The 144,179-nt window shown below is 36.6% G+C and overlaps 1 protein-coding gene across 5 annotated transcripts; it reads right to left on the bottom strand.

The window, feature by feature from the left end:
* Positions 1–36,311: 36,311 nt before the first annotated feature.
* MDFIC (MyoD family inhibitor domain containing) lies at positions 36,312–128,515 on the bottom strand. 5 transcript variants are annotated; one of them, XM_005550565.5, is made up of 5 exons: positions 128,338–128,515; positions 127,845–128,045; positions 107,968–108,090; positions 70,151–70,426; positions 36,608–39,635 (listed from the first exon to the last, which is right to left on the bottom strand). In XM_005550565.5, the coding sequence occupies exons 2-5, from the start codon at positions 127,936–127,938 to the stop codon at positions 39,388–39,390; spliced, it is 741 nt and encodes a 246-aa protein (XP_005550622.1). In that variant the 5' UTR covers positions 127,939–128,045; positions 128,338–128,515; the 3' UTR covers positions 36,608–39,387. The 5 variants fall into 5 exon arrangements, with proteins under 5 accessions (XP_073892712.1, XP_073892713.1, XP_005550622.1 ...); XM_015447963.4 differs by having other exon boundaries at positions 127,845–128,042; XM_074036611.1 differs by lacking the exon at positions 70,151–70,426 and having other exon boundaries at positions 36,312–39,635.
* Between the last annotated feature and the right edge of the window lie 15,664 nt (positions 128,516–144,179).

Genomic DNA, 144,179 nt, shown 5'->3' with positions numbered 1-144,179 from the left:
CCCTTAGAAAATAATGAATTGCTTAATATTAAGAGTACTCTTGGCTAGGAGGAGACACAATGGAATGAAACAGTTCATAATTATTTTACTCAGGCATTTAATTTAACTAAAAACAATTATGCCATTTGTGTCAAGAACATGTTTTCTTCATGGAAATAACAGCATGAAAGGCCTTATCGGCATATGCTTCTGAATAACCCTGACATATTTCTCACTGAATACTTTTGAGCATTTTCTTGAAATTATGCTGCCAAACATCACCAGATCCTGTTTTATTTTTGTACTCCAAGAGCCTGTATTGCCACATTTCAATTTTCTAAATAAAATGAAGTAATCATATAGCAGCGTTTGTTAAATTATAGTTAAGAAATAAGCCACTTGGACACAGCTGGCATTGTCTGTGAGTAAATGAGGAAGATCCAAGATGAAAAAGCCTTTCACTTCCCAACGCAGTTTGACTAGAGCACAACCAAGGTTAATTTACAAAACAGCATGGTAGTTGACCCTGATGAAACTTCAGCATATTAATATAGTGTCTAAGTGGCAGACTACAGAAGATCTCACCTAATCCACCTTACGAAAACACTCTACATAAACCAGAGTGAGGTGAAATATATACATTATATTTAAATACACCTTTCTGTGTAGTGGTTAAGAACACAGCTGGTAGAACCAGATTTCCTGGGTTTGAGTCCTGCCTCTGCCACATGTGGTTCTGTGACTTTGCTTCATTTCTCTCTGCTTCAGTTTCTACATTTGTAAGATGGGAATAATGATACAACCTACCTCATAAAGTTATGAAGAAAACTGAATGAGTTAATATATTTAAAGTGCTTGTAACCACATCTGCCCTTGAGTAAGAGCTACTGTTTTACTTTTTTTTTTTTTTTTTAATTAAGCTGCTCGCATGCATTCTCTACCTTTGTCTAATGTTTCAGGCCCGTATATAGTTATAATATATAATAATCAAATATTTAAAGTAATGAAGCCTGGGACTTAAAAGGACATTCACCTGATGAACCAAAAATCAAACGGGTGTTACGGCTTCTGTGAATTGACCAGCTCCTCCATCTTTGGAGGAAAGTGCCAGAGATAACAGCAGCAAGGATCTGGTGTCTGATTCCTCAGAAGTTCAGTTACTTTCAGTCTTCTCAGACTAAAGAAAGTGACTCCAAAAACCAATAGGCGGAAGTACTAAGAACCCAATAGCTGCAGAAGGAGAATAGGTGGACATGACTTCCTGGTCCAAGCCAGAATACTGCACAAGCTCCGTAAGTCTCTCACAACAATCACCATGAAGTACTGTTCTCTCCTGATTTCCAGGACCCCAGATCCTAGAATTCTACTTCTTTATCCCCTCAGCAACAATTCCTGACCCTGCTATCTGGCTTCAGAGTAGCAGAACCAATCAATCTGGCCTTGCTGTTTTCTTACGCATAATATTTGAGACCTGAGCTGAGCTTGTGTAACCCTGATGAGGTATGCAACACAATCATGAACATGAAATTCTTCAGGTAAATCCTTGAAAGCAGGGAGGCTATTACTCTTCCAAAAACAAACAGAGAGAATGCATGGGAGTTTCTGTAATACACTCTCTCTAGATATTAGTTTTTTTCTGCCAAAAGCAACTGGCTATTAAGAACATTCTTAAAATCATAGTCCAGGCTTAACCTTCAAATTAAAGAGAGACAGAATAGAGGCCAAAAAGTTAAGATCTTAGCATACTGCCAGACAGGTGACAAATCTTCTATAAATAGTAGTTGCTACTTTATTATCACTATTATTATGACTGAAGGGACAGAGAAACCTTTTACAAGGACAAAAGAAATTAATTGCAGAGAATTTTTCAAGAGCATTGGAGAAATCAAACCTCCCTAAGAATAGCATCAAAAACAGTTGGTACTTAAAGTGAATGGAAGAACTGAAGCAAAATTGGACCACTGTGGATAAGAAGCAAAAATTTTCACTGCCTAGACATTTCGTTAGACTCTCAGACTCATCTCCACTTTCACCCTCAATAATCTGCTTTTTCCTTGATTTGTGGGATTCTTCCAGTTGGCAGTCACTCACGGTTCCAGACCCACTTGGCTTGGAATTTTGGCTCACACTTCTTGTCTTATTCCATTTGGACCTGTTAACAAGGATCCAGATTGTCTACTTCACAAATAGCTTATAAAGCACAAAGCACCCAAACCCTAGGAATTGTCCCCAGTATTCCCCCTCACAGGCTGAAGGGGGTCCTTAGAATTCCCACTATAATAAACAACACAAAGATGGTCCCAGGAAAAGAGCATTGCATTTTTGCACTGCCAGTTTGGACGAACAACCAAGGATTACCAATATCTGGATAATTTATAAGGTCAAGAAATGTATATTGGCTCAAAAAGTGATTATGCTCCAGAACAATGGACTCAGTTTTATCAATCCCCAGTAAGGAAAAATTCGATATTTCTATTTTCTATTTTAACTTCGGATGTTTTTGTTGTTGTTGCTTTAGAGACAGGGTCTCACTCTGTTGCCCAGGCTGGAGTGCAGTAGTGCAATCATAGCTCACTGCAACCACCAACTCGTGGGCTCAAGCAATCTTCCCACTTCAGCCTCCTCATTAGCTGGGACTACAGGCATGCCCCACCACACTCAGCTATCTTTTTAAATTTTTTTGTAGTGATGGGATCTTGCTATGTTACCCAGGCTGGTCTCAAACTCCTGGCCTCAAGTGATTCTCCCACCTTCACCTCCCAAAGGGCTGGGATTACAGGTATGAGCCACCAGGCCTGGCCCCAAATTGGATATTTCTATTATAGCCCCATTATACAGGACAATTGATTATTTTAAGTTCAGTCACCGTAAACCAAAATTTTTTGGTTGCAATTAAAGTATCCAAAAGAATGAATTAAACATATTTCCTAAAAACTTGACTGCATAAAGTGAAAGGGAAAATGAAGCAGAATCCCAAACAAGAATTTTTAATATATGAGATTCTATTAATCGAATAATAAGCCCTTCAGGAAACTATTGTTACTTTATATTGGTGTGTCTACCTGGTTGATTTTTATAAGATTGAGATCAGGGTCATCTGAAAAGCAAAAATCTTGATTTCTAGCTATTGTCTTTTACCATCATGGCTATCCCCATCCCATGTTTTTATTGTAACAATCATCAATTATTTTCTTCATAACTTTTATGACAATTTGTACTTATTTTCTTTATCATTTTTTCTGTGCTTTGTAAAGTTGATTAGAGAAAAGACTAGATTTTCAGCTTCAAATGCAGAGCCAAGTAATAATAAGTGCTGTGTTAATGTTAGCTAAATAAATTAACCTAGCCCAATTTTGTAATGTTACATTTACAGATAAGGAAATGAGATTCAGTGGTAGTATTTGATGTACTGGAGATCATGTTTTGTCCAATGGCAAATTCCAGAAATGAGCAATCTCCTGACTCTTAGAAGTTATTTTCCCTTCTACAACAATTTGCCTCTATTAATAAGTTTAAAAGACGGTTCTCAGCCCTCACTGCACATTAGAATCATCCAGGGAGCTTTATAAAATTCCAGTGTCAAGGCCGCACTCTTCATCAATTACTCACAATGAGTATGCTTAAAGTTCTCTGGCAGATTCCAAAGTGCACTGAGGTTGGCACTCACTATATATGTGTGTGCATGTGTGTTCACATGAAGGTGTGCAAAACAAGTTTTATTTAGGAGAAAATGAAGAGGCAAAACTGTGTTTTGAAAATGCTCATCAGGCAGCTGTGTAGGATGGTTTTGGACAGAGGCTGAATAACAGCAAAATGGCCAGCTACTTGTACAGTTCACTAAACAAGAGATAAGAAAGAAATGAACTCAGATTACAGCAGTAGCAGTATCATGGAGGGAAGAGGAAGGATAGATGAGATGCCTATAGAAATAGCTCTACAAGATTTGGAAACTGATTGGATGTGAATGCTACAGGGGAGAAAACTCCAGGGCCTCAACAATTGTGCCTAGCCTGATTCCAGGAGTAATTTGTTACCCACATGTGGTAAATTAACACTTTGAGTGACAGTGTACCAATTTGCAAATTACTTCTTTCAGAGCATTAATGACTGAAGAGTATAATCACCATGGCATTATTTTTATTGGCATTAGCATTAATAAATATTTTATGAGCAACCAAAAAATTACAGTGACTATACTTAGAAGAATAGATATTGTTCCAAAATATGAAATCCAGATCTTAGGTTATCACCAATGACAAAAATTATCTAAATATTTATAAATAAAATAACAATTTATTGAGTAGAAGATTAATTGAGATGAGTTGCAATTATGCTTAATGTTAAGTAGTTTTGTTTATGTAATTATAAATTGGAGGGCTTGAAGAATTGAGCAGCATGAATTCTAGCAATAATTTAACTATAACATTGGAGGAGTTAATAAACTCTCTAGATCTCAGTTGCCTTATCTGTAAATTGGAAAAAATAATATTTTATCCACCTGACAGCAACAGTGTGAACTAGATTTTTTCTCCTTGCTATAGATCTTCAAGTTTGAAAAATATGGAAGATGATATAGTCTGGAAAGGACACTGGACAGGGAGTCTAATGCCTTGTGATCCAGACTGTGTTCCAAATGATGTGTGTACTAAGTTCTGAATGTTTATGTTCTCCCAAAATCCATATGCTAAAATATTAACTCCCATGGTGATAGTATTAGGAGGTAGAGCCTTTGATTAAGTCTTGAGGGTAGAGCCCTTATGAACGAGATTAGTACCCTTATGAAATAGGAGCAAGTGAGCTCATTTGCCCCTTCCACCATGTGAGGACATGGCAAGAAAGTGCTGTGTGCTGTCTGTGAACCAGAAAATAGGCCCTCACTAGACACATAATCTACCAGCACCTTAACTTTGAACTTCTGTCTCCAGAACTATGAGAAATAAATTTCTGTTGTTTATAAGCTATCTAATTTGTGGTATTTTATTATAGCAGCCCAAACAAAGACAATGTGAGAATTATACTAATAATTTCTAATTTTCTTTCTAGCTCTAAATTTTAAAATTCAATATCATGAAATATGATACTCTTGTGAAGGTACCAAAGGAAACTAGCATACTGAATTTCTAGAAAATTGAGAAGACAGTGGCCTAGATCTAAAAAGAAAAGAGGAGAAATCACACAATTGTTCTTTAGCCTTTCTTCATCCACTGGTTGTATACATGTTCTTGAAGTTTTGTGGTGACATTGCAAGACTTTTCCACAATATTTAAAAATTTGTTTTGATATGAGTGATTTCATTGCATTTTCAAATTTAGGAGGCCAGGCCTTTGTTTTACAGAAAAAATTTAAGAGAATTTACAAGAGAAATTTTCTGTTGTATACAAAGTGCCAGGTTTGCAAAATAAAGAAGGCACTTTATTTTGTGGCATTTTTGAAGATCCCTCTTCATCATGCCTGTAGAAGCATGTGAGCAAAAAAAATTAATGATTTAGTAGGATTGAGTTGATAAGTGCAGCAATAAAGACTTCCAGGTAAAGGAATAATTCAGTCTTTTATTTTTAGCCTCTCAAAAGCTATAACATGACGGGGAACTAGTCACACCACCAGCAAGTCCATAGAAAATGCCCCCAGATCATTGGAAATGCTCTGCCAAATTTCTTGAGGAATTAAGAATGAACCAGACAAATAACTCAAGCATGAAATATCAATAAGGCAGGTGTGAGATACTGGTGAGCACCATTTCCCAGACACTTGTCATTTACACAAGCAAAACAGGTTTATATAAAATGCAAATATAAAATGATAAAAATCTTAGCATGAGGACCACTGCTCCAATAAGGTTACTTTAAGAGAAAAATAAAAATCGAATTCTTAAGGGCCTGTAACTGAGCTCAAGTAAAAATGGCAAAGCTATTTAACAGAAAGAGTGGAAAGAACTGAAGTTAATCAGTTTGTAGGAAATAAATAATTCAACAAATATTTTATTGAGCACATACTATCTGCCTTGGTGGGGCTGGAAACAGAAAACTCAATGTAACAAATCAGTCTGTTAAAAGGGAATATGCAATGCTCTTCCCTGTTAATTTCTTCTAAAAAGAAGGAAGAGAGTGAGGGGCTTAGGTTTTGTTTCACTCAGAGGAGGAAATAGAATGGTCAGGGTGAGCTTCATTGAAAATGAAGCTTCATTCAGGGTGAGCACAGACTCAAGAAATCTGAGGTCATTAACCATGTCATAAAGGTGAAGGCATGTAACAGGTAGAAGGCCAAGGTACTGCAATGAAAGTTGAGGAAGAGCTTGTTGAGGAAGAGCAAAGAGTCTACTATAGTTAGAAAAGCAGGAATAAGTGGGGAAGTGCATTCAACCAACAAGGTCAGAGAGCAGAGTGGGTGTGAATAGAACAGAAAATCCAGTCAGGACCGGAAGCCTTCTTGGAAAAAACTTTGGCTTCTACCTGAGGTTTTAGGCATAGGAACCGTATTATTGGCACAGAGGAATTAGAACTATGTGAGAAGGGACTGAAGGTGCAGCAAGGAACCTATTAGGAGGCTGTGGAAATCTATTAATAGAAAAGGAAAGCAGCATAACTGTCATGAAGATGTTCTCTGAGCTCATTGCTTGTAATAGGGAAGAGTTTTGTGGTATGATATCCATACCTGCTTCCCCACGGTAACTCATATCCAAGTGCATACAACACATGGTGGATTTTGGAAGGGGTGAAGAGAATTGCCCACGTCTGAAGCTTCTGTTCCTTTCTTTGTAAATATCTCCTTCCAATAATTCATCCCTTTTCTTAGTTCAGGTACCTTCTTTCTTCTCCAAATCCAAAGCCATGTTGCTGGCTGCCTCTCTAGACTGAGCTCTAATTCCCCACCTCCAAATACCTGCTAGTTTCCACTTGGTCATGTGTCCATTTCCCCAAGTCAATGTTTCCAAAATCTATGATCCTACTTGATCTTACCTAAGACTCTTCTAAAAACTATTTTCATTGATAAACAAAATACTTCAAAGGTCCACAGTGTATACAACCTAGCACCTAAAGAGTAAGAATCATTTAGTGTGCAAATATTGTTAGAAAAAAAAAAGAAAAACGTAAATAATTTTGATTGTATGAAAATTAAATTATGTTTATCAAAAATGTAATGACTTCTAAGACAAACCAGAAAGAGTAAATAAAAGTCTTTAAAAATGAGATTCTATGTTTCCATAATCAGTTTTGAAGAGTGCTTTTCAGCAACGCCATCCACTGTCAGTGGGCCATGGGTTGGATGTCAAATGGGTACAATCTTTTTGAAGAGCAATCTGGTAATATCTATCAAGTGCCTTTTAAAAGTCCAATTGGCAGTATAACTAAAGTTTTATTCATTTTCTTAAGAAAGGACAAATTCAGAATGTGTTTATGAAAGTGTTTTCAAATAATTCGTTACAAAAACAGAGAATGAGAAATTACCTCAATGTTCGACAGTAGATCCAGTAGTTGATTTTTACACAACAATTAAACATATAATTCTGTAAAAAAAAATTTGTTTCCCAGCTACTCAGGAGGCTGAGGCAGGAGAATCATTTGAACCCAGAAGGCAGAGGTTGCAGTGAGCCAAGATCATGCCATTGCACTCCAGCCTTGGTGACAGAGTGAGACTCCATCTAAAAAAAAAAAAAAAAAAATTGTGGGTACATAGTTGGTGTATGTATTTATGGGTTACATAAGATATTTTGATATAGGCATAAACATATAATTCTTGAAGAATACTGGCCATAGGAAAATACTTATAATTGAATGTAAAATTTTATGAAATGTAAAATTGCAAATATAGCATATATTTGTTTGTTATTGTTGCTGTGACACAAAATACCACAAACTTAGTTGCTTAAAATAGCACTATATATTATCTTACAGTTCTGGGAGTCAGAAGTCTGGAATGGGTTTCCTTCGGCTGAAAAGGTGTTAGCAAATCAGACTTCTTTTCTAGAAGCTATGAAGAAGTTCAGAAACTCTAATGTTTTATTGCCTTGTCCAGGTTTTAGGGCTGTCATATGTTTAGGCTTTCTGTCCCCACTCAAATCTCATCTTGAATTGTAACCACCAGGCGTTGAGGGAGATACCTGGTGGGAGGTGTTTGGATCATGGGAGTGGTTTCCCCCATGCTATTCTCGTGATAGTGGGAGAGTTCTCACAAGATCTGATGATTTTGTAAATGTCTGCTATTTTCCCTGCTTGCATTTCTCTTTCCTGCCACTATGTGGAGAAGGTCCTTGCTTCCTCTTCACCTCCCACCATGACTGTAAGTTTCCTGAGGTTTCTCCAGTCATGTGGAACTGTGAGTCAATTAAACCTTTTTCCTTTACAAATTACTCAGTCTTGGGTATTTCTTTATAGCAGTGTGAGAACAGACTAATACAGGCTGCCTGCATTCTTGGGCTAATGGCTCTCTTCCAACTTCAAAGGCACTAACTGCTAGTCTTTACTGCATTTTATTACTCTGATATGTATGGACTCTTCTCTCACTTCCAAATTCAAGGGCTTTAGGATTACACTGGGCAGACCTAGATAATCCATGATAATCACTTTATTTCAAGATCAGTGATTAGCAAATTTAGTGCCACCTGCATCCTTAATTCCTCCTTGTCATATAATATGTAAATTGGTAATATATAGACTAATGTATTCACAGGTTTGATGGATTAGGACATGGACATCTTTAGGACCCTTTATTCTGTGTAGCACAGTATGTTTTAAAATTTTATAAACTGTAATACTTTTATACACATGAAATGATTTGAAGGAAATGTAATAAAATATCAAAAAACCAATCCCAGTGGTTGGATAACAAGTAGTTTTTGTTGTTTTGTTTTTTTCCCCCCTCTATACTCTTTTTTAAATTCTTTCCTTTCTTTCTGTTTTTGTTTTGTTTTGTTTTGTTTTTTTGTTTTGTTTTTTTTTGATACAGAGTCTTGCTCTGTCACCCAAGCTGGAGTGCAGTAATACAATTATGGCTCACTGCAGCCTCAACCTCCCAGGCTTAAGCCATCCTCCACCTCAACCTCCCAAGTAGGTGAGACTACTTAGCATGCCACCATGCCCAGCTAACTTTTTTATTTTTATTTTTCATACAGATGGGGGAGGTCTCACCATGTTGCCAGGGTTGGTCACTAACTCCTTGGCTCAAGCAATCTTCCTGCCTCAGCTTCTCAAAATGTTGGAATTACAGGCATGAGTAACCATGCCCAGACTACACTTTCATATCCTCCAAATTCAATGCAATGAGTCTTCTAATTTTTAAAAAGTAGAGAATAAACTTTCTTAATGACTTTATCTTTGCTATTACATTAATCTAAATTCCTTTTTATCATTGTCAAGGCAAATATTTTTCACTTCATAAATCAGACTTTCACTGATATATTCCCACCTTTTTCATCTTCCTCTCTTCTTGTTCTTCTACTATTTTAATTTTACAAATACCAGCTGTCCTTCAAAGTTTAGAGTCTTAAAATGCTTCCTTAGATTATTACAGTTCTTACTCATCTAAAATTCTCCAACACAGTCTGTACCATGAAATTCAACCAATTGCTCGCCACTGTGCTTTGGAAGCTCATACCTGGTATCACTAATGAAAGGTTGCTTCTCAGAAGCCAGGAGCCCCATGCTCTGTATTGCTGTCATATTTATTCATTGTACCTTGAGACATGTTAGTAATATTATATGTACTCCTAAACATTTGTTGAAGTATGCTTCTAAGATTTTGAAGTAATATTTCTTGGATTTCAAATCATTTTATTAACTTCTGAGGTTTTTGTTTGTTTGTTTGTTGTTTTTTGCTTATCTTCTAAATGAAAACTGTTTTAGATATGAAAAGAAAACCCATTGTTATCACCTTCTGACCACTAAATACTTAAAGTCATCCAATTTGTCTGCTGTTAATCCTGTAATTTCATTTTTCTTCTGTACTGATCCCCTTCTCTAGTCTATAAATTAATTAAGTCACTTACAATTAAAATAAAATTCCCACAACTCTGCATTTCCTCCCCTCTATGCACCGCCTTGTCCCATTGACAGCCAAGCCCTTTAAAAGTCTATTTTCTCTATGGCAGCCTCCTTAACTTTCTCCCATTTCTGCCTTTGGTCTCCACCAGCTCCACTGACACTGATCTGACAGGTTACCAACCCTGCTGATAGCCAAATCAAGTGGACTAACTTTAATCTTCACGATCCTTAGCTGCTCAGCAGTACTCAACAATAGTAATTGTTATCTTCTGGACACTCTTCCTTGACTTCAAAAAATGTTTTATCGACTAGACTCTAGTCTTATTCCCACCTAGTGTGCCCTCCCTGCTTGTCACTATGAACTTTCTTTTTTTTTTTTTTTCTTCGAGACGGAGACTCGCTCTGTCGCCCAGACTGAAGTGCAGTGGCCCGATCTCGGCTCACTGCGAGCTCCACCTCCTGGGTTCATGCCATTCTCCTGCCTCAGCCTCCCGAGTAGCTGGGACTGCAGGCACCCACCATCACGCCTGGCTAAAATACAGTTCAGCATGGTGCTTTCTACAATATTGAGAAGGTCCTATACCTTTAAGGTCCAATAGAGTAGCAACTAGAAACATGTGACCACTGAGGACATACTATGTGGTTAGTGCAACAAAGAAACTGAAGTGTTAACTGCATTTAATTTCAATTAATGCTAATTTAAATGGCCACATGTAGCTAGTGGCTACAATATTAGACAAACTAGTTCTAAAATATATGTTACTTTTTTATGGCTGCCCATTGCCAAAAAGTTCTCAAACTTTAACATGCCTAAGGATTATGTGAATAACTTGTTTAAAATGTCTATTTCAGGGTTTTAGCCTATCTATCTATCTATCTATCTATCTATCTATCTAATCTATCATCTTTCTATCATCTATCATCCATCTATTTACTTTAAAAGCCAACAGCCTATTGAACTAATAGTCATTTTTCTCCCCAGATACTGAAGGTGAGAGGGATAGATGAGGTGATCATTATTCTTCTTTAGATATGGACGGAGTCAATATAAAATTGTAATAGCCTTGACCTAGGCTCAGATGACTGGTTGATACATGACATACCCAGCTCCAATCACCCTCAAATTTAAAAATTTATTGACATTATGCTTTAAACACTTCTCTAAGCACTATCCTTTTCCCAAGTTTCAAGGTATTAAAACCCAGATCTAGGAATGAAACAACTTCCCTACTATTAATTTCAAGGGCAGAAGTCAACATGACACAAATTAGAAACATAATCAAATTATTGCATTAGAAAAATTAGTGTAAACCAGATGAGTACGTCACATCTCTATGGTTAGGGTCCCGGAGTATAAATTCTCAATCTCAGGTGAATCTAATGAATACTGTAGCCTAAAATTTAAAATACAAATTCCCTACCAAGTTCTAGGAAAACCTTTCATGACTTTCCAGCTTCATCTTATTTATTACCACCACATTTTTCCTACCATCCTTTATCGTTTTCACCAAGTTATGGTGTGTGTGTGTGTGTATATATATAGCATATAGTATATATATGTGTGTATATATATACACATACACATACTACTTTATATATATATAATATTGCTATTAATTTAAAGTATTGCTATTAATTGAAAATTTACTATGTGTTAAGTATCCATCATGCATTTGATCATTTAATTTTTATACAGTTTCATAAAGTGGACACATCATCCATGATTTTATTAATAAATTGAGCCTTTCTTTAAGTAACTTATCCTCATTATATAATCAACAATTAGTATGTCAGTAGAAATTGTATGCAGGAGCAATGGATTAGATATGCATAAAGCAGCATAGGTAGATCTCTTTTTTTTTTTTTTTTTTGACACAGAGCCTTGCTCTGTCACCCAGACTGGAGTGCAGAGGTATGATCTTAGCTCACTGCAATCTCTGCCTCCCAGGTTCAAGCAATTATCTTGCCTCAGTCTTCACAGTAACTGGGATTACAGGCATGCATCATCATGCCTGGCTAATTTTTGTATTTTCAGTGGAGACAGGGTTTCACCGTGTTGGCCAGGCTGGTCTAGAACTCCTGACCTCCAGTGATCTGCCTGCCTAGGCCTCCCACAGTGCTGGGATTAGAGGCATGAGCCACTGCGTTCAGCCAGATAGATCTAAAATATTGTTCTGAGTAGAAAAAATAGGTGATTCAATATGCAATATCATTGACCAAAATTTAAAACTATATGCAAAAATTCAATAAGATATTTGATAAAATGTATCCAAAGATGATTGAGTGAGAAAGAATGGGAATATGGTGTGTGGATAAAAGAAAACAAATGAATAGATAAAACAAGAGAGGGACCAAGTATAATATACTACAACCTGGAGAGAGAAAGAAAGAGAACTCTTACTAGCATTACGATATGTTGATAAGAGTAATTGTGAATTGCCCTCTGAGGTTTTTAAATATAAACCTACAACACTTTGTGTGCATTACTGAATGAAGGCACTAGGTGTTGAAAGCTGAGACTTTAGCAATATCCCCTTTTTACTCACAAATATACTTATGTTTCACTAAGGAAGCTGAGAGAGCGGTTAATTTTGTCAGTTTATGGCTTGTTCAATGCTTATTTTCCAGTTGTCTTAGTCATTCACTACATGCTTGTTTTAAGCATTGTTTCTCTTAGAATCAAAATATCTTTTTGAAAAGAAAAGAAAAAGCTGTTAGGTACTTCATTTGCTTGGTATATCCCTAATTTATTCATTCAACAAAAGCATATATTTATCTGTCTTCTAGATACAAGTGCCAGGAACTATGCTAAGTTCTTTAATGAATGTAAAGTGTTTGTGATGATTATGAAGTATGAAGTAGATGGCCTCCCAAAGTCGGATCATTTACCATCAAAGCTTATCATGGTTAGTATTAAATTTAATCCTTATGTCTAGAACAATCAAATTTATGCTAGCACATGCAGGTTGTTTTAATTATATAATCCCAACCCTTCATTCCAGAAAAGAAAAACACACACACACACACACAATCAAAGACACATTAAACTGTAGCCTTGAATTGCAGAAAGCGATAGTGGAAAGATCTTATATGTAACGTATTTGATCCATATTAAGTTACTCTTCAATATATTTGTCAACAGTTTACCTTCCTTGGTGTTCATCTGTATATATATATTTCTCACCGGAATGACTGGCATAGGGAGGATATTTAAAAAGTGTTATCTAGTCTAAAAAATGAAAAATTTAACATTCCGTGTTGTTGTTGACCGACTAAATCTGGTTCTAATACTGAGTGGAATTTCCAAACATGACCCTGGGGCAAGCAGAAAGCAAACGTCAACATATTTCCCAAGGTATTAAAACTATCAGAAGGAAGTACTAGTATTTCCTTAAACATACACAACACAAAATGAATCAAGAGATGATGTCATGCTTTATCGAAGTATTTATTTTCATTACAATTCACACAGTTCTTCAAGGTCAAAGTGACACTAGTCTTACTAGAAAATATGAGATTTGAGTTGCATAAATCATTCTCTACTGTTTAGAAAACAATCCGTGAACTTTCATGAATTTGGGAAACAACTCTAGGAACTGGATGGTATCAAAATTCAAAGATAAGTGGCAATATTTCTTATTTCTTTTTTAAAGCTTTCACTGGAAAAAAAAAGTTAACTTTTGTGGTTATGTTGAAAAAAAAATGCAAAGACCAGTACAGCCTATCCTTTTTTCTTTTAGAAGTTGTGGAGGCCTTTTTTTCAGCAGTGTGATTCCCTGACATCCCCCTACCCTGCCATTCTACTAAATTTCCTCTCACATCTTCTATACAGCCCCCTCCCACATACACAGGACAGAAGTGGAACAAGTGGAGAAGAAAATGATGAGAGTAATGCCGAGGGAAGACAGCAGTGTGTTTAACATCACAAGATCAGAGGGAGCCCAGAAGCAGAACCTAGAAAAATCCTTTCACAGCATGCAATATAGAACAAAAATCCCCAGAAAACTCAAATACTACTATTATCATGTTTGAAAACAAGAAAGCTAAGAAAGGTGACAAAAGGACCCAAGAAAAGATAGCACATACTTTCAGCCACCTGTGTGTCGAGTGGAAAGTTTTCATCAGAACCCTTTAATTCTTTCTTTTGATGTATAAGCCCAATCAAGACGATAATATGTCCTTGAACCAAAATGAATCCTCTATGATAGACTATCACTCTGGGTGATAAACAAAGCTTTTAAAGACATAAACTAGCTCTGCAGGTGGCCTTCACTCACTCCAAGAAAGCCTTTGATTAAAATAAAAATGTATGTAGGAACAAACTTGAATGAAGGCATACAAAAGTTTCATTCCATTTGGGAGAAATAAACATGAAAATGAGACCTTTTCAATACCCCTACAAGGAAAGACAAATTTATCAAACCAGACAGTAGAGAAAAAGGAGAAAAAACAAATGCCCTTCAACTGCCTCAAGATTTTTAGGGAAATAAATATCAAGGGTTGAACTACCCTAAATAATTTTTTTCTACAGTATTCCTTAACATGCTCAACAACAAATATGAACATCTGTTCAATTGGCTTGCCTCAGAGTGCTGAAAAGCAAACAAAAGTTAAAGGAAGCTTGTGACTTCTGACCTAATGACAATCTGAGGCAGCCCTCTTAGATGAAGAGATGAATACTGGCGCAAACCAAGTGAAAGAAATCAAAAGGCAAGTGAGAAATGAAAGAGCAATGGGAAACAAAGGGACGAAATTGGAGCTCAGCTGGATTTTCGTATTAAGAACAGAACTCCTAATGGACAAACATTTCTTCTGGTTCATAACTATGGATGGCTATAATTAATAATGGAATCCCTTTCTGCCTAGTAAAAACATGTGCAAACATAAGTTATTAGGTAATTCACAAAGAAAAGCAATTATAATTATTGTACATTTAATCACCTAGGAGAGTATCCTGTTGGATGTTGAATATAACATAAACAAAACTTTCTAAAGACAGTTCTCATAAAGTGAATTCATAGCACAATCACTAGAAGCACAACCATTTTTCAGAATCTCAAGCGGATAAGAGAAATTCAGAATTGAGGGTACTGTTAGTAAACTCACCATTCGATGTCTCGAAGAACACCAGAGTACTCAAAAATGACAGAGGTCAGTGGCAAACCATTCACTTTAAGTTCTCTAAAAGTACATTAAAAAAAAAAATACCTATAAGCTTTTTGGGGAAGAGAGGTTGAATTTGGCTATTGGTTGATATGGCTAGGTATTGTTTTTCTAGGAAAACCAAAAGAAATAAAAACTGTACATGAACAGACATTTTTTAAGCTATCACAAGTTCTGTTGACAGATTTGATGGTTCATAGAGCAAAGATGTTGCAATCTGACCTTACTGTAGAGAAAATACAAAGTAGAATTTTAATTTTTTATTGCTTCATTTTAGCATATTTTTAAATTTTAAAATACATGGAAATGCTGAAATGCTATCATATAAATAAGATAGAATTTTAAATTAATTTAAATGTTCCCTTCTCATTTATTACCTCACACTGAAATAAAAGTGAATAAATAAAAACACAATAAGTTAAATACTAATTCTTCCACAATTCAAATTTTTTTGGCCGATTCCTAAAATCATGTGTGATGAGATATTAGCAATTCTTGGTTTGTCTTAATATTAGGGTACTCGTAAGACAAGAATAATTTAAATCAATATTTATTACCCAAATTTATTTAAACTAATATCTTTTTCCTTTTAGCTCATCAAATATTTCTTATTTTAAAAATCAGAATTACTAATAATCAAAGACAGTTATTAATACACTAACAACTGGGGCTCTGTGTTTTTTTAAGTTACATATAATATATTTTATTTTTGAAAAAGTACAAAATGCTTGGAGGAAGCATCAAAAATAACTATTAATTATTGATATCCATAAGGAAACCATATATAAATGCATTTAAGCACTCTTAACTGTTTTACTGAAATAATTACAAAGATTCAGAATGACTGGTTTTTGCCTTGCATAGTAAAGAATACTAATATAGATAAATTATCAATTTAATAATAATTTTTAAACTGCCTGAAATACTTGGTCTCAGCAATTTATTTTTTTTTTTCTGGCATGCTGTTTAGAAATCTGGGAAACACAGATCACAGAAAGAAGAACAAAAATCACTAAAAGTATTCAAATCTCACCAATTAGAGGCAACCACTATTAAGCATTAGCGTATTTTTCTAAAAGAGTGAAAGTGCTAGAAAGAAAATTTTATGAAATTAGGGATTTACTTTTTTTTTTTTTGAAAAAGCATTGTATTCTTACATGAAGGATATCAATACCTTGTATCTTAATGTTTGTGGTAGCAATGTTCCCAGTTAGCCATTTTGCCTAATAATTTTGTTTCTGTGAAATTCATGAAGTGAATCATCTTCCTGAAGTGTAATCTTTTGGAAGCAGGGACTTTGTTTCAACATTATGTCTTTTCTCCATTGCTTTCAAACCTAAAAAGTCACTAAATATTTACATAAAAGGTAATGGTGGTTTGATCAGAGCAGTTTTTTGGGGCAGCAATTTTCAAACATTTAATTTCAGGTTCCCATTACACTTGGTCATATCTGTCTATAGTTTCCATATTAGAAATTAAAACTAAGATATTTGGTGAAACTATATTTTTAAACTCATTCTATACAAATATCATGTTTTTGTGAAAAATAACAATATTTTCCAAAATGAAAATATTTATGAAGAAAAGTTTCATTGTTTTTACACACTTGCAAAACTCTTTCATGTCTGTCTTAATAGACAAGAACTGGAGTCTAATATCTGTTTTTGTATTCAGTCTATTGCAATATGGTGCTTTGGTTAAAGTAGGGGAAGAAAACTCCAGTTTCACACAGATATGTTGATATAAAAAGAAAGAATATTATGATAGTCTTTTAAAATAATTGTAGGTATTCTTCTTTGATGGTCCTTACACACAAAATATTGCATATTTAATTGCACACACACTAGTTTCTTAAAGGTTAATTGCAACTAGAAATCTGGAACCATGTCAATAAACTTTTTGTACTGTTGCATTAAAATCTATTGACCTGCGTTGCACTTTGAATGGTCTTTCACCCTCACACAATCCTATAACATCATTCATTTATCTTTGGGAAATTTGGTTCCCTTAGTTACGCAGAGCTTCCAAATACTAACTTTCATTATATTTCATTATCAAATGTTTTCAAATTGCACTTATTGTTATTATCATTGATTTTATTTAAAAAAAATATTCTGAGTAATGGATACAAATTTTCAAAAATTCAAATTTTCACTTGAAAGTTCAAATTTTATTACTCACAATAAATGCTGACCGTTGTTTCCCTTGAGGTGACAGATTTACTTCATCCATGTTTGAGATAAGCCTGACAAATACCATACCAGCCTGAAAAACTGTAGGTTGTCTATTAGTAATTGTTTCAAGTAAAAATGATTCACCATGAAAGTGGCTTGTTTAGCTCATGATTGAAACACACAAGTGTTTTTCCTCAATATAGTCATTTGATTACAGCATGCAGAAGTATTCTTCCAATTTTATCAAGCTGAATACTTAGAAAATCTTGTGCCTAAGGGTCAAGATTGCATGCAACTAGTAGGTATTATTGCTCCATCAAAGATATTCTTAAGGGAAAATGGCAGCTTCTTTTAATATCAGCTTGTGCTGACAGAGGAGACAATGATTAATTTTGCAGTTTGGTGCCAATGTCATGCTTTGTGTTAAAGATCAGTTTTACTCACCAATGCTTTTGCACCATAAGTATACAAATATTGACGTGATGAAAAACATCAACTAGTATCTTCCTGTTACTATGAAAATAGTTTTAATCTTGAAGACCCACTGCAAGGTTCTCATGGGCTCCCAGGAGTACGCAGACTACATTTTGAGAACCTCTACTTTGGATAATTTTTCTGACAGGATTCCTGGGGAATGCATATGATTTATCCAGTCCTATTGCTCATTTTTAGAATAATAGTTTGTTTTATTTAACATATAACATTAATCCAAAGAATCTTTAAAAATCAGATTGGCAAGCATCCTCCTCCCATCCCCAGCCAACCACCACTACCAAATAACCTGTCTGCGACTACCCAAGATTGCCAAGGTCATAAAAAATAAGGAAAGACTGAGAAACTGTCACAGACCAGAGGAGACAGGGGAGCCAAGTCAACTTAAAGCAATGCAGCACCCTGGACTGAACTGCACAACACAAGGATATTAATGGAGAAACAGATTAAATCTAAATGAAGTCTGAAATGTGGTTAATAGTAATGTAGCAATGTTGGTTATTAATTTTGAAAAATATGATGTAAGGTATTACTAATGGGGGAAACTGGATGATAACAATATAAGAACTCTCATTGCTGTCTTTGCAACTGCTCAACAAATCGAAAGATTCTTCTAAAATTTAAAAACAGTAAGTTTTTGAGGGAGAAAAATCTTAAGGCAGATCATGGAGCCACACACAGAGCTCAAAATTACTCCTCTGCTCAAAATTCATTTGTTAACTATTTTGTACAAAGTTAGAGCCAAAGTGCTTAGCATCCCTATATAATCTGGCCACCCACCAACTTTCTAGTATTTTTCTTAGGTGGTCTTTCCCTAGCTCACTTTGCTTCAGCCATGCAGGACACTGGGCAGTTCCTCTAACATCTTAAGCGTGTGTCTGTCTCAGGGACTTTGCTCTTGCTTTTACCTCTGCCAGGAACATTCTTCTCCCAGATAATGGAAAGATTTATTCCCTCACTTCCTTCAGGCCTCTGCACAAATTTCACCTTATTGGAGAGGTCTCCTTCATCTATTCTATATAATATAAGAAGCACCCCATCCCACTTTGTCACTCCTTATTCCATTTACTCTGCTTTATTTTTCTCCATCTGCTATAACATCACCAGCTAACATATATTGTTTATTGTCTCTTCTTCCTGAAGTGTAATCTTTTGAAGTCAGGAACTTTATTTCAACTTGATGTCTTATTCCAACACTATATCTCTGATTAATTTTGTGTGTGTTTAAAAAGTATTTTGATCATATGAACTAAAATTAGCAGTTTTTTAAAACAATGTATTTTCGTAACAAAACAAAAGAGTTGCAAATCCTGTTTATTCTTAAAACCGTTTCTGGAATTGTTACTGGTTAAGTTTGATTTTAAATTTCTGCATACTATAAGGTTCTAGGGAGATTCAGGGGGAAATACAGACTGAATATCCAAATGAGACAACATTTTAATGGTCACCGTGATTAATTTAAATATTGCTAGTATAAAATAGCAACATGAATATTATAGCTTCTAAAATCTTATAAATCTGGTAACTTCTCTAAGAAATTTCAGGTAGAAAAACCTCTCAATAAATCTTATCTTCTGAAGGGTATTACACAAAAATGAACTGGGAAACAATTTAGGTCATTTTTCTAAGATAAAGATTTAGTTGAGAGATGTGTTTTTGATATTTACCTAATCTTTCCACACTGAATATGTAGGTATGCTGTATATATATATATATATATATATATATTCCTTATTTTAATTCTTATTGCTAGATAAGTGACAATCCAAGTAAAAAGTGCACAATATTAGAAAAGAAAGTCCTTCAAGGTCTGATTGCATTGTCCTTCACTAATTGTGCCTAACAATTTATTCAAACTTTGAAACCTTTTTAAAAATTATATTTTACACCATTTATAAATAACAGCAGAAAATTAAATGCTACACTGTTGTAATTTGAGTTACCGTATTTCTTAAAAGACAAATGGTTTTCTTTCTACATTTGTAGAATTCTAAGTGATAAAAAGCTTTTGCTGAATTCTGAGCTATATTCAAATGTCATTTCTTACTTTTGGAATTTTTAGATTTGAGATACAAAGACGGTTATGATTGGCCCAAAAATAGTGTTCATTTTTTAATATTGACAAACCTTATATATTTTTAAACTGAGCATATTAATTCCTTATTGCTCCTGTGCCAATACCCTCTTCTGTCCCTGCCTCCCAGGACATCTGTGTCTGGATTCTGGGTAATTATAACTTGGTAGAACTTACAGAAATATTTAATATATGGCAAATACATAAGTGTTTTAAAGTCATCAAATTATTAGGGCAGAAAGAAAGTTCTGAGATTGGAAATAAAATCAATAGTTTCAACAAAACTATAAATTTGTTCTCCAAATATCTATATAGATATATATTATCTATGTCTCTCTTTATATATAGATAGACAGATCCTATATATAGGAAAAGAGAGAGAGATTTTATCTCAAAACAAGCTAGATGGTGGATCTGTAGAACAGACTGAAACAGGTACATGAAGTCATAAACGAAGCCGAGGCTGTGGCCCCACTGAGCTCAGGACCCACACACAGGTCAAGATAGCAGAAAGTTCTTTTACTGTGATGTAATGAAGACCCCACACAAAGTGGGGAATCTACACCGAGGTTAGTTCTTGACACAAGTATCTGGGAAGTTGTTTCCTGTTCCCTGCCTTCTGCTCCCACTGTTCTTTGAAAAGAGTATGAAAATAGGTGCTTTAAATTACTTGGGATCATAGTTTATAGGATAACATATGTTTTGAGAGGCAGGAAGAAGGGCATTCAGACTTGAAGCAAACTCAAAATCCAACTCAGACACTGGGTGTCTCACATTTCTGCATGAATAACAAGAATGTTTGTAAAATGAACATCCTTGGGAGATAGAGTTAGCATCTCCCTCTGAAGCCCTGGTCATGTTTGCTTATTCTTCAGTGTAATAAATATAACATATTTCTCTAGGACAAAAGTAAAACATATTTGCTTTATGTGTTTTAGATTAGAAAACATGTGAGTTCTCTAATCTTGGGTAACCCAGTCTTCTTCATGTACAGGCATTGCCTGTCCCTCTTTGTTTTATCCTGTGGGAATTGGAGCTCATAGACCTGGTGCAAATAATGTTATTTTGGATATTGCTACTTCTGTCAGTAATTATGCTCTTTGTCTTTAGCCCAGGAATCTCGTGTCTTCTGACAGCATCTATGAAACTGTGGCAGGCTGATTTTTAACTTGCAGATAGAGTAAGCTCTCAGACTCTTCGCAGTTGTAGGCATTGTTAAAGGATTGAGGTAAGTCTCCATCAAACGATGTGGAAAGATCTCCAAGACATATTGCTAAGGAAAAAGAATCTCAAAACTACATATGCATATATTAATACATACACATGATATATATATAATCATACGTACATATATAGATGCATGATCACATATGATATACACACGCTATAAACCCATTCTTGAACTCAACACACACAAATAAGTATGTAAAAATTCAAAGAAAGTTCCAGAAGAATGTGCACCAAATAATTACAGATGATTATTTATCTACCAGAAGAGAAATGTGATTGGGCATTTGGGTTGGAGGTGATAATCAGGTATTGAGGAGAAAAGAGTTTAAGCAGTTGGCTCAGGATATGTTCAGCCTCTTTGCCAATGGGGAGGACCTCTGGTTTCAAGAAAATAAGGAAAAGTGATTTGATCTAATCTCCTTGTCAGCTGGACTTCCATGCAAATAGACTGATAATATTAGCTAGGAGAAAGAGACATTATTCACAGAAATCTCTTAGCAGGATGTCCCTGAGGAAAGGATTATTTATAATAATTATAATCCATATATAATAAATACATCCAAGTAAACCTATGGATTTATGAGGCATGACTTCTAAGAGAATGTCCCATAAATTATAGAATTTTCTTGGGTAAAAAAAAAAAAGAATTGAAAAAAAAAAAAGGAAATGTCGTATCATTTAAATGCTTCTGACTGTATCAAGTGACGCTGCACGACCTTTCTTGGATGCCTCATATGACTCTGGGCCAAAGATAATATGCGTAATCGAAAAAGAAGGACCCAAGGAGTCACATAGAAGTCCCAGAACTTTCTGCTTCTAGATTGAGGATATCTTTAAAATTATTTGTAAAGTTTAATACTGGGTGTGATGTCAGATTTGTGTGAGACTGTTTTGATAATTCAATACTACATTCACCAACACACTACTTCCCTGACCACCTCTACACAGCCCATACATTTTGATTATTCTTGACAAAGTCATCAAAAATGCAGTAAGCCCTTTTCAGTACACTTTATATATTTGCCTAATTAAAATTATATTTGGAATTTTTTCTTGAATTCTGTGATACTCTTTCTTTATGGGTATTTTTCCACCTTCTAACAATTCCACATACTTTTCTTTCTTTTGAGACGGAGTCTCGCTCTGTTGCCCAGGCTGGAGTGGAGTGGCGCAATCTTGGCTCACTGCAAGCTCCGTCTCCTGGGTTCACGCCATTCTCCTGCCTCAGCCTCCCGAGTAGCTGGGACTACAGCACTGCCACCATGCTCAGCTAATTTTGTTTTTTTATTTTGGTTTCACCGGGTTAGCCAGGATGGTCTCGATCCCCGGACCTTGTGATCCACTCGCCTCAGCCTCCCAAAGTGCTGGGATTACAGGCGTGAGCCACTGCACCTGGCCTAGTGAGCATTTACTTTATCCTTGGTACTTAACCCGTATTTCCTATTTTATGCTCACAACAGCCCCATAATATGTGTTATTATCTGCATTTTATCTCTCCTACAGAGGAGCATAATGAGGCTCAGAGAATGCAGTCATGTGCTCAAATGTACACAGGCAGTGGATTATAGAGCCCAGATCAAGCCCAATTATTTATGCTTCCAAAGCCTGGGCGCTTACTTCTTTCCTTATTTTCTCTCTGACTCTTAAATGTTTTCCTAAAATTTCTTTTCTTACACTTCTATGCCTGCTCCAAATTTGTATTCTTAAGCTATTCTGGATCAACAGCCACTTTGAAAGCTTGAAGAAAATGATGGACTTATTTCCCAGAAAAGTGCATCTAGAAATAAATGCAAACCCATTTCATACTTTCTATGACTTTCCAGTGAAATCTGGCCATGACAAGAGGTGCCCGTCTATGTGTTTATTCTAGTGATCTTAAGTCTAGTAGCTTCAACAAGCACCTGTTTGTGGTTGCCTTTTATAGCAAACGCATCTAATGTCCTGACTCACCATTAAGCACTCTAAGAGTGCTACCTCTGTTTCAGCTGTGGATAGCATCAATAGTCCCCTGAGGGCTTGCTAATAAAATCTAGCATCAAGTAACCCCTTACTAATGTTCTGCATCAAGAGTTCTAGCTCAGACCACCATGGAATCCAGTCTGGCCAGAGTAAGTGCAGCTTGGCAATGTGGGATCTTACCACTGGGAGCAATGTCAAACAACGGAGTAGGAGTTTCCGGATTAATGTCCCTACTTTCTATCCTTTAGGTGCACATTTCTGGGAAACATTGTGTCTCTTCTGAGTGGTGGAATGGAGCCCCACTACCCACAGTGACAACCTCAGTGACACTCAACCTGGCTTTTCCTCCTTATCTGTCTCACTCTTCCTGCTCTCTCATTCCTGCTCTTGGGATCACCTCCCAAATAAACTAAATATGAATTCTTGCTTCAGACTCCTCTTTCAGGCCAACCCTATCCAAGCTAAAACAACTCTCAAATTCTCAAATTCATTTTTCTACTACTGACTTCTTTTGAGGTACCATCCAGCATGTCAAACTGCATGAATAATTTAACTTTCGTGTTGTATGAGGCCTTCATTCTTAGCACATTCCATTTCACCTAATGTCCCTTATATTGGTTAGTGACATCATTATAAGGAAGTTCTTCAAGATTAAAACAAAACAAAACAAAACAAAAAAACAACTTTGGTGTCGTCCTTGACTCCTTCTCATTCTGTTTGACCATCAATTATCTCCCAAATGTCTCATTTCACCCACCCTCCTCCTTTCCCCACTGCCCTAGTCTTAGCGTTGAGTTCGAGACAATCACTTACCTCTCTATACTAACAGCCTCATAATCTGGTCTCACTTTTTCCCTTGCCTCTCCCTCATTTCCAGTATCTTGCACTCTATTTGCCTAATGATCTCTCTAAAACACAAATCTGAAACTGCACTTCTGGCTTTAAATTATTGCAGAGAGAACAAAATATGAGTTACTTGGCAGGGTATAAAAATTTTAAAAACCTTCACAATGTAGCCACAGTTTATTTTCAGTTTCATCTTCCACTTTGTCCTTACTGTAGAAGTTGTTTTTCAGTCACATTGAACATACCCTGGTCTTAAAACAAGTCTGTGCTCTTCACTACTTCATCTATTCGTTGTAGCTGCTATTCCTTCTGCCTGAACAATCCTCTCTCGTGTCTGCCTGAAATCATTTTTCAAGAACTAACTCAAATAACATTTCCATCAAAATTCTTGCTCCTCCCAAGCTTTGGTCTTCTGCAATCCCATATGATTTTCACATTTCTCTGTCTTCTCACAATGTGTTTGAACATTTGTTCACTTCGTTATTTTCCTGAGTCTACTGTGTGCTCCATAAATGCTGCAATGTTGATTATCTTGTCTTCTCAGTGCCTAGAAGAAAGTGACTGCTTAAAAACTATGTGCCAAACTCAATTGAAAGGTATGGAGAATGTCAAGAGGGAAGTCGATGTTGAAGAAAGGCACAGGGAAAGAATGATCAACTGAAGAGACTTTATTTATGAACAGACAGTTTGGGAGGAGTAAAGAGTGGTGAATGAAAATGGAGCTCAAATATAAAAGGAAAGCCAGAAGTCATAAGAAAAATGTCCACACCCAGAACGCAAAGAGTAATATACATGGCACAGACAAATGCTCAGGTCCGGAGGTGTTGCCATAATTTAAAAACAAAACTTGTCCTGCGGGTGATTAATGCTAAATTTCCAAAGTATTGCTGCTATTTATACAAACTGCTATATTCATAGGGTTAATCTAGCCTAATACTTCAAATTATTCTTTAAAAATTATTGTGCACATAAAGGCATTATATTTGCAATAATACTAAGTGATTGGAATGTTATTTCCTATTTTGAAATGTTTTATAAATTGCAATTTCTCTTAGGAAACTTGGTACTCCAGGCTTGTGTGTCAGAAAGAATGTTGAGCATCGGTTTCTGAGTTTCTCATATTTTACCTGATTTAAAAGCCAGAGGTGGAACCCCAGGAGTAGTGGTATTAGGCTACAAAAAGTCTCTGAAACTTTCACAAATAAAAAACTCAACATGCTTTATCATGTAAGTAACTTTAGAAGAAACCGTTTTGATTTATGGTGTTAATTCTCCTTGCCAGACTATAGTATGCAAATAGATAAGATTTGAAATCTTTTTTTGATTTCAATATAGAAGAAATGTTGGAAAGATGCCAAATTTATTATGATGTCCCTACATTCTGAATTCATATGAAAAAAGATTTTCCAGAGTTCCAATAAAAGTAATATTTCCCTAAGAGTGCAGTGATCCTTTTCTGTTGTTCTGCAGTGACGCGATAGTCTATTGTGTCACAATTCGATGTTCTACAAATCCTTTGGCTTAAACACTGTCAATCGTCTCTGTTAATGTTTTCTTAGTATGTTATAATTGTATTTATCTGTTCTCTACCTGTCCATGTTTTCTGTTAATCTGGGCTATTTTTCCATGGGTTCCCCCTCTTGGGAGGAGACAACTTTATTCCTCATGCCTATATTATATTCAGATTTTGCTACAGTAGTGTCAGCGAATTTCCTCCGTATCAGATATTCAGAATGTTCTTCCAGGATATAGGTGGTTACATCATACAGGGAGGTGAGATAGATAGATGACAGATGATAGATGATAGATAGATAGATAGATAGATAGATAGATAGATAGATAGATAGATCGATCGATCTCCTGTATCCTAATTATGTGTGTATGTATGTCTTTGTATCAGTACACCATTAAAAGTTTATTATTTTCTGGAATCTCTTTATATTTAGCTCACCAGAATATAGTAAAAATCAGTACTTCTAGCTGAGTTGGAAGCAACCAGAAGATAGAAAAGGCAAACTGGAAAATGACATAAACCTAATTTTTAGACCAAGAGAATATTGTTGACATCTTGTACATATAAACACAAAAAGTGATTGTATGATTTTTTATTATTTTCCTTTGATGAGGTTCAATATAGGATATTAATTTTTCTTTTGCTAGAGTTTTTCTACATACGTATATATACACCAGTTTCTCCCATTACCTTGTAAGAGTTCCTGGACCATAAACTATCCCTGAGAATTGATTCCACACTCCCTCAGATATGACTTTTCATAAGCCAAGTCCTTTAAAAATACATTTCATATATTTCTCAGACTACATGTCAAATCAGTATCATGCAAACATAATACTTTTACTACTTTCTTAGAGCATGGTGTTGAGAGGAAAGAATTTAATATATCTGTGCGACATCTACATTAATGCAATGGTGCAATATTGAAACTGCTTTTATCTGCCACATTTCTCAAATGAAAGTGGCAGCTAAATTTTATGGTAGTTAAACTGTGAACCTTGCTCACAATCTTGCCTATGTGGATGTGGCCCTTTGGTATTATTAAGGCAGTAGTCTTTATTCTGCATCTTAGACTTTAAAAGTTGCTATGGATATAAGAAGTCTATCATGTGGTCATGTCTACACCGTAAAATCTTTCCAAAGTGTGCAGCAAATTCTTGATAGAATTCACAGGTCTTTCAAGAAATTAGAGTAACATTTCATCTGGCATTGCCACAGTGCGCTGCAGAGGAGACTGTGATCTAGCAAGGCTCCCAGAGACCCTGGAAATGAATGTGTCACTAGTTCCTATTTGAGTTTGGACCACTCTGCCTGTTGTTTGCCTCTCCTGCTGTGTCCCTTGTAATAACCTTGTACTTCACACACGGAAAGTGTACCTTCCACTATTTGAACAAAAAAAAGGTTGTAATTTGGTATTTTGAGGTAAATATATCCTTTATTAGTTATGAAGCTAATTCTTTCAGAGAAGTATACCATTAGCAGAAAAATGGGCTACAGACAAGCAACTTCCCATGCGAATATGTTTAAGTGGCTTGGAAAGGGATTATGTTTTAAATATCCTTATACGTTTATGCAAATTGAGTATGCTAGAATCCTTGCTGTGATGCTGATAAACTCCTTGCATCACCCACAGTCAACAATATCTTTTCCTTAGCTGTCCTGATTAAATGAGTGACATTCACTGTTGGTAAATCCCCCACAGAGTAACTGGAGCTCACATGTGCCTAGCCACAATACCAGTAATGACATGATTCTGAGGGGATTTGAAACCCTACCTCAACAAATGTATTTCTGTTTTTCAACATATATTCAAAGCAATACTTTGGCATTGTAATGTGATTCTTGACAGGGCTAAGGTAAATTCATCATGCTAAACTGAAATGTTTCTGGCAGATGTCTACTTCATAACAATCAAATTGTGTGTACTGTAATATATGACAACCACAGTGTTACTTCTGCTTGTAAAACTTACAAGTATAATACTTTATTAATGCAAACCTGGAATGTAATTATGCAATACGTTATCACGCCACATTTTCTCATTTGGAAAAAACTTCTTGAAGACAGTCTGCCAACTTATAAATAATGTGAATTTTTAAATGAATATAGAAAGGATATAACTTTTTTATCACAAAGATATTCTGGCATTTTGATACTTTTCAAAATTGTATATTTGTTGAAATTTAAGAGATTGGAAAAGTGAAATGTTTTCTCTTATTAAATATTAACTTTGGTCCCCCTGGAAATGGTTATTTGTCAGAGATGGATGCTCTTCTTTGAAGAAGAAATAATTAAAATGCTGGCACTAAGTAATGAAATATTTTAAAAATAGATAGATTTTGTGATAACCTCTGCCTAAATATCTGCATTATCTATGTATTTAGTACAATTCATCATATTTTAGGACTAAGGGCCTAAAAATATTTGCTTGAGAGAAAATCTAATCCAAATAAATGGCAACCTTTTGACTTCACTACAAATGGAAAGCCTCAACCCATTATTCCTTTTAGTCTATGGCATTCACTCAACACAAAAACACTCATGGAATCAGAATATAAAACCTTTCAAGATTCTGGTAAATTTAAGATTTTAAATTATGGTTAGGATTCCCATTGTCTTGTCTCCCATGCTTTCAACAATTACTTCAAAATAAATATTTGCAAGAACAGATAAAAGCTCTTTATTCCTATTTGGTGATCTAATTGCCAGATGAAAATTGAACATCTGCCTGGGAAGCTGCCTTGTGATTTCCTTTAAGTATCATCCTCTACCACTAGAGACAAAAATAATCCACGTGGCTTGCTTTTGCCCTGGTGGCGCCTCTTCTCTCTTGTTTTTCTTAGTAAGCACCTGTATTTTAAAGACCTTGAAATTTCACTTGTATTTCCAATGCAAATTTAAATATTTACATTTTAGCATAATTATTTTTGAAAAAAAAAAACACAAATTTTCATTCCATGACCCTTTTGTAATTTATTGTGAAAATAAAATTGTTAAAGCAAGTTTGGATTATTTTATTCGGACCAAGAAAACAAAATGTGTGTTGCACATAAATTATGACAAATTAGGCAATCTCTTGGGGCCAGTAAACACCCTCCCAGACTAACAAAATTGAGAACATGCCCATCTGAGAATTTGAATCAGGTGGTGTAAAAAGACAAAGGCTGGCAAAAATATAATTTTGGATTTACTCACTAATTGCAGGGCTGCTAGAGGCCAACCAAAGAGATTTGGACCATACAATACCTAAGACTTGTGACGGGAACTGAACTTCATTAAGCAAGTTAAAAATCAGTTAGCAACCAGTTGATTTAGTTAAAAATGGTCAAGTCAGTGTGTGCATATAGGTTGGTGGAAAATTTTTCTCTTTCAATTATTATGCTTGCAATTGTCATGCAGTATGCATCTTAGGACTGCATATTCAATTGTTCACATTATTTAGGTTATTCATACTATAATATGCATATATATTTACCCATTCATTCACTTAAAAAACAACAAATATATAATTGTACATCTCTTATATACCAGATACTCTGGATATGCCTTGTCCATCTCTCCTTGGCTTCTTGTGTTTCTCCCACTTCTGCCTACCACACCCTCCGGCTAATATACAACATTGGCATACTAGGGAACTGGAAGATTTTACTCTGGCACTTACTTACTAGTTCACCCACCTGAGTACCACATATACTACCATTGCCATCATGTAAACCCTAATAGGAATTATGATGAAAGTTCCTAATGTTGGTGAAACTGCCTATGAATCACTTTCAAATCCATTGTGTTGCTTAAGGAAAATATAACATTTGTGACCTGAAACATGAATGTACTTTATAACTTCTATGAACTTGACTTTTATTTAACATTCATAGAGTCAGTTTGTATGCAAACACTGGGCACGTTTAATATGTTTATTCACCTAGGGATAGTCTTTCAATATCCTTCCAGAAAGATATTACTTCAGTTCCCTCTCACCCATCTGTCCCTACAGCCAATGGGTTAGTTCAGGTCCTCACCATCTTTTGTGTTTGTAAATGAATGGAAAACCTTTCAACTGCCTATCCAAGTTCATTCTTCATCTCCCTGAGTTCATCATCCATACTGCTTCCCCCATAAAAATGTGATCAAAATATAAATTTGATCTCACCATTTCCTTGATTCAAATCTTCAGAAAGCTTCGTGTCACCTACAAGACAAAATTGGGAGCCTTCAGCAAGACATTTAAGGTGCTGCCTCGCTGGACTCAGTTCTGCTTCTTCCTATGGCTCCCTACTCTCCATCCTGCTGCAACATAACTGTAAATGCACAATGTATGGATAAATAATGCATGGATGAAAACTTCTCCAAATCCAAGTATGAATGCTTCCTCTTCTGAGAAAATTTACTGATTCTCCTAAGGAGACTTAGTCACTCTCACTTCTCAATTCTCATTGCAATTACACTTGTTTCTATTCCAGCCATGTAATGCTATCGAATTAACATGCATTGTCTCTCTTTAGGCCAGGCACAGTGGCTCACACTTGTAATCCCAGCACTTTGGGAAGTCGAGGTGGGCGGATCACTTGAGGTCAGGAGTTCGAGACAAGTCTGGTCAACATACTGAAACCCTGTCTCTACTAAAAGTACAAAAAATAGCCAGATGTGGTGGCACACACCTGTCATTTCAGCTACCCAGGAGGCTGAGGCAGGAGAATCGCTTGAACCTGGGAGGTGGAGGCTGCAGTAAGCTGAGATTGCGCCACTGCACTCCAGTCTGGTGACAAAACGAGACTCTATCGCAAAAAAAAAAAAAAAAAAAAAAAAAAAAGAAGAAGAAGAAAAAAGAGAAAGTAGCGAGTTTTCTAACTTAAGATTGAACCAGGTGTTTAAGATCTGATAACAGACCTACCTTAGTTTAGAAATGTTTGGTGCCAAAGGCATACAGATACCATATTAACTTGTAACCATTGGTTACATTTATATAGAATCCCTAAATATGGCATTTCTGGGTGGATCTGTAATCTGTAAGCTAAGATTTCTCCAATGGGTATGTTTATGCTGATAATGATACTGAGCCATTTTAGGTTGTGGGGAATAAAGGAAAATTTCATCACCTTTGGGGATCCTAAAGCCTTGTAATTCAACCATAAGCTTTGCATCATTCATGGTATCGATACCCTCTTTCTTTCCCCGTCCCCCATCCCCAGATTGTTACAGTGTCAAAAGTTAACAGGGAGGATATGTAGGCATTGAACCAAAACTGTTGAGTAAGTTTCTGGAGTGTCTAGTGTAGTTCTTGTATTATTGTGTTATTATATTTGAGTAACTGTCAATGTTAAATAGACACAAACATCCAAGATACCCCAGGATTTATATTTTCTTAAATCTTAGAAATACATGATAACGAGATTGAACTCAGACATGTGCGTCTGCACATAAACAAGTTCACTTTTTCTTACTACCTCATTATTTAGAGTACTGGCAGGAAACAGATGGCTCTCTCATAGGGTTTAATTTAAGGGAGATTAATAAAAGGGACTGTTAGCAGAGAAACAATCGGTTGTAAGAAGACCAACAAAGGAGTTTGAAGTTCCAGGAACTAACAGCATTGGGAAACCTCTACTTCTCCGAGCCTGCAGAGGTACCAGGAGAGAGCTGTAGCTATGGGAGAGGGGCCGTTGCACAGGAACCCGTAATGTGGTTCCTACTATCAAACCACTGTCTGGAAGGAACAGGGGTAAGGGTGGGGTGGGAATTGATACTTTGACTTCTCTCCCATCTTTTGATTTCCCACCAGTGCCTACCATCAGTCAAAGCCAACTGGAAACCAGAAAGCAAGATATCCTGGCACAAAATCAGGCAGAAGGAAAAAACTGATCTGAGGGTGGTAAATGGAAAATGACTGACACCTAATATTATGAAGAACATCTAACTCTTGAGTCTTCATCCACCTAAAAACAATGGACATCACTGATAAGTAGGCACAGAACAGTAACGCATTGTGAGTTCATTGACTTTTGGGTCAATGTATGCCATGAAAGATAAGTAGTACAGTAGCTATGAATTTTATTCGCCCTTAGAGCCCAAGTCACGAAACTCACTCAAGGTAGGAAAGATGGGAGACAAGAAACAAGACAGGCAAGACTTCAGATCCGCATGTTTCCATCCTAGCTTCAAGCAAAGCTGTTTTGATTGAATCTATTTATTATATTTGGTAATATGCAAAATTACATAAGAAATATACCCGTCTAATGGAAAGATCCAGAAATAGAAATTAGGTTTCCTAGGTCTATCAGTAACTGACAATGTTACTTTAAAAAGTAAACTTAAGCAATCTGTCCCAGTTTTTTCATCTGTAAAATGGAAGTTATAATGTCTATCCTAAAAGAATCATAGTTTTGTGAAGATCAAATGAGAAAACGGATACGGTTTTCTTCTGAAAAGTTAAACAAGTTCTACAAATGTCAGCCCTATCACTTTTGCTATCTCCTAAAGCTCTCCCTGAGTATAAGCTGCCAATCACCATAACCTCTTTTTTGGGCTATCTTTCCTCTACACATGGAGCACTTCACTCAACTCCAACTTAAACATCACACACAAAGGAAAGATAAGCAGCAAGAAAATCCAAATGCATTGGCAATACCACTGCATGTTAAAAAGAAAGAACTAGATTCACGTTGAACTTCGTTTTCGTGGTGCATAACTCTCCTTTCCATAGGTCCTATTAACTTCAAAGGGAGCTCCGTGCATGTAAATGATTATATTTATTGGATGCGCCAACTCTTTCTTATCCTCCGGGCACAATTAGAAATATCATAGAAAAATGAACGTCAGAGACTTGGATCCATATTTGATATTCTATGGGAAATTCCCCATAGTTACAGATGTTAAAAATCCTGCCCAATGGTCCAGTTATAAATTTATAGTATTTCCTTTTCTATATCCTTGGAATTATTTTTCTCTGATTTCCTTTTTACATTAAAGGAAAAATATTCCCTTTAGGTCCAGATAAACTAGTGATAAAACCTTGGCTTGTTGTACAGCTTGATATAGTAATACAAATTTAGACTGTGTAACCCCTCTCTTTCAAGGAACTGTTAGTGCTTCCCTGAGATTATCCCGTTAATAGTTACAGGAACTCTTCCTACTTCAAGTTCACTCTGGGAACTGCTCTTAGAGTCAGTGTCTAGGAACTCAATTCTTGGATGTTCAGCTTAATATCATATCCACTAAACCACACTGTAATTTCAGTGTTCCTTGTAAATTCAGGCCATTATCAATATTTTTGTTAGGTGGCTAATAAACTTAGCGTTCTGTAGCTGAAGTCGCCACAATAAATTAAATTTGCATGGAGCCCTGTGCTTTTCACACCACTTTGGTGTTTGTTCACTTTAAATTTAGTAGTTTCATAGCTCACAGTGGAAGCGTCCCTAGTACTGACTCTGACAAAATAATGCCCTCATTCGGTGCTATCAGTGAATATAAAGACCTTGAAAATGTTACAGACATGGCTCCTCAGCAATATTACGTATTATATATTTTATATATAATCTAAGGGTAGGTTAACTCTTTAGCTGCATATTTTTTAAAGTGACAAAAAAGGAGAAAAATAGAAGAAATCTTTCCAATTAAATATTTAGAGCTACTATAAAAGAGAACATGCTACTATTAAATGATGAAAAACATTGCTGGAAATGTACCCACATCTAATGGATGGTTGGGAAGATACAAAGGCTTTTTAAAATAATGTTTTGATAAGCAATATGACTTACAAAAGATTCATTTTAACTAGCCTTACAGACAAATAAACCATATCATATTAATTTGAACCTATTTTTAATTATTTGTAAAAAAATAAGTAAGCAAGGGCAGTCTAATTGTTGTAAATATTTATAGAGCAAAACAATCCAAACTAAATATAAAAATCAAATTTCTAGTGAAAATGTGGGTAAGTAGGTTTATTTTGAAAGGAAAAGTCCTACTCCCAGTGTCATAACCAATTAAATTCTCCAGGTAATGACCCCATTTGCATAGCGAGCGGAACCCACAAGTGGGAATTTTAATGGGTACACCACCTGAGTACAGTAATTGAGAGTGACACAACTTGAACTAGTTTTGTGCTTACCCCACTGAAAATTCTACTCATATTATTTTTAATGTCAAGCTACAAGTCAAATTTCAAGATGATGGATTTGTTCTTTTTTAAGCACTGAGTTTGAATAAAAGAAATGCTTTAATTCTGTTATGCACTGCATATCTTTGCTTTAACTAATCTGTACTTCTGATTCTCACCATTGCTTCATTTTCTTCAGTGATTGGAATTTAATTTTATTCATTAATTTGTGAATAATTAGATAAAAAAATAATGTCCTCAGCAGCTAAATTGCTTTTGGATTGCGATTTAATGTACTTTTACCAGAATATGTATTATAGTTAAGCTGGCATAACAGTTTACTAAAATGTAATTGTGTAAATATGCCCAGTTATTCTTTTTGATGATCTAACAAAATCTAATATAATATGTATTCATGGGTATTTTACTCCTCCTTCACCTCAGCACCAATAAAACACAGTTTCTGCAGAGCTGATCAGACACCTTGTCATCTAAAGATGTTACTTTTAAAAGATATTCTCCTTATCTCTCAGGCACTATTCATGTCCTTGAAAGAATTGTGCATTCTGATTGAGGGATCATATGACGTCCACATGAAATTATATAATAAAGGTGATTTCAAGACTCTAAAAGTCAAACACACACGATGAACTAGGTTTTGAGGTGACATTCTAAAACTTCTTTTGTTTCACTCTAAGATTGCTTGCGATCTAACTATTTGTAGGTGTTTGACACCACTCTGCCACATCTGTAATTGGCATAGCATCCAGCAGACAGGCTCTGTACATCTTTACACTGCAACCTACCAAGTTAAGAAATGTATTGGTTCAATATAAAACAGCAGGCTGTTTTTAGACATAGTTACTAGTGCACAAGCTTTAATATGGCTTGGCTTCATCCTATAATGAGATCTTTTGGTTCCCTGCTCAACAGGCTTTTATTCCTTTGCAAAAGGCTATGAACTATGTCAAGTGGATCAGCTGCTTTTGTACACCCTCTTTCTTGGCTTTGGAGCATAATTCCTTTGCTTCTACCCCTTTATGCATCAGACAGAACTTAAGAACCTTTTCCATTTTTCAAGCTAAACTTAGAATTTGTTTGAATTTGCTTTTCACCATTTTCCTAATAATTACATTCTCAACTAAACCTCACACAAAGACCTGCCTGGAAGTGAACACCTAATTGCAGAGCTATACTTTGTCTTTAACACACATATCTATACCCCATGTTGGTAATGTGTCAAAGGATGGTTATCTGAAATGATTTCTTCACGGTCACCTCTCAGCTAAATTAATGCTTCCTTTTCAGTGAGCACTAAATGGGATGTGGTAAGGAATTGAGCGCATAAATAGACAAACAAACAATGGAAGTAGCACTACTAGCCACAGTTCAGTCAGAAGGCAGGAAGCTACTTAACTTGACATCTGGCTGCTTAAGAGTTATAGTTGAGGCTCTAGTGGAAAGTGTCATGCTATTGTGACAGTTTGGTGAAGAATGGGTGGTGCAGATTCTGTTTGCATAGAGACACTGCTTTCCAGGTGGGGCTCGGCTGTGGTTTTATTTCATTTCCAGATTGTCTATTGTCTTCATTAAAATTTGGTCATAAATATGATATTTTGAGTTATAGTGCTTTAAAAGGAGCAGTCGTGGTCCACCGAGAATTTTGCAAAGTATGTAGAAGATTTAGTCATCAATGATAGCTTTTGTAACACCCACCCTCCATGTTAGGGCTGCATTACAATAGTATCCCCTCTCCACAACTTCTTCCATTTTAAGCAAACTCTAAAAGCAATCTTAAATAAGGAAGTAAACACTGGCAGGTTCACTGTTGAAACTGTTTTCTCACGGGAGGTGCCAAACTTCTTCCCTGGGTTGAAACTTCTTAAGGGTTATGTGACTTTCTTGAGGTGCCTAGTACCAATCCAAGCACAAAGAAAACACTCATCGCAGTTTATTGTATGGGCATATTGGAGATGAAGGGTTGAAAGGATTTTGTTTTAATACCCAATGCTTGATTATAAAAACTATAAATAGTAAGTGTGGAACAAACCCTATTAATATATTACCCATTGTTTAAAACAAAAATGATATGTTCTGCTGTATTAGTGTAAAAGAAAACAAACTGGATATTATGGTATTTGATGAAATTTTCTGTCACCAGTCAGATTAGATATAACAATCCTACAGACCTACAAATCACAAGTAATTGGAAGGGGCATAAAGGTCTTGAATAATTTGAAAAATAGTCTTATGAATAAATAACTTGGTTAATTAGGCAGTTAGGTAAATCTAAACATTTAAGTATCATTCAAGAAGGCAAGATACAGAGTCTCTGGGCTCAAGTCTTATTTATGTTAGGCAGTGATGTTTGACTCTTATAACATTAGAATCTAGGGCACTGACAGAGTTTGTATGGATAAAGAATGGAAAGTTATTACATAAGGTTGCCTTGGTTACTCCTTGAACTGCTCAGATAACATTAACTACCCAGGTGAGGAAAATGGATACAGTTGATACACTGTAAAAATGAAAAAATAACTTTCTAAATAAAAAGTCTTCTCCTAAATAAAGTCATACTGTACTGTTTTAGTTAGATGCTAACTGCAAAGCATTTACAAAAATTGTGCCACTATATGCCCTACATGGAAATTCTTCTGATTTATTTTTGAGTGAAATTCATTAAATCTAAGACTCAATTTCATAGATTTTCGAGCATTTTTGCATTGGTTTTTAATCTCGGCACATATTGTAAAATTACCTTAGTTTTTCTAAGTGGAAATATAGTTCCAAAGTAAATAAATGAAATTAATTTACTAAAACGATGTAAAAAACTTGTATTTTGACATATTATAAATTTTTAAAAGAACACTATGTTTTGAAATCACATGTCAATGATCATTTACACCATAAACTGATCGATATTTTTCATAGTTCATTTATGGACATGAGTCATGTGATTTACATAAGAAGACTCGGAAATCTTCAGACAGGGATGAAACAGGATAAAGAGAACATACAGGTTTTAACTTATGGTTGAATTCTTTCAAATATTAGTCAATATGTCAATTAGATATAAACATATGGTAAAGCAAAATAAAGAACTCATTTAAAAAAATTTTCAAAATAGTGTATTCAGGATAATACAAGTCCAGTTTTAAAACATTTTAAAAGCCTTTCCACATTTAAAAGGACACTGCCTATAACTATAAATTCTAGCACTTAGTCATGATAGCCATACAGTTCAACAAAACATTTTACATTAAGAAATCATAAGATATATTGAAACTATTTTCACATTTGCCTACTTTTCCTTTTTCTGTCTTCCTTTTAATTATACAAGATACTTTATGGAATGACTGTCTGGAGAAGACAAGAGGAAACGTACTATGAACATAAATACAAAAATAAAATTCTGGTATCCATTAACATTCTCTGTTATGGAGAAACATTATTTCAAATGGGCTAATATTTTCATCACAAATTGTGGCAGTATATGTTTAAATATTAGACTAATCACTTGGTTGAAAAACTGCATATAAAAAGCCAAATATTCTAACAATTCCAGGTCATTAGGAGGTTTCATGTGTCTATAAACAGATGATATTCTCACCTCCTAACATATGAGCATAAGTTAATTTTGGGTATATGTAAATATTTAGATTGTGGCTACTGTAAAATAGTACAAAGATTTCCTTGTATTTTATGTAACAAATGAATTAAGTTCTTTAGAGGAGAAAAATGAAGACAGTTATTTACCAGAATTATATTCAGATCCCCAAATTTAAAGGTTTTGTATGTGTGTATGTATGTATAAGTAGCAATAAAAGAAAGATTCAAAAGTTTGCTAAGTTTTTTCTTTTTTAAGCCCTTTAAGTAATGATATAACTAGAAACTAGGTTTCATCTCAAAGGAAAAACCACAGGTGATATTCTCATGCTTCAGGTTAAAAACCTCTCTTAAAAGGCTAGGTTTGTGAAAGGCTTCCTAAAATTATGCTTCTGTTGTTACTATCAATGTGATATTCAGCCAGAAAAATTAAAAATAATTATTAATCCCAAAGCATACTTTCAAAATTTCTACAAAGAAGTATATTAAATCAAACCAAACTACAATTTTAGAGAGATCAAACTGAGTAGGAGAGTGCATGGTATGAAAATTTACTCTCCCTTTCATCTAAGCCACACAGTCTCTACGTCTCAATAACTATATAATTAGTCTTGTAATTGACTGATTTCTTTGCACTTAAGGATCATTATAACCTGCCATATTAGTTTAATTTAACATAAAGTTGTAATACAGGAATCTGGTCACAGTAGTGGATGTCTAGATTTCTTCTGCTTTGAAAAGAATGATTTCCATTTATCTGTGTTTACAAAAAATAGCAATGCTTAAGAAACAAACCAAAGTAAACAACTAAAATGCTCTCATCCCCAAAAGACCTAAAGCTCTCAAATAAATGAGAGCCTTTGAATAACTCAGAACACTGGGATTTTAATATTAAAAATTTCCCAATTTAAATGAAATGTGTCAGAGTACTCAATCTTCTTTATTAAATAGAGCTATTTTACTAAGGCATTATGTTTTCATCAAAAAAGTATGATAACATTTAAATTATGTGTAAGAAAATGCATACTTTTATTAATGTAAACTTTATAGCTTTTTTAAAAAGCTGTATTACTGCAACTAATAACAAAGGATGCTGAAGGCACTGTTCTTTTAACTGGTTAAGTGCAGGCACGATTTAGGGTGTCCATCTAAAACTTTGTCAAAAATTGAAATAATTCATTTAAATACCAGATGAATCACTCATTCTAAGAGCGTCTTCAAATGCCACATTCTCCCTGAAGCCTTCCTGAATATTCTGGTAGCAATTTTCTGCGTATTCCAACAGCTTTTTGAGTTTATGTCTCTTATAATCCTCACTTCAGTATGCCTTGTGGTATGGTTCATTCTTTACAGACCTCCTTAGTCTGCTAAATCTCATGTTTCTGTGGACAGGAGTGGAACTGTATCTATCTCCACAGTCTGAGGAAGAGAGTCTACACAGTAGGCATTCAGCATCTGTTAAACAAGCGGAGAAGGTAAGGGAGAGAGATCAGCACTGGTTCCCAACTATTATGTGGATTTGTTTCCTAAAGTTTCTTTTAAAATAAAGACTGGTTTATTTATTTACATATTTATTTATTTATTTAGAGATGAAGTCTCGCTCTGTCACCCAGGCTGGAGTACAGTGGCACAATCTCAGCTCACTGCAACCTTCAACTCTTGGTTCAAGCAATTCTCCTGCCTCAGCCTCCCAAGTAGCTGGGATTACAGGCACCTGCCACCACACCCGGCTAATTTTTTGTATTTTAGTAGAGACGGGGTTTCACCATGTTGCCCTCGCTAGTCTCGAACTCTGAGCTCAGGCAGTCTGCACACCTTGGCCTCCCAAAGTGCCAGGATTACAGGCGTGAGCCACTATGCCTGGCCAAGACTGCTTTCTTTTAATCACGAATAGATACATATCAAATAAACTGCCAGGTTTAAATACTCACTGAAAAATAATATATTTGGAGCAAAGGGCTCCTGAGAATGGTTAGAAGAAACAGAAATACCAGTAAAAAGGAGAAGACATTTAACATTTGGGGAGGGGGGTGTCAAAATGTCCCTAAGTTATTGTAACATATTAAGAAGTTTATAAAACTAGTTAAAGTAGTTAAAATTTCACATATTAAACCATGTAGATTCAGTTAAAGTAAAAAGGCTTTCAGAGATTATTACAATAATGAGTTAACAGTGCAAATTCCATGTTGTTTCATGAGAATCTTACAATGTGCTTTTCTTCCCCCCAAAAGTAAATTTTTAAACACTCTCCAGTTTTAACACAAACAAAAGATAAATATTTATGAAGGAAAACAAATTCCACAGCATTCCATACAGATTTCCAAGCAGTCTGATGATTCACAACAGGCATCCATGATGCCACAGTCCATATCACAAGGGCAGTTACAGTCATCCCCCATCTCATCTCCACAGCAACAGCAGCAGGCTTCTGAGGTGCAGATGCCACAAGACGCTTGTCCCAGGACAATATTGCAGAGGGTCAGGAATTCGCAGAACAAGCAAGCCAGGATACAGTGGACGCAACAATCTTCATTTTCAGTGGTAAGGAGACCATGTAGTGAGAAAAAGGAGGAACACAACATGGTTATCAATAGATTCAGTAAGAATTGAGCAAAATAGTTAAGTCATCCACAACCCAAATGAAGTTTGCTTTGTGAGCTGGAAGCTCAAAAAGGAGCTTAAGTTAAACTCTAGATGAGTGATCTTTAGAAGTAGATACTTAGTTCGAAAAAAAAAAAAAAAAGTATTGTGTGTATGCACATGTGTTCACATGTGTTAATTACTCTCACAAACTGTGCAATGGCTCTTGGTCCTAGATACCACTTCTCTATGCTTCTTATCCACCTTTCTATATGCTATTGCTCTTTATAACACTGGGCTAAAACAATTGCATTTTAGTTATTAAAGTCCTTCAGAAATAGAAATTTCCTTCAATTGCTCCACCCCACCTGCTCTAAAATTGAAAAAGAACAAATTTACATATGAAATATTTGATGTATTATTGAAAAATTAATTCAATAGTTAAACCAGAATCCATTAAGACTTCACTTTCCAATACAAATGATTCAATATCATGGTTTTAGGCCTTTTATTTCACAAATATTAAATAAAAACAGTGAGACTCTCTGGTTGGGTCCAACTATTGTTTCTAGAAGGGTTCTTCTGCCTACTTCTGACAAAGGAATTTATACCTTAGCAAATGTGAATAATGACACAGTAACATTGCTTTCCCACTTCCTTTGGTGGCAAAGAAGTTTAACATCTCTGTTACCTCCTGACACATCTCTAATAATGCCTCTCTAAACAACAATGTTCACTAAACTTCATAAACTGATAACGTTGAGAAATCAAACAGATTATAATTTAATACATTTACATTCTAATGTTCTAATGTCCATTTCTTTATAATTCTGGGGCAAGTGAAAGGAGTAATGGAAGGAAATTTCTATTTCTAGATAACTTTAACACATGTAATAACATCATTTAAAACCAATGTTATAAGACAATTGCCTCATATCAGAAATAGTTGTGAATTTTTACCAGAGTTAATTCTGGGTTATTTTGTGTGGGTTCCTTGTTTTTTGTTTTTGTATTTTGTATAATATAAGTTTTAATAAGAAGATTCCACTTCCTACAATAGCGATAAGGCACAACCACCCCACCCTCTTCCCATTGTCACATGTCCTTTGTGTTTCTGTATTTGGCATTAAAATTAAGTGCCTTTGATGGAGTGTCAGCAAACTGTGAAAACCAAAGATGAAGGAAAGAAAACCAGCTTGTTGCATGGCAGCCATGCTATAATACAAAATCATGCACTTCTCTATAGAATGCCATATAACTGCATGTAGATGTGAATTGACAGAATTCCTCTACTACAGATTCCTCGGCTACAAATGCTTCAGGTAAGGAAAAACAAACACCAGCGTACCTACGGCAGTCTCTTAACTCTACAGGCCTATACCTAAGCATCCCATCATAAACTCCCTAACTCCTTGAACACCCCCTCGTTTCTCTGCAGATTCTAACTTTGTAGAGAATTCAGAGGATGAAAGGAGAAAATGTGGAAACACAGTCATACACTCCACCTGCCAGATGGTGAAAAGGAGGAAGGGGCAGAGAGAACTCAAAAGGGAATTTCCAGAGTTGTGTTTGCAGAATTAAAGGCTAAAAGGACACACTGTTCTTTCCTTTTTTTTTAGTGCCAAGCCCACTTTTACATATGATGGTCCATGCAGCAATTGGAAAAACAAAAACAGAGTTGGGAGAGTTTTCAGGTTTCTCCATCTTCCCCTAATATTGATTTCTGGTAGTAACAAATCATTTCAGGGGAACTCTAAAATCAACCTACATGAATAAAGGCCCATGACCTTACAACGTTCTGGATTTGTAGACAGTGTCCGTGGTTTCCCTTTATCAACACTATTTCCATACTTTCATCTCAGCATCTGTCTTATATGACTCAATTCAGTTGAGTTTTTCCAGAATTACATTATCATAATGATTTGTAAATATTTGAAATGTTATAAACAGCTAGCTTCATTATGACTTAGAAGATATTGTTTAACTGGCATCAAGCCAGTTTTATTCAATGTACCTTCAAGTGAATATCCATATTATCTAATTCCAATAATACCTCACTGAGACCTTAACTTTCTATTCCACCATGCAATGCTTAAATATCAAGATTGAGAGAGGGACTCAACAAAAACCCACTTGACATTGAAGAACCTTTAACAGAATGTTTTTAAAAGCCTAAGAGTAGTTATTGATTACGTAAATTATTTATATACTAGTCATAAAATTTATCAGACATAGAACTACATATAATGGGTCTATCCATTTTAAAGGGGAAAGAATGTCTTGTCCAGTCTTAGAAATAGATGGTTACAATATTTTTGAAGCCTCCTTTAGTCCCTTCCTGAATCCATTTTCCTCTCCATAGAAGTAACCACTGTCTTAAATATTAAATATTAAATGATCTTTCCCTTGCTCTTTATTGTATTTTTCACAGCAGTACATGTGTACACACCCCTAAAAAATATACCAGAATGGAAAGTATACTTTACAAATTGCTGTGAGTAGCATCTTCTGCTCAACATCCTGCATTTGAGATTTATCTATGTTGATTCGTGTAGCTGTAGTTCAGTCATTTTCCAGGTGCATAGTATTCCACTGAATTAATAGCCAATGATTGATTTATCCATTCTATTATTTTTTATTTTTCTTTTTTGAGACAGAGTCTCACTCTGTCACCCAGGCTGGAGTACAGTGGCACAATCTTGGCTCATTGCAACCTCTGCCTCCCAGATTCAAGCGATTTTCCTGCCTCAGTCTCCCCAGTAGCTGGGACTACAGGTGCCCGCCACTATGCCTGGTTAATTTTTTGTATTTTTAGTACAGACAGGGTTTTACCATGTTGGACAGGCTTATCTCAGACTCTTGACCTCAGGTGATCCACCCGCCTTGGCCTCCCAAAGTGTTGGGATTACAGGCGTGAGCCATTGTGCCCAGCCTCATTCTACTATTTATGGATATTTTGGTCATCACCAGTGTTGTTGCTGTTCCTAACATGGCTGTTCTTAACATTGCTGTTTGAAACAATCTTATCCAGGTCTCCTAACATACATGTTACGTAGCCAGCAGTAGGATGGTTGGGTCACAGGCTTGCTCATCTTTAATCTTATTAGATAATGCCAAATTTGTTCCCAAGATTGTTGCTCCAAAATTTAGTCCCACAAACTAAGTATGAGAGTTCTCATTCTCCACATTCTCACCAATCTTTGAAACCATCACAATTTAACATGTGCAAGTTGTGTGTGAAATGGTATCTCATGGTGGTTTTATTTTGCCTTTCCTTGTTTCCTAATAGGTTTGGACATTTTTTCATGTTCATCGGCCATTCATGTTTTCTCTTCTTTGAAGTGGGTGTTCGGCATGTTCATGTTTTTCCCTAACTTTTATATTGGGTTGCCTCCTTTTTCTTACTAATTTGTAAAAGTTTTTCAGATATTCAAGATACTGGTCCTTTGTTAAATATGACCGTCTTCTATCAGAATGTGACTTAATTACAATAAACTAACAAAAGGGAGATAAGTTAACTTTTGAACTCAGAGAGTTTAAGGTGAGGAAGGGAAAGCCAAATTAAATCTTGTTTGATAACACTGGATATGGGATTACATGGCTGAGGAAGTTAAGTGGCAAAGAGAAAAATCTGATAGCTGATCAGCAAAAAGGAGGAGAGGTGTTAGTAAGATTTGATAGCAAAATGAAACAAAAAAGTTTTAGTGTCTGATTCAAAACAAGGAACTCAGCTATGCCAATGACAGAAAGGGGGAAGAAACCAATAAGCAATCAGAAGAGAGAGATTGGATGTGATTGGTGTGAGATCAATAGCCTTGAGGATGAAGAGAGATGGGCGTGACATTCCAAACTAAACCACTAGTTGCCTCCCATAGGATATATTCATTTGAGAATTAATATTTCTTCCAGATTTTACACTATAATGACACATGTCATGAAGATTTTAAAAGTCTTAAGCCAAGAAATGAATCTGTTATAACTCCTACTTTAGTAAACAAGATTTACAAATTAATTTGCCTGTTAAAATATCATTTTATTTTTAGTAGACAAAGAATTTTTTTTAAGTTCTTAGGTCTAAATAGATCAAACACTCCTTTGCTAACTTCTCTTCTTCAACAAAACCTGTTTTCTATAACTGATTGGTGTAAGTGGTTACTTTACTAGAATGGGAGCTCTAGCTTTAATGCAGGAGAAGTATTTACTTGCTGTTTTCAAAATTGAGAAACATATTATCTTAAAAGTAGAGATGTTTTCATCAATTTTTCATTTTTTTTTAAATGGAAACTTACTTTGTACTAAACTCCCTTTTAAGGTCTTTATAAATATTGATTAATTTTATTCTAATAATACTCCTAAGAAGTCATACCAGTATTATGCGTATTTTACCAACACAGAGACTGATTCACAGAAAATTTAGGAAATTTTCCCAAGGTCATAGAGGGAGTGAGTAGCAGAAACAGGATCAGGACCCAGACAGTTAACCTCCTGAGACCATGCTCTCAGTCAGCAAGCTATGCTGCTGTTACAGGAGTGGGTCACTTCTGACACTTGGATAATGCTCCTTGGAGGAAGATCAGTTACAAATCCAAAATTTTCTGCTGATTTGTTTTGTTCATCTATCTGTTTGTAGCCTTGGTTCATGTTCCTTTTCTTTTTTAAAAATTATTCTGAATTTTAGTTTTAACAAAAAGTTGAAAGTAAATGTTACCCTTCAATATGTAAGAACAAAGTCATCACTAAGTTGAAGAATTAATAAACTGCCAGTTGCATTGTTAAAATAGACATAAGAGAGAAGGCAGTGTGGAGAGAGATGATGTCTCAAGCAAAAGAAACAAATCTATAAATTTAAAACATAAATTTAAGGACTGTAGCTACATGATCAAGAGCTCCATATGCAGTAGCTCTTCATGTAAATATTAAAACTTACAAAATGGAGACATTGTTTTAAAACATAAGTCCTTTATAATTTACTAGAAAAGTACTCTGGGTTACTCTGAAAAACCAAATCTATTAACAGGCATCTAAAGAAGCCGCAAACCAAAATGCATTTACAAGCTCATAGAGATGTTAAACAAGATGTACCAGAAACACATTCATATTCTTATTTTTTAAATAGAGAAATATCTAGAAATTACAACAAAAATTAGCCAAAAAAGGTTCCTTAAATCCTACCAAATCTTTAAATGATCTGATTGTTATTCCTTGCCAAAAATCTTTTTTTTTTTTTTTTTTGGTGGGTCTCTTTATAAAACCCTTCTATTTGTAACCTTCTATTTCTGTCATAGTTTGACTGTGACTCAGGGTAATGAAAAGGTTAAAATAAACTAAGAAAAAACAGTTGTTATAGTTTCTATCCCTGCCACTGCCAACAGGAATCAAGAATCATAAAAGGCATGCTAATGATGGTTTTATTTGAGGCAAAGAGAAGATCATAAGAATGATCAAACTTAAGAAGGCTTGAATAGAGAAACAAACTTTTTTTTAAAAAAATGGGTCCTCTGCATCCATGTGGCTTGCAGTCAGGAATCATCTTTTTCCCCGTTCTTGAGATTTCAGTTTTTATGGTTTTATTCAGTCAGTATTTACAGTTTTTGCCAAGACTGTTTAACCTCTGAGAAGTCCACTGGGTTCTGGGAAAGGTGCCTGTCCAAAACTGGGCCAAGCAAGAATTGCACAATTCAGTGTACTTAGAGGAGAACTCAGCACAAGACTGGCAGCTACTGTAAATTTAGGAAAACAAAGTAACACTTCAGAAGCCAAGTAGCTAAAAGGAGAGCATAAAAGGAAATCTTTACCATGTTTGATTTAAAAAGCAAAACAAAACCACAAAAGCTGTGATGAATTACTGAAGACACAACCCCAAACAAAATCTTTGAGTGCTACAAAAGGTCATCAATGTTATGCTCAGGCAGCTGGCCTATTATCTGGAGAGCTCCTAGCTCCTCAACAGCATTAAAGTAACAATTGGAACTGACTTCAACAGCATCTTAGAAGTCTGGTGACAATGTCTGTGACTGATCCCAGGAACTCTGTGCTGCTGAAAATGAGAGTGAAGACTAGCTTTTGTAAAAACAAGTAAGTTGATAATGAAATTATCCCAAATGAGACTGATACCTGATCAATATGTGGCCAAATTACACCAGGGGATATGAAGAATGCAGTTTATCAAAGTGAAAGGAACCCTGATTGAGTCACCAGAAAACTACACAATAAACTCAGCTCTCCTCTAAACAAGCCACTTTTATCTCTTTCATTTCCTCCTTTTAAGATGTGGTATGACAGGTGCTCTGAATTTCCTGGAACAGAGATACCAAACAGCTACAGTGGAGTACAGCAAAGGACAGACAGCAGAGAATTCGGAGAATAACCCACAACCCATTTTTAAGAGAATACAGATTGAATGGGTCTTACCTCATTTCTAATAAAGTTTCCTATGAAATAAGATGCTTGAAAGTACTTTCTTAATCAAATCCCCATCATGTAAGTTACATGCTGAGAAACAATGGTTTATTAGCATTTATCAGGCCAATAATATGCCAAACAAAGACCGCGGATTAGAACATGAGCAATAAGAGTTACGTGTATTTAATAATTTAGGAAATTGCTTTGAGGTCAAACCTGACTCTGTAGCTTTAAGATCAATGCCACAGAGCACCCCCAGTTGTTCCCCATTCTTTAGCTGCTATGACTATCATCTGCCCAGTGGTGGTATAACAAGACTCTGTGCAAAAGTCTGACTAGGTGAAGGCTTTCCTCTTCCTAGATACTGCTTTACTGCGACTGTTCTTTCCCAATAGGAAAATCAAAAAGCAAGCTAGAAGCGGGCTGTGGTTATCCTGAATCACAGCCGAGATGGCTAAGTGAGCATCTAGCCTCTGTAAAAACCCAGCTGCGAGGGACCAGACACAGACATCTCTGGGGAGTTCTGCTCCTCAAGTGTGTGTGGGGGTGGGAAATGTTTACTAATACCACACGGTAGCTCAGCTCCAAGTAGCTCTGTGTCTCCAAGACAGAGGACACACAGCACTTCTGGCCAACAGCCCTAGCCTGACCTGCTGCCTGAATAAACTGGCCTAAAGTGAGCCTCCTACACAGAACGCTCTGGCACAAAACTCTCCCGAGAGGCCACACATCTTAGCCAGAATCCAGTCAACATTTTCCTAGTGGGGAACAAAGTGAGCTGGGTCAGGAGGTAAAAAGAAAGTTAGAGAAGAGCTACGTTTTCCACTGCAGGACAAAGAAAACCATACTTTGGGAAATTGAACAATAATCTTTACTATTATCTTTCCTCTCAACAAAGTCAAAAAGAAACTAGGAAAAAACACAGCACTGCTCTCCCACACCCCACAAAGTGACTCCTCAATTAGTTTCCTACCACATGTGCAAATCCTAGAATCCATCTCCATCCTATGGGAGGTGCTTTTGTATTTTAAATGACAGCAAGTGGATAGCACAGATTTTTTTCCTTCTATATGTTTACCTTGTTGCCTGATCTGTGGTTGATTCCTTAAATATTCCAAACTCTCAGAGAGATCGAATCCAGTAATCGTTGGTCATGACTTAACTCTAGCACTGGTTAAGTAGTCCTTTCTAAAGAGATGCATTTTACAAAGTCTAGGAAGCTAGACTGGGGGGAGGTAGTTCACGCCTGGAATCCCGAGGTGGGCAGAATCCCAAGGCGGGCAGATCCCTTGAGCCCAGGAGTTTGACTACCGTGGGCAACATGACAAAACTGTTTCTACCAAAAAAAAAAAAAAAAAAAAGAAAAAAAAATAGCTGAGTATGGTGGCGAGTATCTGTAGTCTCAGCTATTTTGGGGAGCGGGTAGGGATGGCGGGGGGTGGGGTGCTAAGGTAGGAAGATCACCTGAGCCCCAGGAGGTCGAGGCTGTAGTGAGTCATAATCATGCCACTGCACTCCAGCCTGGTGTCAGAATGAGACCCCATCTCAAAAGCAAAACAAAGTCCAGGAAATATGTATATACACACATACACTAGATAGATAGGTAGATCTCAGAAAATATTTTAATTCTTAGAAGCTTAACACAGAAATCTGAAGAGAGGTAAAAGTTTAGTTATTGGAAGTGCTTATTTAAATTCTTTTACCTAGAAAGTCAGTTTTTGGGCAGAAAGGAGGGAAACAAAGACTAGAAAATATCAATGGTGCAAATAATATTTACATTCACTTACTGAATCTCTACATTTTAAGATCACAAGCTTAATAGCTGGTAATAACATTACTGTCCTCATAGGGTTATGATGAAGATTAAAAGAGATAATGCACATTAAGTACTTAATAAAGGATTTAACATGCAAGTGCTTACTAAATATTATTACTGTGACAGCTGTGAAGTTGATAGCAAAATATTTATTCCAGGAAAACCACACCTCTCCACCTACCTATGTTCCATTTACTCTGGTTACCACACTGACATGGGGCCATTCTATTTTAACCTAAGGAGGTTTGTAAAAGACTCTGACCACAGCTCAAACACTTGAAAGAATGAACCAAGAAGGCAACTCTAAGAAACAGAATTTGCAGAGGAGTGAAGCATCAACCTACCCAGAGAGACTTAGTAACCTTGTGTTTGGCTACAGCAGATGATTTAAAAATAATAACCTATTTTTTCCATATTTCAATTATTATCTATTTATCTTTTCCAGAGACTAGAAAGCAAAAACAGTAAAACTATACTTTACTGGAACCTATTCGGTGCTGGCTATTTTCAGTTGGCCAGTTGAAATACTTCTAATATAACAAGTTTAAATAATAACAAAGTTGAATATAATTTCTGGATAATAAAATATACTTTAGATCTTAAACACATTTTCCTAGAAAGGATCAATGTGCAACAGTTCACTCAAGTTGGTAACAATACCATTTATGGTTACGACAAAAATACATGCAAGTACATCCTCTAGTTTTAATGAAAATGCATATTGGGGTCAAAATAATCCAAAATATCTCTCCCAAATGCTTAATATATTTTCCAATTTTATTTTCCCAACTGTGTTTATTGCACAGTTCACATTTCGCTTCATCTCTTTTTCATTTGTCCTTGGCATATACATTGTGCAAGTTACAAATGAAAATAAACCAGTTTTGTCTTGTTAACAAAACTTAAACCATAATGTACCCACTGGGTGATTCTGTAAAACGTGATGATGATGATGATGATGATGATGATGATGATGATGATGAGTAAAATAACACCCTGGTCATATCCAATGTTTTCCATCACTGATATTAGCCTATTATAGAGATGCACAGGGTTGGCTAGGCCACCTAGGACATAAGGTCTTTATGGCAGCATGGGAGGAAACAAATACACTAAAAGAAGGCTGACTGATGCTGACAATATTCACACGACTGGGATCATACACAACAATTCTCCAGGCACTTGACCAGCCAGGGCTCAGCAAGAGTCCAAAGGGCACTTTTGCAATCCAAAGGGCTGAGAGGTCCCCAGCAGTGACTGTTCCTGTAGGACCCCTGGAGGCAGGGGCAGCATCCCCAGCAGGAGGTGCAGACCTCACACAGGCAGGAGGAGCCTCGCCTGAGAAGACCCAGGATGCACTCCCCAGCCCCTACAGAAGAGACAGGCCCCAACCAAAGAAGCACAGCGGTCTAACAGACAGGCCAGGCAAGATGAAGCGAAGCAAGCAGAGTGAAATGTTACAGCGAAATGAGACACCAGAGCACGTTTCAAAGCAGTGCACAGGAGGTAAATCCTATTATTTATGGAATTAATTTGTGAATCAACGATGGCATTGTTACTCTTTGCACATCCCTCCCTCTCCACCCATGTTATCTACTAATACCATTTGATTTTTTTAAGGCACTATTGCAAGCCTCAGATGAACAGGACAGCATGACATTGAAATTATAAGGTATAAATACCTCCGCCTTCATTTAGTGTACAAACAATTCCAGAGCCAAAAACAATCTATGAACATGTTGTTTGCAAGTATACTCTAAAATTGCTGAAAACAGATAAACCTAGTTTTCTCATGCAATAAAAATTTTGTGGCCTGGTGTATTATTACTTTAAACTGGGGAAAATAAGATAAAAATTAAAACCCTCTTCCTGAGGTGCTTCCAAATTCCCTGCGTTTCATCTGAGCCACCCCCTAACTGAGTTATTCCTGTCACAGCTCATTACCTCCTATTACCATTTGGGCAAGCTAATTCCAGAACTACAAAAAGAAAGGGTTGTAAGTGTCTGTGGTTGTTACTGCTGTTTGTTTGGTTTAAATAAGGCTATTAGCAACAGGGACACAACATAGTGGGGGCACAAAAACAAAGGTATTTCAATTAATGATCACCCTTCCATCTTCATAAGTGGCAAAGACAGCCAAGTATTAGTGTATGTATAGGGACTGTGATGCTGGAAACTTAAAACCAGCTTTTTGGTCTTGGCTCTGTCACTACTTGGCTGAGTGAGTATCTTGAACAGGTCATTTCACTTGGTGTCGACACACATACAAGGAAAGGGAAAATGCTCTCTAAGTCTGTGTCAAGCTCTAAAGTTCTAGGAATATATAATCTATTTTCTATAACCAACAGATAGTTAAATCTAGCACAGGGCATTTTCTTGGCCTTGAACAGGACCATTACTGGGTTTAATGCAATATTCAAAACAGAACGGAAAGTTAATTAATGCTGAATACAAGTTGACTGTAAGTTGGCTAAGCCCCAGGAGCAAATAGCCATACTGTGCAGAACCCCACAAAGACAGGGCCTTGCCTGCCTTGTCGTAGATACTGAATGTGGGCCTGGAAAGTAGGCGTCAGATAAATGATGGCTAATGGTCAAAGTGTAAACTGTGTACTCTGGTCCATTAAAGACATTAGAGGCACATGGAATTAGCCACAGAAGACTCTCTAAGAGTGCTGAGTTTATAGGAAGTGGAAAAAAAAAATGGAATAAATACAGTCTTCATTCCTAACCAGCACAGGAGCCTGAAGACAATGCCTTCATAGTCAAATGTTCATTCAACAAGTCTTCAATGAGCATTTGACTACAAGTCAGATTCTGCCCAAACTTCAGAGACAAAGATTAAGGAACGTAAAGTGTAGGTAAATAAAAATATAGTTACGATACAGTGTGATAACAGTTGTGATTTGGACAAACACATCGTGCTGGTGGAGTAAGTAATGAGTACATTTATTTCGTTTTTTGGTCCTTTTTTTCTTTTTTCTTTGTGGAGAACAGCTTCTCACTACATTGCCCAGACAGGTCTTCAACTCCTTGGGTTCAGGCTATCCTTTTGCCTCTGCCTCCCTAAGTGCTGGGATTACAGGCATGAGCTACTAGGAGTATAGGCGTGAGCCACCATGCCCAACTGGAGTAAATAATGAGCAAGGAGTGTTACATAGTAAGTGCCTCGCAGGCATTACCTCTGCATCACAGACAATCTCATAAGGTGAACATTTGGCTCACTTTATAGGTGAGAAACCTGAGGTTCAAAATCCTTATATAGTGGCTTGAGGTGCAAAGCTACTAAGGGGAGTTCTGGTATTCAAATTTAGATCTATGTGATTCCAAAGGTTGTTCTCATCACCAATATATAGTTTCCCATATTTTATTGTATTTTTAAAATTTTTATTTAGCAACATTTTATATAGTGCTTACTATATTTCAGGCACTGCTATAAGTAGTTTATAAATATTTACTCACTAAACTCTTAGAATAATTGTATGAGATAAATGCTATTATTAACCCCATTTTACAGATGAAAGACTGAGGCACAAATGGATGGAATATCCAATATCCAATTCAGACCTGTAAGATGGACCTCTGAAAGGGGAGAGGAGAGAGCATAGGGTAGAAGGAGAAAGTAAGGGTGATTCCTGGGCTATGTCTTAAAGAAGAAGACTATGTTAGATGAAATAAAAGCAAAGATTGTTCCAGTCAGTGGGGAAGTTATGCAAAGACACAGAGGCAAGCAGACAGTTTTAGAGATGCCAGTGGCTCCATATTTTTGTTGGATCTAAAGACACCAGGTAAACATCTTCAACTTTCCATGTCAGAAATGAGGAAGCAGGAATGGCATGCAGCGATAATACAGTACCAATGGGGTCAGGCAGGAGGACTCTGAGGAAATACCAAGAAAGTGGGATTAGCATGCCTTGGTAAGACCTCAGATGAAGCAGTGATGAGAAGAGTGAAGCTTGACTCCCCTGGTTTCTGAAGCCATTTACTAAGGAAGAAATCCAGGAGGAAAAAGAGTTTGGTTTAAAATACATTGAGTGTGAGACTTGCTAAGTCTGGGGATACTCAAATGGAAATGTTCAAGAGGCAGCCAGAGACCATGATCTGGAGTTTGGAGGGTAGTTAGTCTGGGGCTAGGGGATGAAACATGGCTGAAACTGTCATAGTGAATGGGCTTATTCAGCCGCCCAGGGAGAATGTACTCAGTGATGAGGGATTCAAGGTAACAAAAGCATCTAAGGAAGGGAGGAGCTGGCAGAGGAGATAGAGGAGTAAACATGGAAGTAGAAACTCTAGGAAAGGGAGATCCCATGGAAGTGAAAGATAACAATATTTCAAGGTGGTTGTGTCAGATACTGTGTTTGGCCAGATAAATTATAGTGATGTGTTCGGGCTAGAAATGAATAGCAGTGACGTGAAGAGTACCGAAAAGTGAGGGAACAGGGACCACACATGCAGCTATCTTTCCAAGACATCTATTTGTAAACAGAGGGAGAAAACTGAGGATGCAGAGTCCATGAAGAGATACACTCCCACCTATACACACTCTCTACACATACATTTTTAGACAGGAAAGACTTACATATGTTCACTGTTCTCCAGAAGAAAGTTCAAACTGAATGCAGAAAGGGCCACTCAATGGAGTGAGTGTATGAAAAGATGGGCAGTGATGGGGTGTGTACTACAACAGGAAGAGCTGTATCTCCTCCTTTGAATGGAAGGTAAAAACAGGCTCAGAATTAGGTAAGTTTGTGGGTAGGGCCCAGGGTGGAGAGACCCTGAGGAAAAGCTGGATGGCCTCTTCTCCCCCTGGAGAGGGAGGGAAAGTTGCCAAGTGCTTCTTTAAAGAAAACAGCACCAAAATGAGATGGCCGCTGTGGAAAATGGGAGAGGGCAGGTCTGCTTGTCTTTGTAGTTCTCTGCTGTGTCCCCAAACTGTACCTAGAAGATTGTGGCACTTATCTGCCACAGAGTAAGTGCTCGAGAATGATTTGTTGCAGGAATGTGGGACATATTGAAGTTCTGTGGAGGGATTCTGAGGCTCTGTTGAGACCCAAGACCACACATGTGTAGTGATAGTGATTTTTACAGTTATCAAGGTTTTTTCAGGAATGTTTAGCTCCCTAGTATAGACAGGAGTTGAAAAGACAGATAATCCAGATTTTTGGTTCTGAAAGGATGGTATGCAGAATGACAGGGTCATAAGTAAGTCCAATGCTGGATAACGGGAAAAAAAATAACATATGGGAGGCCAGTTTTTTCTGTTTTTTTTTTTTTTTTTTTTTTTTTTTTTGAGACAGAGTCTTGCTCTGTCATCCAGGCTGGAGTGCAGTGGCACAATCTCGGCTCACTGCAACCTCCGCCTCCTGGGCTCAAGCGATTCTCCTGCCTCAGCCTCCCAAGTATCTGGGATTACAGGCATGTGCCACCACACCTGGTTAATTTTTGTATTTTTAGTAGAGACAGGGTTTCGCCATGTTGGCCAGGTTGGTCTCGAACTCCCGACCTCAGGTGATCTGCCCACCTTGGCCTCCCAAAATGCTGGGGTTACAGGCGTAAGTCAGTGTGCCGGGCTGGGAGGCCAGTTTTAAACATATTTATACACATACATATATATATTTTTTCATGATTAATTAGAGTTCAAGAGCCAGTAGCTTCATACTTATTTCTAACTAAGGGTATAATTTTTAAAAGCAACAGGAACAAAAAAACCAAAGGCACTTGATTAAGAAACAAAACAGGACTTCTCTACAAACTCCAGCACACTGGCCTGGGCATACAGCAGACCCTTAATAAACACCTGTTGACTCCATGTAATTCAGTTTTATGGCCTAAGGTAATGATGGCTTTTGGTTTTAGCTTCTCCTGTCACTCCACAGTACACATTTCCTAGGAGATATCTACCATAGATGTTAAAATGTTCTTTCTAAAATAACTACTTTTCTGTCATTCCAAAAATGCAATTTCTGCATCCTTCCCTGAGCATAATTATTAGGAAAAAAATAAACTTCAACTTCTAGTGTCAACTTCAAATTATGTTATGTTATGATGATATTATTCCCCAAGAGGTCCAGTTCCTCCAGTTTGATTTCCCAAGAGAAGTTATAGTGGAAATTTGGGCAGGTTTAATATTTCTTTGGAAAACTAGTATATTAATCCATTTTGCTCTTTTCTTTCAATTATCTTCACATTTGCCCCAAACTCCTGGATTTCTCAGTCTTCTAAGAGACAACTACTATTTATTTGTATGAATATTTTTTCTCCTTCAAAGTGAGCAGAATGATTAATATCCTTGAGCAAACTACTTAATAATTATTCAATTTTATTCTTCTAATTGCCTCCTACATCCACTTGAGAGGATGTCTACCATCTTCAATTTTTCCCTTCAGTCAAGTATACGAGAGGAAGGAAAGCTGGTACAAATTACCAGAGTCCTGTGTTTGGATGGGGGCCTGAGGCCACACTATGTTGCATATCAATTAAAATCCCATGGGAAGATTTGCCTGAAAACCCTGAAAAATATGTGTCACCAGGTTGTTGACTTCGAAGTACTTCCTCTGTTTTCTCTTGTACTTATTTATGGAAATTTAAATTAAGACTATCTAAATTGTGGCATATAGAACCCAATAAGTTCATTTTCTCCGTTCTTCTGCATCCTGGCATTGCTGGCTATGCATTGGTAAAAGCATAACATTAAAATGCAAACATGAAAACAAGTTACTTAGGGATTTAATATTTAACACAGTTTTTTAAGGTGAGAAATTGAATATGTCCTTTATTATCATTTCAATTTAATGTAAGCAAAAAGAAGCTGTTCAAAAAAAAAAAATCTGTGTTCTCTGCATTGTGAAAATTACATACAGAAATGCAAATTTATAAAATGTGTATGTTACAAAATAAATTACTTTTACTATAAAGAATGCTTTGGCTTCTGAGGGGCAAGAGCAGGTATTTTTAGTTTTCTGTGGTGTGCCACGGAGATAAAGTATTTTTAAATCCATAAAATAGAATACATAGGATTTTGAAGGAAACCAATTATGTTTAAATACAGGGACACATTCTGAGGAAGGAATCATTAGGTGATTTCATCATTGTATGAACATCAGAGAGTGCACTTACACAAATCTGGATGGTATAGTCAATGACATACTTAGGCTATATGGTATGGCCTATCATTCCTAGGCTACAAAGTTGTTCAGCATGTTACTGTACTGAGTACTGTAGGTACCGGTAACACAATGGTATTTGTATATGTAAACATAGAAAAGGTATGGTAAAAATACAGTGTTCTAATTTTATGGGACCACCATGCTATATGCGGTTCATAATTGAATGAAATGTTATGTGGCCCTATGACTATAGTTGACAATATTAAAGTTGACGTAGAATAAACATGTGCTTCTTTGTAAACACATTAATAACAAGTTCTAGTGGTGATCTGATAAGTACTATTTTAAAAGTAGCAATTGGTATAAATGATACTTCATGATTTCTGCAACAACTTTAATACATGAAAATGTCATCAACAAAGCCACAGGTACTATTAATACCACTGAAGTTTATTGCCTATGGGTATAATTGAGAGAAATACTAAATTTAATTTAAAGTTTATAAATTAGTGAAATTAAGTTGGTTATCTTTTCTCAGACTTAGCATTGGACCCTCCCCCAGTGCTAAGGCCCCGGAGCTGGAGGTTCATAAGTGAATCTTCCTAATACCTTCCTGGTGTATTCAACTTAAACCATCCATATTTTTAAAAATTCCCCTTACAAGAGTTTTTAAGAAATATGTCAACTTTAAACTATGAGGTTCCTTCTATACTATTTTACAATATATTAGTTGAGAATTATACCTATTAATTATAAAAGATTCTCAAAACTATAATAGTTTTAACACTATATATAAGTAATTTAAATAGCAAAAGCATTTCTAAGAGAATTTAGTATTTCTAAGTTGCTTCAGTTAGTTTTGGGAGTCAGGATGGGTCATCTTGGAATGTAATTAAAAAAACAGCAAATAGCTAAATAAGTATGTATTTTGAAAGAATAATAATCAATTCAAATACCATGAGAATCTAATTGAATCTGGAAAGAAAAAATCATTGTTGAAAAATTCCGGGTGTTTATGGAGATTTTTGGAGCTATTTCTTTTAAGCTATGTACTTATAACTCACAAACATATAAGCTAAGAATAAAACTAAAAAAAAATTAAAATATTATTATGGAAAATGTCATTAATCACTGCCATAGGGTTTCCATAAATGGTAGTTAATAATTGAATGAAATCATGTAAAATTTGCAAGTGAAACAGGTAAGGGGAGGGGAGGGAGAGAAAGTATGAAATAGAGAAATGAGAGAAAAGAGGAAGGAGAGATGAAGAAGAGACATGGGGAACAGAGACAGTCAGACAGAGATATGGAAGGTGTACTTTGGAGTAGCAACCAAAATGAGATAACCAAAACTCTGGAAGTGGCAGGCTTGATCTGCAAAGGTAGATGCTCCTCCTACTAGAGCATAAAACAGTCACGCCCCTCGACATGAGTGGTACCCTTCTGTTCTTATTCCTTCGAAATCTTCTTTTTTAAAAACTTCATGTTCAAAATTTATTTTCCCCCAATATTAGCATACTCTATTCTTAAACATTTTGGTGTCAATTCAGCCAGGCAAACAACCGATATTTTAAGTATATATAGAGATGGAAGCACACAAAAAGAAATGGAAAGAATATAGTAACAAAACGTTGGGGGAAAAACAGGTAATTTATAAAGGCACCAAAGGCAATAATGAAAAATACAGAATATAGTATCGTAAGAAGTAGTTTCAGTTAATGACAAAGAATATAAATATAATCCATCTAAGCTTGAAATTTAGAATGTTCTCCATTCTGCAGATTTCCAAAAGATCATGCGGCATTTGGACATGAATTAAGGCATGCATTACCCATCAGTATATTTCTTTAGTCCAGCTGATTTAAATATACTCACTCTTCCACCCTCAACAATGCAACTCATTTTTCTAAAAGGTAAAGTATTTTAGCTAAAGTAAAATTCAGGCTAAAGCAAAATGCAAAATATAAAGAAAAGATTTTTATTTAACATGAGCATCTGAGATAAGGTTTTACTATAGGTGGTTATCTCAAATAACTGAAGTTGAAAGCTATATTCAATGAATAATACTCTAATACTATTTTTCTCTATGAATACCCTTTATAAACTACAAGACACTCATGAGTCATTAGACAGTTTTTGTCAGAAAATTCAAACATCCGGCACAACCTGTATTTTTCCCCAAAACTTCCTCCTCTGAATTGTAGTATTATGCAGTGTCTAGTGCTATTATTGTAACTAAGAAATAATTTTTTGAAATGGTTCTAAAATGAAATGGAAACTTTTAGTGTATTTTCCTCATCCCAAATGATAAAATATTTTCTTAGGTGGAAAGTCTCCAAAACTTGTAAAACTACTATGCCATATTCTACTGGTCATTTGAAAGAGCTCCATTTAAACAAATTGAAAGTGCCTCATGTGTGTAAGACACAGAAATGAAGGAGTCACTGTAAAAAACAGTGCTCTGCAGGCATGGGCCCTTTCTTTTCTCTTTTCCTTTCCTTTTCTTTTCCTTTCTTTCTTCCATCCTTCTTTCCTTCCTTCCTTCCTTCCTTCCTTCCTTCCTTCCTTCCTTCCTTCCTTTCTTTTCTTTCTTTCTTTTGTTTTTTTTTCTATTTAGATGCAGGGTCATGCTTTCCCACTCTGTTGCCCAGCCTGGAGTGCAGTGGCACAACCATAACTCACCACAGCCTCAGGCTCCTGGATTCAAGGGATGCTCCTGTCTCCGCCTCCTAAGTGAAGTAGCTAGGACCACAGGCATGCAGCACCACGTCTGCATGATTTTCTTTTTCTTTTTTTTTCCTGTAGAGATGAGGTCCAGACTGGTCTCGAATTCCTAACCTCAAGCCATTCTCCCGCCTTGGCCCCCCAAAGTGCCAGGATTACAGATGTGAGCCACTGCCCTGGTGACCCTTTCTTTAAAATCTGAGAGAGATAAAACACACACACACACACACACACACACACACACACGCTCCCCTACAACACCACAGGGTACTTTGTAATGAATTTCCTCCCCTCTCACCTTCTCAAAAACATCATGCTCCTGCATCGTCAGTGTCTCCTCTACTAGTTCATTACCAATAGCACTCAACCATGTACCCCATTTCTAAAAAAATTCACTTTTATATCCCAGCCTTTTTACTTACTCCCCTTTTGGAAAACTCCTTGATAGAGTAATCCAGATTTGCAATTTTCAATTTTTCTTTTCCTATTTTCTCTGGAATCCATCTCAATCAGACTCTATCCCCATCACAACACCAAAAGTATGAAGGTCACCAATGACTTCTACATGACAATTTCAATAGTCACTTCTCATTCATCTTACTGGATTTCTCAGTTGCTTTTGAAACATGATCACTCCATCTGTTTTAAAATACTTCCTTCATTTGGTTTCCAAGCTGCCCCTCTTTATCCCTGCTCCATTACTAGTTACTCATCCTCACTTTTTTGATGGTTTCTCTTTGTTTTCTACTGTCTGCATAATGGCCCAGGGCTCAGTTTGTGGAGTACCTTTGCACTTTATCTATGTTCTGGGCAAGAGTTCTTAATCCTGCATTCAAATTAGAATCATATAGGGAGCTTCTAAAGGATGCTGACACCTTGGATCTACTCCATTGCAAATGAATCATAATTGTTGATTTGTATTTTACTTCCTATTCCCTTTGCCCTAAAGCTTTTTCTCCAAATATCCAGAGGCCAGGGAACCCCAGTTGCCAGTGGTCTCATCCACTGTACATTCTGTACCTTGAAAACTCACAAAACATATCTCAAGCTGCAGACCTTTCCTTTGAACTCCAGACTCCCTTATCCAAACCCTTGTCCACATCACCACTTGTACAGATAATGGGTATCTCAAATTCAATGTATTCAAAACCAAACATGACCTTCCTCCATGAACCAAACCCCATGCTTCCTATAGTCTTCTCATCTCAGTTAATGGCCACTCCATACTTTCAACTGCTCAGGCCCATAAACTTGGAGTCATCCTTAATCCCTGTCTTTCACACCAAAGTCTCATTCTTCAGCAAATCTTGTTCTGCCTTCAAAATACAGCCAAACGCAACATCTCGTCACCTCCATCACTGTCACCCCGATCCAATCCTATTACCTCCCACGTGAATCACAGCAATAGTATCACGGCAGGTCTCCCTTTTTTGGACCTTGTGTACCTGTAGTCCACTCTCAGCACAAAAGGCAAAGTGATGTTTAAAAATGGTAAGTCAGATCGTGTCGGCCATCTGCTCATAGCCTTATGCAGTTTTCCTACCTCAAAATTAAAAACATTACAATGGCTCATTAGGCACCTCATAATCTGGTCAGTTCTTAGAGATGTTTGATTTTAGATCTGAAATTATCCAATCTCTTCAGTTACCTTCAAGAATAACACAGTGCTAACAGGATCTTGTTGTCTGTCTTTAAAACTTTGCAGGGGGAAATAATAACTCTTGTCAGATTCTCAAAGAAGCCCGTAAGATCAAAAATGATCAGAATCATTGTGTAAAAGATTATCACAATTAATCAAAACTCCTTTTTATTACAGATTAAGCTTTAACCTTTTCAAGCCTTTGTTTGTGATAGTGATTCAATGATGAGTAGGGCATACTAAAGCATAAATTTACTTTAAATATATTTTAAAATTAACCTACTGTTTCCCATTTGTACAGATTTTGCAGTGGTTTCTTTACTTATCTTTTCTTCTCTTTAACTGTTTGCTTAACTATGTTTGTTTTACTTCTTACACTATACTATGTGTAAAAGCTATGACTAAATTCAATTAAGAGCCTTATGAACATAAAGTATAAGATGCTATTGATTTTCATCAATTTGTGATCCAAAACACAAAAGTCAGAGATTTGGAACTCAGAATCATAAGGCCCTATCCATCCCCTCCATTCAAACTCGATGAATGCTCATGGAATGAGGTAGGAGTAGGGATTTGAGAAAGGCTTTTTAATCACCAAAGGTTACATGTCCTCATACCAAATCATTCCAAAGAGGTTACTCAGAAGTCTTCTAAAATTAATCAACCACATAACCCCTACACAGCAGAGCCATCGAGGTTAACAATTTGGTAAATGCTTCTCTGGTTGCTCAATTCTCTTGCTTTGACAATGTAAATGCATTCATTTAGTTCAGTGTATTAAACTATAGATCTAAAGTCTAAAGACACTATATGCTTGCTTGTCAAGAAGGTATCATTATTGCCTTCTCATAATTTCAAATGTTTCTTCTCTCCTGGATCTTTTCCAGCTGAATGTAAACATACTGAAATCGTTCCTATCTTAAAACAAAATAATACACACCAAACAAACAACCCTTATGGACTTGCACTTCTGCCCTGAATTTTGGCCTTTCTAGAACTGTTTTCATATTCCACAACCCACATCATTGTGGCTTCTCCATGAAAACGACTCTTAATAAGGTCACTAAATGATGTCCACGTTGTGGACTCTTATTAAGAGTCGACAACCAACAGAAATATTTCAGTGCTCATCTTACTGAACCTGTCATCAATATCTGGTACACCTTGATATAGTTCTCTTCCTCTTTTTAAAACATTCTTTCCCTGCCTCGTGATATCATTCTCTCCAGTCTGTCTCTCCTCTCACATTTCTTGTTTCCTCTCAGCCAGATAATCATCCTCTTCTCTTTGCACTGTGACCTCTCCTCTAAGCTATCTTATCAGTATGGTCTTACTCTGACTTACTGTCTATCTGATATTACCTCTGGAGAAAAATCTGAACTTTCCATGGGATTGCCTCCCAAGCACACAAGCTGAACCCACACTCCCATCCCACCAAACTGGCTGGCCTCCAGTGATTGCTGAGTCACTCAGTTCTCAGCCATCTGACCTTTTCTCTGAAATCTCTACTTTAAAAAAACTCATCCAGATTTATAGTGAAATGTCTCCTCTATGAGAACAAATATAAATAAGTATATTTGCCTCTAAATTCCTTCTCTCCAGCTCCAATTGTATATTTCCAAGTGCATTTTGGAATTATCCTCTTGAATTACGTATAATCATACACAACTAAACAGATCTAAAACTCAACTCATGATCATCTCCAAACTACATTCAGCTATTCCTCCTAATTTCCTAATCTCTATTCAATTTCCAAACTAATTGAACTAAAATGTTAATGACAGTCCTGCTCAGAATAATACATACCTGACTGCTCTTTCAAGTCTACCCAGATTTAGCTCTGGACCTCATTTAATCCTGAAACTCTAAAGCAAGTCTTCAATTCCTCTATTGCCTGCCCTTGACACAGCTCTAGGGGTTGAATCCCTCACAAACAAACTTCCATCTCCAGCCTGGCTGCTGCACCTACATATTATGTTTGACCTAAAAAAATCACCTAACATTTCATCACTGTACTAAAACACAAAACAAAACAAAACAAAACTTTGGTGCATTAATAGAGTCATAGGATTTATTCAATTCTTTCCATTATTCTGAAGCCTGGTTTCTAAATAGTCTCCTCATCCAACTACCCCACACCCCAAAGCTTCCTGGCCAATCTATCTGTATCTCCATTGTTTTATTTCCTCTCCACCCATCTCCTGAGTGAATGCTGAGCTAATTTAGTTTGCTAGAGCAGTGACCTAAGATAGCTTGTCTACAAACCCAAAAAACCAACAGTGAAGTCCATACATAGCTGGTAGCTTCTAGCTCTTCTTTAAGATGGCCGATAAATTGTTGGTTATTACAAAAGAAGAGCTCTGGGGCTTAAGGCATATTTTGAGTTATCTCTATGTTTCAATATTAAGTTATATATTTTTCAGAACCTTGAAATTTTTTATTTGCTCCTCACCAAATACATAGGTATGAGAACAAACTAGTTAACTTATTTTCCTAAACTCTAAAGAAAAGGTACTTAAATGTTTACTTTTGACCCTACAGAAACACTTACTATTTATAAATACTTCTGATGGATAATTGATTTAATTTTTTTTAAAAAAACCGCTAATTAAAATATTTCAAGTAAACAAAAATTAATGATTTGTATGTGCAGAATAATTTATACTTTGATATAGTCAACTTTGATCATGCCTACTCTCCACACACACACTCCTCATTGTATTACTATTTTTCCATTTAATGTGTTGGCTGAGCAGTGACATTTCTTCAAGTCCTATTTTCCAAAGAACTAGCAAATATTGCATTGGAAAGGAGAATTCTAAACCTTTCGCCCACACCATTATTGTGACATGGGATGGAAGGCACTGTGCCTGAGAAAACAGAACATAACAAAACAAAACATCATCCAAGCAAATTAAATATTTTGAGGAATGCAGTGACATATCTTGCCAAAGTCACAGAAAATTTGTTTCTGGAAGCCCTGATTATAACTTTATGGTCATATCATGAGCTCCTATTATTATCTTTGCACTAAAATACTACTGTAGTACTTCTACAATTACAGGCAAAACGGAAAAGCTTTCTATGGGAAAAAATGAATATAAGACTTTACAATACTGTAGAAACTAACAGCAAACAACTCAATTTCTTTTCTTTTTCCTTTTATTATTATTTTTTGTATTTTTAGTAGAGACAGGATCTTACCATGTTGGCCAAGCTGGTCTCGAACTCTTGACCTCAGGTGATCCACCTGCCTCAGCCTCCCAAAGTGCTGGGATCACAGGTGTGAGCCACCACACCCGGCTCAAACAACTCAATTTCAATTTTACCTTTCTAATTTCTTTTCACAGCTTCAGGATTCAAGAACATATAGTTGTTTGAAACCCATATGGAATAGTGAGAAAAGTTGATGAGCTGGGAGGTAGGAGCTCTGAGTTACAGTCCTCCCTCTGCTGGGTCTCTTTTTGTATTTCTTTTAGCTCAAATATTTGCCCTTCCTTTCATTCCTTCACATTCTCTCCCTTAAGGATTACAGCCATTCCTGTCCTTTCAACCACAATGTCTATGGAGTGATAAAGAAAAAGTCTAGTTCTCCAGTTGACACTCCTAACTCACTTTTTACTGAACTTGTATAAGCCAGGCACTAGGCTGTATGCGAAACATTAAAAGATAAGTAAGATGGAATCTTGCTTTCAATGAGATTACATTTTAATACAGAAAGGAAGATTAATAGATCAACTTCAGTACAATTTTGTGCCCCAAGCATGCTGTGGAGACCAAAAAAAAAGGGGCAATTTGCCCAAAATGGGGCATCAGGAGATGATGACTAAGAGGAGTTCTGAAAAAAATATGTAGAGATCAAGAATGCAAAGAGTTATGAGACCATTCCAGGCTGAGGGGAGAGAAGAAACAAAGGCACTCAGCAGTTTCACCTGACCATGTGTACAGACATGTCTATGCATTACAGTGGAGGCACAATTCCAAGTGCAAGGAGTTAGACCTGGAGTTTGCAAACGGTGAAAGGAAGGGGAAATAGTGAGGTCAAGGAAAGATATTTTTACCATTTTACCAGTGATTCACAAGGAAGGAGGGGAAATCACTTTATGAGCTTTTCTAATTGTCCTGCCCAGTTCTGGTTAATCCCTTTTTAACGCTGTGTACCCTACACAGACTGTCTCCTGGAGAATCTTGGCTATACTCCTACTGGTGGGGAGTATGCACTATCCCTCTGGTATATTCTGAAAAACTGCTCTGCTATAAATGCAAGAGAAAATGCATCAAAAAGACAAAGAAGCGAAGCCTAAAAAGAAAACAAAGAAAGGTCATAGACCTCAGAAACCACAAAATAGCTTTAAAAAAAAGAAAGCAGATAAAGCCTGTAAAATACAAACTGGGTTTCAGTCCTTCCATAGGTCCAAATGTCTCCTGTATAGCTCATTAGCATCCCAAGCTCAACACCTCTAAAATCAATTAATCATTTCCTTTTTGATAACAGTTCATTATTAACGTACAAAAAAAACTGCAAAGATAATCAGGGTGCAGATGGTAGGGCACGTTAATACATAGCAGTATTGGCTACAGGTGAGAAAGCACCCTGATTCTATATAATTCCAACCATGGAATTTTTGTATTACAGAGAGAAAAGAAAACATAATTTTTCAAAAAAGTATATATGGGATATGATGTCCTTTAGATAAATCATACAGATCTGTGTGGTATTAATAGCTACAGAAGAATGGGGCATCACAGGATCCATAGAATGGTTCATTCCTACTCATCTAGTATCTTCTCTACTAATTTAGCTTTTCAGCAACAGCAAACTGTTTGTGGTTCTCTGAATAAAACACATGAATTCAGGAATTTACATAGAGGGGAGCAACACACACTGGGAACTTTCAGAGAAGGGGGTGGTGAGAGGACGAAGAGGGTCGGAAAAAAATAACCAGTGGGCACTAGGCTTAATACCTGGGGGATGAATAATCTGTACAACAAACCCTCATAACACATGTTTACTTATCTAACAAACCTTACTTATCAAACAAACAAAAAGAGGAGCGTGCGCGCGCGCACACACACACACACACACACACACACACACACACACACACAAGAGAAAAAGAAAAAAAAAGAAAAGAAAAGAAAAAGAAAAACAAAATCCTTTGGCTTTGAATGCTTCCCTCTATTCTCAACTCCCTAAACTATCTTTGTCTTGTCTTTCAGGTCCCCAGCCAGGCATTGACTTTTCCAAGAAGCTAACATTCCTGACCCCTCTATGAACCTTAATACTAATGATCATAACAGCAGCTAACACATATTGAACACTTCATCTGAGCCAGTCTGTATGCTAAGCACTAAGCAGTACCAATTCAAGGCTTCTTCATAACAATCCTATGAAGTAGGTACTAATAATATCCCCATTTTAGAGATGAGACACTGATGCAAAAAGAGGCTAAGTAACCTGCCTAAAGACACATCACTGGTGAGTAGCAAAGCCAATATTTGATCCCAATCAGGCTAGTTTCAGAGTCTGTCCTCTAATTACTACACCCCACTGCTTCTATGTGATTAAAAATGAGATGACTGTAGTTACTTCCATCCACATAATGCTCTGCACTGTCTTGTTCAGCATTTAGGTTCAATGATATACTAGGACTGGATACATATTTCTCTATGCATACTAAATGTAGAATATCAAGTATGTCGTGTAAATTAACTATCAAAAATTCCTAAAAAGCATAAAATCTCTTTAAAAGTATTTTGCTAGAACTTAATTTTTACAGAACTATATAGATGTAACTGGCACATGTAAAACATATTAGGATTTACCATTCCTATGATAAGAAAAGTGTCTTTGAGTCTAATGAAAACCCTTGGCAATTTGAATATTATATGATACTAAATTATACTATAATTATTTCAAAGGTCAAGAATCTTAAACATTTAGTCTTCAAACTCTCCACCTGAGTGATGCAATCAGAAAATTAAAGTATGTATTAAAATATTTAATTATATAAAACAAGTAGAAATCTACAAATTTAATAACCTTTAAATAAAATGTGCAATTTTTTTCCCACATGGATTTTTTTCCTCCATTGCAAAAATGGAACTTTTTAAAAGAACATTTTTTTGTGTGTGACCATGAGCAAACATTTTATTTTCCAGGGCTGGTTTCAAGGAAGGGTAGGATAAAATGATTTGGAATAGAGTATTGTATTACTTACTAACTCATGAGAAACTCTATGATGCTTTTATGCTGGGCACCACTGTACAATAAAAAAAAAAATTGACTCAGATTCAATCCAGCCTTTTCAGGAATTCACAGTCTAGTAGGAAAAGGAAAACAGACAGCACAGGTGTGAGAGTTGTTTTTAAAACTGTGGTAAGAAGGGCTTTAAGAGGCAAATGTATACTAAGAAGAAGATCCCTGCTTGGTCCACAGCTGTAACTTTAGTCACACAAAATAGCACAGAGGTTAGGAACATGGACTGTGGAACCAGAATTTTGAGTTTGAGTCTCAATTTTACCATGTACCAGTTGCCTTTGGTGGTTTCCTTTAACTTCTCTGTGCCTCGGTTTCCTCATTCATAATTAGATACTTTCATAGAATTCATAGAATTGCAGTGTTGTTGCAAGGACTAGATAAGTTCATGTGAGAGAAGCAAGTAGCACATAGAAGGCACTCTAATAATATGAATCAACATCGCTTAAAAAGTACCTGATGGGGAGGCTGAGGTGGGTGGATTACCTGAGGTCAGGAGTTCAAGACCAGTCTGGCCAACAGGGTGAAATCTCATCTCTACTAAAAATACAAAAAAGTTAGCTAGGCTTGATGGTGGGCACCTGTAATTCCAGCTACTCAGGAGGCTGGGGCAGGAGAATCGCCTGAATCTGGGCGGCAGAGGTTTCAGTGAGCTGAGATCACACCATTGCACTTCAGCCTGGGCAACAGAGTAAGACGCCGCCTCAAAAAAAAAAAATAAAAAAGGACCTGATGAAGTGCAGCCTTCTTTGTTCTCAGGCTTTGGGACATTGGGACATTCACAGTTAAAGACATGTTAAAACATCTTGCCAACCCCCCACAGACTCAATTATGGCTGGTTCAAACCTTACCTCTGTATAAGCAATGGATCATGTCTTAGCAGTGTTTTTGCTATCCTGCTTAGAAAATAAGCCCTTAGTGTTCTTAATCAAACACTAGAAAATTTGTAAATATTTTATTCCATTATCTGAACCAAAAAAAAAGTTATTCCAGTTGTTGATATAATTTGTATGCAGTACAAAAATCACAACCACAAGCACCATGTACCCAGACAAACAAAACATTGTCGAAGTGGGCATGATTAGCTGCTTTGAGAATTTCAGTTAATATTATTTTGCTACTTGTTTGCTCATTTGCCCTTGGAAGAACAGGCATAGAAGATGACGATTTAACAAAAATGTGAAGCAGAACAGTCATAAAACTGAGAAAAGCCTTGTGCTATGGTTTGAATGTCACCTCTCCAAAACTCAGATGTTGAAACGTCATGGCCAGTGTGATGGTATTAAGAGGTCAATCCTTTAAGAGGTGATTTGGCCATAAGGGCTTCTCCCTCATTAATGAGATTGAGGCCATTATAAAGAGGCTTCATGCAGTTTTTGATCTCTTGCCCTTCTGCTTTCTGCCATGTGAGAACACAGCGCTCCTCCCTTTCCAAGGATGTAGCAACAAGGCATCATCTTAGAAGCAGAGAATGGTCATCACCAGAAAACCTAACCTGCCAGCACCTTGATCTTGCTCTTCCCAGCCTCCAGAACTGAGAGAAAATAAACTTCTGATCTTTATCAAATACACAGTCTCAGGTGTTTTATTTATTTATTTACTTTAGAGACGGGGTCTCACTCTGTCACCCAGGCTGGAATATAGTGGCACAATCACAGTTCACTGTAATCTCAAACTCCTGGGCTCAAATGATCCTCCCACTTCAGTCTCCTGAGTAGTTAAGACCACAGATGCATGCCACTGTGCCCAGCTATATTTTTTTTTCTTTTTTGTAGAGATGAGATCTTGCTATGTAGCCAGGCTGGTCTTGAACTCCTGGTCTCATACGATCCTCCGCAATGGCCCTTTCAAAGTGCTGGGATTACAGGTATGAGCCAACCTGACCAACCTTTAGTCTCAGGTATTTTGTTACAGCAGCACAAATAGACTAAGATACCTAGCCACTAAATCTCCTCATTCTTATTGCTTTATAAAAAATCATTTCCATCCACTTTTATTTGCACAATAAATCATGCCGCCCATTCAAGGCCTACTGTTCTGACATATGTGCCTCCTGAAATTCAGGTGCTATTTCTGTTCACCACAACTGTTTCTGCCACTGCCCCACTCTGCACATCAGGTTTTAGGTGTTTCCTCAACAAGAGATCACATATTCTATATAGCAAGAGATCTATCCTGAGAGTAAAGCAAGTGCTGTAAAAAGAGACTCATAGAATCTTGGAACCAAACTTAATTTTTAAAATTATCTAATCCAAATCTTTCATTTCACAGAAAAAGCAGGCCCATAGAAACTCAAGTACCCCAACAAGCTGGTGGCAGAATTGAGAATGTTTTCCCTTTTAATTTGCCATCTACCACTTCTGTGGATTTTTTGTTTTGGTTTGGTTTTGATTTTTATTACAGCACATTGCCAGAGAATAAACATAACTTCAAAACTGATAGTCAGAAGAAACACAAAATTTTAGGGCACAACCTTAAATAGTGACAAATCATGAAGACATAGAACTTTGAGAAAAATATGGACAATGGAATTTTAATCTAGACTCAAGCAATCACAATAAAACAAACCTACACTTGTCTAAATTCTACGGTCTTACAATGAAGATATGGATAAGACTTTGCAAAATATATTTATACATTTAAATTTGTATTTTATGTTCCTCTTTTCCCCAATCCAATCTGGAACATATTTTGTGATAAAAGCAGATTACACAGATTACAAGGGACTTCCCTTATCCAGAGCTCTGTGGTAGGCCATAAGTGTGAATGTGAGCATGAGAGGAGAAGAGAAAGAAAAAGAAAAAGAGGGAGGGAAGAGGGAGAAGGAAGGAGAAGGGAGAGAAAGAGGAAGAGTAAAACTATATCTCATTCATATACTGATGATTTTCTTCCTCCTTCATATGTTACTTATGAAGCTGCATTCCTACATTACAAATAAATTCAGACATGGTATTAAAGGCAAGCAATAATAAAAAATTTTATAAACAATCCATAAGCTATTTCAAGTTAGGATTGATATGCAAATGTTACCATTCTTTAATACAAAAATAAGTAAATATCAAATGCAAAATAAGAGGTTAGGGACATAATAAGTAAATTCAAATGTATAAAACAAGTAGATTTCAATTGCATTCAATTATTTCACCCAATCACCTAGAAGCGAAGATCCTCTAAAGAAAATTGCATTGCCTTCCCAACTCCTTGGAGAGCCAGTTTAGTTAACAGCCTACCTATGCTTCAGAGATGACCATGCAGCTTACATGTCAAACTCATTTTAAAGTGTCAATCAAGTCCCTTTCAATCTAATTAGTTTGGAAAGTAGTGTCACTGACCTGGAACTATGCAGACCATTTATTATCATATCATTTGATCAACCTAACACTTTATCTCAGTTGAGTTTGAGACACCTGTAGCCAAAATGTAATATCCTTTCTCCCACTCATTACTGGTAATTCTCAATACAATTTCCTATTTACAACTCAATTTGTCTCTATGAATAAGCATGACCAACTTCAGAGGCATTCCACAGAATTTCTCTTACTTAAGATTTCATAGCAAAATAGAAAGGAAAAGGGAATAAGGAGAAATATATGTATATCAGATACATATAACAGATTCAAGACTTTAGACATCCAATAACTGCTAAAAGGAGAAAGGAGGAAAACCAGAGGACCGTGGATACATGGAAAGAAATTCAGATCCTTAAATATAGGAGGAGATTTTTATTTTTTAAATGTAATACAATGAATTATATAAAGGGAGTCTGTTTTAATTATCACCATGTGCAATTTGTTTAATAAAGAAAAACTTTCTCAGGTTCATAGTATTTAACCTGTTTTTAACCCAGCCAAGGGCAGGATGAGATATAACTGAAGAGGTAATAACTAGTTCCTCAGGGGACAGAGAACACAGCCAAGTGCCTCTAAAGGAGGAGCTGAAGACCAGACCAGTGAGGCTGGAATGGGATGGGAATGAAGATGGTTGAGGTGCTGACCAACATGGCGGTTGGAAGATGCTGGTCAATCAAGCAACAGAAATCACCTGGCCTATTCCCTGGCAAGAGCATGAAAGTTACCTAATCTTTCTCTCATTTTAGCTTTGTCTATTTAAGAACTGATTTGCAAGACAAAAATACAAGCAGGTAATCTTATCTCTGAACTATAGAATAACATATTGCATCAGGGAGAGATAAAAATACACACATACACTCATGTATGCCATCAAAATGTTGTATTTATATTTTTAAATGTGGCATTAAAAAAAGAAGTATAGCAGTTATATTTAAAGTAATGACTATTCACTCTAGAAGACGATTATCTAAAAGCAGGATGTCAGCTGTCACTGCTTCCTTTTCTATCTTGTGCTTTCCTTTGGGGAAGTTAATCTGCATTTTACCAAAATTCCTGTTTGTCTGAAGGATAAGCAAGATTCTTCAATTATATTTGCTTGATCAAATAATTACCAGGAAATATTATTTTACATCTGGTCAAATAAAATCTACATATATCTCAAACTTACCTTCAGGTGAAGAGCCTGTCTTTTGGGAAAAGACAGCATTTACTTTGCTCTTCTTACTGATATCGCTGTTTACAGACAAGCTGGACTGAATTTTTCTATGCATTTTTTGCGAAACAGGTGCTGAAAGTTTGCGATTATCTGCAGATCCGTGTTTGGCCCCATGGTGAATTCCATTTCCATTGCTCAGACCTGTGTGGCCATTCTTTATCTTGCCTATTTCCTCATCACTCGACACCTGTGCTGAAGTCTGAAGCTGAGGCAAGCGCTGAGGTTGGGCTAAATTAAAAACAGGAAAAAGTCAGCCAGTTAAAGAAAAAGAAATTAATATTTTAAAATAATGAAAATACATTCAGTAGCAGAGATTTGGGGTTTTACCCATGATATTAACACTGCAGAGGCAACAAAGAAAAGAAAGAAAAATACTAACATAGACATAGAGAAAGTATAATTTACTAAAACAGAAAATGGGAACAGGGTCGTCAAAAGTGGGTTTGTGCAAGGATATAAAAAGTAGACCAGAGAAATACTGTTTTGGGAGGTTTTAAAGAAAATTTAAGTTAGAAATCTGAAAAGGTAATTTAAGACTCATTCAGAGAATGCTGATTGTTTTCTATGTGCTGAGCCCTCTTTGTGCATAGACACAACAGTGTTATTTCAATACTACTACTAATAACAAACTACTCAATTGTCTTTTCAAATAAAAGGAAAGAAATGATAAGTTCTGGTATTCAAAGCTGAACAATACAAAGAAAAATACGGTGTTTTTTAAAAAAAATCCCATTGTGAATCCTGCAGAAAAAAATCTTTTCTATATTTATTCTTTAATTTGATTTTGAAATAAACCAGTTATGAAAAGTTAGGAATACAAGATAATTTCTTTAATAAAACATATCTACCAAAATTAAATGTCAGGACTTTAGAAGTACATCAAATGCCCATTCTTACATGACTTATGTAACATTATGCAGGAGATCATAGTACAAGCAATAAACAAGACAAAGAAATGTAATAGGTCTGACTTCTAGAAGGAATATACAAAATTTTTGAGCTGTGCACAGAGTTGAATGTTCTGGGGAACATTCAAATATATAGTATACATATAATCTAAGTTTAAGACTATAAATACTGAAAGTCTAAAAATGTAGCAAGATTGATACACAACCATACAAAATCAACAATGCTCTTGTAAGCAGACAGTAAAACCAATTAAAAAATATACAAGAAAAACAACTCTTCACAATAACAAAAAAAGAAAAGAACAAGCCAACAAACAAAAAAAGACGCTATATGTATCTTGGAATTAAACTAGAAAAAAATGGACAGAGGTTTTATGGCAAAAATTACAAAACACTACTGAAATGCATAGAAGAAACCCAAATAGGTGGAGAGAACATAAATATGTTAATTATGTTAATTCTCCCCAATTTATTATTTAATGCCATTTCCATAACATTTCCAACAGGCTTGTTCCAACAGGAACTTGACAAGCTGATCCAAAAATGTATATGGAAGAGTAATCAAGAAGGACCAAGGAAATTTTAAGAAGAAAAAGAGGGTTGTAGGATTTGACGTATGAGCCATTTCTATCACAGTACCTAAAGCAGTACGGCATTGGACCAGGCATAGACATACAAGCCAATGAAGCTTATGAAATTATTAAGCCCCAAATATGGGACTCATATATTAATATAAGGTAGACATGCACACACCTACATATTTGGGTACAATAAATTAACATGCATAATTACATTATTATATAAATTAATATAATTATATCAATATAAATATTAATGTTTTAATCAATATAATCTAAGTAATTATGTTGATTATATATATTTATATAACATAAAATATATAAATAAAATATAATTAATTATATAAATATTAATATTTATACAATTAATATTGGGTATCGTATGCTTAATATAATTAGTACATGTAAATTCCAAATTTATTAAATGCACATATATAAAAAAACAAAACTTTTTATTTAAAGAGTAAATAGAAGAGACTGTTTTAATAGCATAACCACAAACAAATATGATTTTTTAGACAATGAATCATAAAACAAATGTGAATATTCACCTGTTGTGTTGTGTTGTCCAACATTTCCGGTTACACGCATGGAGTTACGTAAATTCCTCTACAACATCCCTAGGCTACTCTGGAGCTAGAGGACAAGGATGTGACCTACATTCTGCCAAACAGAAGTGTGGCTTGCATTTGGAAGTGATCAATGCAAGCTGTTAGCCACACCAGGGTGGTGGAGCCTCTCAACACAGGGAGTGAAGAGGTATTTGTTGATTTTAGCAGTGAGGGAAAACTTATGGTGTCCACCTCCTAGCAAAGAGTGGCCTAGTGCTACAGCAGTGGGGTTTTCAATAGAAAAGCCCTACTGAATGGATGGACATGATCCTTGGCTGTATAACTCTGAGATTATCTATGTGCTGCTAATAAATTTATTTTCTATTTAAATTAGCCAAGATTTTTGCAGCTAAAAGCCCTGATGCCCCCCAAAAGTTATCTGTTTACATTGATTAAGTATTAAAATCATCATTTACCTTCATTATGTAAATTTTAAGCAAAGTTATATATCACAGCTTTTCAGCAAAAAACACGAGCAACAACAAAAAACATTCATGTGAAAATTGTACTGTTATACTTTCCTGGAATTTAAAAATCTAAAACTCACTGTTTTAATTAGTCTTTTTTTCTGTTCATGATTATGAGCAATTATGAAATGTAAATTACAAAAGACTATGAAGAACTGTTCCACTTGGAAAAGTATTGCATGTAAGGATGTAACAGTTATACATTGGGTTGATAAATGTGCTAAAGAGGACTTATTATCATTGGGGTCTACATAAGCCTTGAAGCATTTTTCAGAAAAAAAAGACAGTTTGCCTCTGAGTAAGTCTTTAGTAAGCCATTGTTTATTTCAATTCTTTTTCCTACATCCTATGTATTGTGAAGAAAAACACCTTAACATGTCAAAATATTCTACTCATTTACTAGCATATTTTAAGAAAAATGATGGATTTTTTTTACCTAAATGCATACTTTCATACGAAGTCTATTAACATTAATATCTGATTTATAAAAACTAATATAGGACATCCTGTTATAGTTTTTCAGTTCTTTACTGATAAAGAGGAATAATAGTCTAAAAGTAAACATCTGTTCAGCAGTTATATATGCCCTTTTCATAACTAAAATCTACACAGCATCTGTAAAAGGATTTCTTACGGGTGTGCAATGGTTTGATTTAGAGATGAATTTGCTGCTTCTGTAACTTCTTGTATCAACTAGAATGACATGCTAATGACTGCTATTGAACATAAAGCTAGTTATGCATATGTACTTTAAAAGATGCCAAAAAAGACAGTTAAACCTAATTTGGTGTTATTTTCAGAGCACTTTCCAGTAATCTCACCAAATAAATGGAATGTTTTCGGCCACTTTTTCCTCTGGAAAGAATATTTCAAGCAATCTGAGAGCTTGATTGAGTTGAAATGGCATTGACCAAAGCTGGAGAGACTCCTTGTCAATCAAAAACATCCTGTCATATTTCATAATTCAAAATAAATTTAGAATTACTATGCAATAAATATTTTTCATAAATAAAAATAAGAGTGGTAAAAGACACTTGTATCCTGGCTACCAAATTCTAAAATTGACATATGTGACCTTTCTCTGCTACCAAAATTGACTATTTGCAAATTACTAGGTATGGCTGGAGTGATATTCTCACGTATGCTTAATGATTTATCTATATTTCAATCTTCAAAATGATATCCATTTCTGTTGGCAGATAAACAGCAGTACATTATTTTTGTTTCACTGTCACCTAATTATTTTCACTATAGTTTGGATTATGATCAGATAACCAAGCATTATCCCTTTACACCAGTTTTTCTAACATTAAAATATTTCTTAGTTGAATGATTTTGCCAGATGTGTGTATTGTGTAAGTCAAAACTGGATAAGCCTTAAATACATTAGCTATCTCAACAGAAATTAAATTTAACTTTATTGATAATTATTTATGGATGTGACTTGAATCTTATGGTAAAATTGCAGTTAAAACCAAGTAGGAAACATGATTTTATTTTCAAATAAAGAACAAAAACGCCTGACTGATTAAACCACAACAACTTGGCTTTAAACAGATTTCCTTCCTTATTGTGTCAAAGTTGTGTATGGCTTTAAAAAAAAAAAACAACACACGCTAATATGGAAACGACACAATGCTTCTTAAAACACAAGTGATGCCTAGGGACCCTCGCTCTCCCTTTAATGATCCACTGCTCTCATTCAGCTGTCTTTCTTTTTTCAAATCTTTACATATGTGACAGCTCTCAAAAGTAGACCATAGACCATCTGGCATTTTTCAGAGGTGTAACTTGTGCAAATTCAGCTCTATTGGGAGCGCACTGCTATCTTCTGCCTGCGTTATAAAGGGACAATAGAATGTAGAACTTATGAGTTGTTTTGAATTATTCATTTTTTTGCCTGTATATTCAAGAAATTTTACAAACTCTGCATTTTGTACTACATAATCACATGCGTTAAAGGTACAAAGAAACTTTTTGACACCTCTTTTCTACAGAAAGCTGGCATTTTGTTTGATATGTGAACATTCAGCATCTGTTATATCATTCTAAACAGGATGGGTACTTCTACAAAAGACCCCATTTTAAATTTACTCCATAATACTAGCAAAAAAGAAAAGTATTCTTGATATTCAGTAATGAATGCAATACACATCAAAATTTCAAATACCACTTATAAGAACATTCAGCGTCTTCAAACCTGGATAGCATTGGTCATCCGCTTAGCATATGTGTAAAGATGTTTTTTAAAAAAATCATTGCTGACACAATACAGCATGATTGTAATTTTAATATCCATGATGAATAGTTACAAATGTCTTAAGAAATACTGCACTTTCTAGGTTCAAATGTTTTCAATCAGGAAGGAAACCAATAAAATTAGGTCTAGTGATTTTCAATAAGAATAATAAATATGGGAGTAAATGAGTCAATAGCATGAACTTCTTTTGATAATTTAAAAAAAAACCTGGTGATATTGTAGCTAGTAATAACTATACTGGAAACCACAGCTGCTGGAGTGGCAATATAAAGCAACATTTTGCTATAGCGTATAATCTATTAGTATGTGCAAATCATCTTCAGCCACTGGTCTCTTTACACAAGTCAGATTTAATAAAATTAAAAAGAATTCTCATGCTATTCAGCTTAAATGGTTGTTGTACACATAAAAAAAATCAAAATTAAATGCTCAGGATGTAAAATTGTTAATAACAAAATGGTCAATGTAGAATATGGAGGGAGAAAATGACTTGGTGTAAATCTAAATGATTTTTCCCAGAGATGGCAACAAAGCTTTTACTGGTACCCATGACTTTGCTACTCCATAGTCACAATGGGACAAATACATACACAGATAGTAGAAGATATATATATATATATAATATATATGATATGCACAGATATACAACAGCTTTAAAAGGAAGATGAAAAGTTACTTCTATATGCACTAATATGATAAAAACTATTTTACATTTTTATTGCAATATAGTGTGAATTTAGGTGTGTGAATTTATAGTGTGAATTAAAATCAACTAAAATGAACATCCCAATGCCCAGTTCTTTTCATCAACTTGATCCAAATCTTCCTCAATATGGAAACCCTACATGGAACCTATATCCCAACACTGACATAGTCTAGATGTTTCTGGCACTTTCTGTATCTGTTTCTTTATTTCCCCTTCAAGGGTCTTCTAATTTTGTTTTTGTATTTACCTCTTGAGCTTCTGGACTCTTTTTTGACATAATATTTTCCATCTTTACTTTATTTGATGTGGATATTTAACATGCTGAAATACACTTTGGAATCCTGACATTTTTTGGAACACTCATCAATTTAAGGATTCCAGTCAAATTCTGTAACTACCTGGCTGGGAACTCTCAAAGGAGACAATTGTTTTATGATTACATCACATCTTACAGAATTTTTAACATGAGTTCGGTTTTAATGATTCAAAATAAATCTCCAGATGACAACAGGAAGTACAACTACCCCCATCCCCAAAGAAAGGATAAAACTTTAGAAGTTGTTTAGAGAGGCAGTAATTTTTCTGTATTTCATAAAGAACATTTAGAGAGTACTTAGATTTAAATAATGCCTGGAGTAAGAGACTCTTCTCCAAATTAATTTTCCCAATTGTCCTTAGTACGTGGTTAGTCCCATTTTTCTGCAACCCTAACCTTGCAGTTAGGTTTAGCTATGTATCTATGGTCTCTCTAAAAGAATGAGAGCAGGAATTATTTCTGCCACTTTTAGGACTGGGTCTTAAAACCTGGGTGTGCCCGCTCTATACTTTCTGTTTTGCAGTTGGCAGCAAACCAGTTTTGACCACAGCTGAGTGAAATACGTTAAGAGATGTTCCAGATACCAAACAAAAGGAATCTGTATGGCAGCAGGGAGGGGCACTTCTTGCTGACCTGGAATGCTCATTTCCTACTGTTCCATAAGGAATTAATTTTTATCCTATTTAAGCTACAGAATTAATGCTGAGACTCCATAAAACATTAATGGCTTCTATAAAGGCCTATTAACAACTATGTACTATGAATATATACATACATATATACACACACACATATATTCATATATGTGTGTGTGTGTGTGTGTGTGTGTGTGTATACATATGATACATAAACTGCCCTTAGCCCAAATGACTCAAAATATGCCAAATTTCACAGGAAAGAAATGCTTAAATGATGATTGGCTAAAAATATACACAATCTATTAACAACATATAAACAATCTCTTAATAATAGTAGGAAGAATGCTACTAAATCCACAGCTACAGTGGATCTTAGAAAGTAGACAATCTGAGCCAGGCGCAGAGCCCAGTGCTTTGAGAGGCTGAGGTCGGAGGATCACTTGAGCCCAGGAGTTCGAGACCAGCCAGAACAACATAGTAAAACTCTGTTTCTACAAAAAAATAAAAAATTAGCTGGGTGTGACGGCACACGCCTGTATCCCAGCTACGTGGGAGGCTACGGTAGGAAGATGGCTTGAGCCCAGGAGGGCAAGGTTATAGTGAACCATGATCAGGCCACTGCACTCCACCCTGAGTGACAGAGATCCTATCTCAACGAAGAAAAAAAAAAGAGAGAAGAAGAGAGAGAAAAAGAAAAAGTTGACAATCTTTACAATGCAAGGTCTAATTATTAATGAGGTATAATAATGATATCATGTAGTTTTGTAGAAAAAGTATCCATCCCACCTTACTTTGCCATTTGAAGACCAGTATATAAAATTTTCTTAAATTTCCATCCTAATCATGGCTAGGAGGATATCAGATAGGGTGACCCAACAATCCCAGTTTACTCAGGACTAAGGGGGTGGTAGAGTGTGGCGGGACTTCCTGGGATGAAGAATTTTTAGTTTCAAAACCAGGTCTGTCCCTGACAATCTGGGATGACTTGATCACCTTTGTATCAGGAGTAATTTATGTGTAACTGCTAATGACTTTCCTCAAACAAGATATTCGCAACAATAGTGGTAAGCCTATAGATTTTGAACAAGACAAACCAGGGTTTGAATGCTAGAGTAAGTATTTCCCATTTCTGCTGTCTTACAAAAGTTACTTCACCCTTTACCCTCAACATTCCCTCCCTCCCCCACATTAGGACTTCACTTGCAAATGAGAGAAATGACAGATCCTCCTATGTACGGGGAGGCCTAGATTTCCAGCTCCTAACCCTTGTTTTTTCCTTTCCTTATCCTCCTCTACATAATTTTCCCCATTTATTCCTGAATTACTATTTGTCTTTTTTTTTTATTCTGTGTTATTAGCTTTTTTTTCTCTGTAAATCAGCAGAAAACCTTTTTGCAAATAAACATTTTTCAAGTTAATATACAAACATTTTCTTTCATTTTTCAGAAAACTTACGATATGAGAGAAAAGTAAATCCAAATATAAACAGTTTTAAAAAGAATAATCAGCATTTTGTTTTAAGATCTGCATGTATTACTAAAACATCCCCAGATAGTAAACCAATGAAGAAAAAAAAAATCCACTATATTTTATCCACGTACAGCTTTTCTCTAATGCTTGTTATCCAGAGAAATTAACTAGAAATTTTGATGTACAAAAGCTAGCCTGATGTAAAGCCAAATTTGTCATTCATTTGAGGATAAAAGCATAAAAGCAAGCAACAGAGGCCACAAAGCATGCAAGAAGACCTCCCATTAAGAAGCATGCAGCACTCTCAGGTTTCACCTCAATGAATGTATTGACAAACTTAGATAGATGCAGAACACTTTTCCAATATAGGTCCCAGACCCAGCCCTGCTTTTGGATCCCTTTACTCTCCTCCATGTGACTCAGGCTTTCTAACAAAACAAGGATATATATCAAAAAGTTTGAAACCAAGAACTCTGACCTAATGTAAACACCTGTATCAGAAGTAGATTGTTGAAATGTGAAGTTAGCTAAGTAAAGGCAAGAATGGGAACAATGAGATCCCTCCATCCTAACCTGAAAAAGCAGCAGTTACTATTAAAGAGCAGCTAACTGGTTAGTTAATACAAGTCTCATCAGTTCTTGGAATGTGTATACTAAGACTGGATCCTCACAGTATTCTGCAGAAAATTGCCCACGTGTTTGTATATTAGATTTTTTATGGCCTTGAGAAGTTCCTACAACAAAACAATAAACTACATTCTAACTAGTTGAAGTAAAAACCAACTAGAAAAACTAGACAGCTTTATTAAAAGCTGTTTTTTTTTTACCTACAGGTGATACAGCCATAGCCAGCAACGTGAAAATAAATGTATTATTGTGTAAACTCAAAAAGGTCCTCTCCTCTGTATAGACACATTTCAAAAAGTCATGCTTGCTGTGGTTCAAGCGCTGGTGAGTAGAGGAAGAACTGAAGTTCAGCCCCCACTTGCCTTTATGCAATTCACACATATACAAACCAAGGAACAGCCTTGGTAGCCAGGGATCTGGGACCAGTAAAGTTAAGATAATCATATACATGTTAGCTGAATTTAACAGCCACATTACTTGTTACAATTTGAATTTAGTGTGCTGACTGAAGTGCTGGAAATACTAGGGAGGAGATTGAACTGTTGAAGACTGAACTCCAGGCTCATCCAAGTGCCTCCCCTACTCACTGCCTTTAAGTCATTCAGATCATTCATTCACAAGGAGTAAATCCTGGGGGAGGCGCAGCAACGCAGGTCAAACCTCATCACTTGCAGAAGTAGAGCTAGTGACAGGAAGCTATTAAATTGATACAAAAGGAGATATGGAGAGCCCAGAGCCCAAAAACTAAAGTGGCAAAGCAAGGGACCAGAGTCAAAGATCATTACTTGACACAAATTTGGAGCCAGTGACCAGAAAATGAAATCTTCTACTGCCACCTCCAAAAAATAAGATAGATAAAGCAATCAACAAAAATCATAAAGACACTGTATTGCTAGAAACATCCCCAGCCTAGCAAATAAAGGCTTATGACTGTCCCACCCTAAGGGAATCTGAATCCAAGGCCTTGTTGCTAACAAGGAAAGAACTGCTAAGGCGTCTCCAAGGAAATCCTTCCTGAACCCCTCCTCAGAGATGGCTATGAAGGAGCCCAAACAAGGGGAATCTTCTTAATAGATAATACTGCAGTAAACAAATCCACTGGGACAGAACCCAGACCAAGGTCAGGGAAGAAACTCAACAACAAGATGGTTATGATAGTCCCTGGCCATATTATCTTCTGTACCACCCTAACCAGGGAAATATGGTGCATTCCCTAGACCAGCACTGTACTTCATAGTACACTGTGACTATCCTACATTCTGTCTATCCAGATGTGTTTTAAGCCATATGTTGCAGGATCATGAAGGGCTACTTCCAAATTTGATGTAGGTCAGGTTTCTGAATTACTTCAGAGGAGGAACAAACATCACCTAGAGGTCTGTGGAATAACATGACGCTAGTTCTAGATGCTTCATCTGGATGTGACTTTGATTTGTCTCCCATTAGGGAGAGAGGTACATATACATTTGTGTGAGGGATCATTGGATCTCATTAAGTAAAAACATTGTGGCATTATCTGCATGTTTATACACCCATAAGTGTGTGCTGATCAGCCAAAAACAAGACATAGTAGATAACTGTTCATGGTCTATCCAATATCACCCCTTTCTTCTGATAGCAGTATAGATACTGAGTCTGGGACCTCAATTTACTGACATGAACCCTTCACAAAAATAAAGTATTTTTAGTAATATACATTTTGTGCACAGAGTTTGACAATACCGGACATTTGCTGACTTGCCTTGATTATATAGAGTTCCTTAAGTACAAGATCCTATATTCTTAGAATTCCATCAACCTTATCAGACACATATATGCTGATAAAGAGCCTTGTACGATGTTCAGCACCCAGTGGACACCCAGTGAAAATTAACTGATGATGATGAATTATACTAGCTTTTAAGCTGTCACTTGATCCCAGCATATAACAACCTTCCTGAATAAATCAAGCAACAGTTTGGTATTCAATACCATTATAAACTTCATCCTTCACCTTCCTGAGTCTAGGGAATTGCTGTAAAAGCATAATATAAGGATGGTGGAACTGTAGCAAGGATTCAAGAAATTCACTCTGTTGTAACAAGGGAATTAAAGATTCAGTTACAGATATCATACTATGTGTAGAGAAATGCATCAAAAATACCGGTTAAGTAACCTTTTTGAAAACAGCGTCAGAAAAGTCAAAGTCAAATTATGTATCTAAAAGTTTCTTCCTCCTTGTAATAAAAGCAAACCCAACTTAATATACAAGTGAAATTGGTATCTCCTTGAGATTAGGGCAGTGGGAATGCAAATGAAGTTCCAGTTATGAGATATGGAATTAGGTAGAAGAGCATACAGATTGCTAACTGAACGCTTACAAAATTAAACTTATTTCTGGTGGTTTACACAAGGTAAATCAGAAGAAAATCAATTCTATTGTTATACATTTACAAAGCTTTAATAGTAGTGCTCATAGCCCTCAAAGTTCATTGGTGAATAGTTGTTACTAGGAGGGCTTCCATAAATTCCCTTAAAATGCAGACTGAGAAAAGGAAATCTTTGTGCTTGAATTCTAATAACAGTTCTCATTATAGATGGCCCTCTGTCTGACATAATTTGGTAATTTAGCACTGCAAGCAAAGTTCTAGGAATTGACTTAGGAAAAAACTGGGATGGTGCTAATTATCTTGTCCAACCCATATAGAAGATCCTGGTGAGTTTCTTCCATAAAGAAATAATGAACAAGCTGCTTATCTCACATAAACGAACAACAATATTCAGAAAAATCGTGCAACAAAAGTTTCCAAACTTGTAGAAGTAGATTCACATATACGAATTTTAAATTCTTTTTTATACGTGAAAGATAGCTTAAACATAATGAAAATTTCTAGCACATAAATGAATAAGTAAAAATGACACTATTTTCTCATTATTCTCATTTGCTTTCTCTTGAGGTTAAAATCTTGCCCATGTTTTGATTTTTAAGAGCATGATTTGGGGGGCATGAATTTTAGATTTTGTCTTCATCAAAGTAGCAAGACAATTTTAAACTCCTGGGAATAAAATGTTACTTAACATATAAGCATCTGTAAATAGCACAGAGAGACAAACTCATTAACAACATTTCGAGATTAACACAATTGAGGCTGGGCACAGTGGCTCACGCCTGTAATCCCAGCACTTTGGGAGGCTGAGGCAGGAGGATCCCTTGAGCCCACAACTTTGACACCAGCCTGGGCAACATAGCGAGACTCTGTCTTTTTAAAAAGAACGGGGCATGTGGCATGTGCCTGTGGTCTCAGCAACTCGAGAGGCTAAGGTGTTAGAATTGCTTGACACTGGGAAGTCTAGGCTACAGTAAGCTGAGATTGCACCACTCCAGCCTGGGCAACAAAAAGAGACTCCATCAAAAAAAAAAAAGAAAAGAAATAAAAGATTAACATGATTGAGACCATTTACACAGATGTTTTTCCTCTAATTGTGCCATTAAAACCCACTAAATCTCTCAAGGTAACTTTGGCTGCAAACTGACTTAAATACATTATTATATAATATTTGTTTTATATACTATGGTGCCAGGCACCATTCTAGAATAAGGGATGTTACAAAGAATAAACATGTAAAGACCTGGCCCTCATAGAGCTTACAATTATTTATCATCTCACATAACAGAAAATCCAAAAATAGGGCAGCTGTACTATTATTCATTTCACAGCTTTATATCATGAAAGACAAAGGTTCCATATGTTTACAGTAAGCTCCAGCATGTCAACTTTCTCATCTGACTGTTGCCCTCATAGTTATGAGTCTATGATGCAGCTTCAGGCATTTCATCAAAGAATGACATCAAGCCTTGAAAAAAGGAGGCATTCTCCCTTAATGTCTTTTTCTAAAAATATTTAAAAACCCTTTTCCAGAAACCCGCCAGGAGATGTCCTCTCACATCTCATTGGTCAGCACTGAGTCACAGCCTGACCCCCAAACCAGTCACTTGCAAGGGAAACAGGATGACCGTGACTGGCTGAAACTAATCAGAATCTTTTCACCTGACTTTGGTACATCTAAACAAAATCTGTAATCTCTTAAGAAAGAAGCAAATATTCAGAGAGTAACAAGCAATTTCAACTGCATCAACACTTTTTAAAAAATTTAAACACAGAAAAGTATTGGGAATAATATATAACACCCAGAAATTTACCAGAATTTTAAAAATTTGAACTTTTTACATATTTGCTTTAAGTAGGTATACTTAATTTTTTATTAAAAAAAGATCCAATGCGCTTTTTTGAATGACTGAGTATCAGCACCTTCATCCCTTAACATCACTAAGAAGCTAAATTCTGTCCATTAACAGTCTCTTAGAATAGTCTCTCATCCATATCGTCCTACCGCTACTAACCAGGCTTCCCAGATACAACTTCTACATACATTCTACAGGCCTAACCCTGCCCTGCCACATCAAAATCTTCCAGGGAATGGAACCCAGAAACAATATTTGAAAAAAGCTTTCATGTGATCCTGATACACAACCAGATTTCAAACTATTGCTCTAGTATAAACTGTTATTCTGTAAATATTATTTTATTCTTTTATTATAGTGTTTAGTGACACAAACAACCTGTTCTTTTTGACATATTGTTGGTGGGAGCTGTAGTCATGTGACTGAGGGTTGTAAAAATCCAAGATGACGCCTTCCACTAGGACTCAACAGCCTGAAGTGCAGGTGGGTGCTTCAAAAATGTTATCTTGGTGATTTTGTCTTGAAGATAGAAAAAATAACCATATTAAAATGACATCAGCCAGTTTGGTTGTGTTTTCTTTTCTTTTTTTTTTTTTTTTTTTCCTGACTAGGATATCAGAGTGAGCACAATGAGTACAGACTCTCCCAGTCATAAATCAGAAGTAACAACAGGCTCAATTTCAACACAGCCAAGCCCAGTGGCACTCACAAATCATTCTTTACCTTTGGGAATTTACTTTGATAACGTAAAACACTATTATCGTTGACATTATAAAGAACTAATTTTGCTCCAAAAAATAAATAATATACCCTACTAAAACTAAATTTATTTTCTAAATTTATTTTTTATTTAAATTTATTTTTCTAAATTTGCTCAAAAGATTGCTTTCATTAATAAAATTCTGAAATTTAATCAATGCTTATCTTCAATGACAATGACATCTGGCAAATATGTGAAACACTAAAGTAACTTTAAAGAAATTTGAGTTTTAAACGTTCTCTCTAGAAATAGCATCCTTTTGGCATACTGTACATATATAGAAAAATTATAACCTGAAGCAACACTGTATGGAGGTGTGTTATTCTATTTTGCATGTGATACATTTTAACCAAAGTATTCTTCTAGAGGAAAACAAAAGCAAAACTAAGAAATGGTGTCATAATACAAGGATAAAATGTAAGAAAAAATGAAATAATAAAGTAGGGAAAGATACAACCAAATGAGAGATAAAGAAAATATTACTTATTCTCATACAACAAACTTTTATTGAGCACCTAATAATATCCAGAAGACTCTGTGCTAGTTAATAGAGGTCAGAGAGGGAATACATCTCAAAAACTCTCCCAGATTACAAAACTGGCCCATCCCTGCTCATCCCCCACGACCTGTCACTAACTGAATCAGTAGCCTTTGCTGTGTGCCTTGCACACATATCTCTCAGATGTCAATTGTGTTCCATAATCCATCCTTGCCCCTCCATCTTCCTTGCCAACATCAATTTAAGTCTTCATCATCTCTTATCTAGGTTATCTTGGTCTCCTAACCTGAACTCCCGGCCTCCAGATTTTCTCTTCCAGTCCATCTTCCATTTCACTGCCAAAAATACATTTCTAAAAAATAAAACCAAAAGCAAAACTTGTTTACACTAATGTCCTAGATGAAAGCTCCAGAATTTACCTACCGCCAGGATAAAATCACAACTCAGTAGGCTCTTCCAAACCCTTCACAGTATTGTTCCAAACTCCTATGCCATTGTTTTCTCCTATTTTCCCATGCCCTAGCTACACTGAATTTCTCCTAATTTCCAAATATCATAATCTTTTCATGCCTCTAGGCCTTGCACCTACTACTCCTCTCCTTGGAATGCCCTTCACTACTTCTTACTCTTACATTAACACCTAGGTGAAATGTCATCTACTATCTGCCTTTGCTAAGTGGTTCCCCTGGGAACCTTGTGGCTCTCTCCTCTGCTTCTATAGCAAAATTTGTTTAAAGATCTGTCCTCTCCACCAAACTGTATGCTTTTCCATAACAAGAAACATTCCACTCCTTCATTCATATAGTCACTCAACAAACATTTATTAAATGACACATGGAAGTCCACACACATACAGTGCTATTCCTCTGATCCAGCACTGAGAACAGTGGCCACACAGAAAAATGACATCAAGGGTCCAGGCGTGGTGGCTCACACCTGTAATCCCAGCACTTTGGGAGGCCTAGGCAAGTGGATAACGAGGTCACGAGTTCGAGACCAGCCTGGCCAATATGGGGAAACCCTGTCTCTGCTAAAAATACAAAAATTAGCTGGGCATGGTGTCAGGTGCCTGTAATCCCAGCTACTCAGGAGGCTGAGGCAGGAGAATCACTTGAACCTAGGAGGCGGAGGTTGCAGTGGGTCAAGATCGTGCCATGGCACTCCAGCCTGAGTGACAGAGTGAGACTCTGAAAAAAAGAAAAGAAAAGAAAAGAAAGAAAGGGAGAGAGATAGAGGGAGAAAGAAAGAAAGAAAGAAAGAAAGAAAGAAAGAAAGAAAGAAAGAAAGAAAGAAAGAAAGAAAGAAAGAAAGAAAGAAAGAAAGAAAGAAAGAGAGAGAAAGAAAGAAAGAGAAAGAGAGAGAGAGAAAGAAAGAAAGAGAAAGAGAGAGAGAGAAAGAAAGAAAGAGAGAGAGAGAGAGAAAGAAAGAAAAAGAAAGAGAGAAAGAAAGAAAGAAAGAAAGAAAAAGAAAGAAAGAAAGAAAGAAAGAAAGAAAGAAAGAAAGAAAGAAAGAAAGAAAGAAAAGAAAAGCAAGCAAGCAAGCAAGCAGGCATCAAGGAAGAATAGAAAGAAACAATAATGTTCTTGCTCCCTATTTCAATTCTTTAAATAAAATCTTAATAAGTATATATTGCTTACCTAGAAAAGCAAATTAAGAAAAATAATGCAATTGCCTTATCCCTGTAGTTCCCTGATATAACGCTGCTTCTACTTAACCCTGATGATTTTTAAAACCTGTAGGAAGTGGCTGCCTCTTTCAAACCCCGATAAACCATCCCATGCACATAATTCACAATGCCAATTATTATTTCTAATTCAAATGAGTTGGAAAAATGACAATGTCATACGTATTCATCACCACAGACCTCACATTAATTCCATTAATAGTTAGAAAAATATAACTCTGTATTCCAACAGTAGACAAAAACCCATGAATAATACATGAAGCTAATAAAAAAAATAAAACAATAAAAAGATTTCAGCACTTGAAGAAAAACAGGAAGTGGAAATACCCATTATATATAGCATTATGTTTTATTTATGTTATGCATTCTTTAACCATACATTTATCTAGTAAGAACCAGACACAGTGCTAAGATGAGTTAAATAAAGGTAAAAAAAAAAATACACTAAACATCTAGTAAACAAAGCCCAGCACAGTGGCTCACACCTGTAATTCCAACACTTTAGAAGGCCAAGGTGGGACGATCAGTTGAGGCCATGAATTCAAGACCAGCTTGGGCAACATAACAAGACCCCATCTCTACAAAAACAATAAAATTAGCCAGGCATGGTGGCACGTACCTGTACTCCTAGCTACTCGGGAGGCTGAGGCTGGTAGACGGCTGGAGCCCAGGAGGTTGAGGCTGCAGTGAGCAATGATTGTACCACTGCACTCCAGCCTGGGTGACAGGCTGACACATCTTGCCTCAAAAACATACAAACAGATAATAGATACACAATTTTAAATTATAGCAACTAGTATAAAAGTACTACTGGCAGAGAGAATATCAAGGGAAATTTGTTAGTTTGGATGGCGAGGAACGGCATTTCAACAAAGATCTGAAAGGGAAGGGCCCTCACAAAGACAAGGAGCAACAGTGTCTCAGACCAGACTAACAACCTGCAAAGGTCTCAGACCAGACTAACCTGCAAAGCCCTGAAGCCGAACAAGGCTCAGCACATTTGCTGACCTGATGGGAAGCCAGTGTGGCTAGAGAATACACACACTGTCCTCTAGACTGTATATTTATTGCCTAATTCAAATTATAAACATTAACAAACATATTAGAAAAATCACAGAATGTACTTCCATAAACCATTCCCGGCAATAGTCTTCCAAATATTGTGCTTATTTACCATATAAGCCATTACCATCATAAATTATTCATTTATAAGACCACTCTCAATATAACTGACCAGAAGTTGGCTTGAATATTTACTGCAAACTAAGACACTCTCAATAAAAGGTTCTTCGAAGTTACATAAAGGGGCCTTCGACTGTATATAAATGTAAAATGCAACCATAATTTGGAATATTAGAAAACACTTATAGAAATTTTATACTTTAATTACTTTCCAAGAAAGAAACACATACATTTCATTTCTCTGAAATATACAAGCCTATTTGAAATTGAGTGAAAATTGTTCTTAGGCTAGAGAGAATAGCATGAATGATTTGATGCTCTTTAATAATGAAATGAATAGTTGTGAGGGAATCATGTTGCCATTCTTATGAATCTACTCAGATTTTAGAAAGGAGACTATTACTCTGATTTGTATCTATCTTCATATTTTAGTCTAATTTCATAAATCTGGTTCCTTTACTCAATTAAAACACATAATTCTCCAGCAGTAGTGCTCAACCTTTTTCCAACTCCACAGAGTTTATCTGAGCACCGCACATCCTTTAGTAATATCCTGTGTGGTTCAAAAAACAGACTCCTCCTCCAGAGATTCTTATGTCTCCTGCCTTACGAACTTCACTGGAGAATCATAATTCTAATATTGGAAGCAGGTATGGTTAGAATGATGACCAAGGGCAGTTTTTATCATAAAGTGAAAACCTTATGGGAGAACAAAATGGGCAACTTGACAGTGAATTAAATGTCTATATATCCGGGAACTTAAAAATTCCCATTAATTTCAAGTAATTATTTTCTATTAATATAGCCTTTCAAATCCCATATCATGGTTTACAAATTGCAAGTGATTACTACATATTCTCATTGATTATCAAAGATCATTTTCAAAAGTTACAGCTCTGGCTCTGCCACTATCTGAGTATTCTTGAGCAAACTGCTTACTTCTCTGCTTCAATTCGTCAATTGAGAAACACAGAGGCTGAACACACTGATCTCTTGACCACCTTCCCTATCTTTAAATTACAAGAGTACAGATCCCTAATACATTGTCAACATGTAGAAAAACAATGTGTATATGACATGATATCAAGAAAAAAATACGGAAAGAATCAATGTAAGGACCCACTTCATTATGCCTTGCAATTCAGAATCTAAGCCATCTAAATAATATTTATCAACATCATTATTAAAATTTTCTTCTTTTTCTAGAGAAACAAGTAAGAGAAGGCAGAAGGTATATCTTCAGTAGAAACATTCAGTTACAGTGAAATTAACCTGCAGGAGTGACATGGTTTGGATTTGTGTCCCTGCCCAAAGGGAGGTAAGATTAAATCTCTTCCTTTCTTTGTTTCGAGTTAAAAAACTAGGGAATAAAAGAGAATATGAAAACTAATACATTCTCTAATTCATAATCTCTGGTTCATTGCTATCACTGATCAAGAGAGAAAGAGGTTAGGAGCGTTCATGTGTTGTTGGGGAAAAGGATTGTGTCTCATCCTTTAGATAGTCGATTTCACTGAGCACCCTGTGTTTAGTACGACACTTCCAAGCTTGCTCTGCTATGCCTAGTGCCCAGAGCGGGCAGGGGTCATGTGGAGGAAACCTGATATTCCAAATCTTGTATATTCTTCTTCTCAAGTCTAAACTTCATCCCATCTTCCAAGAGCCTTAGGTCCTCCAAATCTTGAGACTTTGGGGCTAGTACTGTGTTTTGTGTCATATTGACATTTAGGTTCCAGATTTTCACAACTACAAAATCAGTTATTATTTCTCCATCTACTTGCTGTCTTCAAGAAATGTCTTGACATATTTGATCCACTATTGTTTCCTTGTCTGTGCCTCTCCTTAAACGTATGTCTTTTTAAAATGTATTATTAATTTACTATAATTTAAGTGGAATTTCAAAAACCATAGAATATACATATTGAATCTGCATGTTGAACAAAATACGTTCTATTTCCTAAGAGGCAAACAAAAAAACTCCAGAAAATTTGACAAAACGTTAACACTTATTAAATTTGAGTGTCTGGGACATTGGTGCTTATAATATTCTTGTGTATATTTTTCTATCTGATCAAGATCTTTCATTATATTTAAAAGTAAAAATTAACTTTGAAATAAAAGGGGTCTATTCAGTGCAGTAGCTCATTTTCTCATATGTAGAAATCCCTATTGATATGTGTTTGTGGGGTTTTTAAAGACTATATTTTTAAAAGGCCACGGTACACCTACTGGACTCTTTCCCGCTTACTCTTGGATAATCAGTGAGAGGATCCAGGGGCCAGGCTCTACTTTTCTCCCTGGTTCTCTGCTTAGCATCTCTGGATCAGCCTGAAAATGCAGTAAGGAAGAGGTTCTATGCTTTCCATGGCACAACTCACAAAGGCCCTGTACTTTTTTCTTTAACCAAGTGCTGGTTATTCTCATCACTCTGTGTAACTCATATCCATCTAGAGACTCTGAGACTTAACAAAATATTTCCATTTCGATTTTCATATTTGACCCTTCACCAACCCCATGAGGTAGTGAGGAAAGGGATTTTCTCCAAGTACATTTCACTGATGCAAAAGTTAAAGCTAAAAGACAAAGTGACTCACCCAGTGTCCCACAGTGAATACGTTTTAGTGAGGATTAGTATCCACACTTCACCTTCTCTAGGTGCACATAGTCTTTCACTATACACTGGTGTTATGTGCTGCCTGCACCTTCACAATGTCTAACTAGGAACCTCACTCCTATTAAATAGGAAGTGGCTGATGAGAAAGGTATACTTTTTTTTTTTTTTTTTTTTTTTTTGAGACGGAGTCTTGCTCTGTCGCCCAGGCTGGAGAGAAAGGTATACTTTTAATCATTCTTTTATTTTCATTTTTCTTCCAGTCGCATTATTATTAGTAGTAGTAGTAGTAGTCTATTTAGAATGTGGGAGTCAAGATAATTAGCTTACCACAGGTGTGCCTTCCATTATTCTTTTTCAAAGCACCATTCTATGTTTCTGTCTATAGTCACTGACGCTTCCACTTATTCCAAAGTCTTCCTACATAATCATTATGTGTGTGAAATTTCAGCAGTTATTTCCCAAGGCACACTAGAGTGGAATGCAATAGGCCTGACTGACTGGAAACTCTCTAAGTTGAAATTAAGTTATCTGAATAATGAAACTTCTTTATGGCATTTTCCAAAAGACTAGGTTTTAATGTTGTATGCCAAAACAATATCATGCAGATTTGTCAAAAGTTGAGATGCACATGATAATGAGCCTGTCTTCCAAGAGAACTTTCACAAATATTTTCACATTTGTACTAATGTAAAAAGATGTGAAAATGACACTACACCTTCGATTAAGAGGAAGAAGAATAAAACCATCCCCAAATGATTTAATGTCTTCTTTGCTCTCTGAGAAATACTATTCTAGGACTATAAACCACCCATTTTTCAATTCACTGTAATTTAGTTTTCATACACTAAAATGGACACTAAAATCTGTCATTATTACTGACCAGGCTATGATCACACCTACTCAGTCATGCCAGAGCTGTACATTCTGACTCTGAGAGCTTAGTTATCTAATTTTGTTTTTTTAGGCTCAATAAGTAATAGTTGGTCTTGTGTTTGTTCATTTTTAGTAAAAAGAAAAATTAAATTCAGAAAATGAACACTCCCACACATTTGTACTTTTTGCACGTTAAACATGTACCCTGTGAACTGTATCATTTAAATATTTTTACTTTAACACTGTAGAAGTCATAACACAAACAAATAAAATTGAAGACGTCTTCCCAGTGAGTGTTACAACAAAACCCTCATTTCCTCTAGGCTTAAAGAGGACAAGGAACTGATCATGAACCCAGTGTTTATCAAAATAAGCAAACCTGAGGAAGATGACAAACAAGCAGTGGTGAATCCTTAGCTAAGTAATGGGCTGCATATTTTAGGGAAAATCATTTTTTTGTTTGTTTGCTTGCTTGTTATTTTGTTGTTATTGTTTTTTTCTTGAGATGGAGTTTCACTCTTGTCACCCAGGCTGGAGTGCAATGGCGTGATCTCAGCTCACTGCCACCTCTGCCTCCTGGGTTCAAGCAATTTTCCTGCTTCAGTCTCCCAAGTAGCTGGGATTACAGGCATGCACCATCACGCCCGGCTGATTTTTGTATTATTAGTAGAGATGGGGTTTCGCCATGTTAGCCAGGCTGGTCTCGAACTCCTGATCTCAGGTGATCCACACACCTCTGCCTCCCAAAGTGCTGGGATTACAGGTGTGAACCACTGCGCCCAGCCAGGAAAATAGTTTTAAGCATATTTAAGGTAACGGTGATAACCTTCATCAATGTCAGAGTAAAGACTTCATAGAATTGTGCAAAAAATAAAAAGAGAGAGTATTTTGTTTGTGTGTCTCCAAAAAATCCAGAGTACATGGTAAACTGTGCTTGCATGTGGTCTTATACTACATGGACTGTGTATGTTGTATCCTAGTTTCCACAGAAACACTAAAGCCATTGAAGGAACTCCCTCAACGTTAGAGTGATTAGAATGCTACTCTGCAAGAACAGTTTAGTTTATGATATTTATTCCTGGTAGCTAAATAGTTCCTTCCACAGAGGCAGTTTCTTCACTTTTAATAAAATCAACTTATTACAAGCTGTGTTCCTTCTGCTTTTTCTCAGCACATATTTATTTCACAACAAGTAATCCTACCTTGTCAGTGTTAGTTTTTCTGGAGTAAGTCCATGACTCACTTTTTAATAAAAGAGTAACTTTTAATAATTAAATGACCAAGCCCTATTAAATGCTTAAATACTGTGATACAGATTATTCTTACACAAGCAAATAATTATTATTGGCTTATTGACCACAATGGTCCCAAAAGTTGTACAGATGCAATGTTTTCCTAGCAGGCCTATAAATATTTGCTATTATCTTTGTTTTGGTAACTACTCCTAAACGAGCAAACTATGAACTTTTATACAGTAAGAATGGCTTAAAGCTGCCCCTAATAAATCTTCTTAGTCTTATGCTATATTTCCATACCATTGAAAGAAAAAGCTGATATTGCACAGTTTTGAAATACACTGTTCTCCAAAGTATTTGCTTCATCAGCGATTTATTTTAACATCCACATCTCCCTCTCAAAGGGAATTGAAACTAATTATGTATTGTCCCAAATGCCTAGATACCACTGATACCATACGAATTCATATATTATTCAAAAAGCTGATTTTTTTTTACTTATTAATATGACTCTTAGGTAAACTGTATCTCTATTATAAGAGACTTTGCTTTACACCAAGAACAAACTCTAGCTATAATAGTTAAGGAGACATTATTTCCAATATATCTACAAATACTTCATTGGAAGGCTGCTTATTTCAGAAATTTTTAGCTAAAAAACACAGCTTACTCCAATTCAGGAACAGAGGGTCAAAGGAAGATGAAAGAAGCAGGTGTCTGTAATTCTTCAGAAAAAATAGGCAAAATCGTTTTCATCCTTAAAAACTTCACTCATATATAACATAAACCTTGATTTCAATTTAATATATCAAGAATTCTAAGATAATCAAATAATTTCTTATGACTACATCTGAAGGATTTTGAAGTCCTTTCACTGTACCATTTAGCCAGACTACTTGTGCAAATTATAATCATTCTTTTGTAATATTATAAAACTTAGGTAAAAGTGTTACAGAGTAAAACTAAAAGTAAGAAGCACATTCTGAACAATGTTGACATCTCTTGAAAAAACAACTTCCCAAAAGAGCCAAGGGTTAAGCCAAGGAGCCAATACATGGACTATCCCAAACAGAGAGCCATACCTATCAGTTCCTATGGGCCATCAGTCATAACTGTAAGAAACCACTTTCTGAAACAAGGTCTTTAAGTATTTAAATAAGTGACTAATATTCAATTTATTTTTCAAGCTTTGTTTTAGGGCAATATTTTCAGTCAAAAACCTTAATACTCGATCTGTGCTGCACTTCAGAATTACCTGGGGGCTTACAAATGCCCAAGCCCTACCCCTAATGATTCTAAGTTCATGGGCCTACGGTGGGTTCTGCACATCAGTATGTATTTTAATCCAAGATAAAGAGTTGAGAACCATTATTTCACACAAAAGGATACGACTATAGAATCATAATGCCTACCCCACCTCATATCATCAGCTTCAGTTAACAAGATTTTGCCTTACTGCAGAAGGAAAATGCATATTTATCACACATTAAAAATGGCGTATGCTAAGATTCTCTACCTGTCCATTGGAATGAGACCAAGTTCTCCAGGAGGCAATAAGTAAATGCTATTAAAGAATAAAAAAGCCTTCTTTCTAAGATGTTAAATATTTATATATATATATATATATATATATTTATATATATATATATTTATATATATATTTATATATATATATATTTATATATATATTTATATATATATATATATATATGTATTAAGCCCAAGAACTGGTTTGAATTTAGCACAACAAAGATGGTTTTCTGAAGGAGTACGGTATACTGCAATTTTTCCAACTTTGCTCTTGCCAACACAAGGGCAGAATGCAGTCTTATTAATATTAGTGGTAAAAGAGCAGTAAGTTTCAACTAGGTAAGTGTACTAGAATTGGGAGCTTGGAATAAGGTTATAACTTGGAAAAACTGTCCCCTCTCCTATGATTCCAACACTCTCTAGAGGACCATATACATCATAAAGTCCTTCCCCTACCCTTATCTCTACCCCACTGTCTATTTGAGAATCACTCTAGGGTTAAAGCTGTATGCTGAAAAAACAAGATATTAGCTGCATGGCCCTAGGCCAGTTGCTTGACTTTTCTGAGCTCAGTCTTATCGATAAATAATAATGACACTTATCCCATATGCTTGAGCTGCTGATAGGCCAGGTTAGATCAATATATGAAAAACTTCATTAACTGTAAAAAGCTATGGTAATAACATTGTTAATATTACTAATAAAAACATCCTTTAATATGCATGAACTGTGGACTGAGAAAATTAGCTCCTTAAGAGAAGCAAAGATAGTCAATCCACATTTTAAACAAATTACCATAGCTTAACTAATTGAAAGCTGTCAGTCTCCTACAGAGACGCTAAATGTAGTCAAAAGGTAAAGACTTTCATTTATTCAACAATTAACATAAATGTATTGGGGGAAAACTATGTGCATGGCCCTGGGCTGAGGGATGTGGGGGCTACAGAGCTAAATGAGACACCAATCTTACCCTTAAGGAGCCTTCAGTCCAGTAATGGAGAAGAGGGTCATAAACACCTTTATTACAATTTTGAAATTAATGAGTCCTTTAGGAGAGATACAGTTAAACACTGCAAGTCCCAGGTGAGGCAGAAATCACACGGGCCTTGCTTGTTGGGCAAGAGACATGGAGAGACAGGTAACGTGAGTGAAGCCTGGGAAAAGAAAAATACTAGACAAGTGGACAGAGGCGCAAGTAACATATTTTGGCTATGGCAAAAGTTCATGAAAGGAAGTAGTAGAGAAAAAAATCAATTTATTTTAATTTTTAAAATCAGTCATCCAAATTTGTTTAATGAAAGTTTACTGTCGTCCTGGAATTATGCTGATTGCTTGGGGTACAACTTAGAGCCAGCAGACATTAGACATGTGAATTGCACAAATAAATTACGAATTGTGGCAACAGCTAAAAAGGAAAGGGTGTTGTGAGAAATAGGAAAAGCCATTGTAGATGGGGGTCTGGGAAGGCCTTTCTGAAGGGACAAACCTGAAGGAATATCGGGTATGCAAAAGACAAGAGGCAGAAAGGAACCCAGTGGCATCTGAGAGACTGAAAGGAAGTCAACATGAACTACAGAGGCAGAAAGTGGTGAGGGGAGTGGCAGGATAGGGAGGGAATTTCAAGCAGAAAACATGGCCTGTCAAATGCTACAGAAAGAATAAGGACTGAGAAAAGCCCACTGCACTAAATGAGAAACACGACCTATCAGTCTCCAACCACTATTGTAGTAGTAGTTACTAATTCTTCCAGGATACAGACCAAGATGGCTTAAGGTATCAGGCATGTAGACAAGAACTGGATTTGACTACTAAGAGCTATGCTTAAATATAAACTACAATGACCCAGAAATGAGAGGACTAGAATACAATCTGAATTCTTACAGAACAGTAAGTGTCATAAAATCAAAAGGCAAGAATGAACCAAAAATGGAAACCAACTAAAAACTGAGAAGCAGAGACATTTCAATTGAGATTAGAGAACACATATTTATTCTATAATTAATCCTTCCACTACATAACACTCTTCCTCTATGCCCCACAGGCTCGGAACCTGAAGTGAGAAGACCGATGAGTGGTCTGTTACCATAGTTTCAGCATAAGCATGGCAGAAATGCCATAAGATTATGGAATTTAGGGAGATCATGAAAGATCATTTGCAGATTCCAGCTGACCATGAAAACAGTCAGGTGAAGTTGAGAAGGGGTAAGATACCACAAAGGGAAAGAACATAATTAGCAGATTAGGCACAATTATTATTAAGGAAAAGGACAGAGAGAAATGAGAATGTGAATTTCTGGTTTCAAAACCTTAGAATGGAGCAGATTTCCAAAATAAAAAATTTCAAGATATATCAATATGTTGTGTAGGGTGGAATGAGTGAAATAGGTATAGCTGTTAGACTTGAAGTCAAGAATCAATGCGATTTCAAAGAAATGAAATAAATCTCTACATCAGTCTGAGACTGGAAAGTCCTGATCTAGAAGGGCAAATAAGACACTAAAATCAACTCCCTGTGTCTATGGTTTCCAAATCTGTGGATTCAGTCAATCACAAATCAAAAATATCCAGCAGTGGGGGAAAGGTGTTTGTAACTATCCCGAACATGTGCAAACGTTTTTTAAAAATTATTCCCTAGACAATACAGTACAACAACTATTTACATATCATTTACATTGTATTAGGTATTATAAGTAATCTAGAGATGATTTAAAGTACATTAGAAGATATGCATAAGTTATATGCAAATACCATGCCATTTTATATAAGGCACCTGAGCATCCGAATATTAGGGTATGCTCAGGGGCCCTGGAACCAAACCTCCATGGATACTGAAGGAACAACTATAGAAGAGATCACATAGCTAGAAAGTGGAGCCGAAGGCATAAAAAGTCACAGCCATATCACACTCAACACCGTTTCACACAATGACTGATTGACTAAGGTACTGCTATTTGATTGTCTGTGACACCTGGGAATTAATATAATATCAACATCCCTTCACATCAACTATCCAGGACCCAGATTGGTAACTAGCTTCAAATTTAATGTTGAAATAATCAGAAGTTCTTGTAGCCTGAAATTGTTCAATCTACTATGAATTAGTCCAAACACATGTAGCCTTTATGGCAAAAATCAGTATTATTCCAATCCTCTTTTTAAAAAATATTTTATTATACACACCTATTTTTTTATTTCATTGGGGTAAAATCTTTGAAATTTAATAAATTTAAAAGACAACCTTTTATTTAGAAATCAAAAAACAACTTATATGTATTTGAATACAAAATGCTAAATGACTTGTTCTTGTTCTTGTTCTTTAAAATATGTAAAGCTAGATTAAAAATCAACTATCACAAATTGGCTAAAATACTGAAAACTTAAATATATAAGAATATGTGTTTAATCTTCCATGTTCAGTAGTAAATATTTTTACACAAACCCATTTGATAAGACTTAAAAATCTACTGAATATGGGAGAAGCGTAATAATAAGAACTCAACTCACAAAGAATAGGAAGAAAATGGTAATTATTAATAATCACACCATTCGTTGGATGTGTTGTTGTTGCCACTGCTGCCTACATTATCAGTCTCCTTTGTAATTATGACAGCGCCTTTGCAGCGCTGAAGGAATATCGTGAAGATAACCTGCAAAGACAGGCCTACACATAAATGATACATTAATATCTTTTTCATAGACAGGGAATGATGGGCAGCATCCGAAATATGATCTTATTATGATCACACTGGCATGAATCAATTATTCACGACAATTTCAGATGGTGGGAATCTTTTTTTCTCTTAAATTTCCTAATAGGAGTTCTCACAAGTTCTCATGAACCATGGAAAATATACTTAATTAAAGAATGTTCCAAAGCAGAACAAATTTCTCTACCCACTCTCTTCTATGGTTAACTTTAATGTAATTTTCACCCTCTAAGACAGCATCTGTGTGTTTTAGAAGAGATTTCCCTTGACTTCTGGGTATCTTGCTGCAGAACTCAGGGACCTGGAAAAAATCCAGCCTTTGGTGGAAAACTGTGGAGCATGGATTTGTCACTAACTCCTTAAAGACTAGCTAAAAAAAAAAAAAAAAAAAAAAAAAAAAGAGCAGGGCAAATCAGGTACTGATTCTCAGCTTGCTAGAGAAGGATTTCCACCAGCCGCTCTCATTCTGATAGACCGCTACATGCTGTACTGAGCCTTGGATAAAACTGGAAGCAGGTCTTCCTGCCTTCTGCTGGCTGTGGCCAGCTAAGAGCTGAGAACCACTGCCTTCCGGAGCTTGCTCATGGCAATTGTTTCACACAGCTATACAAGTTACTCATGTTTGTGACTAGCATAGCAACTGATTTGCCCAAGCCTAGAAAAACTCCTTCTTTCCTGAATTCTTGGAATTTACTGATAAAACAATTATCAAATAGATACAGAATATTACTTTATGTTTACCAGAAATGGAGTCCCACTCCTTCAATGCCTACAGCCAGGCCCAGCATCATGGGTGTGAAACTATGCAGTTGCGGAAAGCCCTGTACTTATAAGGACTCCCATGCCTGGCTTAATGTTTTGCTGTTGTTCTCTTGAAATTCGTAATAATGTTTTAACAAGAGACCCTGCGTTCTCATTCTGCACTGCCCTCCATCTTCCAAATCATGTAGCTGGTCCTGTCTCCTACAGAACCTGAAGGAAGCTGAATGTCCTGGTCTACCCATAACCTGAAGCATCTTCTACAGGTGACTGGGCTCTAATGCTACTTTGAAGAGCTGGTACCCCATCCTGATATTTTGCCATATCATGAGATAATTTTCTTTTAAAAATATTTTTGTTTTAATATAATAAAATAATTCACTTCATGGGGGAAAAAACACAGAAAAGAGAATACAGAATATTGAGTGGGAGTCCTCTTCACCCATATGCTTTCACTCAACTTCATATAACTCCCTAAAGGTAACTATTGTGAGGAAATGGATCTATATTTTGCATTAAGAAAAAAATAAACACACATGTATAATTTGATGTTAATCTTTCCTTCATATACATATGTGCCTATATGTACACACACACACATATACTCACATGTCTTTTTTTAATTATAATTTTGTATATCTACTAGACAAATGGAGAAGACTCTTTAGAATCTTACAATAATGAAGACTGGTTCAAAAAAATCTGTATTTTTTTCCCAGTTATTTCAGGGACCTCACCTTAGGGAATATCAAACTACTATTCCATTCATCCCCAACAGGTGACTGACCTTAGGCCAAAGCAGCAAAGAACCAGAGATGACCAGACCAACTGGCTATTCTTCCTAAACCATTTGTCTTTCTTTTCTTTTCCTTTCTTTTTTTTTTTTTTTCCTTTTTTAGACAGGGTCTCCCTCTGTCACCCATGCTGGAATACAGTGATGCAATCACAGTTCACTGCAGTCTCGACCTCCTAGGCTCAAGCTATCTTCCCACCTCAGCCTCCCAAGTAACTGGGACTACAGGCAGGCACCACCATGTCTAGCTAATGATTGTTTTGTGTGTTTGTTTTGTTTTATGGAGTCAGAGTTTCACTATATTACCCTGGCTTGTCTCAAACTCCTGAAATCAAGCAATCCTCATGCCTTGGCTTCCTGAAGTGCTGGGATTACAGGTGTGAGCCACTGTGCCTGGCCCTTCCCGAACCTTTAAGGTTCAATGAGGCATCTGAAATTCAAGAAACATTGGTAAAAACCCAGCTTTACCTATTATTGGATATATTTGATTAAAAGAAACCTCTAGATCTCCTCTTCCCCAACTGTTATATATGGCAATTTTTATGCAGCCTTTTCCGAATATAGCACTTTTAGTTTGGGAGAAACTATTTCAGTCACCCATCCTCCTTATGACTATACTTTGAGCCTTTACCTTCCCTGAGGCTATTCCAACTCAGAAATTTTAAATTCATACTTCTCATTCTCATACTGCATCTTCTCTTCCCATATTTTCTATTTATCTATATATCTATACCTGTTTTATTTCTGAAACAACAGGGAACTTATGGACTATTAACCACGCTGATGTTTTTTCTTATTTGTGATGGCCTTCTTGTCTTTATTTCCTTCCCTACACATTTTACAGCCATAGCTCATCACTTCACACCCTCTTTGGACAATATCCACAAATCATTTGCCCCACTGTCATTTCATCACAACTATCACTTATCCAAACTAAAACCTTGGCCTCACTCTCAGTACCTGTAATTCCTTTCACCCTATACGTCTCACTGGCTACATCCCATGGAAAGCTGAATCCATCTCCTCCTTGTAATCCTGTCATTACCCCAGTCCAAGACACCTTCCTTTCTCAGAGGGATTACACAACAGTCTTCCAGTTGATCTCTTAATGCCTTCAGTCCTTCCCATTCCTATTTATTTTCTCAGTGTTTCAAGAGTCATCATCCTAAAATATAGCCAAACTAAAACACACTGTTGATTAGGTCACTACTCCCTTCAATACTTTCTATCTTTCCTTAGGTCTTTAACAGATTCTTTCTCTCTCATCTCTCTCCACGCCTCATCTAACATTTACATCCCAGTTTACACAAAACTTCCCCAGCTCTCCTGAAAATGGCCATGTCCTGTCTTACCTCTAGAACTGTAGGTGTGCTGTGCTTTGGGCTTTAACACCCCATCCTCAGCCCCTCCCATGAACGGCTTCAGTTGGTGGACGCCCTTTAGGTATCACAGACAACAGTTTCACTAGAAAGCTCTCTCTGGCCCCCTCTCCACATTAGGGTTTGTGTTATCCCATGAGAACCTACCACAACCTGCACTTCCCCACTGGAGCACTCATAATACACATTATCATATCACAATAAATTGTCTCTCCCACAAGACTGTAAACTTTGAATGAAGAACCCACACCCGTCACTGTATCTCCAATATAATGCGGCTGGTAAACCATTAACATTCAGTCTTCATGTAATCAATTTTTAATTTTGTTTTTAAAATTATACTTTAATTCCTAATTCACAAATTTCAATATAACAACACAATCTGCAAAAACATAATTTATGTTTAAGTTCACAGAGTGTTCAGATGCAGGAAGTCTGAGGTTTGAGAACTAAAATTATCTAGACCACAGCATTTGTGGTCTTGATCATTAAATGTTATTTATTTCTTCAGTGGTTAGCATTTTTGGGATGATCTCTAAGCCAGTTCCCAAGCCTCAGCTCCTTCCTGAGGCTCAGAAACACTCTCAAATAGGAGAGGAATAAATCTACCTCCTCACTGAGCCCTTGCCCACCACTTACACTTTAATGCCATCTCATTTCCCCCAATAATGACCCAAATAATTTAGGAATAACAGGAAGAGATTAAAAACCTTTAACCAAAGAAGCAGGATATAGATTACAAATCAAATGTCATTGAATATAATAAAAGTGAAAGGTAAAGTACTAGATTAGAATAATGATATTAATGATAATAAGACAACAGTAACAACACACATTGTGCTTTATGGTATACAAAGCACTTTAAAAATATTCTTATCCAATCTTCATGAAAACAAATCCGATCACTTAAGCATAATGGAAAGCATCTAGAAAAACACAAAAAGGAGCTTTGTTTGGGGGAAACACAGAGAAGTGTACATAGAAACATCCATAAATTGCAAAGCAGTCTCCTTTTTTCTTACTTCCATAAATTGCAAAGCAGTCTCTTTCTTTCTTACACTCTGCAGATTCATTTGTATATAACTTGTTATTTCACAACTCATTAAAATCTATGAGAAAATTCCAATTTACAAAATCAGAGAAGTAGAGGTAAATATGAGAACGAATTTATTACCAATTACAATCTTTAAATAGTAATGGACTTCATTATATATACCTTTATACTGATGAACAATATCTACATATGCAGTAGGACTACACATATCTGTTAGAAAGGCAGAGAATAATATGAGAAAGAAGAAGAAAAGAGGAAAAGAAGAAAAGAGGAAGAAAAGGAAGACAAAAGAACGGGAGGGAGAGAATGAAGGATGGAAGGAAAGCCCATCCAAGCCGGAGGGAGGGACACAAAAGGCAGGGAGGGAACTAAGGTTGTCTCGAATTTTTTTTCTTATGAGTAGGCATGAAAACTAAGGAACATGGGATGCAAAAAAGGCCATAAAGAAAGTGTCATTCCTATTCACCTCCTCAGAAAATGAATGTTATACACAGCACTACCATAAGAACTTCACTGAAAACTCTTCAAAGTAGACTTATCAGTAAATGATAGCCAAATTTAGAACTTGATTGCTTTAATATCATAAAAGTCATCTATACATACTTCAAACTTGACATGAATAAACCATGTGCAGCTTGGGAGTAAGAAGGGAGTTAGAAAGAATAAATGGAATACTGTAGTGATTTAGAATCTTCATCTCAGGACCTTAACATCTGAAATAATACAGGCAAGGTAGGTAAAGCATCTCTTCCCTCCCCCTCATTAATTCAATACACTTAAGTCATCATGCATTTATTAAGCATAAACCATGCAGCAATCAATGTGCTGGTTATTGTTGTAGACAATATCAAGGGTGTTGGAAAGACATGATCTTTTGGATCCAGCCTGTCTGGACATGTAACCCAATGGAGCCATGATGAAAAAATAAAACAAAACAAGCCTTAGAACTAATAGTTGGGCTCAAGGGTAATAATAATGAAAACCAATAAATTCAGCGTGTGCCTACTCATTTGGCTCTGTGCTAAGGAAGCATACAATATGCATTTTCTTGTATAATCATCAAAATGACAATGAGGCATAAAGTGTTAGCACCTCCCTTTTAAAAATGAGATGTTAGAGCTCACAGAGGGTAGGTAACTGGCCTAGCATTAGTAGTAATGATGCAGCCACAGTCTGACTCCTGGAAGTCAGTTTCCATTGACCTCTCAGCCCCTGAACATTAAATGCTCAAAACAAAAATCGGCTCAAAATGAAATGGTTTTCCCCAACTTCTGGGCAGAAGCCAGATTAGGATAGAATAGTGCAGCCTGAGAAGAAGTGTGTCAGGTAACTTGACCTCCACTCTAGAATACAGCCTAATGGTTGCCATTGACCAATGAGATAAACACAGGAGCCCATCAAAAATGACTTAGGATTATCCACCCAACCTCGAACCCAAACGATTAGTTTGATTTTGGAATAATTGACCATAAACATCCTCCTCTAAAACAATAATCAAAGCATGTGTACTACAGTCACATAACTGTTTGTCCAACATATTGAATAAACAGAGAATCTTTCTGAGAGCCAAATGGAGGAGGAAAAGACATTGAGCAAGGCAAAAGTCAGAATTACTTGCTTCCAATATGTGCTCCCAAAAATGAATGAGCATAAAATATTAGGGAAAAACTCCTAGATTACCCAAGAAACATAATACGATAGCTGTATCTTCCAGTCTTAACTAGGCCATAGTCATCTAAGGGCTGGTTGATGGCCTTTTCCATATAAAGTGAATTCTAAAGAAATCCAAAGTAACACTTACTGAAATGTGCCTTCAAAGGAGAGCTGTGAAATAAACTTAATACAAACCTCTCAATGCTCTTTCCTTACCAACAAAGTAAAAATGCTCTAAGTATATAAATAGAACACCTGAGTATCTGCTTTTCTTTCAGTATTTTACATAAAGGAGGCATTCCCTAAAGTGATTAAATGGTATGCATTAAAGGGTGATCCGCATTAAGTTGGCAAAGGCTAGGAAAAGAAATAATAGAGCTCCTAATAACAGAGCCTGTTGATGTTGAGAGGAAATGCAGATGATGCCAAGAGAAAGGTTTCAAGTAGCAGGATGAGTGAAAAGGCATGATACAGCAGCTCCGTAAGGGTGAGCAACTGTGAGATGGAGAAGAGCTTGCATTCTACTGCCAATTAAGTGCTTACTATTATGAGAGCTAAAAACTCTTCAAAATGAATAAATGGGTTAAATAGAATGGGGATTACCATTTAAGTAGAGCATTCTAACTTTGCTTCAGATCATGGGAATTCTATAAAATCACAAAGGAGAGAATTAGCTGAACAAAATAGTTTAATTTAATGGGAAATTTATTTCAGAAGAGAAGCTAAGGAAAATTTCTGGAGTTAAGTAATGACATTTAGAATTAGGAGACGTTTATGTAAAAGCAATGTCCAAGGATAAAGTTAACTAATAAGAATTTTCAGAAAGACCTAGAAAAACCTGAGATAGAGACCTGAGGCACTTTATAAAGAGGAACAAAGAAAAATGTAAGCTCTCTATTGGAAATAATTAGAATAGTAGAATTTGACCTAAATTAAAGGAAAATATTACACATGCCTGAGTGTAAGCACAGTAACACACACACACACACACACACACACACACACACTTCTCCCTACCTTAGAAATCCCCCCAAAGACTGAGATCGAAATGTTGCTTCTGTTGCTTCTGTTCCTTTTCTTGTCTAATTAAAACATGAAATGTTGCCTATTGCCTGTTATCAGTTTATGCATATTATGGGTTAAACAGAAAAATTAATATTAATTGATGGCGTCGCTTCACTGTAACATTTATTTTAGTAAGTCAGAGGAATAGTTTCAAATTATATTTGAAACTATTATATTTATTGTTCAAAATATATTTCAAAACTATTTGAAACTATTATATTATATTTATTGTTCAAATAATTATATTTGAACAAGGCATAGCTTCAAATTATATACGATACCATATATCCTAATCTGAGGGGAAAAGCCAAAGGCTTAGTTGGTGCTCTTATAAATTCCAAAATTTAAGCCACCTTTCAGAAATTAAATTATACACCAAAATATGTTCTAAGAATATAAAAGCCTTTTGAACTGTAAAAAGGATAAAAAGTCATAACATAAAAAAAGAATATCCAATTATAAACTTTTTTTTCATAAAACCTTTATTGTTTTTAATTCTTTACTAATTTGGTTTAGAAATTTTTAAACAAATTTAAGTGGCTGGAATTGTCTTTTTAAATTTAAATTTCATAAGAAAGAGAACCAAAATGTGCATTCTCTGACCAGATAGTGTGGGGCCTATTTTTTCGAAATGTTTGATTCCACATGAGTTTCTTCTTTTTATTTATTACTTTCATAATGTATTCTCTGTAATAAGTTAGCAATTCAAGGGCAACCAATTTGAAATCCATACCCTGAAAAACCATAATACCCCAGGCCTGCCACCTGCAATGTTTTCTAGGTGGACCAGGGAAAGCAGACTAAGTACAGACTTCTGTGTAGAGCATGAACCAAGTATGAGTTCAAGCAGGTAGTCTGCTAAGGTCAGGGTTAAAGTTCACAGAATAATCTGGAAATTATTCTCAGCTTGAATATCCCTTATGAGGCCTGAGAATACACCCTTTAATTAGAATACAATTTCCAAAGCAGCCACTCCCTTGACTTTCCAGAGCTCAGTTATTCTCAGCAAAGTAAAAACAGCCTTATTACACTGACAGCTAACAGTCCCCTATAAATTATGCCTTGAGTGTCCCGCAAAGAAGGCAGCAGCCACCCGGCACAACGGAGACACGAGCTGCCAAGCCCTCACCACTTTCAAGAATAAAGAAAAAGAAGTCACATTCGACCGAGTCTCTCTCCTTCACTTCCTGCGTGTGCAGCTGAGCTGCCCCATGGAAGCTTGGAAAATGTGTGGGCTGTGCATTTGAAAATGTTCCCACACCCAGCCAGCCTCGTTTTTCTGATGATCCCTCTATTCAGCCAAACTCACACTACAGTGGGAACACTAACATCAATTCCGTGAGAGCCAGCTGTCTGCCTCTTCCACGGTGCTCAGAGAGCCACACAGGACTCCTGGAATGGGAGCCAGCCCGGGCCTGACTCAACACAGATGTTCCCCTCCTCCCATGAAGCTCTGAGCTAGAGTCTCCTTTTCCAGGGCCTATTGTTATTACAAAAGAGTTTCTGGGCCCCCAAAATGTGCGAGATGCTTAAGCAAGAGGAAAATACACATTTTCCTAACTTCAGAGTTAAGACAGACAGACATTAAATTACACAGAGATGGCCAATGACTCTGTGGGGAAAGCCAAAGAAGGAAAGTTAGGCAGTTCTGAGAGTTTAGTATCAAAGGAGTTGGAATAGCAGAAGCTACCACAATACAAAACTTTCAAATGCTATCCAGAATTGAGTCAGTTTTAAAGATGATATAAAATGTTCCACTTCTGCAAATCCAGATATCAATTTTTTTCTGTTGATCCAACAAAGTAGACTTTGTCTAGAAAAGTATGACTGGGAAAATAACAAAAATGGAGTTTTTGAAATTTATAATCAAATTCAGAGTCAGATTTCACCCACCAATATTTGGAAATGCTTGCCAGCTTATGTTTCAGGCAGGAGTGGCATTGCTATCTTTGGCCGGTATCTTTTGTGTATCCATTTATCTGTCAGTTTCCCCAGCAGCCCTTTCAGAGGGGGGTTTAAATTTCTGTATCGCTTCATTCCTTCAGTGAATATTAGTAAGAAACTAGACAGTTGTTTCCTAATGTTCCAAAGTCCCATGGGACAGGGTACATCATTATCTCAATAAAGAAACTCGTGCAATTTACAATATATTTGATTTGATACCCACTTAACCAATTAAACCATAGAGTAAATCATTTTAATTCATTCTTTTTAATGGTATGGATTCTATGACTAATGTGAGCTTAACCAAATAATATAAACACATTTAACACATTAGCATGACTCTCCATATTCTTATTTAATAGTGTTTTTTTTGTTTGTTTGTTTTTTCTGAGACAGAGTTCGCTCTGTTGCCCAGGCTGGAGTGCAATGTCACGATCTTGGCTCACAGCAAACTCCGCCCCCCGCCGCCCCCAGGTTCATGCTATTCTCCTGCCTCCGCCTCCCAAGTAGCTGAGACCATAGGCGCCCACCACCACGCCCAGCTAATTTTTTTGTATTTTTAGTAGAGACGGGGTTTCACAGTGTTCACCAGGAAGGTCTCAATCTCCTGACCTCATGATCCACCCGCCTCGGCCTCCCAAAGTGCTGGGATTACAGGTGTGAGCCACCGCACCCGGCCTAGTGTTTGTATATTTTATTGTTGTTGTTCGAAGAAATCTTACTCACATTTTCCTATTGTGTGCCCTAGGAAAAGAGATTAAGGAAATAAACCAATTAAATGAAGCACACACTTAAAATTGTAACAACTGAAAAAACAAAGTGAGAAAACCATTTTGCTTCCCAACAGAGGTAAAATGGTCTCTAGAACTTCTTCTAGTGCTCACTAACTCTGGTTGCTAGGAAATCAGAGATAAAATAGGCCAGTTATTCCACAAAATCATGTGTTTCACAATAGCAGAGTCAATATTAGATAAAAGCTAATCAATATATGTTTTTGAGATAAATGTTTACTTGAAATCATGTTTATTTGATTCTTTGGATAAAGCTATATAAATCTTCCTCCTCAGTAATTTCGGAGCCTCATTTCCTTCCTTCCTACTCCCTTCTCCAAGACGAACGTCTATAAAAGCCAAAATGGTCCTAAAATTAATATAAAACATACTCATTTTTACAGTTTTTGTTTGAAACCTGGAAATTTCCTTCAATAGTGTTTTTATTGTTGTTGTTTATTTTCCCCTAAGTTGGACACTTCCTTCTTTTTTTCTAATTTATTTTGTTTAGTTTTCAGTTAGAGACAGGTAGTGGCATTCTAGAGAGGAAAGAAATGTTCTAAGTTTCAAAGTAAGTGTAATGTGGAAGACAGTAAAGGGTCAATAGTATGAAGTTATTTAAACTAAAGAAATAAGTTTTTAAAATAAAATAAACATTTGATCCCAGAAGTAAATTCTCCTCTACCCACTCTGAAAACCTGAGAAGGAAACATGGTACTTTGGTTACTCTAAAGGGGAATATCAAAAGATTTACTCTCTGTGCTCTTCCAGGTGTGGCCTAGCAGCAATATTTACACCTACGTGTTTGCTATGTCCAATAATTCATTGTATGGCAAATTCACCTTGAACACACCTAGGGGAACTTAGTGACCAGAACGTGAGCTCCAGGAGCTCGAGAGCAGAACCTCACATGGAATCAGCATTCTGATCAGCACCCAAAAGACATGGTATTGCAGGGCATTCAAAGAGTAACATGAAAATAGACCAAAGTTTTTGTATGCAATTTTAGGAAGAAGAATATCACAAAAAATTTTTAACCAACAGTGATAAAATATTAATAAAAAAAAATTTAGAGTCAGTTAGCTAGGAGAACAGAGACCACAGTAACATTAATCTTTTAGCTCCACCATCTTTCCCTTGTTAGTTTCTCCATCCGCATATACTTAGAGTTGTTTGACTTTCGCTTAGTTGCTACTCAAAAAGGAACTGAATTTTGACTAAATCTCTCTGAGAATAGAGTCCAACATTTACGGGTCAATTCTTCTTTTCTGAAGAAAGACAACACTGATAGCATTATGTATACCCTAGCTTTAGCTCTGTAATTTAAAATATGAATGAAACTACTTTTAGATAAACTCTGTTGATTTACGGATTTGTAGCAGAATTATCTGGGACAATTTAACGAAGAATATATTATGATAGTCATATCCCAAAATCACTCAAAGTTTTTTCTAAAAATACTTACTTCTGATGAGTTCACCATCTGAAGGATTTCCCCAAATGGACTGGTCTTGCATCTCTCCATGTGTGAAGTGGCTGTTGGTAGCTTGAGTTATATCTTGCTCAGTATTGTCTTTATCACATTTTCCTGAATTAAAAAAGATACATTTAATATAATTGAATTTATATATTTTACTCTTTTTTTAGTATATACATTTTTCTAAATGCTTCCAAGTCTGCCATAATGTAAGGATATAGAACAGGTCTACCTCTATTGACTGCTGTCTATGTTATTGACTCAGTAACAGGTATTTACTGAGCACCTACTATCAGCCTGACATTAAAGAACCAGAGATGTTCATGGTAAAAATAATCTGTTAAGTTTACAGTAAACAAGTAATTTTAATACAGCAAGTGATGTGCCATGATAGAGAAATGTGGGAACGTTACAGGAAGGATGAAAGTGAGTGAGTCCATGCATGTAGAGGGTTGAGCAGCGGGGAAAGGAGTGAAAGAGAAGAAGCTCTGATGAGTGGTAGAGATGAAAGTCAGCCCGCAGCTGAATGAGGAGAGACTGAGTAGTGAGGAGGTATAGAAAGCAACTATAGCATTCTCTCTCTAGAAAGTGAAGAAAAAGTCAAGGACTGTGTAATGCATCCTCCGAGAAAGGGGTGTTTAGGAGGAGAGAATCGCAGGTGGGTTTATGGGTTCTCAGGGAGAAAACCAACATGTATGGAAACGTAAAGTCTTTGGGAAGCATAAGTCAAGCCAAAAGCAAACTGGCAATAAGGTAAAATGCACGCTATGAGAGGTCCAGATCACCAAAGAGGTTCAAAGGAAGCAAAAATACTCATCAGGATTCAGAGATCAAGAAAAGCACTGAGAAAAGGGTACATGTTGGATGGTCATTAAAAGATTATTTGGATTTCCAAAAGTCCAGATGAGAGAAAGGTGGAAGAACAGCACAGGCAAACTCCAAAAGCAGACATTGGGGCAAAGGTTCCAACTCTGGACTGTGAAGGACTATGAGTAGAAAATTAGGAGAGAAGACTGTGAAGGTTTGATTAGAGACATTGTGTGAATATTATAATGCTAAGGTGAGAAATGTGGATGAAATTCAAAAGCAAGAAAAATAAGTCAAACTAGCCACTGAAGCTTTATGAAATGCCTTATCAGAGCCACGCCTTAGGAAGATTAACAAACTTGTGCACACTTGTGATTCTCAGTTCTGGATGCACTTTAATTCACTTGGAGAGTTTTTTGTTCTGTTTTTTTTTTTGTTTGTTTGTTTGTTTTGTTTTGTTTTGAGACAGAGTCTCGGTCTGTCGCCCAGGCTGGAGTGCAGTGGCACGATCTCCGCTCACTGCAAGCTCCGCCTGCCGGGTTCACGCCATTCTCCTGCCTCAGCCTCGCCAGCAGCTGGGACTACAGGTGCCCGCCACCATGCCCGGCTAATTTTTTTGTATTTTTAGTAGGGACGGAGTTTCACCGTGTTAGCCAGGATGGTCTCGATCTCCTGGCCTCGTGATCTGCCCTTCTCGGCCTCCCAAAGTGCTGGGATTACAGATGTAAGCCACTGCGCCAGGCCGCTTAACATGTTCCTGGGTACCAGAATCAAAGATTCTATTTCAACTGAGGGAGAAGAGGTTGAACTCAGATGATTCCATTGGAGTATGGATCCATCTAAGAGGGAGAATACAGTAAGGGAAACTAAAGGAGAGACTTCGCAAAGCCCATATTGAAGTTGATAAGAGTATAATTAACTGGATAACAAGATGGAATAGGGAGTAAATGTGAGAAACCACCTAGAGGTTTGTAGAGATAATCAAGGAAGGTGGGGCTGGATATGACCAAGTTCTCAGTCTGGATTTGACTGGGAAAGCCTAAAAATCAGAAGACCAATTTATGCTTTCAGTAATATATATTTTTGCATAGTAGATGTTTAAGCATTTTGCTAGTTGATGAGGACACAATGAATTATGAAATGCTGCCCAGGCCTTCTTGGAGTTTACAGTCTAGTGGATGAATTAGGTATTGGACATTTGAATTTGCAAGTCAGAAAAAAGGTTATAGCTAGAAATAGTCATCTTTCTAAACTTGATTTCCAAAGCCGTTCAAATTAATGACTCACTAAAAGAGCGAATATATTAAGAAATATCAAGAAGAGTACCAAGTATCAAGAAGAGTCCGTACAATTAGGAAGGAGTTAGAGAAGTAAGAAAAACTGCATGATGTTAAGCCATGGAAGCAAAGAAAGGAAAGAGATTCAAACAGAAGTTGTTAGTCAACCGTGTTAACATTTCCAGTGGAAGGAAAAAATTTCTGCACATGCAAAAATTTTTCATGTACCATGGGGATTTCACAACAATTAAAAAGTTCTGCCATGAAACAAATTTCAACACATAAAAATAGATGGACACCCACTTGGGAGGTGGCTAGTTCTAATCCCAAGCCAAAGTAAAGGACCATTGGCTTAGAAGGACAGCATTGTTGAGATAATGAAGGCCCCCTTTTAAGAGAAAATTGCTTTGGGTGGGGGAGATGTATGCCTGTTGGACATGTAAATAGTCCAGAGGCTAAGGTCTCTGAAGCAAATGGGGTCTTAAATTCCAAGGATTTTTATAAACAAAACCATATTCAAATAGCAGTAAAATATAAATTGAAAATATACTAAACCAATATGTTCTAGATTTATGTAACATTTACTCAGCATTATCATAGAGAAATGTAATCTTCATGAGATATGTTAGTTTCAATTAAAATCTTTACTTTTTTAAACAACTCCAGAAATCTTTCCACTGCTACAGTCAACTCAAGGACATTCTGAGATTATCAATAAAAGAGATTTTTCATAGAAACTCACTAGTAGACATGAACTAGCTCATCGGCAGAGTCCTAAATACTTGCTGCCATTGTTATGTAGCTGACTGCCGCCAGGTGTCATGCTAGTAGGCTTGATTCAATTAGTAACTTTAATTGAAGCTGAATGAAATTAATTATATAATTTTGAGCTGTTCAAGTTTAATTCCATTAAAATTAATTCATGAAACCAAGGCATTATGAAGCATTGCTGACTAAAAGAAAATAGGTATGAATAAAGCCTCTAGACACACTTAACTCATATTTGAATCATGTCCAATATTCGAGTGCTAAACACAGACCCTCTCAATTCTCCATTGAATAAATGAAAATGCCATGTGGTCCATATACACATAGATGTGCAACTATATAACCCACTCTAGGTAAAAAATAAAGTTCTTCCTGCTCTAAACTGTTATTAATGGACAATTTATCACATTTTTTAAAAAGTTTCCTTATCTGTGAAATTCTAGAATTAGGTGATTCCCAGTGTCCATCTCAGGTCAAAAAAGAAAAAAACTATCATTCTCTGTCTGATTATATTCAATAAATAGTAAATAATATGCAGTTACTATTAATTCACTATTCTCAGTCTATTCAACTTTACTTCTCTTGAAAACTAAATGTCTTGGCTCAAAAGCTGGTCTCAGGGTTTTGCTGTGATCTGCAGCACCCAGCCCAAAGCAAGATTCAGAAAAGGTTCCCAACAAAAATAATTGAAATTGACTGTTGCCAATTGTCCACTTGTACAAACTAAACTTCTATGACCACTTGACTGTTCTGTGACTTTCAAATGTATGCATGTCATTTTATTAATATATTCTTACTATTTACTCATTTCAGTGAGCTACCCATATGGCAGTCTCATAAATGGTGGGCAGTTACATATAACACTGAAGAAATGCTCTGAAGAGAGATCAGGATTTATTGATAGATAATTGTAAGATGGTGACCATGATATCCAAACATGAAACCAACCTTACTAAAGCTTTCAATTGGTTGAGTCAGCCACTACTTATTACAATAACAAAATGGAAGTTTCTAGTAACCAATTTCTATTATCAGAGTAGATTTTTTGTGTTATTTCTGAAATGAGAAACAGAGAACTCAGCCCTGGTTTAATAAATTTCACTCTGTATAATGGAGGTTTGTAGTTGCAACTCAACTAGTAGGTAGGCCTGAAAGATAACCCATAGGTAGTCAGGTGATTTTGGTCACGTATGAAATCAGTCTGTACTTTCTACAAGATTTCTATTTACATGTCCAACAGGCATACATCTCCCCCACCCAAAGCAATTTTCTCTTAAAAGGGGGCCTTCATTATCTCAACAATGCTGTCCTTCTAAGCCAATGGTCCTTTACTTTGGCTTGGGATTAGAACCGTATGTACAGTTGAAACATAAACATGCACAGGCCCAAGCTAAGAGATTTCAACTCAGGTGTGTGTGGGGCTGGGGGAGTGATGTCATCATGATATATGGCCCGGCTTGAGGGGCACTACTCTAAGTGAACTCTTATCTTGTACTACACAACTATTTATATCAAGAAAAAAAAACTTAGGTATATCAAATATTGAGATACAGACTTTGATACTCATCCCCTTGTCACAGTATTCTAAATACTAGAAAATAGATTTGTATCTAATCATTGAATTAATATAGAGGTATTTATTTCTGTCTCCATGTAAGGATAACTATTAAGAATACAAAATCTGGCTGGGCATGGTGGCTCACGCCTATAATCCCAGCATTTTGGGAGGCTGAGAAGGGTGGATCACCTGAGGTCAGGAGTTCGAGACTAGCCTGACCAACACGGTAAAACCCCGTCTCCACTAAATACAAAAAATTAGCTGGGCATGGTGGCGCATTCCTGTAATCTCAGCTACTTGGGGGCTGAGGCAGGAGAATCGCTTGAATCCAAGAAGACAGAGGTTGCAGTGAGCCAAGATCATGCCACTGCACTCCAGCCTGGGCAACAAGACTGAAATCCCATCTCAAAAAATAAAAAAGAATGCAAAATCTGAATTATATATCATGCTAATCAATTCTACTAATAATGGGATAAAAGAAATACGTTTTAGATTTCAAAATAAAAATTGAAGATGCATTAAAAATAGTACTAGATCAAAGGATAGTTGAACACCACTGGCATCTACTTCCAAAGGCTAGCTCCTGAGCATCCTAGTATGTCTACTCTGGACAAACAAGTGACGAAGAACTACTTTTCTCTGGATGAAGAAAAAGGCTAGTTCCCTGGCAACAAATCTTCTCACTGGGGAGACCAAACACACACACATAAACAATCAAGCAACTGCAAAACAGAAGGTAGTGACAACTGCTCCAACATAATTCTGGCTCAAAGGCTGACCAGCTGTGTGACTGGGACTCATTGTCTTCATCCTCTTCATCAGGAAATTAGAGCATTGAACTGGATGAACGCAGAGGCCTTTCTGGCTCTAAAATTCTGCAAATCTGATTCTGCACAAGAACTAAACAATAGAGCCAAAAGCTCACACACACGCAGAAGAGTGTTTAAAATGGAGTCGAGGAAATCATAGAAAAGCCATTGTAGGGCATTGGATTTGAATTAATTCTCAAAGAAAGTGACGAACATGAATTGAGTGAGAGTAAATGGAAAAAGTAAGGGTTCCAAATGATCAATTTAAATACAATATGTCCTACTCAGAAATGACTGTCTATCTTACAGAATCAATACCCTTTATCTTCCTGTTTCTAAAGAAGGGCATGAATGGTAAGAAACAATCTTCTCCAATCTCAATTCTTCCTGTTGAAGGAGAATGAAAAATATTCAGGTAAATAGAATTTCTGTTTAATTTAAAATTCTATAACATTTTACTTAGTTGGCATTATCTAAATTTAAAACTTGGTAGTTTTACTTGTCTACAACAGTTGGAGGATAAAATAATAAGATGGTAATTAGCAAAAGAGAAAAATATAAGAACATTAATAATAAATTAGAAAATAACATATAAAATATGATATATGCCACATAACAGCCACTCAACTAATATGTGTTTGTTACATAAGTTTCAAAAAAAAAGTTTTCTTTGTTTGAAAGAATAATCAATGTTTGGAATTATAGTACTAATGGTTTTCAAAGGACTTAAATATATAATATTTATTTGATCTTCAGAACCATCAACAGTGTAATAAAGAGAAAAACTTAGCCCAGTTTTACTGATAAGAAAACAGAATCTCAGAGATAGATATACAGTTGGAAACAGGAGGATAAAATCCAGAGTTGGAAAAGATCTGCAGCTCAGCTAGTTTCATATCCCACTCAGTGTAGAAAAGTCTACCGTAATATTCAGCCCTTCTCCAAAATTTCAATGATTGCTACTTCACAAGGGGACACCTTGTATTCTTGGTCAGATTGGTGCATTAACAAGTTATTCTTTTTTTTTTTTAACATAAATCTGCTATTAAGTCATTTATAACTATTCTTAGTTCTGCCCTTTTTAGGTAGAAATAGTAAGCTTTACCTTTTCTATAAGACAATTGTTCAAACTATTGAAGAGGGATATTTCTCCAACAATTTATAATCAAGCAATAATATTATCTCCATAACTGAATGCTTTTAACAAATAATATTATAGTAACAGAAGAACCTGAGAATGTTGCTTCAAATTTCTGTACATGCCACAGTTTTCAAAAAAATGGGGGCAATATTGTCATTTAAAAGTCCAATACTTGAAGTCTTCCTGATGAATAAAAGGATTCTCATTAGTGTCTCTGGGACAGAAGGACTCTCTCCTAATTTTACGCTGCACTAGAGAAGCGACTAAAAGCAAAGGATCTAAAATCAGGGTGCCTGCGTCCACCACTAATGATGTGGATCTTGGACAAATTAATCTTTGCCAGTTTCTTCATCTTTAAATGGGAGTAAAAACAGTCTCTACCTCGTAAGGTGGATGTGGAAATAAATGAAATCAAGCCAGGAAAGCACAGTGTCTGATATAGAATAAGAGCTCATTCACACTGGCTATTGTTATTACATTAAGTGTTATTGCAATAAGCACCTTTTTAAAACATGCTATAAATAAATCATAAGGAGGCTGGTAAGGGCAGTATCCATTCAGTAATCTCTATATGAAAAACCAGACAATAAGTATGTTTCCAGACTGAATACAAGGAAAAGTATTGTTTCCTTTGAGTAGCTGTATGTTATTTTTTTCCTTATAGACAATGAAAAGTATATCCTCCAAAAGTTTTCTTTTGAACGCACATCTATATACAAAATTGAATAACTGTGTTTGACCCCACAGCCTATACCTATACATTCTGATTTCCCCAGGCTTGGGTTTCCTAGTCTACTTATATTTACCGTTATTCTGTTTTAATCCTTTTTAAAAAGTATTCCTATAAGCCACCTCAAATATTCTACTGAACCAGGCAGAAGTGTGTGTAAACTCACGAACCAAAAAAAAAAAAACAAAAAAGAAAAATACATTTTCTACTTGTTACTCATACTTTATTTGCTTACTTCCAGAAAGACTAATATAAATTATGTTCCTTGGCAGGAATTTTTATAAAACCTCATAAAACTTAATCAGTGTAAAATATACTTCTATTCTTATAAAAAGGAGTATAACTAGCTCCTTTGTGTTTAAATTTTGAGACTTTTGCATGTGAGCTCTCATACACTTCCATTAAATATTTGATGATAATCTATGACAGAGCATTTGTAATCTGCATATTATATATATATTGTTATTGTTGATATGCAATTTATATTCATACCTCCCTTATCTATAACAAACTTGCTTTAAACAATTTCATATTTACTCTTCCATTAAAACACCAGCATTATTACAGATGATCGATATGTATTCTAGTTTATGAAATTTCAAGTAATCTGAGACTAAAATCTCTGGGAAAAGTAACCAAAAAAAAACTAGGTCTGTATTTTCCCCGTAGTTCAGAATAATGTGGAAATTCTGCAAATGTTTCCCAACTGTAACCTTTAAAAAACCAAAGATAAGGCAGCTTTCAGGAAGACCTGAGGCTCTGGAATTTTACTTCTTCACTGATCCAAAAAAAAAAAAAAAAAAAAAACCCTCAAGCTTAATGACCTTTAAGGAACATTGCAAAACCAACCTGCTTTGCCTAACATTCTAAAATGGATTAAAATCGCATTGTCCAAAAATACACGTTAAGATAACCAAAGCATTTAAACAGATGAGTGAATGAACATATGCATAAATTTCAAGATTTTGCAAACACAAGGAAGTTATATAATCATACACTATAACTGTTTGTTGAGTAAGTCAAATGCTTAAATCAATGTAATTTAATTAATTCATTGCTATCAGTATTTTGAAAAATAATAAGACTTCTGAGCAAGATCTAAAATATATTCCTTTGAAGGGCTTCTTATGTATTTAGAAGCATATGGTATGTTTAGACCCAAAAGAATGGCGGGCAAATTATACTGACTCAATCACTTTATAGGTTTGGGGTAGGTAAAAGGAATGGAATATGCACAAACAAAATTGGAAAACAAATTACAAAATTATATGAAAATCCAATTGAGTATAAATATGCAAAGAAATAGGTACAAAGTGCAGCAATCATTTAACATACATCTCAATAAATCAGGGCTCTAAATTCATGAAGGGAGAAGGAAGAATTGTGCGCTTTCCACTTAAGAAAATAAGCGCTTGGGACTGCGCGCGTTGACTCACGCCTGTAATCCCAGCACTTTAGGAGGCCGAGGCGGGTGGATCACGAGGTCAGGAAAACGAAATCATCCCTGGCTAACATGGTGAAACCCCGTTTCTACTAAAAATACAAAAAAAATAGCCGGGCGTGGTTGCGGGCGCCTGTAGTTCCAGCTACTTGAGAGGCTGAGGCCGGAGAATGGTGTGAACCCGGGAGGCGGAGCTTGCAGTGAGCGGAGATCGCGCCACTGCACTCCAGCCTGGGCGACAGAGGGAGACTCCCTCTGAGAAAAAAAAAAAGAAAGAAAGAAAAGAAAAGAATCCCTTGGATAACAGCAATCTGATATGAGGACCCAGGACACATCTCAGTCATCTTAGTCTCTTGCACCTTTTACATCTAAACCTACTTTTCCTTACCCTAAGAATAAATTTTTAGGATGATTGACCTTGAGGCACAGCAAACTCCTTCCTTCTTACATACGGGTTCAGTTATGTTTATTCAGCCAAACAATATGCTCATACTAAAGCCAAACATTCACGGGCTTATGAAATCTGGAGTTAAATGGGCTCTCAGAGGCCCCTCTGACAACCTGATAAAATAAATTCAGATGAAAACATTCGACATTCAACATTCTCAAGAATAGGCCAAGGACTGTAGGTATGAATACTTACAGGGATAGAGAAATGGCCTCAGGAAATAGCTTACTCCACTTCTGGTGTTTAAATTATTCGGACCTTCCTCACATTTGGCTAAAATCTACTTCCCTAAAATTTTCACTGATTCATCGTATTTTGCTTTTTGCAAAATCAAACAAAGTAAAAAAATCAAAGTCTAATCTTCTCTCCATTTGACAGTGCCATATTAGAAAGTATCTTATGTTCCTCTGTTTTCTCTGTGCTAAATACGCCCAGTTCATTCAATGGTTTTTCAGAGGCATCACATTCTAATCACTCTTATAGGCACAATAGCCTTCTTAATCTTGTCTAGAAAACTATCATGAAAGAGGTTGTCTGATTGCCAAAATCCAGAGACACTATATCTATAGCAGGTCCCTTAATTGGCAGTCTATTAACTCCATTATAAAAAGGAATGGAGGCTGGGCACAGTGGCTCACGCTTGTAATCCCAGCACTTTGGGAGGCCGAGGTGGGAGGATCACAAGGTCAGGAGTTCAAGACCAGCCTGACTAACATGGTGAAACCCTGTCTCTACTGAAAATACAAAAATTAGCTGGGCACAGTGGTGCACGCCTGTAATCCCAGCTACTCAAGAGGCTGAGGAAAGAGAATTGCTTGAACCTGGGAGGCGGAGGTTGCAGTGAGCCAAGATCACGCCATTGCACTCCAGCCTGGGTGACAGAGTGACACTGCATCTCAAAAGAAAAAAGAAGGAATGGAAGATTCACACCCATCTTTAGTCTTTCAGCATGGTAACTTGCATATGCACCACAGTTTAAAAACTTTTCTGTTACCTCTCAGTTACACAGAGTTATTTTATCAAGAACACTTTTAGTCTCAAGCTCTCTAGTTAAGCAATGAACCCTTACTTGGCACTATTACAAGAATGAAGGCTAGTGGAAATCAAAAGTGAATCAAAGGGGGTTGTTTAATCTGTAAGAGCATTTCAGAGTTATGATTTGAGTCTGATCTTGAAATAAATAGAGGACAGGGAAGAGTTTTTCAAATAGTGGTGAAGGCACAAATAAGATAATTGTAAGTGAATCTGAAGTATATTGAAATTAATTTCTGGGACTTCAGAATGGTAGATATAGAATTGAAATCAGAAGGTGTGTCCTCTGTCAATTTTCATAAAGGCCCAAATTGGGAACTTCTTATAAACTTCACTAACTCAGCCTCTCAATTTCTGGGCCCTCCCCACCCTTCCTGTGGAGGAATTAGTTCTTTAGATTATCCTCTAAGACCACAACCTATATTCTTCTGGCTCTACCATCTTTGCAGTCTCATCAGCTTCTACAGTTTCAGTAAATTTCAGGAAGATAACTTGTAGATCCATTATCCTAGCCCTGACACCCATCCTGAGCTACAGATTTGAAGTTTTAACTCTACATAAATATATCTTTAGCAACTCAGACTCAAAATTTCCCAAAATTCATCAACACTTTTCTTCTCTTCCTGCCTGTTTCCATAACTGTTGCCTGTGTCTTAGTTAATAGTAGTCACAGAATCTCCTTCAACTCTTTATTTTCTTTTTATGTCGCCTATTCCAAAATAATCAATTACCAGATCCTGCTAGTAATAACTCCCCAATTTCTCGCAAATCTATACTTTCTTTTCCACACCCACTACCAGTGCCTCAGTCTCTTTACCCTCCAATCAAAAATACTTTCCTAACACCAAGATTAAATATGTTACTCCTTAGCTGATGTACAAATTATATCCATTTTGCATACTGATGAAAAACTGATATAGTTATTTGAACACTGTATATATGTTATGTTGTAAACTCCCATACTTTCTCATGCCTAATAATTTTCTCTTGTATCCCCATGAGAAATAAATAGTATAACCCGTCAGATCTTATGTATTGCTTGGATAATGAAAGAAATAAGAACTATGTTTATAGAGACCCAAAAGCAGTGTCTACGTTTACAAACACCAGAAAGATCAGGCTGATTCGCCATGAAAAAGAGTAGGAGGACAATGCCTCGGAGTGGCAAAAGTAAAGAGAGGAAGCTGGTTCCTTCATACTCTGCCACCTAGTTTCAGAGAGCCTGTCACCCGCTCGACCACAAGGTACCTTAGTTTCAAGGCTCAACCCAGCATAATTCTCACCAAAAAACCCTACAAACTGTGTATTCTTTAACTGTGGTCACTAGCAGTCCAAATTAGACACAACTGATTCCTTCTCGCCATCCTGAAATCCTCTCTCAAACTCTAAATTTACCTGCTCCGAGATGATACCAGTAGTTGGCATCTGGCCATAAATTAATCTGTCACATGGCTGTTATTCTAATCTTGAATCGATATTTCAGTAAGAGGTTGCAATTTAATTTAGTACACATTTGTGTCTCATCCTCTCTCATCCTGTTGAGAAATTCCTTGTGGACAAAACTATACATTCTTAATTTTCACAGGACCTTGTAGGCACACCGAAAAGTATTTGTGGGCAGGGTTTTCCCATTCAAATCTCTCAATAGTAAAATATATGTGCTAGCATAAAAATTAATTTCAGACTTTGTTCCTGAAACTAATTGGGCATAAAAGCACGTGCATATGAATCATCTCACTTGAGATCATGTGGGTGTGAATCTGAAAACAGAAGTAGACTGTAAGTAAAAACCACAAACGAAATTAAATTCATGTTAAAATAACTCTTCTCATAGTTTCTACTTAGCAAACCCTAAGTGATTAGAAGAAGAATCTATAAAATATAACTAGACTTCAAAAACTTAAGGTTAAAAAGCTTTCCTCCTACAGGACATGTAGGCTAATGTAAAAAGAAGATATTAAAAGTTTAAGTAACTTCAGTAAAGTTACTGGAAAGACAAAGAGAGAGGGAGAGGGAGGAGGAAAAGGGGAGGGAGGGAGAGAGATCAAGTATCCAAAACACTGGTGCATACACATAGCACTGTTTAAGACAGAAGGGCTGCAGCATCTTTCTTTGATCTACTCTAATGAATCACTGTAGTTAAACTGTCCAAAATCTAGAATCTAGTCAGTACATAATATATTCTCTTAATAAAAACCAAATACTTTGAGAAGTAGAAACATAGAAATCACTTGATTTATCCTCTGCCTTTGTACAAGAGAATACTTACATTGTCTCAGAAAGATAATCTGGTTGAATTTTTTTTTACCTGTTTCATGTGTTGTTGTTCTAAATAACTTTGTATTTGCAAATGGCCTAACTTTTAGATTGTGTCAATTGAAGTTTCCTTGTTATCCCCAAACCTTTTATTATTATAGAAATATAATCCAGTAAAATAATCGTACACTGTTATTAGGTCTTCTTTCCATGAAATCATCTCAACAAGATCCAGGAAACGAGGTTCAAAGAAACAGGAAAAGCCTTTACACACCCAAAAATTCCACAGCTTCCCTCATAGCCCTGTAAAGGTCACTCAATCATATATATTAAATCCTTGTATGTGAACTGACCAAACAAAGCAACAGCCATAATTTTTTATCGCCAGAAGTCTTAGTCTGTCAATCGCATTTCTGGTCTCTGGATTATCTTCCCAGCCTGGAATACAAGACGAGTTAACATAAACACACTCTTCCCACACATGCGTGATACACATCCCTTGTCGTCCTCTCATCACTCCCACCCTGCCAACCTCTAACCCTGTGCTAACTGCAAAATCCATTCTATCTGTTTCCCTTCCCAAGCTCCTGCATGCTCCTTGGCTGAGAAAGACAATCAACCATGCTGATCACTTCCACTAAGAATTCATGCCATTCAGTCCTAGTTAATCTCTTTGTGTTACCCAGCAGGCACTTTATTTGCCGCAGATTGACTACCTCTTTAATTCTTCCCTCTTCCAAATCTTTTCCAGACATCTCAAATTTCTTGATTCATCATAACCTCCTTTGCTCTCAGAAATTGTTACCATTTACTTTGCCAGGATATAGGCCCTCAATATTTATTTTCATATCAAATTTTGTCTAGATTATCACCTATCCTTTTCTCCCACCTCCATCTCAAAGAGGAACATTCCCAACTTTCCAAACACTGGTCTCTTCTTCCCATTCCTTCCCAGAATTTTTATCTTTCCCTTACAAATACCTACTGCACCACTTCCTCCTTCTTCCATCTCCTTTCTTCTTCAATTTCCCTCTATCTTCTGGCTTTCTTCTCATTAGTGCACAGTGAGTGTACTCAATCCACCCATCCAAGCAAGAGAAGTCTTCCATGCACCCTGTTTCTCCTTAAACAAACCAAAACTCTTTTCATCTTTTGTATCCACCAAATATCCAATGCTCCTGTGACTAAGAAGGCTCAACAGCTCTTCCTAGGCTTCCACTCAGGCTCCAAAGCAAACTTATGAATTACCTTAAATTTCTACTTTTCCACCATCTCCCATATAAAATATTTTGCCCAACCACCGGCCAGGAACGGTGGCTCACGCCTGTAATTCAGCACTTTGGGAGGCTGAGGCAGGCGGATCACAAGGTCAGGAGTTTGAGACCAACCTGGCCAATATAGTGAAACCCATCTCTACTAAAAAATACAACAAATTAGCCAGGTGTGGTGGCACACACCTGTAGTCCCAGCTACCCAGGAGGCCGAGGCAGAAGAATTGTTTGAACCTGGGAGATGGAGGTTGCAGTGAGCCGAGATCACGCCACTACACTCCAGCCTGGGCGACAGGGTAAGACTCCATCTCAAGATAGATAGATAGATAGATAGATAGATAGATAGATAGATAGATAGATAGACAGACAGACAGACATCTATATCTATATCTTTTACCCAATCATATCAATTCATCAGAATGTGGACACTGTGCTTGGTCTCAGGAGTTTCAAAGATGAGTAAGTAAAAATCTATTCCCTCAGGGATTCTCACAGCTAAGTAAAGCTCTATCCTACTTTTGCTATTGTTCTTAAATCAGTTTCCTCAATTTTACTCCTGCTAATGCTGCCGTAAGTCCTCTAATCTTTTGTCAGCCTATTATAATCACTGCCTCCACTCTTGCTTCTTCCCCCAAAACCATTCTATGAACTGTCACCAGAATAGTTTTCCTAAAAACACCAGTGGGTCCTGTCCTTTTCTTCTTAAGAAAAATCAGTGGTCACCAACTCCTACAGAAGAGATATGCAAGCTCCTCAGCAAGAGAATCAGGGCCCTCCTGAACTGACTTTAGCCTACCTTGTTCTGTGCCCCTTCATACAGCCCATACAATGGTCTTGGTGAAGTACCCAATATTCTGTAATCATCTCCCCCAAGCCTTCTTTGCTACCAGGTATCTCCACAGAGCTGAGTCCTACAACCATGCTATGCTTCCTGGTCCAACTCCAATCAAAACTTTTCTTGAGGCTTTTCCGAATCCCCTACTAGAGACATTTTCTCTTACCCATGTTCTGCCATCACACTTTCTTTGTGCCTCTACTATGGCACTGATTTCCTTAATATGCCAGCCACAGGCTCAGCATGTACCATGCTATTCCTTAGAACTTTTTTTTTTTCACAGTTCTCAACTAAAACAGGTCAACCTCTCCAAATGCTTTCTTAAATTTACAGATATATCTTCTTTAACCACTTCCTTCCTCCCTTTTTAGTTTTTTTCCCAGTTACATCCTTCTCTTACTCATTTAGTTCTTTTTTTAACAAAGGGAAAATGAATATGCCCAGCTAAGCCCTCCACTTGTATAACTAAAATCATAAAATGTACATTAGGTCCTTTAGACATAAAAAATTAGAAGTATAAGTTAAAAGACTCATTTTCTAAATTGAAAATGTTCCCAAATCCTCTTTCAAATCTACATGTCTTTCTATATTCTTCTGATTAAGCCTGTCCTTCCTCAAGCAACTGTATTCAAAAAATGTTTTAAACCAATTTCTATTCAGTTTAATTTTATTCTTGGTTATTTGTATTTGCTGCCAGTTTTATAATAGTATGTTTTCTGTGAGTTATTATAGGCACACACAATTTAATAAAACTTAATTCTAACAATCTTATGACATTTATTAGGGAACTAAATATAATTTATCACTCTGTTTCTATGAGAAAGTAGAATCCAGGTTCCAAAAGTCCAATTTACAATGGAACACAACTCATGCGAAAACTGGAGACTTCTTTCCTTGTTTTGCCATATGTTGGAGTCTCCAAAGTATAGGATAGCAAGAATATTTGCTGAGATAGTAAAATAAATATTAAAATTCTATGTATTTAGTCTGTTATCCTTTTTAAATTTTACTTTTGCATTTCTTTTATAATGTTCAAAATGTATTTGTATTATACTGCATATAATTATGAAAATAAATAAGCTTTTTTGAGGATGACTATGCAGCAGTATTTTGAGGATGAATTGAAGCATATGATAAAAATCTTGGAGAGGATCATTAGAGAGTTTACATGGAGTGATAACAATTTAAACTTTGGAACTTGAAAAGCTGAACTTTTAAAAAGCTTTCTGAAGCCTTTCCCTCCAAAAAAAAAGAAAAAAAGAGAAAAAAAGACTTTTTAAAAGTCTTTCAATATAACACATCTTTTTAGAGATTAAAGCCTATAAAACAATGCTTCTCAACTGGAGTTAAGAAGCACCTGAAGCTTGATTAAAATGCAAATTCTTGGCTCTTACATCCAGAGATCCTAATTCTGTAAGTCTGGGATGAAGCCAAAAACGTCAGTTGCCTCAAGGATAGCAGGGTTTCTCAATCTCAACATTACTGGTGATTCTTTCTTGTAAAGGCTGTCCTATCCTATGCATTACAGAATGTTCAGAAGTGCCCCTGACCTCCACTTACTAGATGCTAGTAGCACCCCCATTATGACCATCAAACATGCCTCCAGATATTGCCAAATGTTTCCTGAAGAACAAAATTGTCCCCAGTAGAGAACCAGGATTAGAAGCTGTTCAAAGATGACACATTCTGTGAAATGCCATCCTTAGTCAAAAGGATAAAATAATATGATAAAAATAGAAGACTACAGATATGTACAAGTATACATTATGTACATTGAAATAAACTGGCTTCCCAAAAAGAAAATCTGATTAGCCTCTATAAGCTACTGACAACTCAGCTAAGCTTCTAAGTCAAAGCTCTTCTTATGTAATTTCAACTTGATTTTCTCCCCAGCTTCTATTTTAGATTATTTTTAATTAACTTCACTGGCATTTTGCATCCTGCTAAGAGAAGTCCGCCTAATAGTCTCAGAGGACTCTCCCATGAGAGAAGAGTGCATTAAATCACACATTATCACATTAAAGTATATTCCAGCACTCAGAGTCCAACGGTCTACATCTTGGCAAATGTAATGTGGCGGGGGTTGGGGGAAAGATACAGGGATGGGAACAAGCTCAAGTGATTCATGATATCCCAAGCCTGTTGTCAATGAATCCAGCCCTATAAAAAGGTTGAACTGACTCTCTACTTCAACTGCATTTATCACAATGGCATACAATTTATGTTATAATTTGTGCTTCCACCCTGATTTCTTGCTAGTGACTGAGTATAAGACCTTGGGCAAGTCACTTAAATTCTTTGGACATCCTTTCCCTTATCTAAAAAATGAGCAGGCTGGATTAAATTATTTCTAAAGACCTCTCTAGTTACAAATCTCAAACTTATGAAAGAAGCAATTAATTCAAAGGCTCTTTGGATTATAGGAGTTCTAGTAACTATTGCACCAAAGGTCAAATACCTACATTTTCAATGTTGTTTTATAACACAAATTTTAAAATACTTAATCAAAACAGGACAAATGGCAATTAGAGGGACCACATAAACAAGATCCATTCTCTCTTAAAATAAAAGTAAGTATAATTCAAACGGCTTTTCACCTATCAAGACATGTATACAAGTACTTTGCATGAGAAAGTAAATCAACATTTCACAAGGTAGTCACAAATAAGAATATAGCTTTAAATTGCATGTTTACTTTCTATTTTCTGTAAGAGAGATCACAAATCAGCTGCTCAGAGGCCACATCCAGCCTACAGTGGTGGTTGTTTAGTTTGGCCCGGACAAAATTTGTGTTTAATTAGTTGCAAACCCTTAAAAATGGAGAGATAATACATACAGATCTGGATTTCCAGTATCACTTGAAATATCTGAAGATACTAACCCACATGGCAACAATTAGCTAAAACTGAGGAATGTTGTTTCCTGGTCCATGAGCTCTCCAGTTCCCTAAACTCCCCATTGCTCCATACTGTTTGACATCTATCCTGGTTCTCTCTTACAGCCTGGAGCATGTAAGCTTGTGTCCCTGCTCTGTAACTATTTTCAAAACACATGGGAAAGATTTGTAATGCTTTTTAATGCTTTCAAAACAATAGAAAAGCTTGCAGAACCACAGCAAAAAGGCAGAAATTTTAAGGAGGGAGAGTATGCGCTTAATATGGACAACCTTTCTAATTCTTAATGTTAATACTAGAATGGGCTGCACTACAGGTTTTTTTAACAAAACACCTAAAAGGATGTAGAACTGAATTTTAGACTTGATGTGGAGTTCAGATTAGAGAATCCCTAAAATTACTTTCAACTGTAATGTTCCATGCCTTTGGTTAACAGTGTGGATAGCTCATCACAATATAGTACAGTAATAAATGTAGAGCTTGTAAATGTCATTATTAACCTATATATGTATATTTAACTTTGCAGAGATAGACTTGATCATATCCTTCATGTTCTGAAATAATTTTTTTTCTGTTAATTTGTATTTAAAATTCCACCTTTCTTACTGACTTTAATATAAAGAATTTAAAAATTGGGTTTCTATTAACTAAGCAGCCATATCCTACTGAAGAATTATTAAGCTATTCTTCAGAAAGGATGACAAAGAATCCAAGGACAGAAGCAAGAGGATAAAAGAACTTGAGAAAGGGCTTAAGAGTAGAGTGGCCTTCGAGCAAAGCTTCTTCACAAATGTCTTTATCAATAAAACCAACCTAACCAAGCTTCCCTTGAAGCTTTCCTCTACCCATTTGCTCCAAGAATTTCTTTCTTTAAATACACCTTATGAGATCGCCTGTTTAAAATACAGTATTTTAACAAGATTCTGCAGATTCTCTTTTTAAAAATCAACTTTATGTTTAAATTACATTGATTCCCATTTAAAGAAAGTTTTCAATCAAAGTTAAACTAATAATAATTTTTAAAAATGTCTAACTATGTTGCTAAAGCTAAGGCAATTTTCAGGTAAAACCCAAGAGTTTCAGGTAGAAACCCAAGAGTTTCTACACTGATAATGTGTGTTGTACCCAACAAATGTGCTACTTCAGGCCATTCTAGATGCTCTGGTTCTTAAGGTCAGATCACATGACACAATCCAGCATTCTAATGCACAGATACAAGTACCACTGCACATTCTCCCAGATGATTTTAAAAATGCAAACTATTAAAGTTGGATATTGTAGATATTAGCTATTTCCAAATCAAATTATTTTCCTTGGGTGTTTGATGTTGATTTTTGACATAAGCCTAGTTTAACAATAGTGATTAGCAGCTCAAGTGTGAGCATAAATAGCCCATCAACGAGTCGATATGACTACTAACAGCATGCCTAATGACAGGAAAATGATTGTGCTGACAATACAATGTGGAGAACATGGGCTGCTTCTGAGAAAACATATGTTTATCATTCTAGTTCTCTGATTTTCTGCACTTCATCATTTTTATTTTCTCTGTTTAGAAAACGGAGTCACTCATTTAGAGGCAAAAATTAATGATAAATATAATTCAGTTTAACAGCCCTGGGTACCAGAACATTTTAATTTAACCACAGACATTTTCTGCTTTTACCTATTATGGCTTGAAAGTTAACTCCTTTCCCAATTTTGCTGCCTTAAAAAAGTCTCCCTAAGATTCACTACATTAGTACTAGAAGTGGGAAATAAAGCTATCAGATATGCCTAAAATCAAGGGTATATGGTAGGTTTTTGAGCACTGGAAAAATTACTTAGTTCTGATATATCAGTGACAGAATTATGTAGCTCAAAACCATCCTTAGAGTAAAATGCATTAGAAGTTTAAGAACTTTCCTCTCTGTCACCAATGGAAACCTGAAGTATATGGCCTTCAAGAGAAGAAAAGTTCAACTCGTTTAGAAGCTTGTTATGGAAGTTCCCCAGACGCAAGAGTATTTTATAGGCTGTGTGTGTTTACACTTTGGAAGAACACAAAGAAGCTAATTCATTCCTGGAAAGTGTTTCTTATAAACCTTGTTTATTTCAAAACAAACCAGTTATTGAAAACATGCATAAGCCATTCCAAAGCCATTGGTCACAGAAAACAGAACTATCAACTGGGTCGTAGAGGAGCCAACAAGAAACAGAAAGATGAAACGGAGTGAGCGCATGCTTGTTCAGAGAGCTAGGGCAGTCCTGGATCTGCTGAAGTGACCTAGAGGAGAAGCGCTTCAGAACCTACACATTGAGTCTTAGGCCCAAACATGCATATGCTTAAGAAAGAAGCAATGCTGTCATCCTGTTTCTTCGCAACCAAACGAAGGGGGAGTGGAGGGACCAACGGATCCCGCCCTCTTACCCGGTTGTTGATCTAGGGCAAGGATCCTGAAGAACTTGCCTGAGTAACGCGAACTGTGCAAAAGTTCTCAACTATGAGGCGGGAGCCCCTCCTCACAGCACTCCACCTACCCCCATCTGTACACGTGTGAGCAAACTGAAAAAGGCAACAATGACAAAGAAGCTTGCCACTGGCAAGCGCGCACTCACCCTGGGCTGTGGAGCCCAGCCGGCCGCCGCCCGCCTCGGCCGCGCGCTGCGGCCCCGCGGGCCCGGGAGCGAGGGTTTCGCCCGCGCCGGACATGGGCCGCTCCGCCAAGCCCGCGCCGCGCCGCTGCTGCCTAGCTCGCCGCCCCGCAGGGCGCCCGGAGGAAGGGCTGTGAGGTGCTGGGTGCAGGGAACTGACTGCTTCTGGCGGAAAAATATACAAAAATTTAAAAAAAAAAATGTTTTTAGAGAAGAGCACACCACCCCTGCGGGACGTTCCCTCCGCCTCCACTTCCCTCCCTCAAACTCCACCCCGGGGAAGTTTTGATTTGAAACTAGCGAGGAAAACTGTTACAACGCAAGTTGACAGCGGCGGGGTCCCGGGGGTCCGAGGTGGACCCAGCGGGGAGGGGCTGGAAAGAGAGATCGGGTTTGGGAGAAGCCCGGGGATCAGGATCAAACCCCTCCTCTTCCCGGCCCGGAGACGACCACCTACCTCCGCATCCCCCCGAGTCGCTCCAAGCCCCTTCCTCCTCCTCCTCCTCTTCCGCCTCGGAAAGTTAGCGAGGCTCCGGCAGCGGCCGCATTTTCGCCCCGGTGGCCTGACGACGGCAGCGGCCGCCCCTGCGCGTCCCTCCCGCCTCCCTCAGGCTCAGCCCAGACGCCGCAGTGGCGGCAACTGCGGCAGCGGTGGCGGCTGTGACTCCGCGCACTCCGCCCCCTCTTTCCAGCCAGCTCACTCCAGCCGGCTCCCCTGCAAGGGGGCCTTCCCCCTCTCTGCCTCTCTTTCCCCCCTTCCACTCCTACACTCCTGAAACACTTCTCCCTCTGTTGCTCCTTTTCATCACATCCGGATCGGGGAGGCCTCGAACTCTCGGCTGGTGGCCCCGAGGCTGAGGGCGGCGCGACCCGAGCTCGGCCGAGCGATCCCTAGCGCCCTGCGCTGTCTGGGTCAGGAGGCCAGAGCCGGCCTGGGCTGGCGCGGGCTCCCCACCCGGGCGCTGCGCCCTCCCGGGGCTGGGAAAGAGGAGTGAATGGGCAGGTCCCTGGCTACCCCGTCCAAAAAGTCACCTCATCCCTTCTCCTTATTCCTGCCCCCAGACCGACGGAGGCTTTGGGACTATCCTGAGGAAAACCTTTAGGGGGGACAAGGAGAAACGAAAACACTATTACAGTATCGAACTTTTCTGGTGGGATAGACAAAGTGTGCGTTTGAAACCTTTACCCGTGGGTTGAACGTTTACTCACTTCATCTCTGGCTTCTAAATTACTCTTCGGTCAAACAGGATTCCTGATCAGGTAAAACCAGTTGCAGCTGCACGAATCCGCTGGAGGAATCCAGGCAAACAAGGTTGGCACCCTTGTGGATGCCCTGGTACTGGCCCCAGCCTGGCCTATGGCAAGCTGAATGCCTCAATGGATCAGTGGTATCTGAGGGGAGATAAACTTGTGGTCGGAAGTAAAAAGCTGATCAACTTTCCGTTTATAAATGACACATTCTGATTGTAGCTTAATCTGATGAGCTGAGAATAGCAAGTGTAAAGTAATTTACAGATATATAGTACTTTAATGGTATACTCAGATAATTTTGCTCTTTATTTCATTTTGAGTGAAATGCAGAATTCATTTGTAGAAAGCTAGAACGAACTGATTCTTCGATTCTCTTGGACAAGCGAGGAATCACAGTAACGTTATCAAAATTGAAGAAAATGTACATTGGATTCACTATCTTTCTAGGTGCATCGTTAATAATATCCCAGAAATTTCATTTCTTCAGAAAGCGCATTGGAATTGATTCCAATTGTTGACAATGATTTGTTACCTATGAAGAGACAGTGCACTCTAACTTGATTTCAATGATCATAAAAAAGCCAGCCTTCGCCGGGCGCGGTGGTTCACGCCTGTAATCCCCGCATTTTGGGAGGGTGAGGCGGGTGGATCACCTGAGGTCAAGAGTTCGAGACCAGCCTGGCCAACATGATGAAACCCCATCTCTACTAAAAATAGAAAAATTAGCTGGGCATTGTGGCGGGCACTGGTAATTCTAGCTACTGGGAGGCTGAAGCAGGAGAATCGCTTGAACCCAGGAGGCAAAGGTTGCAGTGAGCTGAAATCGTGCCATTGCACTCCAGCCTGGGCGATAAGAGCAAGACTCCACCACAGGAAAAAAAAAAAAAAAACAGCCTTCAAAGTTGCTGATGACAGTCATTCAGACCATACTCCCCAAAAAGACAAATGACACTTTGCCCCACGACCCATAACTAACATTTTTTTTTTCATGTGGAGATTTCCGAAATGGTATGAATTCAAGTGCATTAACTCTCTTGAAAACTTGTCTAGGAGCCTGGACTATTTGGAATTTGTCTGATGGAAGCAGATCAATTCTGAAGATGACTTCATCACCACCAGAGAACAAACATTTAGGACGTCTCAGAGCCAACTGTAGCATCATCTGCACTCAAAATTTACCTGCTCTGGAAAATTCTGTTTTATCCCTGTACCATTCCTTGCCCTATTTTTAAAATTCTCTCACAAAGATGTTAAGGTGCAATAATATAAAGAAGTTACAGCTTTCTTCTAGAAAGTCATAATCAATGATAAATATTTGTTCACTTAATTTCACACAGTCCTTAATAATGCACACGTGGTGATTGATTCCATAGATATTCCTTAAATTAAATTTTAAAATCTTACTCTTTAATGGAGAAGACACAAAATTAAAATAACATTAGGAGCAAATGAGAAGCTGTAGGGTAGAATCACCGAGGTTGTCAAATACTGTACCTCGTTCAGCTGTGTGACTTCGGACAGTTAGTCACCCACTCTATACCTTGCTTGCCTCATAATATGAGAATGAAATTCTTCATAGAGTTTCTTTTTGAGCACTAAGTAAGGTAGTTTTCCTATAGAATTTGGAAGACTGTCAAATAAGGGAAAAAGTGTTCAAAAGTATCAACTATTATTACTATTTACACAGAAGCACCTTGAGGGGTAAAGCTTAGCATGGCATAATGACTGTATCAAAAGGGTCATATCAAAATACCAGGTTGCCATGCCATGCACCTGACGCAAATGAACTCAATGAATTCTTTTATCTGTCCATCTGCCCTATAAGTAAATTGCCAAGATTGTACCTTCAGGATTAGAACTCAGATCTGTCTCTCTTGCAGGCTATCCTGCATCCCTAGGTAACTCAGGTCTTCCTTCTGGAGGATCTAGAAGTGGTCTTAATGCCATTATCCTGGTGTCTGATATGCCAGGAGTTAAGTGTGGGCTCCTGAGTGTCCCTTACACCTCCCATTTCCCACATCCCTGGCTGCACTTGCTTGTTCTGATTGCTTAGTTTGTTTCCTGACAAGCACTCCCGTACGTTCATCTCTCATTCTTTCACTCAGTGTCATGAACTAAGTTTGTGTTTCCGCAAAATTCATGTGCTGAAATCTTAGCCCCTGATGTCACGGTGTTAGTAAGTGGGGCCTTTGGGAAGTAGCTAGGTCATAAGAGTGGAGCCCTCATGAATGGAATTAATGTCCTAACAAAAAGACACAAGAGGCCAGGTGTGGTGGCTCACACTAAGGCAGGGAGATCTTTTGAGGCAAGCACTCTAGGACCAGCCTGGGCAACATACAAAGACCCCATCTCTACAAAATTGTTTTTAAAAAATTAGCAGGGCGTAGTGGCATACTCCTGTAGCCAGTCACTCTAGAGGCTGAAGCGGGAGGATCACTCAATCCCAAGAGTTGGAAGTTACCGTGAGCTATATGGGATACTGCACTCCAGTTTGGCAACAAAGCAAGATCCTGTCTCAAAAAAAAACAGACACACAAGAGTTTCCCAAGGCCCCACCTTCTAATACTATCACCTTGATGATTAGGATTCAACATATGAATGTTGGGGGACTACAAACATTCAGACTCTAGAAGGGGGAGACATATTTTCTAAGTTACTATTTATAAAAGCCACTCTGGTATTATGCATAAAATTGTTTGGAGGACTGAGAGTGGATCTAGGGAGTCCAATTTGGAGGCAAGGGCTGATGCTGGCAGAGGGAATGCAGCCAAGTAGATAGGGATAAAGGATGAGGAAGCTAGAGGAATCGAGAGCAACTGCCAGCTTTCTGCATCTAGGTCAATGACGGTGGTATGACCTACAGAGATGAAAACATTCAGGAGAGACAGTTTTTGGGGAAAGCTCCTGAGCTAACCATGTAAATGATGCAGCACGTGTGAGACACCTAATTGGAACTGTCCTACATAGGCTGCTGGACATGGGACTGGATTATAAGCATATAAATAGTACTTCACTAACTAGCAGGTTATCAGAGTGCAAAAGGCAACTGTGCACAGTAAAAAGTGCCCTGGAACTCAATCCACATGTATCCTTAGTTGCCTCTCTCACTTTCTCCACATCCTTCCCAGTGACATAATACCATTATCTGCTTGGTTTGGAGAACCACTACTGTTTAAGTACTACTACTGTCAGTGCCCCACTTGCTACCCCAGATCCCCCTGGGTTGTCTTTATTAAGCTAGATTTTTCCATGTCTTACGCTATCTTAATCTGGGGGGGGTGGAAATTCTCCAGGGGTATCAGCTTGCTGGTGAAACTCAATGCCCTACCCTGGATCAATCCCCCTGCCTTTGAAATTCTTGTGTGCCTTACAACCATTCCTGCCTAGTGGTGTGCACACTAATGATTATATAATAGTATGTGAACACATTGTGAAAGAGGTCTGATGAGCTAAGCAAATGAAATAAAGAACTAATTAAAAGAGTTTATAAAGCATCCTTATGGACTACTTAATCTTCATCATTCATTCATTAAACATTCATCAAACATTTATTGTGCATCTACTATATAGTAGGCCACATATTAGGCTCTGGAGATAAAGAAATTTGATTTGATGTCTTGAAAAGCAGCTAAATTAGTTTTCACTTGGGCAGAGGCTTATTTGCCTAGTAAAGTCAAAATTAATCTCCTTACATAGGTATCTAAACCAGAGGTCTACAACTGGGGTGTGTAATTGTAAGGGCATTCCAAGGGATGCATAAGGCAATCTACTGAAATGTGGGCAGAAAATATTAGAGTGAGCATTTATATATGTTTTTATGTTATAATTTTTAATTTCTATTTTTGAGTATCTTTTTATACAGTGTATTGCACATTTGTACAAAAGTACTTGGGTATGATTTATAAGCAAACATACATTAAGAGTTTACATTCAAATACCCTCTTTGTTTAAAAAAAAACATTTTACCTTTAAAGAGTCATTCCCAGATTATATCAAGGGTAGTTTTTCTGGAAAATATATTTACCTCATTTATGTTAGAAGCAGGACTTTAGCAATCTCCAAACCCAATGACCTAGAAACCAGGAAATAACAGCAACATACTAAATACCTAAAATAACCTTCACGATGTTCAGAAAGTGCCAACACAAAAGACATAATCCTTCTCAAATCTTACTTGTTCTTTTGTGAATACACACCTCTAATCAAACTTTATTTTCTGTTGTTTCAGCTCACAGTGTTTTAGAAGAAGAAAACTTAGGGCGCAGGGACATGGAGGGGAAGGCATTAGCTAAGGGAGCTATTAGGTCAGAAAAACTGACAGCAGGAGAGATGACAGCTGACAGACAACGAAGGTACAGGAAAATAAACATGTTGTAACAACGCCTTTGTGAATTCAGCTTCGTGAAATAGTCTATGCTCCTAATGAGAGCCTGAGTCATTAAGAGTCAGTTAGTTATATGAGTGCTATATTCTGTTTTTAGGGGATCAGGTCAATCTTTTTACATTCCAGGAAAAACTCTTTCAAACATGTTCAAAAATTCCTTTAAAAAAAGGTTGCTACTTGAAAGAGTAAATTCCACAGAATGACAATTTTACAGCTGCAAGGGGAATTAGCAATCATAATTTCAGGCCAAGCTGTCTTGATCGCATTGCTCCACCTCCTAGTACTGTGTCAGGTGCAATCAGGTGCAGGGGAGGTCAGGTGCGCAGGTTTCTGGAAGCCTGCTCTTAGAGTAGAGCACTTTCTTCCTTTTCTCCATAACGTATTAGTCCTTCTCTTAAATTTTAACTGAAACAACTGGTTCTTCTGCTTTTTAAAAGTTTAAAAATCACCAGTTTTGCCCAACTCCTTCATTTGATGTATAAAAAAAAATACAAAGACATAAAGTTTACTCACTAGGATCAACAAACATATATTGAATGTTTACTATATGTCAAACCACATGCCAGACACTAGAGTTTCAAGTGTAGAAGAAATACTGTTTTAGTCTTTTGAGAATTCATGGTCTGTAAGGCCAGAGGCAGAAGAAGGCGCAATGTAGCCGCAGAACAGTCACCCAAATACTTACCATACTGCAGGAGCAAAAAGGAAGTAGCACCTACGTAACTCAGCTCGGGCATAGGTGGGGAGAGTCAGGGTACATTTTAGAAAGAAGATAATACCAAATTGAGTATTGTGGATGAGTAAGTTTGCCTGTCAAAGAAGTTAGGGAATTCCAGATAGAAGTAACACTTACAAAGACAAAGAAATATGAAAGCCCCAGAGAAGTTAAATGACTTGGCAAAGGTCAGTTCCTGGATTAATTACAGAGCCAGTCTTGGGAGCCTAAATTTCTTGTCATCGAGGCTTCTTGCTCCAGCTATCTGGATAATGCATGTAAATGAATCCATCATTTCTAAGTGATGGCAAAGTAAGGTCATGCCTGTTGTTGTATTTTTAAGTTCCAAAGATTTTCTGTTGTGAATGGGTAACCGAAGAACCCGGCATAAAGTCTCTTGTTGCTGAATTAGTCCTCTCCAAGGTCTCAGTTAGTGTCCCTTTCAGTTGGCTGACTTCTCTGGCCTGGGGCACTGGCTTTCAGGGTCTCTCCTTGCTGTCACTGTACTTTCCTTCTTGTGTTTTAAAGGAAGGGAGGGAGATGTTAAGGCATACAGTGGCACTTGTCAGATAAAAGCAACATGACTGAAGACAGAAATGAAAATGGTCATAACATACGCAGTAGACAGTAAGTAGACATTTGTTTCATACTTAGAAACTGAACCTAGATATACCAGGAGAATAAAAATTGTGAAAAGTTTTCAATACAAGGAGCTCCTGAAAATAATGACCGATGTGCTGAAACTGCAGTTGAAAATAATGTCAGCATGATGATCATGACAAAAATGTTTAAAATGGTGTAGAAGATGAGGATTCTTTTGTTACTATAACCTCTAAACTCATTTAAATTCTCAAGTAAAGAAAGAAAATACCATCTCTGACATTTGAATCAGTGCCCCTATTTCTCCAAGTTTTGTATTAAGAAATACATGCTAAATTTAAAAAGCAGGATTGCAACAAAACTACAGTCATGAGCAACATAACAATGTTTCAGTCAGCAATGGATGACATATATGACAGCGGTCCCATAAGATTGTAACAGAACTGCTTTATGCAGGTATACCAGTTTTTATCTTTTATGCCATATTTTTACTCTACCTTTTTGTTGTTGTTGTTTAGATATATGGATACTGACCATTGTGTTACAATAGCCCACAGTTCTCAGTAGAGTAGCATGTTGTACAGGTTTTTTTTCTTTCCTTCCCTTTTCCTTCCTTCCTTCCTTCCTTCCTCCTCTTTCTTTCTTTCTCTTTCTTTCTTTTCTTTTCTTTCTTTCTTTCTTTCTTTCTTTTTCTTTCTTTCTTTCTTTCCTTCCTTCCTTCTTTCTTTCTTTCTTTTCATATGGAGTCTTGCTCAGTCCCCCAGGTTGGAGTGCAGTGGCATGATCTCGGCTCACTGCAACCTCTGCCTCCCAGGTTCAAGCAATTCCCTGCCTCAACCTTCCAAGTAGCTAAGATTATAGGTGTCTGCCACCACGCCTAGCAAATTTTTGTATTTTTTAGTAGAGACGGGATTTTACCATCTTGGCCAGCTGGTCTTGAACTCCTGACCTCGTGATCCACTTGCCTCAGCCTCCCAAAGTGCTGGGATTACAGGCGTGAGCCACCATGCCTGGCCTGTCATAGAGGTGTATAGCCTAGGATCAGTAGAGTATACCATACCACATAAAGGTGTAGCAGGCTATATCATCTAGGTTTGTGGAAGTACACTCTAATGTTCACACAACAATGAAATCAACCAGTGACACATTTCTCAGGACATACCCCCATCAATTAAGCTATGCATGACTGTATATTGTTCACCCAAGCATGGGACCTATAATGAACTCTAGGAAAAAGTCAAGGTTTCCTAAATATCCTTCCACCTCCCATCCTTCTTCTCTCTCCTACTTCGAACAGCACCTGTCTGTCACCCCGGCACCTGCAGCTCTATATTCTTTTCTTGCTACCATAAGTTCTCAACTTTAGACAGTGTGCAAATCTGGGCCAAGTATTATAAGGAATAAATTTGATTTTACATGTTAAATACAAATATATGAATAACTCATGATCTTCTTAATTCTACCAGCAACAGTTATGTCTCTATCTTCATAGACCCTCAAAAATGAACTTAGGCCCACAAGGAGACATGGAGAGGTTATTTATTGCCACACTACTTGTGTGGCAGGGAGTTGAAGTCAACCTAGGCAGCCATCCTTGGGAAAGCAGGAAGTTGATTATGTAGATGAAGAGCATGGAGTATTGTGTAGCTATTAGAAGGAACAGATGATAAACACATGTAGAAACAAAGTAGATCTAAAAATGATACTTAGTGAAATGTGCAAGAAGCAGAATGTAATTTTTGTTCAGCACCAATTAATAACTAAAAATATGTGCAGGGAAAACAGAGCACATTTTATAAGAACACACACAAACAAGGATGTGCATAAACATCTGAGAATGCTAACCTATGAGGAGACAAAGAAGAGAGTGGAGACTGGAAATTAGAGAGAGCAAATAAATACATGCAGACAAACATAGGTGTAAAAAGGGAGGCCTTGCACAGACCAGTGAAGATAATGTACCATATACGAAGGTGCTGATTAACTCAACTGTGCTCTAGGGGTTCAAAATAATGACTATGACCATCATTATGACAACTTTTACTACTACTGCTACCACCATCACCGCTAAAAATAATCATCATCATAATAAAAGTATTACATCAATTTGTGTTGATAGATTATCAGGTAATGTAATAAAATTATCAGAATAAATGAAGATGTTGTAGGGATATATATTGGGGGAGGAGTACTTTACACATATCCCTAAAATACCTAAAATTAGGTAGAAGCAACTACTTAGTTTGGCTTTGTTTCAGATCAGCAGCACTAGCAAATTTTGGTTGAAACAGCAAATCCATACAAAAGTTTTGTTTGTTTGTTTGTTTGTATTTGTTTTTGTTTTTGTTTTTTACCAAAGCTCCCCCAAGTTGAGCATCCCTAATCCAAAAATTTGAAATCTAAAATGCTCCAAAATCCAAAGAACTGACATGATACCACAGTGGAAAATTTCACACCTGACCTCATGTGACAGGTCACATATATTATTAAAACTATTACATAAAATTCTCTTCAGGCTACATGTATGAGGTCTTTATAAAATATAAATGAATTTCATATTAAGACTCAGGTCCCAGCCCCAAGATATCCATGATGTATATGCAAATATTCCAATATCTGAAAAAATCCAAAATTCAAACTGTTTTTGGTCCCATACGTTTTGAATAAGGGATACTCAACCTGTTTAGACTGTGGTAGTGAGCTGAATGGTGGCTTATTAAAAGATATGTCCATGTCCTCAGAACCTGTGAATGTTACCTGTTTGGGTAAAGAGTCTTTGCAGATGTAATTAAGTTAAATATTGTGAGATGAAGAGATACTCCTGCTTTCCCAAGGATGGCTGCCTAGGTTGACTTCAACTCCCTGCCACACAAGTAGTGTGGCAATAAATAACCTCTCCATGTCTCCTTGTGGGCCTAAGTTCATTTTTGAGGGTCTATGAAGATAGAGACGTAACTGTTGCTGGTAGAATTAAGAAGATCATGAGTTATTCATATATTTGTATTTAACATGTAAAATCAAATTTATTCCTTATAATACTTGGTCCAGATTTGCACACTGTCTAAAGTTGAGAACTTATGGTAGCAAGAAAAGAATATAGAGCTGCAGGTGCCGGGGTGACAGACAGGTGCTGTTCAAAGTAGGAGAGAGAAGAAGGATGGGAGGTGGAAGGATATTTAGGAAACCTTGACTTTTTCCTAGAGTTCAGGAAATCCAGGTAGGCCCTAATTTCAGTGGCAAATATCCTTATAGGGGACACACAGAGGAGAAGACAGACATAGAGGAGAAGGTGATATAAAGATGGACACAGAGGTTAAAGTTAAATGGCCACAAGCAGAAGAAGCTGTCTCACCATTAGAAATCAGAAGAGTCATGGAGTGGATTCTCCCCTAGGACCTCAAGATGGAGGATGGACTTACAACACCTCAATTTCAGGCTTCTGGTCTCTATGATTGTGAGAATAATTTTTTGTTCTTTTAAGCTACAAATTTAGGGGTAATTTGGTACAGTGGCCACAGGAAACCAATACAACTTGTCTTCAGGAATAGTGAAATTGAGACTATTTAGACTCAATGTGCTAATGTTAAGTATTCAAATTTTTCTGTTCTTTCCCTATCAAGAAGAAAAGTCATCTTACTCTTGAATTCCTGAAGGAACGCAGTCCTTTCATCAAAAAAAACTTTTTTTGAGGCTGACATATGTCTGTCCCAATACCTCTGCAGCTCCAGCCCATCTCTTAGCATTCATTGTAATCACTCCCATGTACAAAGTCCCTTAAAATGTACACTTTTTTTAACCACACATCATTCAATTTTATCCTTGGGATAACTCTATGTAACTGGTATTAATGTATTGTCATCTCCACTCTATAAGTTAAAAAGCTTGGACTTTAATTGAAATTCACATCTAATTATTCATCAGATATTATATATTGAGTGCATACTGTACAGCAGACTTCCTGTTAGGTCCTAGCAATACAGAATTCATTTGGTCAACAACAGAGATTCGTTGCTTTGCAAACACTGGAATAAAGTGGGAAAGAAAGCTGATGTTTTCTGGCTCTATAAAGTTTAGTCATGAGGCAGATAGACATTAATCAAGTAATCATACATGTAAATATATAAGCACGAATAGTGTTCAGTGATGAAAATGATGAAATGCTATGAGAGTGTGTAGGAGGCACATAGAATTAGAGACAAAGGACCAGGCACTGTAGCTCATGCCTGTAATCCCAGCACTTTGGGAGGCTGAGATGGATGGATCACTTGGGGTCAGGAGTTTGAGACGAGCCTGGCCAACATGGTGAAACCCCGTCTCTACCAAAAATACAAAAATTAGCCAGGTGTGCTGGCACGTGCCTGTAATCCCAGCTACTCAGGAGGCAGAGTCAGCAGAATCATTTGAACCTGGGAGGCAGAGGTTGCAGTGAGCCGAGATCGCACCACCGCACTCTGACCTGGGTGAGAATGAGACTCTGTCTCAAACATACATACATACATACATACATACATACATACATACATACATACATAAAGAGACAAAGTCCCTGCTCTAACAGAACTTAAAAGTAGAGTAGGGGAAAGGGCCAAGTAAAGAGAAGATTAAGATATAAAGAGAAGATCAAAATAAGATTTTCATCTTAAAAAAGATCTTCATGGAAGATTCATACGATGAGGTAGGAGTCAGTTTCTGTGGAAGGAAGGAAGAGACAGCACAAAATCCAACCTGAAGACAAAGGAATTTGAGAAATAAAATGGGTTTGGAGAAGACATCGTGGTTGAGTGGGAGTTAATCATGGAAAGAAGGAAAGGAAGGGAAAAGAATGCAGTGTATGCAAAGATACAGGAGAAGACAGAACTAAGACATTCAGAGAACAAATCTCATGCCTGCTCTGTTGTATTTCTTAAAACACGTATCAAAATAAGGCATTTATACATTCCAGAAGTTTTAAGTTCATCTCAGAATTCTATTATAGGGCTTTACTCTCTAACAATGAGACCATTCATGCAATTTCCCCCTAAGTGATCAGACAAAAACCCATTTGAAGTATGTCCAAGATACCCTTGGCTGCATGTTGCTGGCAAAAATTCACATGACAGAAAAAAACAAACCAAAAAAAAAACTAGTATTCTTAGAAAGCTTACATGCATTAACATCATAAACTGGACCACCAATAATAGAATAGTGTTGCTTCACTTCATAGGTTCCATAGTGTTGTTAAACTGTGACCTCGGCTAGAGGCCCTTGGTCCATCTCTTTTTGTCCTATACTTTTATCTTTTAGTTTCTGAAGAACAGACAAATCTCTCCTGGGTCTCTCAGTAACCAGGAAGCTGGTATTTTGAAAGCCCACTAGTGAGTAAGAGATAATTTTTTTAACAAAAGAAGGAGAGTGGTGCTTATAAAGGTATAATTATTAAACTACGTCAAAAGAAATATATAAGCCATGTAAAACATAAACATAAATGCCAAAGATTATAAAAAGGCAAGGTTAAAACTAACCATTACAAAATGAAACCATTTGATTTACAGTTGCTGGAATGACTTTAGAATATCTCATTTGGTATGCACTCAGACCCACAGTACTCTTCTCTTAGATACTGACCGACGGACAGTGTCTATGATTGCTCAGTGTTACAGAGACTAAATCTCTTTCATACAAAGGAGCGGATGCCTTCCACATCAGACAGAAGCAACTTCTTAGAGCCACCCAGATTTTTGCCTTCTGATAAATCAGTCCTTGTAGAGGGTCTGAGATTTTCTCAATTTCACTTTTGTAAAGGCATTTTAAAAATTAAGTGTAATTTTCAAAAGTAAGCATAACTACCTTCAAAACAAGGCTATTGAGGATTCTTCAACTCAAATTATGATTCTGCTTTTTAGGTCAGCATAAGGAACATAAATCACTTTCTTTCTTCAGCTTTGCTAAAGTCATGCTTTCCAAGACTCAATGGTTCTTATATCAAGGAGCCACATCCCTCTCCCAGTCCCACTCCTCACTCAGTATAAACAATGGGACAACAGGGAAAGACAAGACTTTTGATTAATTAGAGAATCCTAAACCTTAATCCAAGGGTAAACTGAAATATTATAGCAAAACAACCAGCAGTTTGAGATACTTCCTTAGTGGCATTGGACCCAAAGCAACAGATATATGAAAAGTAGCACATATTTAACTGAGACAAAATGAAGAAAATTCATCTTTTCATCTTGGTGAATATAATGTCATTCTTTCGATTTCTTAAAATTCTTCCAAAAAATGATAAACTCTACTTAAAAGAATCTTGCTTTCAGGATTATGGATAATATGAAAGCTTAACTCATACAATATATTAACAAAAACATTTACCTATCTATGAACATGTAGTTTCATGATTTCAATAGAAGACAAATGGAAATTTCCAAATATTGTGTAAAATATATATATTTTTTAAATTAGAAAAATTTTTCAAATTATTTTGTTATCCTACATGTTTTAAGTGCATAATAATAGTAGTGTAATTAATAAATTCCTTAAAATCAATACCTTTTAAAAATCTTCTTTAAATTAAATAATTCTTTTCGGTGTTCTGAGATGAGCTCTTTCATTGACATATCATGCCAATAAGTAATTAATTTTTCATACAATCAAATTATATCTATACAAACTATTAAAATACACAATACACAAATTTATATTTCTGAAAATGATACCATCAACTTAAAAAATCTAGTTAATTCACAGTAGCCAAGATTTAAAAGCAACCTAAGTGTCCAACAGACAAATGGATAAAGGATAATTTAGTACTCCATATACAAAATGGAGTACTAATGAGTCATAAGGAACATGAGATCCAGTCACTTGCAACAACATGGATGAAACTGGGGGATTATGTTAAGTGAAATAAGTCAGGCACAGAAACTCAAACTTCACATGTACTCACTTATTTATGGGAGCTAAAAATTAAAACTATTGAACTCATGAAGATAGAGAGTAGAAGGATGGTTACCAGAGACTGGGAAGGGTAGTGGTGGGGGTGAAGGGATAGGGCATGGTTAATAGATATGAAAATATAGATAAAATGAATAAGATCTAGTATTTGATTGCACAGCAAGGTGACTACAGTCAACAATAATTTATTGCATGTTTATAAATAACTAAGAGTAAATTGGATTTATTTATAACACAAAGAAAGAACAAATGCTTGAGATAATGAATGCCCCATTTATCCTGATGTGCTTATTACATATTGTATGCCTGTTTCAGAATATTTCATGTACTCCATGAATATACACCCCCACTATGTACCTACAAAAATTAAAAATTAAATAAATAAAATGCACTGTATTCCTTCTTAAGTAAAAAAAAAAAAAAAAATCAAGTTAAATTACTTTATGGAGGTCATATTACCTTTAGTACTTAATTTTACAAATTTCAGTGGAAATGTAGTAATTTATGACTCTGAAAGATTTTCTTCCCATATCAACGTTTGTATTATACAACTATCTGAGATATATATATATAAAAAACAACTATGTAATATGAAGATATATTTAAAGATTGCTGTATTTTCTCTATAGCATCATACAAATTTCTCAACATTAAGGTAAAATAACTCATACTGAAGTCCAGAAAATATAATTATCCTTGAAACAGTATATTACACTTACTATCTCCTTACCTAGACACATTATTAAGTATCTTACCAGGTAGCATTCCAAGACAATCTTTAATGATCCTCACCTCCTATGTAGCTAAACCCAGTGACTTACTTCTAATGAGTACAATAAGGCAAAATCATGAAATATTTCTTCTAGGATTAGGTTACAAAAGCCTGAACGTTTCGTCTTGTATGCTTGTGCTCTCTTGCACTCTCTTGCTCTCTCTCTATCTCTCTCTCTATCTCTCTCCCCCTCATGTTGGCACTTACTCTCTGTCTTCTTTACAGCAAGGAACTGAGGGTGACTTTCAGCCAATAGCCCTTGAAGAAGTGAATTCTGTTGAAAACCCTATGAGTAAGTTTAGAAGAAAATCCTTCCATAGTTGAGCCTTCAAATGAGACCACAGCCTGCTGACAACTTGATTTTGGCCTGTGAGAAACCCTGAAGTAGAGAACCTAGCTAAACCTTGCTTAGATTCCAGACCCACTGAATCTATGGAATATCATATGGGTGTTGTTTTAAGCCACTAAATTTTGGAGTAATTTGTAATGCAACAATAGATAACCAATATAATCATTTAGTCACTTGTCTCTATCTAAATCTGCAGTGTACGATAGAACACCATTCAGAACTATAAGGAGAGAGCTTTAGCCTTGGCAACTGTCTTATTGCCCAGCACTTATGCTGACATTTCCAAAGCAGAGGACCATTGTTCCTTTACTTCTAAATCCAAATAAATACAGGAGTTATCTTTCAGTCTATTTCATGATAAATGTGTACCTACTTTACTAGGGTCTGAATATTTTCCATCATACCTATGAATAAATAAGTGAATTTTTCAACCCCCATAAAACATCAGATATTCTGATATTTTAACTGAGATATGAGTAATATGTAAGAAAATGAACAGAGCATAAATGTTTAGTTTGATAAGTTTTGAACAATTGTATATATCTATTTAACCACCACCCAAAATGCCATGGAATATTTCCATTACCCTAGAAAATTTATTCTTGCATTTTTTTGTCTGTCACTATTTCTTTCCACTCAACTCTCTAACTATAAATTATCTAATTTCTATCAACATATATTAGCTTGCCTTAAGTAGATTTTATATGAATGCATTTAAACACACTGTGTAGTGTTTTGTGTCTGGATCACTGAGCTTAACATTATAATTTTTATATTTATTCATGTTGCTGCATGTATTAGTAGTTTCGTTTTTTATTGCTGAGATTATTTCATTTAAGTGGATATACTACTATTTGTTTATTCATTCATCTGCTGTTGGGCATTTGGGGTATTTAAAGTTTTGCTTATTATGAATAAATCTACTATAAATATTTGAGTACAAGTCTTTGTGTAAATATATGTTTTTATTTGTGCTTGGTAAGTACCTGGGGGCTGATTTCTTTGTAAGCATATAGATAACTTTTTGAAAAATTGTCAGTTGTTTTCCATTTTATAACCACATTAGAAATTTCGGAGAGTTCCAGTTGCTTGACATCCTTGGTAACATTGCATCTTTTCAGTATTATTTATCTTAGCCATCATAGTAGGTAAAAGTGATGTCTCGCTGTGGTATTAATTTGAATTTCTTTGATAGATAATGAGGTTAAGCACTTTTTCATGTGTTTATTGACCATTCATGTGTATCTTGCTGATTTTTAAGTTGAGTTGCTTGGAGTTTTATTGCCATATATGTATGT

This window comes from Macaca fascicularis, chromosome 3, assembly GCF_037993035.2.
Source record: "Macaca fascicularis isolate 582-1 chromosome 3, T2T-MFA8v1.1".
NCBI lineage: Eukaryota > Metazoa > Chordata > Mammalia > Primates > Cercopithecidae > Macaca > Macaca fascicularis.
Note: the sequence above shows the minus strand (reverse complement) of the source record. Positions and strands in the feature narration are given on the sequence as shown.

What these genes read in the sequence shown, in the direction of transcription:
- MDFIC (XM_005550565.5), bottom strand. Translation starts at nt 127,938, where the DNA reads ATGTCCGGCGCGGGCGAAACCCTCGCTCCCGGGCCCGCGGGGCCGCAG. An exon ending in GCTGGGCTCCACAGCCCAGG is followed by an intron (nt 108,091 to 127,844) that starts GTGAGTGCGCGC and finishes TTTTTAATTCAG; the next exon opens with GAAAATGTGATAAAGACAAT. An exon ending in AGATGGTGAACTCATCAGAA is followed by an intron (nt 70,427 to 107,967) that starts GTAAGTATTTTT and finishes TTTTTAATTTAG; the next exon opens with CCCAACCTCAGCGCTTGCCT.